At 39.8% G+C, this 110,659-nt stretch overlaps 5 protein-coding genes and 2 long non-coding RNA genes across 11 annotated transcripts; 4 read left to right on the top strand and 3 right to left on the bottom strand.

Annotated features, from left to right (window-relative positions):
- The first annotated feature begins 2,607 nt into the window (after positions 1 to 2,607).
- LOC103701515 (probable xyloglucan endotransglucosylase/hydrolase protein 23) lies at positions 2,608 to 4,194 on the top strand. The gene is made up of 3 exons (XM_008783591.3): positions 2,608 to 3,186; positions 3,296 to 3,489; positions 3,602 to 4,194. Exons 1-3 carry the CDS (start codon positions 2,899 to 2,901, stop codon positions 3,993 to 3,995), a joined length of 876 nt encoding a protein of 291 aa, XP_008781813.1. The 5' UTR covers positions 2,608 to 2,898; the 3' UTR covers positions 3,996 to 4,194.
- Positions 4,195 to 6,758: 2,564 nt separating this feature from the next.
- Positions 6,759 to 12,557, bottom strand: LOC103701516 (AUGMIN subunit 1). 3 transcript variants are annotated; one of them, XM_008783592.3, is made up of 6 exons: positions 12,017 to 12,556; positions 11,805 to 11,939; positions 11,523 to 11,646; positions 10,166 to 10,303; positions 9,968 to 10,081; positions 6,759 to 7,089 (listed from the first exon to the last, which is right to left on the bottom strand). In XM_008783592.3, the coding sequence occupies exons 1-5, from the start codon at positions 12,439 to 12,441 to the stop codon at positions 9,971 to 9,973; spliced, it is 933 nt and encodes a 310-aa protein (XP_008781814.1). In that variant the 5' UTR covers positions 12,442 to 12,556; the 3' UTR covers positions 6,759 to 7,089; positions 9,968 to 9,970. The 3 variants fall into 3 exon arrangements, with proteins under 3 accessions (XP_008781814.1, XP_008781816.1, XP_008781815.1); XM_008783594.4 differs by lacking the exon at positions 6,759 to 7,089 and adding an exon at positions 7,535 to 8,108 and having other exon boundaries at positions 12,017 to 12,557; XM_008783593.4 differs by lacking the exon at positions 6,759 to 7,089 and adding an exon at positions 7,535 to 8,102 and having other exon boundaries at positions 12,017 to 12,557.
- Positions 12,558 to 19,493: 6,936 nt separating this feature from the next.
- LOC103701518 (probable xyloglucan endotransglucosylase/hydrolase protein 6) lies at positions 19,494 to 21,796 on the top strand. Its single transcript, XM_008783595.4, has 4 exons — positions 19,494 to 19,764; positions 19,861 to 19,961; positions 20,107 to 20,303; positions 21,273 to 21,796. Exons 1-4 carry the CDS (start codon positions 19,581 to 19,583, stop codon positions 21,661 to 21,663), a joined length of 873 nt encoding a protein of 290 aa, XP_008781817.1. The 5' UTR covers positions 19,494 to 19,580; the 3' UTR covers positions 21,664 to 21,796.
- A 26,262-nt stretch (positions 21,797 to 48,058) lies between these two features.
- Positions 48,059 to 69,175, top strand: LOC103701519 (villin-5-like). Its single transcript, XM_008783596.3, has 23 exons — positions 48,059 to 48,270; positions 50,532 to 50,653; positions 51,575 to 51,674; positions 52,123 to 52,191; positions 52,289 to 52,531; positions 52,615 to 52,792; positions 52,896 to 53,028; positions 53,170 to 53,332; positions 53,699 to 53,846; positions 53,972 to 54,075; positions 54,282 to 54,437; positions 62,937 to 63,005; positions 63,103 to 63,171; positions 63,368 to 63,505; positions 63,620 to 63,748; positions 65,901 to 66,048; positions 66,202 to 66,212; positions 66,314 to 66,454; positions 66,587 to 66,712; positions 67,011 to 67,076; positions 67,876 to 68,194; positions 68,277 to 68,485; positions 68,566 to 69,175. Exons 2-23 carry the CDS (start codon positions 50,598 to 50,600, stop codon positions 68,677 to 68,679), a joined length of 2,889 nt encoding a protein of 962 aa, XP_008781818.1. The 5' UTR covers positions 48,059 to 48,270; positions 50,532 to 50,597; the 3' UTR covers positions 68,680 to 69,175.
- A 2,371-nt stretch (positions 69,176 to 71,546) lies between these two features.
- LOC103701520 (neurofilament heavy polypeptide) lies at positions 71,547 to 75,570 on the top strand. Its single transcript, XM_008783597.3, has 2 exons — positions 71,547 to 72,907; positions 73,886 to 75,570. Exons 1-2 carry the CDS (start codon positions 72,878 to 72,880, stop codon positions 75,356 to 75,358), a joined length of 1,503 nt encoding a protein of 500 aa, XP_008781819.3. The 5' UTR covers positions 71,547 to 72,877; the 3' UTR covers positions 75,359 to 75,570.
- A 1,853-nt stretch (positions 75,571 to 77,423) lies between these two features.
- Positions 77,424 to 78,521, bottom strand: LOC120111598. The gene is made up of 2 exons (XR_005512846.1): positions 78,003 to 78,521; positions 77,424 to 77,942 (listed from the first exon to the last, which is right to left on the bottom strand). It is a non-coding gene; the product is annotated as an uncharacterized LOC120111598 (long non-coding RNA).
- A 2,253-nt stretch (positions 78,522 to 80,774) lies between these two features.
- Positions 80,775 to 88,368, bottom strand: LOC103701521. Of its 3 annotated transcripts, none has more exons than XR_005512845.1 (4): positions 87,967 to 88,368; positions 87,749 to 87,871; positions 83,695 to 84,871; positions 80,775 to 81,019 (listed from the first exon to the last, which is right to left on the bottom strand). It is a non-coding gene; the product is annotated as an uncharacterized LOC103701521 (long non-coding RNA). The 3 variants fall into 3 exon arrangements; XR_005512844.1 differs by having other exon boundaries at positions 87,749 to 87,795; XR_005512833.1 differs by having other exon boundaries at positions 87,749 to 88,368.
- Between the last annotated feature and the right edge of the window lie 22,291 nt (positions 88,369 to 110,659).

Raw genomic sequence — 110,659 nt, 5'->3', positions numbered from 1 at the left:
AGGCTGTACCTAATGTGACTTTATACCTAATCCATACCCAAGTTAAATAAGCATGAATGAGGCTTGGATTCCAAACTTGGATTCAATCTTCAAATTCAGAAAGTTATGGATGCAGAAAATTTGAGCCCAAGCTAATTGCACTTAAACAAGCACACCATCTGGTAGAAACTAGCTTAGAAAATCGAACTGTATAGTGAGACAAAGAAAAGGACACATGGCCCAATTAGGGTAGACATTATTTATATATGGTTTAAATTTGTATATACTTGTTGGAACCAAAGCCAATTCAAGTCGAATCTAAGCTATATCTGAGCCCAACCTACAAGCTTGAAACATTAGACATATACTTCACCTTGGCTATCCAATTAAACATAATACAACATGTGCAAAATGCATGCCAAAGCAAATTTCTATTGGGAACAAATAATCCCAAGGGTGCAACAAGATAAGTTTTTTCTTTTGCCATGAAACTGTTTATATATATATATATATATATATATTTCTATTGGTTATTATTTTCACATACAGATGCAAGTACATTTAATTGGTTCCGTAAAAATGAATTCAAGCATGCTTTGTTGATATATTTAGGGATTTAAAAGTGACCAGATTTTTACATACATATCCTTACAAATCTAGCTTATTGTATATCTACCTTCGAAAAAGCCAATCATATATCTCTCAAATCATACTATTTTTGCACAATTACCCCTCACATTAAATTTTCGGCAAATGGTATTAATATATAACAGTTTAAAGTATAAAATAATTTTATGTCCCTTTTGCATTAATGTTTAGCAAAAAAAAAATGAATATATGCCTTATAAACAGAAACCAAATGTTAAGTTTTTTAAGCTTATTATTATAAAAGTGGAATAGTATTAAATGAGACTAAAAATCATTGTTTATTAACAATATTATCAAAAAATCTAATGGGAGGGACATCTATATAAAAATAGGACGATTTGTGGGGTATATATACACATAGAGATTTTCAAAGTATAAATATGGAATAATCTATATTTGCATAGGCATCCGTGGTTATTTATCTCTAAAATCACTTGTCTAGCAACCTTGGCCAATATTTATAGAAGCTTGTGAATAAGCAGCTTATTAGTTATGGTTCAACCATAGTCTTGTACAAAATTTTTCCTTAAATATTCCTTCTAAATTGTAGTCAACAATACTAGCTTCATGGGAAGCTAGCAATAAGTATTTTTGAGTAATTTATATTTGATAAAGGAAATGTACAATTTTCCTTTCACATATTCATTATCAACTAAAGTTGGCAGGATCTGCGATTTCATGCGAAGCTTGCGAATTAGGAAGGTAATTTTATAGATATATTGCATAAAAATGGCATTAGATTTTTATATGATGTTTGCGACTTACTTTTGCGTAATTATTAATTTGAATAGGAACCTATAAATATATCTTTTTCACATCAGTAATTATTTCCTTCCCCTCCCGCCTTCCTCCTTTGCCTCTTCCTTCCTTCTCATATCCATGGCGACCACCTGACTCCACAAACCCAGAGTCGTCTTGGAGTGAGGTGGCTCGGCCCGTATAGCAGGCGAGATGCAGAGGAGGGCCCCTCCGATCACTGTATCTCCACAGCACCACCATCCTCTCCCCTTCTTTATTCGAACTACTATGACAATTTCAAACATAACAATGGCAGTAAATCTACTTGGAACCCTACTTGGAAAAATAAGTAATGATAGCTTAATAGTCTCTTAGATGGTTGGACAACATAAGAACTTGCATGATCGCTAAGTATGCAGATCTATTCTGATTCTGATAAGGAACCAAACACGTGGAAAGATATGATCATTCTGATTTCCATTCCCATCTATTTCGATTTCGATTTTAATTGCGAACTAAATATACTCTCAGTGTTGAATGAGATTAAAAATATAGTTGGGCGAAATTGCTGGCCGTGCTTTTTCTCCACAGCCGCCAACCTTGCTAGCCAAAAAAAAAAAAAAAAAAAGAAGTTATGCTTGGAAATCTCATGTCTATTTTTTTTTTCCAAAAAAAAAATCCACATTTGAACTTGACATGCAACCTAATTTTTCATTTTTTTTTTCCAGGGAAGTAACCAATTTTACTAGTTAAAATAAAAGAATCAATGTCCTCCTCTCCCGAGGTCAGAAATGTGGAGGTACCTTTTCCGTCACCTGTTAGCTCTGTCCGCCACGGGTTAGCGAATTTGTTAGTGCAAACAGCTTTCATATCATCATCTTTCTTAAAGAAAACAAGCAGCTTTCATCATCCCTAACGAATTTCAATGGACTTTGTCAATTGTCCAACATCAAACAACTCTCTCAATGATTCGAACGAAGGGCCAACCACTGTGGCCTCTGATAGGTTGGTTTGGCCTGGGCTGCAATATTATTCTATGCTCACTGGAAAGCCATCGGCATCAGCCGGACAAAATCAATTGAAACTTTCAAAGTGGGACAGCCTCCATAGCTGTAACATGATCATTTTCCAAAGGTTGAGAGTTGAAATTTCCAAGCTGCGAAAGGGATAGATTAAGAGAGAAGGGATAGCCGGTCACCCCCATCCATTTTCGACTGGCTGCGTTTGTCCCCACCCAGCCTCCTCCCTCAAAACCAGAGCTGCAACCATTCAAACACAATGATCGGCAGGTCCCCTAGACTTAACACTGGAGATAAGAATGATTCATTTCAGTCTTCCGAAGAAGCCATCAGATTATGATTCAAACCATAAGCCACCAAATCCACAGCTGTTTCTGAAGCGTGCCCGCCAGCTTTGCACCATTCCTTCACTCATCAAACAAGCACCTCGGACTCCTATAAAAAGCTCCTCAAGCTCTCCATGCGACCTGAGCTATTTGTTTAGACAAACTAGCTCCTGACCTCTTTTTTAACCATGTCGAGGCCCTCCTCCATCGCCACTAGTACCGGAATGATGCTTGTTTCCTTGGTGCTGGTATCCCTAGTGGTGGTTGCCAATGGCAGCAACTTCTACCAAGACTTCGACATCACATGGGGAGACGACCGTGCGAAGATACTCGATCATGGGGAGCTTCTCGCGCTTTCACTGGACAAAGTTTCAGGCTCTGGATTCCAGTCGAAGAATGAGTACCTCTTCGGGGAGATAAGCATGCAGCTCAAGCTCGTCCCAGGGAACTCTGCGGGCACTGTCACTGCCTACTATGTAAGCCTCAACATCATGCTATCTTTGTTCTCTCTCTGCATGATCTTGATCATCATGTCCCCTTGTCAGTAATTAAGACTTCGATGATCGATTCATGTAATGCTTGTAGCTATCATCGCAAGGTCCAACCCATGATGAGATCGACTTCGAGTTCCTGGGGAACCTCAGTGGGGAGCCTTACATCCTCCACACCAACGTGTTCACCCAGGGGAAGGGGAACAGGGAGCAGCAGTTCTATCTCTGGTTTGATCCTACAGTCGAATTCCACGCCTATTCCATCCTTTGGAATCCTATTAACATCATGTAAGCTTCTGAACCGCTGTATGGCAGTCTATGATACAAGATCTTGTATGTATCAATAGACTATTTTTTTTTCTTTTTACTAGGACATAACTGTTGTCTGTAAGTTTTCCAGCTTCTCTGTGGATGGCACTCCCATTAGATTGTTCAAGAACTTGGAGTCCTCTGGAGTCGCCTTCCCTAACAGCCAAGCCATGAAGCTCTACTGCAGCCTCTGGGACGCCGACGACTGGGCCACAAGAGGCGGGCTTGTCAAGACCGACTGGACGCAGGCACCCTTCATTACCTCCTTCAGAAATTTCAGCGCTAATGCCTGCGTGTGGTCTTCAGGCACTTCTTCTTGCTCTTCTAGCGCTGCTTCATCGAATGATTCGTGGATGAGCCAAGGGCTAGGCACCACAGGCCAAGAAAGGCTAACATGGGTGCGAAACAATTACATGATCTATGATTACTGCAAGGATACAAAGCGATTCGCACAAGGCCTCCCAACCGAATGCTCCCTCGCTTGACTTCTCTTAAATGGATCCAACCATCTTTGCTTCTCAATAAAATTCTCACTCATTGTATCAATTGTTGTTGATATTACTGGACACCGACTATGGTTTTCGAAAAAAAAAATTGTGTTATAAAGATTCATGGCTTGTTGTGATCTTATTACTTCTGTAAGTTCTGTTATTATTAAATTGTTTAAGGTTCGTAGAATCAAAATTTTCTAAGCAGGACTTTAAATATAGTTGAAAAAAACACCATCAATAGATTTTCTGAATAATACAGTTTCAGTTGTTGAGACCTAGTGTGAATATCAAACAGATATTTCTATTGAAGAGTGAAGAAACGGATTAAACTAAATACAGATAACCTTTTGAAACATATGAATAAAAGAGAATTAAATTTGACATCCATGTTTCAGGATGCCCGGTGTATGTTGATTAATAAGCTTGTTTTGATAAAATTACAGGGTTGGAGAGCAGAAATACCGCAATTGTGGCTTGCAGAGGGTATTGCCAGTAAATCTATCATATCTTTTTCGTGGTTATGAAATCCAAAGAGAGATTCGAATCTAAGAAGATTCAAATCCAATTTGATAAATATCTAGTTATGATTTCCACAAAATCAAGGATCCAATTTTATCATGTTTTCTAATGCTAGGATCAGGGTTTTGGCCAGGAAACTGAATACACCTAATTTCCAAACTACTCAGCCTCACCAGTCCAGTTCATTTCTTTCTTATTAGCACACCAGTTCCCAACTGATGCTTGGATTTAGACATAGTCAAAAGTGATTGTATAATAAACGCTATTTCATATGATCCAGGGCTTGTTCTATTGGTCACATCTCTCTGCTTAGCAACCAGAAATTATGGACTAAATTCTTGGATGATGAGTCTTTGAAAAATCTAGACTTGAATGATTGTACATGGATGGTCTTCCTCTCCCTCCCTCACAAAAAGCAAACACTACTTGATAATGTCTCCAATAAATAAATAAGAATGTGAAAAGAAATACCATGCCCAAGTTATATATATACATACATATATACATACATATATATATATAAAAGATATTTTCAAATTTAATTAAATATTCATGATCAACAAAATCATTCATCAAGTGCTTTGCTCATGCGTAGCACTGGCTGCATTTGACTGCACTCTCTCGGTGGCCATTGTGAATAAAGTTAGTTAAATAAATAAATAATAAAAATCATAATCCCAACAATGTGAGTCAACATCTTAGCATCCATCCATTCCTCTTTCTATTGTCTTGGTCATGTTGCGTTGTAACTAAGACTTTTTTTTTCTTTTTTTTTGTTTTTTTGCTACGACGGATAATATGTGTACGGATACATCCAATAATATCAGAAAACAAAATATCACGGAGCTCCCAAGACAGCTCCTCATTCCCTGTCCACACGGTACTGCCAGCGTGATTGGTCACGTAGGTAGCCACCCAGTCCGCAGCCTCATTGGCTTTTCTAAACACATGCTTAACCTGAACAATACCTCCATCCCTCATCATCATCTAGACGTCACGATTCATGCTGTGTTGCAGCCAAGACTTCACTGTCTGATTCATGTAATGCTTGTAGCTATCGTCGCCACGCCCAACCGTAACGAGATCTGACTTTTCTCGGGTACCTTAGTGGGGACCTTACATCCTCCAAAACCAATGAGTTTACCCAAGGGAAAAGGAGCACTTCTACCTCTGGCTTGAGCTAATAACCCCACACCATGTTATGTGAGTCCTAAATATCTAAATATTCCATCAGAACGTGCATGAATTTTTTGTATACAAGAACCATTTCGGTCCTCAACTACTTACTGCAGTCCTCTAAGGATATATACTTGAATGCTTTAACATGGCTTGCAAATTTTCCCAGTTTCTCTGTCGATGATAAGAGGTTTCAAGAATCTGGAGCCGAGGGGTGTGACGTTTCCAAAGAATCAATCAATGAGGATCCATTCTAGCCTTTGGGATGCTGAAGACTGGGGAACAAGGGGCGGGCTACTGAAAACAGACTGAAGCCAAACCCCCCCCTTAACTGCCTTGTACAGAAACTTCAGTGCCGATGCTTGTGTTCAGACCTCTGGTACCTCTAGCTGCAGTTCAACAAAATCTATTTGCAATTCGTCAGGCAATGCCCGGTTGAAACAAGACCGGGACTCCACAAGCCAAGAGAGGATGAGATGGGTACAGAAGAACTACATGACTTACAGCTATTGCACGGGTCTAGAGAGAATCCCTCTGGGCCTACCACCAGAGTGTTGTGTAGTTGAGAAACTAATTTCGAGCATCTTCTCTATCAAATCTTCTATCAGAGATTTATAGATTTTTTTTGTTTTTAATTTCTTATACCCAGTCAACTAGGCGTATGAATTATCTTCTATAGATTTAAACATCAGTGCAGCGTTATATGACACATATCCAGACAATCATTGATGATAGTTGCTAATCAGTACAGGATCTTTATTGTTGTTCACAAACAAACCATGAAGATGAGATGCACTGAGGCGAAAATCGGAAGAAAACTTACTAATCCAAATGAAATATCCATCGATAAGTTTTCTTATCTGTAGCTGAACAAGCAACAACTGCAGCTAATCCAGCTTCATCAACTAGTTTTCTCCTCTTATTTATTGCCTTCAACTAGAATACCTTTCTAGTTGTCAAAGAAAAAGACAAAAACAAAAAGCTCCCACCAAAAAAAAAAAAAAAAACAAACAGATGCTATCCAGTTGTTGAATTGTTTCAGTAAATTCCAAAGCGTCCAAATCAATATAAACTATTTTCAGGCTTACTGATATTTTTGTAAAGAAGATGTAGACAATATTTGTCACATGAAAGTGGTGTGAAACATTTAACAGAAAGGATAAATCATACATGCATCTACTAGTATATTTTAAGCATCAAGGGCATTCCACTCCACATAAAAAGCTACTTACATCATTGCAATCAATGCAAAAAAAAAATGATGGAACAGAAAATGATGTTTTGGTTATATCGTAATTCTACATACACGTCTCCACGAACAAAAAGCCGCACAATCTACTCTAACTGAAAGTACAACCCTGAGCTTCTGGGAGACACCTGAGAATGCCGCAACCTGCATATTGAGGGATCAATTGGACATGTGAATTAAGATTTATATTCATAAAGCATTAAGGATTTTTTCCTCCTCTCACTAGATAAAGAATGAGTTTTTAAAGTGCAAAACAGGGCATCCAATGCTAGTTACAGTGCTTTCTTTAATGTACAACTGCATCAGGGCATGCAAAAGTCTAATTTACTTAGTTGTGAAAAGAGATTGTAGCTTGTAAGAAAACACAATCACATATTAAAGTTTCAGTGTGCAATTTTTTTATCCATTATGTTTACAATCCACATATTCAGATTTGTTTATGACATCATTTTTAAAATCCATATTAACAAGTAACCTGGTCTTGCTGAGAATATAACTTTTCGCAATTATCTTTGGTACCTTCATAACAGTTCACCTTCCTAAGATCCACTAAAAAGGTTAGTGCACAAGAAGGGGTCATGCCAAGACATCCAAAATCAGCAATTAACATTACAGAAAAGACGGTGTTTACCATGCATTACTGCAGTGAAATCAGTAGACAGAGTTAGAATATCACACTTTCATCCGCATATGCAGATGTCACAATCAATTCCAAAGGTGACCAACGGATCCAAATTCAAATGGACACAAGATCAACTGAAAACCATATGCATCTCCAGTCTCTGTGTTTCCTTCACTTCCATATCTCCACTTATAAAATATAGCAGTGCCAGAACTCATTTTCAGCTGGAATTCAGATGCTTCAGCATGCAACAATTGCATAGCATATCAAAACATCCAAACACTTCCTACATGTACTAATAGAAAATCCCTCTATTTCAATTGAAAAATCTATCAGGGATTTCTCTCTCTATTTGTCAGTCTTAGAAGGCTGCTTCCTAGCGAGTGTTTACTTAAGATGAAGTGAATAAGATGTGCAACGTTTGCAGTGTTCTCTTGTAGATCTTCTGGCCCTGTACAGTAAGTTTGCTCCCTAGCAGGAACTCAAGAGCATACATGCATAGATGCACTATGCTCCTCGCAAGAGGAGAGGACATCTGCTCCTAGCAAGTCCAAAATCAATAATCAGGCATCCAATAGAAGATCCACAATGTTGATTACAATCTAGACCAGTAAAAATGTTGAGAAATAAAAATCACATGTTTTGATAGTCTCTTACCTATGTACCATGAGACAAAAAAAAAATAACGGTTTTTATTATACTAATATGCTAAAATACATGAGAAAATATTTAAATTGAGAATCCACCTTATTGATCACAATCTATTCATGTTAAAGCGTGCATGGATTGGGAGATGTTAATGCCTAGATCATAGCAAAATATGGCCTCATACATTTTAAACATACCTTTTACACCCACTTATGGCATAGATTAGAAACCACCAACACATGCGATTTTTTTTTAATCTCTATGCATTTTTAGTTATATATATCATAATCAATGGTGTGGATCATCAATTTGGGTGTCAAATTATTGATTTTCAACCTAAGAGGAGGAGATGAGTAGATGCTCTCTCTCCTCTCAAGAGGCAAGTAGTCCACCTCTCTCTCTCTTTCTATAATATATATATACACACATATAGAGCCAACTAATATATGGGATTAGACATATACATATAGAGTAGAGTAGTAGACTAATATATGGGGGCCCATACAACAGCATAAATAAGGTCAGTCCTAGCCGTTGGATATAATCTACTATCTCTAAATTGCTTGTTGTAAAAAATTCTTGTAATTTGGAGATTCCTAGCCTAGCATCTAATGTCAAAAAATAGGCATTGTTTGTGTTATTTCAATTGTCCATTTTTAACCACTAGATGCATAAGCGATGCATAGGCTAGGGGATTTATAAATCATATGATTTTTTGACAATAAGCAATTTGAAGATAGTACATTATGTCCAACAACTTGGATCACTAGTGCCAGACACTCAGTCATTTGCTGACCTCATTTGGGCTATATATATACATGCATACATATACATACATATATATACATATATACATATACATACAAACATACATACATACATACATACATATATACATATATATATATATATATATATATATATATATATATATATATATATATATATATATATATACTGAAGTTGTATCTGAGAATACCTATTCATTTCCCCACTGGTAGAGTTGTAGTAACACATTGTTTGGGAAGTCTTATATGGATGCACAAAGCGAGAGGAGGAAGGGAGCATGATTAGGTGCAGAAGCAAGCAGGAAGTAGTTGTAAGAAATGATGGGAATGGGAGTGGCAAAGAAAATTTTGGAAAAAATGATATCATAAGCTAAATCAAATTAAAAGTCATAAACATTTTTTTAATATAAATTATATATCAAACTTTATAATCATCTCTCAAATTTATGATCACAGCAACTCAAACTGATTCGATAACTAGCTATTGTTGGCATCAGTTGAATTACACATTTTGGCTTTGACTTCAACTTTGGACTCAATCATATTACATGATCAACATTTCTTTACTTGATTATATTGTATAATTAACTAGATCATATTAGTCATGAGATCCAATTTGATTTCTCATTATGTTCAGATCAGAATGCATGTTATATAGAATTCCCTTATCTTGGAATCTTATAAGAGTTGGAAGTCAATATACTCTCATTTTATATAAGAAAATTATCCAAAATACCTTCTTGAGTGATCTTAGATGGTGAGATGCTCCTAGATTATGATTCAAATGTAAGTTTTATCCTTTCTCACAAAACTGTCAGATTGCTCAAAACTCACCATCAAGAAAATGGAAAATAACTCCTGTAGTAGTAATCACGCCAATGATGAATAAATGCGATAACATTTTATAAAGGAAGAAAGAAGGAAAGAAACATTTCGTGCAAGCTAAATTAATCATGTTACATACATGTCATAATTCCGGTGTGGTTAGTGCAGAATGCAACACTTCTTCAAGATACTTCTCTGCAGCTGCATATTGCCTTTTTTTATCCTCAATTGCTAACGCAGCAAGAGCTTTATCCTGAATAAATAACAAGAAGAATATATTAAATCCTATAAGCATCAATTGCACATCATTATTAATTAAAGAAAAGTGACATTATACAGGTGGCAAATCTTGATAGCTCCTCAAGGTATCCAGAATGGGCTTTGTTTTCTTCTCTAACTCCTTTCTATGCTCAGCCATTTCCATCAGCACACCGTGATTGATCTCTGGAGTATAGCCCACACGTTTTAGTATTGCCTGTTTATGGTGTTTCAAGGATGGATTAGAAAAAGACAGCGAGTTTCATGTGCACCAAAAGGCACCATGCTAGAAGTAGTTTACTTTGAAAGTAAATGAGTAAGAAATAAATGGCAAGTTGTCCTCCACATGTTCCCAGTTCAGAAATACTATATCATCTTAAAATTTGTATAATGTCAGGTAGATAAATTTCAAAAACTTAAACATGAAATAACTTTGGTTGGTAGCAGGATGTGCTAGGCTGAGATGACATAACAGATTTAGAGAACAAATTTAAAATAAGTAGGTTATATCTAAGGCTTAAGATTCAAGATAGAAGGTCAGTCCTGCAGAAATTAGGTAAAATCCAGCTTAATATAATACAATTGGCAGCAATAACTCATTGGTTTCTGTCCATCTTGAATTAGCTGCTAATTTGCTATACATCAATTGAACCTTCTGACTTAAAAGTTAAAACATAAAATTCTTTTAATAATTAAATCACTATCGGTTGTGAAATATTTCACCAAAATACCAGGCCAAATTTGAACCTGATCCAACCATCCTCAAACCCAACAAATGATATAAATTTGCTAGTTTCCCAATATCTTAAGTTGATTATGACACAGTCAACAAAAGCTAATCTTCTGTACATCTAATCAGGCTTCGGCCGATGATAAAAACAAGGCAAGCCAGATGGTATACGACATGACCAATCCAGTTTAATCTAAGTCGAGCTGTAATGCATACCTTAGTTGGGTAAGAAAAGAGAATTAGTTGCAAGTTCCCAACAGAAATTATGTAATTAAAGTTTCCTACATATTGCTCAACAAGGCTTCTAAAGATATCCATAAGTATTTTCTTCCAACCCAATTATCTTAGCTCGAGGGAAACATTTAAATGCCCAAATACATATCACCAAACCTCCCATCATAAGACTACCTCTACAAGCATAATTGAAGCCACATTGTACCTGAATGTATAATACAGTATAAAGAGTCAAAATACATCAGATGTAGCAAGTCCTGCAAAGTGAGCTGGATGAAGACTGGCTTTAGCAAACCCAGGCAGGATGTAGTTAAGATACTAGTCAAAGGAATGGTATATGGTTTTTGATGGTATCTCTATACAGAGCTTGATGACATACAAGCCACAATCATCTAGACAGATAATGATCAATCTAATTGCCTATTGGAACCCCATTTCTAAAGTATCAAAAGGAATAGAAGAATATCAGTACCTTATAGTTTGAGAGCTGAAGCATGTACTGCCGCTCTTTTGAATCCAAGATGGCCAAGTTCTTCTGCCACTGAAGCATCTGAGCCTCATGCATGGCGACTTCATTTTCAAATTTTGCAAGAGTTCTGCAAATGGAAGAAAACAAATGTCAAATGAAGAATCCATGTGAACCCGTGCATCAGGACTAACAGCCTTTCAAGTATCCAACTAAACAGGAACTAATGTTCCACAAAATGATAGCTTCAAAGAGACAATTTTACAAACAGATAGGAGGCATTCTTACTTTTTAAGATCGTTGAGCTTGGCAATGGCCCTCCGAGTGTACTCGAGAAGGACTTTCGACTCCTTTTGCACCTTTGCCCTCTTCTCCTCCACATCCTCCTTCCTCAGCGACAGATCCCCCATAGCCACCACAAAACTACAAAGAAAAATCGTTAAATGTCAAAAAAGAGAGTAAAAATAATAAAAGCAAGCCTCAACCCTGACCTAATTTACCTGCTCATCTCGGTGTCTCTGATGTTGAGAAGGTTGGCGACGTTGGCGATAACCTGAGCGGAGGCGATCGCACTGGGGGAGAGCTGCTCCTGGGCGAGACCAACGCGCTCCAGGATCTCCCGGATCCGGGTTGCCTGGGCGCGGTATTCGGATGCCTTGAGGCGGAGGTCGGTGGCGACGATGGTGGCGGCGCGTGTTCGGGCCTGGGAGAGAGAGGCAAAGGCGTGGAGGCGGGCGACGCTGCGCGGTGTGTACTCGAACTCCGGCACCTCCCTCCCCGCCGACTCGAACTGCGACGCCAGCCACGCCTTCACCTCCGCGATCCGGGCCCCGTCGGAGGACCCTCCACCGCCGCCGCTCTTAGGGGCCGGATCGGAGCTCCCGGTAGCGTCGAGGGCGGTGGCGAGGTCGCCCATGCTCTCCATCGGAAAGGGGGCGCGTTCACCGTCGTCCGCCGGCTGGGTCTCGGAACCCTAGGCTGTAGGCGAGACGGGGGGAGAGAGAGAGAGAGAGGAGGTAACGGAGTTTGCCGTTGGGTTCGAAGCAGAGATGGTCTTGAAAGCCGACCGGGGAATGAACCGGAAGCGGCTGAGCCGGTTGATATGTGGTCCAGTTGCGGGCCGTTCCGCTACATGAAGTCGGCCAGAACGCCGACTTTACATTACTTATTTTCCTTCCCGGATGGACCCCTCAATTTGCTTAAGTTACAAAGTCGGCAGTTGTAAGGTGAAAACTTGATTTTATTTTTGTTCAAGGATTCTCGCTTGGGGTAAAGGTTTTTTGCATAGCATTTTGTGCATGGATCAAAAGATCATGCAAAATATATCATCTTGGACCCATTCTACGGCACCGACACAAGTGTCAAAGTCTTTAGGTCCAGACCTAGGCACAATTTTTCCCTCATGTCGAAGGACCACCTTTGGTTGCCTCAATGCTTGATTTGATTAAAGATGCGTGGGGGCATGCATGTTACCCATGTCAAGGAAGGTCAAGATGCTATTATTCAGATGGCTTTTGTGTATTTGTTTGGGGACCGTTTGCAGCTCGTTAGAGCCAAAAGCCACCATCAAATTAGACCAAGAGAATGCTATGGTCCTCCTTTCTACTTAGGCCTCGAAGAGCTAATTATATTTTACATACCACCCATTACAATCGCTACGTTCATGCAACAGATCGTGGACATAAGTACTTAATAAATGGAGTTGTTGTGGTTCAAATTTGGCTCGATGACCATGCCGGAGGAGTCGAGGGAGCTACCAGTAGTTGGAGGAAGAAGATGGAGGCCACCTCCTCCACGACAGCGGCGGCAGACCTGCACAAAGTCTCACCGATGTTTTCGGTAAGAGCCCTCCGACGATCAAGTTAAAGTGGGGTAAATTTGGTCCAGCCAAAAAAGTTCCTTAGAAGTTACCTGACCGGGCTATTTAAAGTCCTGGTGGAGAGACCCAGGTAGCAGAGGCATTGTCCGCCCTCATCATGAGAGGAGAGTGGCTCTAAGTCAAATGGCGTGCAGCTAAGGCTGATCGGTGGCGTGTGGTGCTATCCTGATGTAGCACAAGTGTAGGAGAAGAGGATGAGGAAGAACAAGGAGGGAGAAAAAAGAAGAGATTATAAAGACACAGGAAGAATAGAGGAGGAGAAGAGAAGGAGAGGGCAAAGAGAGAAGAGAGAAGAGAGAAGAACGTGGTGGAGAAATTTCAAATCACTTCATTAAAATCCTAATCATGAAGATAGTCCCCTATATATAGGGCCCAAATAAATACAATTAATATAAGACCCCCTTCATAGAAATAACTCCAAATAAGCCCAAAAATAACACAAATAAGCCCTACACTAATAAAATGCAAACAAGCCCAAAAATAAAAATAAAATAAAAATACAAATAAGATGGTGGACTAGACAGGAGGGAGGGATAATCAGTTCTGATATCCCCATCATATCCGTTCTCGAGAACGGTAAAATGTTGACAAACGTAGCAAGGTATGGTCGGAGTAGTTATGGTGCTGTCCTTTGACTGTCGAGGGCCAGCCATCGAAGTGTGACATAGTAGTGTTGCAATGTATGGCCACGTAGGAGGGCATTGGCGCACATAAGGGTGTGGCTATCGGCGAGTTCGAACCCGTTGAGAGGTCATATCATATGTTTGGCAAAGTCGGCTCGGCGGGTGCTGAGGATAGCCCAGCTTTCCGAGTTCTGAGGTGTGTTTGGCGGAGCCCCCCGAGCTTGAAGGTCGGGGCGTACTATTGAAGTGGGCGCCCCAAGCTGGGTCAGGGCGGGTCGGCGAATGTTGGAGACGCCCTGAACTTGGCCGGGCGAGTTGGCGGATATCCGAGGCTAATGGAGTTTTTGGCGGAGTCTGAGGCCTGACTGATTCTAGGTCGGACCGAGGATTCAGCAGGTCGGCGTTGGCATTTACCGGGCCAAAATTAGGCGGCCTTTTTGGTGTGGGCTGGGCGATCCATTTCGCCCCCATCATTTGCCCCCCACTTCCGAGGTCGAGTTGCCCTTCAGCTCGGGTGAAGGAAGTAGCCGAACTATTGATTATCCAATGCTTCAATAAAGTGCTCAAGAAGAGGTGCGTACCGAGCTGGATATACTTTAGTGTATTTCATAGCTGAGAGCTCTGAGTCAGGCTCGTCAGATGGCCCCAAAGTCTGTCCGTCGAGCTCCACTCTGTCGATCGGTCCACCGACAAACTGGCTCAGCAGGCCTTGGCGGACGATCACTTCAATCTTATCACGGAGCTGGTAACAATCCTCCGTGTCATGACCGTGGTCCCTATAGAAGTGGCAGTATTTATCCAAACGCTTCCATGACTTGGACGGTCGCATCTCCGGCGGAGATCGGAGGTAGCCGCAACCCTCAATTTCCGTGAGGATCTCGGTCTGGGAGGACGTGAGAGCAGTGTACTCCTCGAAACTTCTGAGGGAGACACGCCTTTCGGACCTCCGAGGGGACATGCTCCTCGATCGATAGCGCTCCTCACGGAGTTCCGTGGCCCGATCCCAAAGCACCTGGATTTGCCGCCCAGCTTCCTCAACTTTCCTGTTGAGTTCGAGATTGATGAGCTCCGACTGGATGAAGGGTTTGAATAACCACGGTAGGAGCTTGGACTTGTTGGGCGTGCAGATAAAACTGCTATGGCTAGACCTAAGAAATTTGGTCCACCGGTGCATGCGGTGCAGGGGGTGGACTTTGGAGGGAGCAGTCGGGCGCTAATTCCCGGCCGCTCGACGCATTTGGGGCTCCCCGGCTTATTATCCTCGTGGTCATGACTCAGCCCTTCCTCTAGCGCTAGAAATGTTGTTGTTCAAATTTGGCCCAAGGGTGACCATGCCGGAGGAGTCGAGGGAGCTGCCAGTGGTTGGAGGAAGAAGACGGGGGCCACCTCCTGCGCGATGGCGGCGGCGGACCTACACAAAGCCTCACCAGTGTTTCTAGTGAGGGCCCTCCGACGATCAAGTTAGAGTGGGGTAAATTTGGTCCAGCCAAAAAAGTCCCTTGGAAGTTACTTGATCGGGATATTTATAGTCCTGATGAAGAGGCTCAGGTGGCAGAGGCATTGTCCGCCCTCATCATGAGAGGAGGGTGGCTCTAAGTCGAATGACACCCAGTTAAGGCTGGCCGGTGGTGTGTGGTATTGTCCGTTCTCGAGAATGGTAAGGTGTTGACAGTCGTAGCAGGGTATGGTCGAAGTAGTCATAGCGTTGTCCTTTGACTGTCGAGGGTCAACCATCGAAGTGTGGCGTGGTGGCGTTGCAATGTACGACCACGTGGGAGGGTATGGGTGCACACATAGGTGCGGCTGTCGACGAGTTCGAACCCGTTGAAAGGTCATTATGTGTTTAGTGAGGTTAGCTCGGCGGGTGTTGAGGATAGCCCAGCTTTCCAAGTTCCGAGGCGTGCTCGGCGAGGCGCCCTGAGCTTGAAGGTCGGGACGTACTACTGAAGTGGGTGCCCCGAGCTGGGTCGAGGCAGGTCGGCGAATGTTGGAGATGCCCCGAACTTGGTCGAGCGAATCAGCGGATATCTGAGGCTGATGGAGTTTTTGGCGGAGTCCGAGGCCGGGCTGATTCTAGGCCGAACCGAAAATTCAACAGGTCGGCGTTGGCATTTACCGGTCCAAAATTGGGCGGCCTTTTTGGTGTAGGCTGGGCGATCCATTTCGCCCCCATCAGGGGCCTACATAAATAAGCGATTATAGTTATATATAATTTCTCAGTGTCCATGACTCTCATGTTTAGTTATCTCCATGCACGGTAGTAGGCTGATACCTATATCAGCCAATTCGACAAGGGCTTCAGGAGGTACTGAGAATGGCTCGTTCGTGAGAGCGACCTGAAACCGTATCGCCTAAATTTATTTGTGACCATGGTCTCAGTCACAATGAGCTGGCTTTGATTTCACCCACGCTTCAGGCAATGCTATCACATCCTTCGTTGAATTCACCGTGAAAAAGAAGGAAAAAGGTCAGACTTGGGCCAGAGCTATTAACATCTTCTGGTGTTACCGTGGCAAAGCTTGGGTCAGATTCAAAACAGTTTCGGGTTTTAGCTCGAGACTTGATTTGTGTATTTAAAGGATCTGCGTTAAGAACTTAGGCTGATGAAAAATCTGCTTTTATTGGAAAAACTAAAAAATTAGAAAGTTTATAATTTAATTTCAGAATTTTTTTTTCTTTATCTTTGCCTTTTTTATATATATATTTTCTTGTGATCAAACATATCCTTAAGGTTGGACCTGAATTTTTTTCGCAGCCAGTCCATGCCTAACTGGCCGGAAATTTGATTGATCTTTATAAATTTTGTTGCAGTATTGTTATGCCTGTTTTGATTGTGATAGCTAGAATTTGTATTTACCGAAAACATGATAGGAAAGCCAACTTCCAATGTTAGGAAGGGTCTGCTTGAATGATTAGACCAAAAATTTTATTGGATTTATGGATTGGACCAATACAACTAGCAAAACCATAGGATTACACACTGGGCTAAGCATATGTTCATAAGTATCCAGAAACAACTTTGGAGTTGGCCTCTCCCAATCTCATAAAGAGAAAAAAAAGGACTTGCTATGGGATTCGGGCCGGCTCACTCCAAAGTTTTTTCTGGATACTTATGAATATAGACCTAGCTTAACATATAATCGTATAATTTTGTTGGTTACACTAACCCAATCCATGAACCCAATATAATTTTCTGCCCCATCATCCAAATATGCTCTAAAAATTTGTGTTGAATATTAGACTATTTTTGGTAGGGATCGTCAGTTCCTCCTAGCCTATTCCAGTTGGATTATCTTTTTTACATGATCAAATTGTATAAAATCAAACACTAAAGTCCAAGTTTGGACATCCTAATCCATGGGGCAAGGTTTTGGATCTAGGCCTAGATACAACTCAGTTAACATCAATGGACAACCCATGGTTTATTGGTTGGGTAATTATGTGAGGGGTCATGTATGTTACATGTGATGATAAATTTATATATGCTATTAGTCAATATGTATAATGTATATATTCTTAACAAGTAGTACATGTACTTGAATAATTGCAGCTCTCAGCTCTCCATCAGTTTGGGTTATTAGTGTATCAACTCTACGGGGAGTATCATTCGATACGGGAAGGTCAATATATCACATCAAAATAAATGTCAACCTGCAAACGATGATCGTATTTCCCCCATTGCTTTCATAAGTCCCAAGATCACATCACAATCAAAGTCTCTCTCACGTCCAATGCACATGCATATGCATGCATTTGCATGTATGCGCATGCATGTATCCACATGCATTCACAAAGAGACATATTTTTGTAGAACAGACAGGCTCGGCTCTGAATGCTTTTAATTAGATAGATGTACACTTCCATGATGACATGGATTATTACTGGATTTGTTAAAGTTAAAAAAACCACCATTAAGTCTTAACCATAGCACGCAGCCAAGGAGCCAACTAAGGTTTGTGGAGGTATTGAGGTGACTTGTCTGCATGAGAGCGACGGAACCATGCTAAGATAGTATTTGCATTCTGTCACTGGCGTGTCAGATACCAGAAGTGACAATTATTGGACCCAACGGATGTTTTCCACCCTCATTTCTCCAGCTCACGTCCTTGAAACTGTGACCAATCCCCATTTGGGAGATGCGGTTTAAGTTTTTGAATGAGAAAGAGTGCAGCAAACCGCCACGGGGAAGGAGAACCATTTTAGTTAGGTATGAAATTGGCTGTGCTTCAAGAAATTAAGCCAAGTTTGTTTGTTTGTTTGTTTGTTTTTAATGTAAAGAGAGGTAAAAAGAAGCCATCCGATATTTATTGAAGATTAATCATATTTACAACAGAGATGAGGGGTAGAGATGAGTTTCATTGTTGAGGAAGAAGAGAAACAAATGCTGGAAATTAAGCCTAGTTTGTGAATCTTCATTGCAAGCTTATGCTTGCTTGAGCCTAGAGCAACCTTACAGAAAAGCAGAAAAGTTCAGAGTTGGATTGAGCTGTTAGATTCTTTAATTTGGAACAAGCTAAAGCGAGAACAAAACCCTCCCTTCCATTAGAAGACAGGCTGCAAATCTTGTTCAATGAAAACAATCAAACATCAAGATATTTCGAAGATTTTGATTTCTACAAGATGTATCAAAGTGAGTATAGAATTCCCACAATTTATTTTTTTAGCCTTTTGAAAAGGAAATGAAATCTTCCCATCCATTTATCCCACGGAGAGTTTGAAATGATTGGCAGATCACAATATATGGCAGATTCAATTCAGTGTAGAAGCATTTTCAAAAACTCGGAATGACTAGATAACTTAAAGGAAGAAGCTGAATTCAATTCTACCCACATTCTTTTAATTTCAGATAAGGTATTTTACTAGAACAATCTACATCAAGCAAATAATTTTATCACCAAAAAAAAAAAAGCAAAGAATTTCTTAAAAAATATATAAGTTCATCATATTCATCTTAACTATGGTTGAATTACTAAGATACCACACACCACAAGCATATTTTGAAAACACAGCATAAAATTGCATCTAATTTGTAATAATATCATAGATGCAGAGAAATGATTTGGAAGATGATTGGAGTAAAATCCAATAGTCTTCATGAATCACGTTAAGGTGTGGCTAAAAATGTTATAATTCAACCCCGGCCCCACCGTTAAAAAAAAGAAAAAGGAGGGGAAGAGGCATGGGCCTTCGACGTGGCAACCATACGTTGGTCCAACTTCGTAGCCTCGTCATCATGGTCCCCTAAGTTATTGAAGCAATAATGGAGTACACATTATGATTGGTCAGGAAGGCTATTCGCTGTTCTTGGCTCAAATAACCAGTCTGAAGCTGTAGGCCCACCTAAGTGCAGGGCCCACTCTCGGCTGGCTTGGATGTACCCCTCTTCCCCCCTCATTTCCCTCCACATCCAGCTAATCAACCAATGGTAATGGCAGTCACCACTGTAGCAGAAGGCCATCTACAAATACCTACGACAGGTGAGGCGGATGGTCTCAGGGTTCTCTCCTCTCTCCTCCCTCATAGTATTGAGAAGCAAAAAAATAGCAATAGCTCAAGGAGGAGATGAGAGGGGGAGGCTTCTTCAGTGTTCTCTTCGTCTTATTTCCTATCCTCTTTCTCCTCTCGCTACCATCTGCTGCGAAACCAGCAATCTTTTCACGTGATTTCCATGCAACATGGGCAGGATCCCACATCAAGCAACTCAACAATGGCATCGCAATCCAACTCTTACTCGATCAATCCTCAGGTGCTCATTTTCCTTCTCTCTGTCTCTATTTTAGCCTCTGTCATCTCCGAGTAGAACAGATGGTGTGAATATAACTTTGCTCTGTTTGAAAAAAAGGTTGCGGGTTCGCTTCGAATAACAAATTCATGTTCGGACATGTCAGCATGAAGATCAAGCTCATCCCTGGAGACTCCGCAGGAACTGTGACAGCCTTTTACGTGCGTGATTTTTTGATTGTTCTATTTTTTTTTGATACACTGTTCCTCTATTTGGTTAGAGCTTGTTTGGGTTGGAGTAGTGTCAGATATTTGATTTTCCAAGAAAGTCAGTGGGCTCCGAGTTATATTCATGGCTTTTTTGCAGCTCAATTCAGACACCGAGGCTGTTCGAGATGAGCTCGACTTTGAGTTCTTGGGGAACAGGTCTGGGCACCCATATACAGTCCAGACCAACGTGTATGCCCATGGGAAGGGAGACAGAGAGCAGAGGGTGAACCTCTGGTTCGACCCATCGGCAGATTTCCACACCTACTCCATCTTCTGGAATCGCCAACACATTGTGTGAGTAGCGACGCTTGTCTCCCAACCTCGTTAAATTTGATATCACCTTCTAAGATAATGATATATATATTCGGACCTTCTCAAGGTAAAATCAAGTCTAAGATAATGAAGTTAAGTCTATAACCTGCATCCCTGCATCTTGCATCTTTCGAGCATCCTCTGCCAATGTCTCATGTTCTTTTTCTGTCGTCTTTTCTTTTTCTCTCTGCACTCCTTTCATATTCCATTCGCAAGTCCTTTTCATTTAAACTAACAGCAAACGGATCCACAAAGCCAACCTCAATAGATGGACACTTCTCTTTCAGAGTATGAGATAGTTTTGAACCTTAACGATCACAGAAAGCTAAGCAAATACCTTCAGATAGGGGGATAGGATCCCTGTTTTAAATTAGAGAAAGTAGAGAATTCTAGCTGACACTGAAAATGTTCCGGTTTAACTAAGATTCCTGTCCAATGGATGAGGACACCACAGAAGCGAAAGAAAAAGATACAAAATACCAATCAGAACTGGGTCTCCCTTGGCTTGACTTCAGCAGCATTATTGCCCATCCCCATGTCCCCCCGGCCAGTCTCCACTGTCGTAGTCCTATTAAAGGCCAGCCAGCTCAGACCAGGACTTCTTTTCGTAAGGGAAACCCAAGCCCCTGACACCAGAACGTCACAAATGGTCACGGCTTCTCTCCACCAATATCCTTCCATCAGACAAGCTACGGTTCATTGCTTGCTCACTGCATGGACATGAAAGCCACAAGAATCCTTCATACTACTAAACTTCAAATTACTCGAAGACAATCCCCTCTCAAATCACGTAAAACGACAAGAAGTAATTAAGTCGTAAAACAACACTGCTCACCAATAAGAGAGAGGACAGGAGCTGCTTCCCACGAAAGGCACACGAGAACTAAAGTTTCTTGCTCGACTGGTGTGTCGTGAATCCAAGGAACTAAAATATATGGCATTCTGCAACAGTTTTTTCGTAGACGCCATTCCCATAAGAGTATTCAAGAACAATCAAGCGAGGGGAGTGGCGTACCCCAATGCCCAGCCCATGGGAATCTATTCAACTCTCTGGAACGCCGACAACTGGGCAACACGAGGTGGCTTGGAGAAGATCGACTGGAGCAAAGCTCCCTTCTACGCCTACTACAAAGACTTCAACATCGAGGCCTGCGCCGTTCCTGGTGCTCCGAGCCATTGCAACACCCTCAGCAACTGGTGGGACGCTCCTTCCTACCATCAGCTCAGTCCGATCCAGGCCAGGGCGTACCGCTGGGTCCGGCTGCACCACATGGTCTACGATTACTGCACCGACCGCCCCCGAAACCCTGTCCCACCGCCGGAATGCTTCGCTGGAATCTGAAGGAAGTAGTTGTTAAGAAATAGTGTTAATAGACCACCCTGTAGAACTTGTTTGAATAATTATTGAACCCTGTGTACATGCAGTCGTAATAATAGCAATAATAATGATGTTGTGCTCTTGGTGTTACCATGAAGCCTTTCAGCTTTGTCTGCCATCAAAGTAAACGAGACAAAACCTTTAACTGCATTAAATACAGCAGAGACGCCTGTAAGTCTTCTAACCATGCTCGCCCTCAATTATTTATGAGAGGTGGACCAGGCTTCTGAATAATTCTGAGGAACGCAAGAGTAAGGATTTAAGAAGAGATGGGTTGCAATGTTGCATAGGTACAAGGGGTGGGCATCATAAAAATTTCATGACATGGTATTATTAGCATCATAGGTACAAGCAGTAGATATATTTTGGAACTCTTCAGTGTTTATCTGATATTTTACTGTCTGTGGTACAAAAGTTTGTGGATGGCATCCCCTTCAGGCACTTACAAAAGCTAAAAACTATAGCATCTCCTAGAAAAATCTCAAGCCTTGAGATTAGTAATTTCAAAGAAAATGGTAGATTGTGATTTTCAAGTTAAAGTCTCGAGTCTTCAAGTCAGTAGTAGTTTGATGGAGATTTTTTAGTTGTTTACCCAAAAGTACATGATTTCCACTCCAGGTCACCTAGAATGCATATCAAAGAGAGCAGTGCAGCGCAACTCGAAGCCAATAATAGAACATTCTGAGCAGCTAATTAAGTTTGATTCTTATCCCAACACCAAAAGGGTGATATAAGTGCATGGTCTTGGATTGAAACAGCATATAGAAAGTTGCAAAATGCATCAGACCTTGCCAGTTTTAAAGAGGTTGAAACCAAATCTTATCAATATACACAAAAAAGCATGCCGGCCCCCTCGGCAATAGCTGTTAACACTTGCAGAGCATCCAGGAACAGTAATGAGCAGTAAAAAGGAAGCTAATAGGCTTGGCATAAATTTGGATGGATTAGAGAGAGATCCAAGATGAATCCAATTATTGTTTGGGAATGAGAAATTCGTGCTAGTATAGGCCTTGGGTGAATGTTTGGTGCGTGGGACCGAGACCAACCAGGACTGCCCAAATTTCTCTCCTTTTGTGTTTTCCTATGAGCCATGGAAAAAGATTGGGACCACGACATGCAAGTTCTTACATAATAATAATAATCGATAACAAATTGCTTTATGTACTTTTGTTTATTGCTGTAGTACCAATAACGTGCTATACATATGTATAGCATGTTTGTTCGCTGTCTATCCATCCATCCATCCATCTATATATATATCATGCACATACAAACAGATCTATGTGTATGTACATACATATTAAGTAGCTGTACGATTCCATGGTGCCAGTAATTTCTTGATGATGATTTTGGGCTAATAATTTGCTTTATCATCTAGCACTTTCTTTTCTTTTATTACATGATTTAATATCATCATTTTTTGATGACTTCTTCCTACTAGTTCCTAGTGAAAGTTGCCCATGCAAAGAATTTTTAAGCCTTCACCACACATTCTATCTGAATTACCATTTCTTCCCCTCCACTTTCATAATGCATCGATATAATTCTGAAATGTTACCTTTGAAAGGGTCTCCTTGGAATTTCACAAAACCTTTCCTAAGAATACTACTATCCACCTCATTCTTCTCCACACAAAACTACTCCCTCCATCACTCATTATCTAGCTTCCTTTTTAATTGTTGCTAAGCAATTGAAAGCAAGCAAAGATTGAGAGTCGAACATTCTTTTAAGTAGCTAGGAATAAGTTACATTTTGAATTTTTTGCTAAATTATAGTGTGTCCACAAAAAGGGGAAAGAAGCAGATCTGCTGGTCAAATTGCTGCATAACATGATCAAAACAATTATTAGTGATAATGTTTAGCGTTCGTATTATTATATTGTTAAGAACTTATTAAAACAAAATGCAAAGATCACCTCTCACAATTATCACCATCTGCTCTAGAGGGGAGGGGGAACAATCATCAGCTTCGACATCTGACTTGCGGCAAGCCGAGATCAGAGTGTTCTCGGCATAACATTATGCTAATAGATGTCTTGTTCTCAGCCATGATGTTTATGATACCAAAGTTATGGGCACTTGAAGAAATTATAGAAACAATCCCGGTGAATTATAACACCAACTAGGTCGGAACCCTGAAAAGATATAACTTTGCAGCGCCTACAGCACCAAGAAGATAGTCATTAGCATCAGCAAACACCACTTGGTCTACTTGCAGATTAATATCTTTGCAGCATTTTCTTTACTTCCTTTGGTCCCCCAACCTATAAATCCATAACACTTTGTGATGTGATCTGCCTAGCTTGATCTCTTCAATGATTGACTTACCAGTGATTATGGTTTTTGAATTAGAATTGTTGAGGTTGAAATCTGGCCTGGGGGTGACCACGCTAGAAGAAGCCAAGGAGACACCAGCCGGGACAGTCACCTCCTACGCTCTAAGGTACCTGCACAAAGGTTTGGCCGAGGATTCCAGTGAATGCCCTCCGATGGCTAAGCTAGCCGAGCTTTTGGAGAAGTATCTGAGTGCCTTGGATAGCCTCTTGTAGCTTAAAATAGCTTATAATGGCTTTGACTCATTAAGTCCACAAACTATGACGACCACAGTTGATCATAGTACCAAGAATTTTTTTATATTAAAAAAAACATTAAACTACAATTGATTTATGCAGGAGAATCGATTAACTTCTTGGATTTGCTTTAGTTAGCAAAGAATAACCTTATTGAAGATGTATGTAATCGTGTATTAAGAAAACCAAGGCTAAAATTTGCTGATAATTTGCAACCAAAGCCATGAGCACGAGCCCTCGTCCGAACTCTTTGGTGTTGGACTCATTTATCTCTGTTCACTAATTATTTCAATTAGGGCTGCCTCCAATGTTGTTTCCAATTTCCCCAAATCCTTTCCTGCCACTTTCAACCATGTTAATTGATGCCCTCCACAGCTCCACTCCTCTTTCACCGATCCTTACCTTACATTAGAATTGCCTTCATCAGTAGAACTCTTATTCCACATATAGCTATGAGATGTACCCCAAATTGGTGTTTTATTAACTGTCAGTATATTTGTTTCTTACGTGCCGTTCATGCAGCATATTCATTCAATTCTTGCAATTATTTGAAAGCATCCCTGCATAAACTGCTATTCCTAGTAAAACAAATAATTAAAGAAAGATCTACGATCACAAATTACACACACACACACACACACTATATTTATATGTATACATATGTGTATACATACATACATACATACGTACATACATACATATGTGTGTGTGTATATATATATATCTATATATGTATATATATGTGTGTGTGTGTGTGTGTGTATATATATATATATATGTATACATATGTGTGTGTGTGTGTGTGTATATATATAATTCAGAATAGTGAGATATGTGATCTTTATTTATAAATTTGTACAGGGTGAGCTTTCTTTCCAAAAACAAATGGTTCTCACAGGATATAAGGGAGGTGTATCTGAGCATGAGAGCCCTAAGAAAAAGGCAATTAAATGTTTAATGTAGAAACAAGCATGTCAATCGCGATCATTCAAATTGCTAACCAACAGAAAGGACCAAAACATTGTCGTGATACCAAAATAGTTACCCTGGCATGTGAATATCGGAAAGACAGGTCCAGTAGCCAAAATATGCTAAAAAAAGAAAATTCTAACTAATGTGGGATGTTCCATTTAAGCAATCAAATAGATGTTGCAGTCAAACAAAGGATCTAATGTTAGATGATGATGATGTTGATGTAAGCATACTGAAGCTAACTGTACAGATATCATAAATCAGGATAGTTAATAAACCAAACTTTAGAGCAGGGAAACATGGGTCCTCCTCCTCCTCCTCCTCTTGAGGACTAAAAAACATGGGTTCTTCTCCTTAAAGAAACAAAGATGCAGGTTTATTATCACATTGATTTACATGGTAACCTTGGAGTAGTTTTGCACTTCCACATCCACAGAAACTCGTTTTGTGTGAAGTGGGAATTATTATTGTTGCCGGAAATTGGACCCGGGGGCGACCACAGGCTGAGGAGGAGGAGCTCTGGCGAGTGGCGCATCGGCGGGCTGCATCCTCCGAGGATCCTGCAAGAAGCCGGTGGCCGGGGTTTCCGGCGACGGCCCTTTGATGCTTAAGTCGGAGGGGAGCTTTTGTGGAGAAAAAGAGAGAGAGAGATTGCATGCCGGAGTCAGAGTCCCAGAATCTCCTTCAAGAGGAAGAAGTTCCACTTCTATAGAAAGGATACAGGGTTACCTGTGATGTGACTGAGGCGAATTAATGAGTTACCGTCATGATTGGGCGTGATCGTATGAATTAATGAGTTGCCATGGGTGACTGGACGAAGTGGTGTGAGTCAACTAGTTGCCTTGGATGGCCGGAGATTTTGAGTAAGCTTGGGGTCCAAACCCCTACCCAAGCCCGGCCCTAATTTTTTTTCCGGGCTTCGGGCCGGGCCGGGGCCCGAAAAATTTTTAAGGAACAAGGCCCGAGCCCGGCCCGAGCCCGGCCCGAGCCCATTTGGGCCCTAACCTGGGCCGGCCCGTTTGAGTAACATAGGGAAGCCAGGACCTCAAACAACGCATGAGACTATCAACCTAGAAGATAAGGCTCTTTACCAAACCCCAACAAATTGAATGGACCTATTGCCAGTTGCTGTGTCTTAAATTCTTGTCCACCAACCTGCAATAAATTCGGAAACCTGACACACTAGGTGGCTAAAAGTAATTGCATCTTGTGCTTAACAGCTATGAATAATCTCACTTCGCACATGAATTTGAAGCATCAGAGCACAGGGATGATGCCACCAACAGAATCTTGGTACTCTTGATACAGTTCTGTAAATTTGAAATATACAATACAACAAAGGTGTCCCCTTCATTCCAAAAGCTAAATACACTTGATTCGTATTATCAATCCAGAAACTGCAAAACTTATCAGGGAATGGGGTGAAATAAAAAAAAACATATTTCGATTACCCAAGGAGATGAATCTGCGAGAACTATATACAAGTCAAGCTTCGGAGTTTCTGGTTTTTTGCGCACTCCTCCTGCAATGTATTAGAATAAAAAAAACTTAAGATGTGAACCATCTGCCAGCAGGGACATGGAATGCTGACAGGGAAGCAACCAGCAAACGAAAGAACTTGTGCTAGAGTATTCACTCCTGGTAACATCCCAAGTAAAAAATGAAGACAATCTGCAAACATTTTTTAGAGTGGTTTTAAACGAAATGCAAACGCGATCGGGCTGAGTATGGGCCGCGTTCGGGCTGAGTATGGGCGCGGGCTTGGGTCGGGCCCGGGTCGGGCCAATGAGATACCCGAGCCCGGCCCGAAATAGAAATGGGCTTAATTATTCAGCCCGAGCCCGGCCCGAAATGCATTGGCCCTAGCCCATAGCCCTTCCGCGGGCGGCCCGACCCGATGGGCTTCGGGCCGGCCCGAGCCCACTTCCAGCCCTAGGTCCGTAGAGATCATGCGCATTTAATTGTTGACAGTCGCAGCAGGGTTTGGTCCCTGGTTGATATGTTGTGGCATGGCCGGCAAGCAAAGCATGGTGTGGTGAGACTGTTGCAGGGCGTAGCCGCAGTATGTGGATGACGAGCTCGGCCTTCTGGGCTCGGCCTGCATGAGCTCGGCCTGCATGACCTCGGCTCGCATGAGCTCGGTCTTCTGAGCTCAGCCTGCATAAGCTTGGTCTTCTGAGCTCGGCCTGCATGAGCTCGGTCTTCTAAGCTCGGTTTGCATGAGCTCGGTCTTACTGTTGGATTTAGGTGCTTTAATTGTATTTGTGGGGTGGTACATTTTTTTTCCCAACACTACCAAGTTCGAGATGCTTTTTGGATCGGGCGAAGGAAGTAGTCCAGTCGTCGATCATCCTGTAATATAGCCAAATATCTATGGAGATGTATGTGCTAAGTAGGGTGTACCTCTCGTGCAGTCGGAGCTAACGGCCTTAAACCGAGCTGTCCAAGCCAAGATAAACGACTATGCTTCGAGGTCGACTTCAGTGGCCTTCTTTGGCTTGTGATCGACTCAGCAGGGTGCCCCCACTCAGATTGGGGTACATCGTCGTAGGAGGCATCGAATGTCGTCGAAATAGCGTCGAAATGGCGTCGAAATGTCGTCGAAGTGGCGTCGAAATGGTGTTGAAGTGTCGTCGAAGTGACGTCGAAATGGCGTCGAAATGGCATCGAATACCGTCGAAATTGGACCCGGGGGCGACCACTGGCTGAGGAGGAGGAGTTCCGGCGAGTGGCGCATCGGCGGGCTGCGTCCTCCGGGGATCCTGCAAGAGGCCGGTGGTCGGGGTTTCCAGCACCGGCCCTCCGATGCTTAAATTAGAGGGGGGCTTTTGTGGAGAAAGAGAGAGAGATATTGCATGCCGGAGTCAGAGTCCCAGAATCCCCTTCAAGAGGAAGAAGTTCCCCTTTTATAGAAGGGATACAGGGTTACCTGTGCTGTGACTGAGCAAATTAATGAGTTACCATCATGATTGGGCATAATCGTATGAATTAATAAGTTGTCATGGGTGACTGGACAAAGTGGTGTGAGTCAATTAATTGCTGTGGATGGCCGAAGATTTTGAGTAAGCTGGGGGTCCGTAAAGATCATGCGCATTTAATTGTTGACAGTCGCAGCAGGGTATGGTCCCTGGTTGATATGTCATGGCATGACCGGCAAGCAAAGCATGGTGCGGTGAGACTGTTGCAGGGCGTGACTGCAATATGGACGACGAGCTCGGCCTTTTGGGCTCGGCCTGCATGACTCGGTCTGCATGAGCTCGGCCTGCATGAGCTCAGTCTACATGAGCTCGATCTTCTAAGCTCAGCCTGCATAAGTTCGGTCTTCTGAGCTCGGCCTGCATGAGCTCGACCTTCTAAGCTCGGCCTACATGAGCTCGGCCTTACTGTCGGATTTGGGTGCTTTAATTGTATTTGTGGGGTGGTCCATTTTTCTCCCAACAGATATCTTCCGAGTGAAAACAACCACAGATATACTTCAGTCACACAAGGGTGGAACAGTTCTTTCCTCAAACTATCCTATCATGATAAACCATTTGAAGGAAAGCAACACCAAACTCCTCGGAAAACAAATTAATAATATTTTGTATATATCGAAGATTATATTAGTAAATAATCGATACGAAACTAAACACACGTCCGCACGGCTTCCACATTGTACATTCCATGTCCTCTCATGGGTGATTAAATCACTGAACTTTAGGTTATCCTCAACACTCAAAGGACATTAAGAGGTACTGGCCATTGATTGAGTGAGACGGAAGCAAGCCAAGGATCATTGAAAACAGATAAACTTTCTGCTATATGTGGACCCTGATCAGAGATAAACTTCTCCATTAATGAAGCATTCTTTAGAGCTTTAAAATCAATCCAAGAACCACGAAACTTATGCTTGGCCCAGATAAATTTGCTCCAGATGCTATTAGACTTAAGGACCACCTGAACTGCGGCCTTCCCCATAGGACTGGTGCTTGGTTTTCCAGCTCTGCAGACCAATACCCCCAAGATTATAAGGGGAACACATGGCTTCCCGGGCCACTATATTGCAGTCTTTTCTAATCAGCAGAATGACCTCAAATAAAACCTCCGATACTCCAAAGTGTCGATAAATCTCGTAGGGATGGGGCAAGTAGATTTTGCATGGGTCACCCTCCTTACAAAAGAAGGAGCTCTCCATTTCCAACGCTCTGTCCTACTCCGAGCTTTGTCCATTAAAAAATGCAGACAGATCTTTTGCCAGAGAATGGCACGTCGAGGTAGTTCCAAGCAGTTTCTTTAATGTCAATTCCAAGAAATGGAATGATATGACATCGATCGTCAAATTTCACTGCCTGACAACAATATCTTTAATCTCATGACTATTAGACTTCATCTTTTGCCGGAGAATGGCACGCCGAGGTAGTTCCAAACAGTTTTTTAATGTCAATTCGAAGAAATAGAATGATATGACATCGATCGTCATTGAGAAAATTCACTGCCTCACTTGACTGGCGCAGTAATTTGCAACAACATCTTTAATCTTATGACTGTCGGCTTCGTAGCTCTCGCCGCCACGAAACGATGATCTACAAAGAAGAGGTGGGACACCATTGGACCGCTAGCAGAACGTTGAAAGACCTTGACATCACCTCTGGAAATGTTGGGGATCACATGGCTTCCTGGGCCACTTATCCAGTCTTTTCTAATCAAAAGAATGACCCCAAATGGAACCTCTGATACTCCAAAGTGTCGATAATTCCTGAAGGGATGGGGCAGGTAGATTTTTCAAGGATCATCCTCCTAACAAAAGATGGACCTCTCCATTTCCAACCCTCTGTCCTACTCCGAGCTTTGTCCATTAAAAATTTCAGACAGATATTTTGCCTGAGAATGGCACGCCGAGGTAGTTCCAAGCAGTTTCTTTAATGTCAATTCCAAGAAATAGAATGACATGACATCGATCGTCATTGAGAAAATTCACTGCCTGACTTGACTGGCACAGTAATTTGCAACAGTATCTTTAATCTCATGACTATTAGACTTCGTTGCTCTCCTCGCTGCGAACAATCATCTGCAAGGAAGAGGTGGGACGCTATTGGACCACTAGCAGAAGGTTGAAGGACCTTGGACATCACCTCTGGAACTGTTGGGGCCTGGAGGCTTATCGGATGACATCTCCACCATGGCATTATATATTTCTTGATCAGTCACCGAAGCACTAGACATCTGATCATCAGTGTCGTATGCTTGCATTGGCATTGAAGAGAGCTGGTGTTGCTGGAAATTGGACCCGGGGGCCACCGTGAAGCCGGGGAAGGAGGAGCTCCGCTGCTGCAGGGGGCGGACGGCGGTGCGCCGGCTGGCTGCGTCCTCCGCTGCGGGGAGGTGTGCAAGTCCTGCAAAGAAAACCGGTGGCCGGGCTCCCCGGCGCCGGCCCTCCGATGCCTAAGTCAGAGGGGGCAAGTATGTGGAGAGAGCAGGGGAGAGAGTATGTGGAGAAGACAAAGAGAATCTCGTGTTCAATTGTGTCTGTGCTGTTTTCTTCCTTTTTCCCCCGGTCTAGGAGGGTTCTCTCCAGCTCCGGGTTTTTTCTCTGGTTTTTGGTCCTCTCTCCCTTTTCCCTCCAGGTTTCCTTTTATAGGAGGATTTTTGTTACCTGAGAGGTGACAGGAGGTTTGTCTTGTTTTGTAATAATTGGGCACGATTTGGCCCATTAATGGCGTAATGGGGAACGGGACCGGATCAGACCGGAATCAGGGAGTTGTCACGGTCGATCGGACCTGTTGGAGTGGTTGAACCGCCGGCTGTGGTGGGCCTGGGGTCCGTGGATGGTAAGTGCATTTATTACCGAATGAACCGGCGGTCAGGGAGAGCCATACGTTCTGATGGTTCAGTGATCCGGAGATCGTCTTGGGCCGTGTTCATTAAATGCCTGAGTGCATCGGAGACTTGAGGGAGTCTCATGCATTAATGGCAGGTCGTGCCGAACGCCTGAGGAGATCTGATGCCTTGATGGCTTGGAGATAGTGGCAGGTTGCAAGCCGTAGGAGTTGTCAAGTCCCTTGGACTTTAGGCGGAGGTTGAACATTTGGTTAAGGCATCGGCTCGGCAAGGGTGCCGAGCCGAGCTGATCGCCCAATGGGGCGCCCTGTGGCGGGGCTGCTTTGAGTACTCCTGGTTGGCGCCCTTTAGGCGAGCATCTTCTAGCAGAGCGCCTCGGCGCTGTCTTTGGTCGACACTTTCTAACCGAGCAGCTTATTTTGGTTGGGCACCTCTTGGCGCGCACTCTGGTCGGCGCCTTCTAGTCGAGCGCCTTCCTGGTCGGCGCTTTCTGGTCTCGGCCTTCTGGCCTCGGCTCTCTGGCCTCGGCTCTCTGTGCTCGGCCTTCTGTGCTCGGCCTGCTGTGCTCGGCCTGCTGTGCTCGGCCCGCTGTGCTCGGCCTGCTGTGCTCGGCCTATGAGCTCGATCACTTGGACGAGCTCGAGAGCGGAAGAGCTCCATCACTTGGATGAGCTCGAGAGCGGAAGAGCTCCATCACTTAGGATGAGCTCGAGAGCGGAAGAGCCCGATCACTTAGGATGAGCTCGAGAGCGGAAGAGCTCCATCACTTGGGATGAGCTCGAGCTTGCTGATGGATTTGGGTGCTATAATTACATTTGTGGGGTGGTCCATTTTTCACCAACACTACCCCCCGACTTCCGAGTCCGAGCTGCTTTTTGGCTCGGGCGAAGGAAGTAGTTCGGTCATCGATCGTCCTGGTGCTGTGAGCGTTCTTACACCAAGGCGACTGAAGACGCTTTTTCTGCTCGGAGTCCGTTCTTTGGGGACGTCGGCAGAGAAGAGTCCAAGGATAAAATGATGTAAAGACATTAAATGAATGGGTACCTTGTACCGTGTGCGTCCTTGCGCCGAGGCGACTGAAGACGCTTTTTCTGCTCGGAGTCCGTTCTTTGGGGACATCGGCAGAGAGGAGTCCAAGAATAAAATAATGTAAAGACATTAAATGAATGGGTACCTTGTACCGTGTGCGTCCTTGCGCCGAGGCGACTGAAGACGCTTTTTCTGCTCGGAGTCCGTTCTTTGGGGACATCGGCAGAGAGGAGTCCAAGAATAAAATAATGTAAAGACATTAAATGAATGGGTACCTTGTACCGTGTGCGTCCTTGCGCCGAGGCGACTGAAGACGCTTTTTCTGCTCGGAGTCCGTTCTTTGGGGACATCGGCAGAGAGGAGTCCAAGAATAAAATAATGTAAAGACATTAAATGAATGGGTACCTTGTACCGTGTGCGTCCTTGCGCCGAGGCGACTGAAGACGCTTTTTCTGCTCGGAGTCCGTTCTTTGGGGACATCGGCAGAGAGGAGTCCAAGAATAAAATAATGTAAAGACATTAAATGAATGGGTACCTTGTACCGTGTGCGTCCTTGCGCCGAGGCGACTGAAGACGCTTCTCTGCTCGGACTCCGTTTTTGGAGGGCGTCGACAGAGAAATCCAATAATGGGTAATGTAAAAACATTAAATAAATGGGTACCTTGTACCGTATGCGTCCTTGCGCCGAGGCGACTGAAGACGCTTCTCTGCTCGGACTCCATTCTTCGAGGACGTCGGCAGAGAAATCCAATAATGGGTAATGTAAAAACATTAAATAAATGGGTACCTTGTACCGTATGCGTCCTTGCGCCGAGGCGACTGAAGACGCTTCTCTGCTCGGACTCCGTTCTTCGAGGACGTCGGCAGAGAAATCCAATAATGGGTAATGTAAAAACATTAAACAAATGGGTACCTTGTACCGTATGCGTCCTTGCGCCGAGGCGACTGAAGACGCTTCTCTGCTCGGACTCCGTTCTTCGAGGACGTCGGCAGAGAAATCCAATAATGGGTAATGTAAAAACATTAAATAAATGGGTACCTTGTACCGTATGCGTCCTTGCGCCGAGGCGACTGAAGACGCTACTCTGCTCGGACTCCGTTCTTCGAGGACGTCGGCAGAGAAATCCAATAATGGGTAATGTAAAAACATTAAACAAATGGGTACCTTGTACCGTATGCGTCCTTGCGCCGAGGCGACTGAAGACGCTTCTCTGCTCGGACTCCGTTCTTCGAGGACGTCGGCAGAGAAATCCAATAATGGGTAATGTAAAAACATTAAATAAATGGGTACCTTGTACCGTATGCGTCCTTGCGCCGAGGCGACTGAAGACGCTTCTCTGCTCGGACTCCGTTTTTGGAGGGCGTCGACAGAGAAATCCATCGATGAAGGAACGAGCCGAGCTCGTTGGTTGAAGCTGGTAAAGAATGAGCCGAGCTCGTTTGGCCAATAAAGACAACATCCCAACGTATCGGGGCATCCCGATGAACCGGGGCGTCTCGACGTCTCGAGGCATCCCGGCCGAGGTCGGGGTAGGAGCACGAGCCGAGCTCGTCCGGTCAGAGGACCGCTATTCAACAATCGATGGAGCACAAGCCGAGCTCGTCCGGTCAGAGAGGACCGCTACTCAATAAATGGAGCACGAGCCGAGCTCGTCCGGTCAGAGAGGACCGCTACTCAATAGTCGATGGAGCACGAGCCGAGCTCGTCCGGTCAGAGAGGACCGCTACTCAATAGTCAATGGAGCACGAGCCGAGCTCGTCCGGTTAGAGCGGACCGCTACTCAATAGTCGATGGAGCACGAGCCGAGCTCGTCCGGTCAGAGAGGACCGCTACTCATGTCTCGACGCCTCGAGCTTCCCGGTAACCGGGGCGTCCCGACGTCTCGGGGCATCCTGACCGTGGCCAGGGTAGGAGAACGAGCCGAGCTCGCTGATGGAGAGCGCACCATAAACTCATGGACATCTTCAGGGAGTCCACGCAGGTACTCCATCATTCCGAGGTATCAGGGTATCCCAACCGTGGTTAGGGAAGAAGAATAAATCTGATGCCATGGGATAATCAAGAAAATTGGTGAGCTCGGAATAAGTCTGCAAACCATCAGTTTATCGTGAAATGAAATTCATAGAGTGAAATTCATAGAATGGAATTTAATGGTTGAATAATGAGGGACCCCTTAGGGTTCTACTGGTGGTACACGCGGAGATTTTCAGAGCTCCAGCTCCGCGGAATGGGAGTCCCATTTAGAGACTCCAATTGATAAGCTCCGGGTCGGCGAATGCGCGTGACTCGGTATGGTCCCTCCCAATTCGGGGCCAGCTTCCCTCGCTCAGTTGGTCGGGAGGTTTCAGCTCTTCTTAGGACAAGGTCCCCTGGTCTGAAAGATTTGACTTTGACCCTGGCGTTGTAGTACTGAGCTGTCTTTTGGCTCGGACGAAGGAAGTAGTCCAGTCGTCGATCATCCTGCAATATAGCCAAATATATATGGAGATGTGCGTGCCAAGCAGGATGTACCTTTCATGCAGTTAGAGTTATAGTGCTTTAGGTCGACTCAGCGGCCTTCTTTGGCTTGTGGTCAACTCAGCAGGGTGCCCCCACTCAGATCAGGGCGTGTTGTCGTAGGAGGCGTCGAATGGCGTGGAAAGGCGTCGAATGGCGTCGAATGTCGTCGAAGTGTCGTCGAGTGGCGTCGAGTGGCGTCGAGTGTCGTCGAATGTCGTCGAATGTCGTCGAGTGCCGTCGAGTGGCGTCGAATGGCGTCGAATGGCGTCGAATGGCGCCGAATCGGGGCGACATTGGTCGTTTCTTGGATTCTCCGACCTGAAAATAGATAAAATATTGAAATTATTTGAAGCCAAAGTGGCGTCCTGTACCTTTTGGAGATATTTTGATGGCTTCCTAGCTTCGAAGTCCCTTAGGACTTAGCTTGGCACTAGCTTTCTTTGGCTCGATTTTCTGGGGGAGGTGTTCTGCATTCGGGCTTCTGAGCTCGGGCTTCGGAGCTTGGCAGCCTTCTGAGCTCGGCGGCCTTTGGTGCTCGGTCTTCTGAGCTCGGCGGCCTTCGGAGCTCGGCCTTCTGAGCTCGACGGCCCTCTGGACCATGAAAGGATTTAGCTTCATAGTACTTTCTTGGGGTAGAATCTCCTATGAATCTAGCCAGAGGAGCGCTCATTCTTTGGAAGGCATACAAAATAAGGCATCAGCCGAGCTTTCATGATGTACTAAAATCCTTTTTTAAAACCTTGCAATGATGAGGGAAATAGCTACAGCGTCGTCATAAAGAGGGCTCAACACCCTTTTGGTCTTCGTCAGAAAAGGAGAGGTGACTTTCACAGAGCACGGATGCTTTGAGGAAGCTCTTTTTTTCGAGCTCGGAGCTTCTGGTGCCTCTAGTTGCCCGCCCTCTGATGGTATTGATGATGCCCGTGAGAGGGCATGATCACGGACAAAATAACTCAACCGACCTCGGCGGACAAGTGCCTCGATCTCATCACGAAGCTCGTAGCAATCCTCCGTATCATGGCCGCGATCTCGGTGGAAGCGGCAGTACTTTTTCGAGTGCTTCCGCGACTCTGTCGGACGCATTCTCAATGGAGGTCGGAGGTAGCCCCGACCCTCAATCTCCATGAGGATTTCTGCTCGGGTGGATGTGAGAGGAGTGTACGTTTGAAATTTTTGGAGGGGAGACCCCGGGCGAGCTAGGCTCTTGGGCCAAGGAGGCTCTTTCTCATGCCAGGGGAATCTGCTACTTGGTTGGGAGTGCTCCTGGTGCTTCTTCTGCATCTTGGCAGGTCGTTCGGCTTCCTCCCGCCGAGAGGCCATGGCTTCCTCAGCCTTGGCGTACTTGCGAGCTCGGCCCAACATTTCGGTGAGGTCCGCAGGAAAGTTCTTCTCGATAGAGAAGAGGAACCTGTAAGACCGGGCTCCAGTCTTTAGTGCCGACATGGCGATTGACTGGTCCAGCTCCTGGACTTCCCATGTTGCGGCAGTAAACCGATCCAAGTACTCCTTGAAGGACTCTCCCTCCTCTTGTTTGATGTCAAGGAGGGAGTCCGATGTCCGCCGCTGGGGCTGGCTAGCGGCAAAATTACTGGCGAACTGCCTGCCGAGCTGCTCAAAGGAGGAGACAGTACTCGGCTTCAGCCCGGTGAACCAAAGCCGGGCCGGTCCTCGGAGCGTTGCTGGAAAGGCTTTGCACATCATGGCCTCCGAGGCTCCTCGTAGGGCCATTAAGACCCGGTAACTCTCCAGGTGGTCAAAGGGATCTGCCTTGCCGTTGTAAGGCTCCACCTGGGGCATCTTGAACCGGAGGGGAACCGGTTCATCTTCAATCTCCTGGGAGAAGGGCGACTTCGTATTGAACTCGAAGTCGCCGTTACGTCCCGATTTTCTCCCGTGGAGTGCCTGGATTTGGCGCTCCAGCTTTTCCACCTTCTTGTCGAGTTCATCGTTCTGGAAGATCGCTACAGCGGTTCCTCCGGGTGCCGGTTGCCCTGGAACCGACTCAGCTTCTGAAGGCTGTGGCCAGCCTCCGTGATCTCTGACTGGGTGCCCTCTCCAGAGGGAGGCCTGGACTTGAGAGTCCTGACCTCGAAGAAGAAGCCCGCTTGTAGGGGGCTCCGGTTGAACTGGAGCCGGGGGAGGCGGTGCTGCTGGGATGCCCCTGGGTTGCAAGCTTTGGACGGCGGTAGCCAACGCCTGCACTTGCTGCACCAGGGCATCAAATTGTTCCGGTTGAACTTGAGGTGCTGGCTCAACCGGGGGTGATGAGTTCCGAACGGAACGCTCCGGGCTAGGTGGAGGACGTCGAGAGGCATTGGAAGCCCCTTTGCTTCTTAGCTTCATGGCAGCGAACTCGGGCCCTTCCTCTAGCGCCAACTGTTGCTGGAAATTGGACCCGGGGGCCACCGTGAAGCCGGGGAAGGAGGAGCTCCGCTGCTGCAGGGGGCGGACGGCGGTGCGCCGGCTGGCTGCGTCCTCCGCTGCGGGGGGGTGTGCAAGTCCTGCAAAGAAAACCGGTGGCCGGGCTCCCCGGCGCCGGCCCTCCGATGCCTAAGTCAGAGGGGGCAAGTATGTGGAGAGAGCAGGGGAGAGAGTATGTGGAGAAGACAAAGAGAATCTCGTGTTCAATTGTGTCTGTGCTGTTTTCTTCCTTTTTCCCCCGGTCTAGGAGGGTTCTCTCCAGCTCCGGGTTTTTTCTCTGGTTTTTGGTCCTCTCTCCCTTTTCCCTCCAGGTTTCCTTTTATAGGAGGATTTTTGTTACCTGGGAGGTGACAGGAGGTTTGTCTTGTTTTGTAATAATTGGGCACGATTTGGCCCATTAATGGCGTAATGGGGAACGGGACCGGATCAGACCGGAATCAGGGAGTTGTCACGGTCGATCGGACCTGTTGGAGTGGTTGAACCGCCGGCTGTGGTGGGCCTGGGGTCCGTGAATGGTAAGTGCATTTATTACCGAATGAACCGGCGGTCAGGGAGAGCCATACGTTCTGATGGTTCAGTGATCCGGAGATCGTCTTGGGCCGTGTTCATTAAATGCCTGAGTGCATCGGAGACTTGAGGGAGTCTCATGCATTAATGGCAGGTCGTGCCGAACGCCTGAGGAGATCTGATGCCTTGATGGCTTGGAGATAGTGGCAGGTTGCAAGCCGTAGGAGTTGTCAAGTCCCTTGGACTTTAGGCGGAGGTTGAACATTTGGTTAAGGCATCGGCTCGGCAAGGGTGCCGAGCCGAGCTGATCGCCCAATGGGGCGCCCTGTGGCGGGGCTGCTTTGAGTACTCCTGGTCGGTGCCCTTTAGACGAGCACCTTCTAGCAGAGCGCCTCGGCGCTGTCTTTGGTCGGCACTTTCTAACCGAGCAGCTTATTTTGGTTGGGCACCTCTTGGCGCGCACTCTGGTCGGCGCCTTCTAGTCGAGCGCCTTCCTGGTCGGCGCTCTCTGGTCTCGGCCTTCTGGCCTCGGCTCTCTGGCCTCGGCTCTCTGTGCTCGGCCTTCTGTGCTTGGCCTGCTGTGCTCGGCCTGCTGTGCTCGGCCCGCTGTGCTCGGCCTATGAGCTCGATCACTTGGACGAGCTCGAGAGCGGAAGAGCTCCATCACTTGGATGAGCTCGAGAGCGGAAGAGCTCCATCACTTAGGATGAGCTCGAGAGCGGAAGAGCCCGATCACTTAGGATGAGCTCGAGAGCGGAAGAGCTCCATCACTTGGGATGAGCTCGAGCTTGCTGATGGATTTGGGTGCTATAATTACATTTGTGGGGTGGTCCATTTTTCCACCAACAGCTGGTAACGTACAACTTAAAAGTTAGAGTTCCATTTGCTCATAAGATATCTGATTTCACTCTCAGACTCAGCTAAAGAACCATCTATTTCAGCAAACCTATGGATCCTGTTCTTACTCCTCATAATAGTGGATCTATGGAAAAATGTAGTATTTGCATCACCCTCTTGTAGATATGTCACTATTGATTTTTGTCTCCATAATATTTGCCACTACCTGAGAAGTTTATATTAACTCTGTAAGAGCTGTAATAGCTGTGATTGCTTCTCTACACTCAATCCACCTTCCACAGCCTACTTAACTTGTTAAGTATGGCTGCCTCGGTGGCCTCGGTTTTCCTAAACAGATTTTCCTGTTCCATTTCTTCAATTCATTTTTTAACCGACCAAGGCAGAATTCATTATGTGATCATGGGAGAGTGATTAGAACTATAATGCGAAGCACGCTGCGCAACCTCTTTTATACTTTCATATGATAATCGAAACTTTTCAAATCTAAAAGGGTTCTTTACCTTAGGCCAGTTTCGGTGCACTTGCAGGAGGATGGGATAGTGGCCAGGAGCAATTCTAGCAAATATTGAACTCGGATCTTCGAAAATAACTGGATCCGATCACCAGTTGCTACAACCCTGTCGATTCTTTCCTGCACTTTGGCTCGGTCTTGGCTGTCGTTGCACCAAGTGTCCTTAGGCCCCGAGTAGCCAAGGTGTGCTAATCCGTTAATCAACAACAGTTTTTTGAATTCACTGTCCTTTTGTTCCATGAACTGCCTACCTCCTCTCTTCTCCTCCTGGCTGCAAATAACATTGAAATCCCCCCCACAATTGCGATATGTAAGCATAATTTCTTCACGCTGCTTACTTCCTGCCATAATTCTCAGTTACTGTCAGTTATTTTCAAAGTTCAGAGTTCAACATGCATGATAAACTGGCTCACAACGTGAACAACAAGTGCAATATCTGGTCGACAATAGTCAAATAAATCGGGGCATCGACGCGCTATTGATAGCGAATAAATTCTATAAGCAGCTCATTATCAGTCGGATAAAGGTTTTGATGAAGCTCCATTGGAGTATCAACTATGTGAGAATCGGTCATACAGGTATAACTAATCAAGTCAGAAGTGTACTTTTGTTGTGACAACAAATATGCTCTACGAGGGAAAGCAAAATCAGGCCCAAAAAATAGAGAAAAGGGCAGAGATCCTTCATCTCAAACTGATGCTGAGGGTGTTGCTATGGAAGCATCATAGTTGGTAATGATCAAATCATCAATATGCAAAAAAAGAGCATCCATGCTATATGAAAACAATCATGAGAAGAGAGCATAAACATGATAACTCTCAATGATTACTAGTTGAAGAAAGGTTCGTTGTCTTGAAACCGGACTCCGTACCGGTATCACACTAGTACAATGTCAATATGATACAGTACGAGATTTTTTTGGCATACCGAATATCCGTACACCACCCATTCCAAGTATTGGTACTAAACTGGTATGGTATGATACGTCTCGTACCATCCGGTTCGGGCCGGAATGCTCCAACCAATCATAAAAAGTCTACTTGAGTCCATAAAGTTGCTTGTGTCCATAAAAAAGGGCTATTATTGCCTGATCAAATGTTAAAAAGCTTAGCCTAACAAGCACAATGGCACAAGTTCAAGTACTAAGATAGTCACTTTGCGCACGAACGATGCCAAAGACATGTCCCCAATCTACCCCTTCCACGATTCTAGATTGCAGGAATCATAAGTAGATAGCCTTTTTTTGTTGCTCTCCTCTTACCTTGTCACCGTTCAATCATATCTTTCGGTTTTTGCATATAGTGAATGAATACATCTGTATAAGTACACGAATAGATTGCTACCCTCCTTGAAAGGGAACTTTAAGGTTTAGATCTGTCATCTATTTCCAAATGTTGATATGTAATTTTAGGAACCAGTAGAGCTTGAAATGTGAATCACAATAATTTGCTAATAGAATTAGGGGCAGCAAGTCTGCTAGGTTGGCTAAGGTTAATGTAAAATAGAGATGTCTTGTCCTAGAAGCAACCAGGCGACAAAGAACTAGGAGTCTAGGAGGGTGCTAAAAAATGATTCATTTCCATGAAAAGAAAAATCTTCAAAACTTGTTCAACTTACAATTTTTTTCTAAATCACCAAGGACTAAATTTGTAAAGGTCTAGAATCTAATATATAAACTAAATGGAAGCTCTGCTTGTGTAGACTTCTCCATTTGTTGTGTGGTATTTGCTATGTGGAAACTAACATTAATGATGGGATTTAAATCCTTCTTGCATTTCACATTATCATTAATATGGTAGAAATCAGATATTAATTAAATAAAATATTAATTAAAGTTATGTATTAATTAATTGCAAACTATCTACGTGCACACTAATACTAATGATAGGATTTAAATTCTTTTCATATTCCACATTACCATTAATAAGGTGAAAGCCATACGATTAAATTAATGGGACAAAAGAGCTGATACCAAAAATACAAACAAATAATTGCAGGCTATAGAATAAAGGTTTTTAATTTATTACATAAATATTATAACAATTAACAATAGAATTTATATAACAATTAAAACAAATATATCTAATATTCATAATTTAATTTAAAATAAATATAATAAATATATATAACAAAAGCAAATAAACAACATATATTTTTTTATTTGTTACAAAAAATATATTTAATATCATATAACAATAATATGAGCATAATTTAGTTTTCGCTCAAAGCCAAATGATGAATGTCTTGGCCTAACAAGCACAATAGTGCAAGTTCAGGACTAAGACAGCCACTCTGTGCACAAAATATGCCAAAGATTCGGCCTGTCTTTGATCTTCCACTCCAAGGATTCTAGACTGTTGGGACCATTAGTAGATAATGACCCATTTTGGTTTCTCTCCTTTGACGTTATTCCATTACATCTTTTGATTATACTTTGCCATTAAAATTCCATATAGTAAATGGGCACCACTGTAGCAAAAAAAAAATGGGCACCTTTATCATAAGCACATGAATAAATCTCTACCCTTCTTGAAAGGGAACCTTAAGTTTTGTGCGGGCGATCTATTTCCAGACTTCGACATGGATTTTGAGGAACCAGTAGAGCTTGAAATGTGAGTCAAAGATTAATTTGGTAATAGCATTAGTGGCAAAGAGCTAAAAGGGTGCTTAAATATTATTCATTTATGTGAAAAGAAAAATGTTCAAAACTTGTTCAACTCATAGTTTTATGGACCATCAGGTCCTAAATCAAATCTATTATATGCATATTAAAATGTAGGCTCTACTTTTGTTGAGCTCCACTCGCCACATAGATGTTGATATTATTAATGACATAATTTAAACCGCGAAAGTTGTGTATTAATTAAATCATCGTATTAATTAATTGCAAGTTCTAGAAGAATGATGTTTAATTATCCGGTACATAGATGCTAATATTAATGATGAGATTTAAATTCTTCTTGCATTCATGTTACCATTAATAAGGTGAAATCCGTACAATTAAATTAATGGGACAAAAGAGTGGATACTGAAAGTATAAATAGATAATTATAGGCTATAGAATAATGGTTTTGAATTTATTATATAAACATTATAACAATTAACAAAAGAATTTATATAACATTTGAAATAAATATATCTAATATTCATAATTTATTTAATATAACATAATAAATTTATATAACAAAAGCAAATATACAACATATATCTTTTATTTGTTATAAAAATATATTTAATATCATATATAACAATAATATGCTCACAATTTAGTCTTCAAGCACAATGGTGCAAGTTTAAGAGTAAGATAACCATTTTGTGCAAAAATAATGCCAAAGGTTCGGCCTTGATTTTGATCTACCACTTCTAGGATCTTGGACTGGAACCATAACAAAATAATGGTCTTTTTTTTTTGCTCTCCTCTTGCCTTGTCCTTATTCCATCATATTTTTTTATTATACTTTGCCATTAAAATTGCATGTAGTGAGTGGAAACCTCTATCAAAAGTACATGAATAAATCTCTACACTTCTTGAAAGGGAACTTAAGGTTTATACGAGTGAACTATTTCCAAACTTTGGCATGTAATTTGAGGAACTAGTGGAGCTTGAACTATGAGTCAAAGATTAATTTGGTAATAGCGTTAGTGACAAAGAGCCAGGAGGGTGCTTAAAAATGATTCATTTACATGAAAAGAAATTTTTTCAAAACTTGTTCAACTCACATTTTTCTTTGAACCATTAAGGACTTAGTTGGTACAAGTCCCAAATCTAATCAATTATATATATATATATATATATATATATATATATATATATATATATATATATATATATATATATATATATATATATATATATATATATAATCTCTATATATATAGATATATAGAAAAATAGAATATATGTGTGTGTATGTATGCATTCCAAAATGGAGGCTCTACTTTTACTGAGTTGTCCACTAGTCACATGAATACTAATATAAATGATGGAATTTAAATCATTCTCACATTCTGCATTATTATTAATAAGGTGAAAACCATGTATTAATTAAATCAACAAAACAAGAAACCCGATACTGAAAATATAACCAAACAATCGTATGCTATAGAATAACATTTTTAAATTATAAAAAAATATTATTGAAATAGTAAAATTTAAATAATAATTAGAATAAATATGTATAAAATTCATTGTTTAATATAAATTATATAAAATAATTATCATTATATATGTAATAAATATATCCTTAATATTATAAATATATATATATATATAAAAAAATTTAGTATAATCTATATTCTAGCCTGTATATATGTAATTTATTCCACGGCTTCAAATAACAGATGTTACAATATCGTAATAGCACCATAATGATTTTGAGAAGCCTATATAATGTTTTAAATATAATTTGTTATACTGCTATATTATATTTCAAGAGTAATTTGAAAATAAATAAAAGAATCATACTCATGCATCGTGTGGATTATATGCTAAGATATGTACAAAAATAGAAACTTTGTTTGTGAAAGACCTCTCCATTAGCTATAGGAGACTTGCCACATGGACACTAATATTAATTACATGATTTAAATCCTTCTTGCATTCTACATTATCATTAATAAGATGAAAGCTATACATTAATTAAATCAATGTATTAATTAATTGCAGGCTATTCATGTGCATACTAATACTAATGGGGCTCCTTTAGTTCGCGGGAAGCATTTTTCCTCCTAGGAATATGATTTCTGGAAAACAATTTCGTCTTTAATGCTTCTTTAATGCTGAAGGGCCTTTTTGGAAAAAAGTAAAAATGGAGTGATTCCCGCCTCATGGAAAAGTAACTTTTCCATCTTTCTCATGGAAAAGACTTTTCCATGATTCTCATGGAAAAGACTTTTCCATGAAATGTGGGAATCATATTCCCATGTGAATACAACTTTTCCGTCTTTCTTCTTTGAAAACTCCAACCAAACAAGAGGCATCTCATTACTTTCTTGTTGACCATACTTTTCCTCCTTCTTTTCCCGCGAACTAAACGAGCCCATGATGTAATTTAAATCTTTCTTACATTCCATATTACCATTATTAAGGTGAAACCCATATATTGATTAAATCAATAGACAAAAGAGCTGATACTGAAAATATAAATTAATAATTACAAACTCTAGAACAATAGTTTTAAATTTATTACATAAATATTATAATAGTTACGAAAGAATTTATATAATAATTGAAATAAGTATATCTAAATTTTTAATTTGTTGTAAAAGCGTATTTAATATCAATTATAGGAATAACATGCTTATAATTTAGTCTTGACTCAAAACTCAAGCTAGTTACATATCTATGGCCTTGAACTTTAGTATAATATATACGCTAGCCTCCATATATGTAATTTGCTCCATAGATTTAAGTAACAGCTGCTAAAATATTGTAATGGCATCATGATGATTTTGATAAACTTACATAATATTTTAAATATAATTTATTAATATTTTTTGCATGAATACCCTTTCAAAATTAATATTTACATATATATCCTCATAAAACACTTGTTTTGCTATTTTACCCTTTTTTTATTCTTATTTTTACATATGTACCCACACCATCTAACGTCGTTAAAAAATTAACGGTTTCAAATTAAAATAACTAAAAAACTCCTAATAAGTAGATGTGCAAAAAGAAATATTTATAAGGTGATCACGATGGAAGATGAAAAAGTAATTTTAAAATTTTATTTTATTTTTAATTAAAATAAATATGGTTTTAATTAACGGTTTTAGAAGAACCGTTATATTAGGGGTATTTGTGCAAAAATAGTGTTTTATGAGGGTAGAAAAATAAATATAAATTTTAAGAGGTATTCATGCAAATTTGAATTTTTAAAAAAGTACTTATGTAAAAAAAAAACATATTTATTAAACTACTATATTACGTTTTAAGAACAATTCGAGCATCCACTTGTTTTATTTTTTAATTTTTCTTTATAGAAAATGAGTTACCCTTGTTTTGGCCAGTGGAGGGTCAGGTTAACCATGGGCCCCAATTACATCCAACCCACGAAGACACGAGTCTCTCACTGATTTGTACGTTAAGATGGGAGCGTGCATGTGGATGCACAGCTGATGCTGCAAACTGTTAAGTTCCAATGGACCGGACGAGGGTCAACGCATGCTGACATTTATACCTTTGACTGGCTGGCGGTGGACACCCCAGCCCTCGACAGCAAAGCAGCACACGCCAAATTGCAAATAAAAGAAAAAGAAGTTTGACTTATAATTTCCCCCACTTTTGCACTCTCTCCTGACGCAAGTCTTTCTTTCATCCTGCTAAGGGCGGGTGGGAAAACGGCAGTCTTATTTTCGAGTCGCTTAACATGTGAGCATCACTGCCAAAGAAATTCTGATCCCTGCTCCGAATTCTAGCGCGACCGAATGCCGAGACGTTCGGATCCGGCCATGGCCTCTGGAACAAAAATCATACGGGCGGGCCCTATAGAATATTTATGAGATGGGATTTTTGTTTTACCTCATTTTTTTTTTTGGGTACCATCTTAAAAAAATTTCCAAAAATTCAACAAAAATAGGACTCCCGCCACCTGTGAAGTCCGTTAATTTTTTATTATTTTAAAAATAAATATGAGATGATTCATTGCTGGATATGTATCATTGGCTATGTACGTAGTGTGTATTTGCCTAAAAAAATAATGTATTAATTTACCTGAAAATATGTATTTGCATATCGATTGGCTTGAAAGTGTGTATTGAATCACTACTAGGTCTGTATTAAATAAGCTTTATTTTACAATATGTATCATAAAGTCGCCGAATGTGGAGCACCGGCTGTGTAGAGTGTATTGGTAAAATATAATATTCTAAAAATTATGTATTAATTTATTTGAAAGTATATATTGGGTTGCTAGATAACTAATTTGCTAATTGTATATCATTTGACTGTATATTATATACTAGTAAACATTATGCTTAAAAAATTAAGTATCAATTTATGTAGATGTGTATATTAACTTGCTAAATAACTAATTTACTTGGTTTGTATTACTAAGACATGTAGTATTTATTATTATTATTTATTTTTTTAATTACAAAATTCCGTTAATAAAAAATTATATTTTTATTTTTTTAAGATGAACACTAAAAAAAAGTAAAATAGAAAATCTATCCCATATTTTTTTTGGATTCTTTTTTTTACATAAATACCCTTCTACAAATTTAAATTTCTGTAAATATCCTCTTAAAATTTATATTTATTTCCGTACTCTCATAAAACATTATTTTTTCACAAATATCCCTAATATAACGGTTCTTCTAGTACCGTTAATAAAAATTATATTTATTTGAATTAAAAATAAAATAAAATTTTGAAATTATTATTTTTTTCTCCATCGTTATAGTTTTATAATTGTTTCTTTTTGCACGTCGAATCATTAAAGGTATTTTAGTTATTTTAGTTTGCAAATCGTTAATTTTTTAATCGTGTTAGATGGCGTGGGTACATATGCAAAAATAAAAATAAAAAAAAAGTGGAATAGCAAAATAGATGTTTTAAAAGTATATATATGCAAATATTAATTTAGAAGGATATTTATGTAAAATTTAGTATTTAGGATTTTTTTTTTTTTTTTTTTTTTGTCCTTTCCCACCAACATCATTTTTGTTCTCGCCCCTGTGGCTTTCGGCGCACAGCGCCCAACCATCCGCTCACCGCTTATCCCCAACATCACCCACAGGATGAAGAATCGGCTGGCACGACTCATGAATGCAAATCCAAAGAAAGTGACGCGAGAAACTATACCTGTATAACTGTATTGGATGCTCTAATATAATATTTATGGTTAAATAATTTATTATTCAAACACGCAAAACGAGCCCCGAACATGGACCCAAGCAGAAAAAATTTGCGGGTCCCAGAGGTGGGGGCCAGATGACCTCTCGCTCGAGGGGTGGGGTTGTATCCTTCGCGCGATGAAGGATTCACCGTCGGATCATCCACTGGCTTTGAGAGCTGTGCGGGGTGCATGAATGACTGAGTTCGTAGCGCTTTGAGAGCTGTGCGGTGGATGATCCAACGGTGGATTCGCGCGAAGGAAGGTGAATCCTTCTTTGGTGCGTATGATACAACCCCGATCCCTGGGCCCGAAGTCGCTGTGACCCGGTCCCTTGCACCATCTTTACCGTTCGCTGGCCACGTGCGCCTGCCCCCAGCGCCTTTGTGATCCCACAACAACATAGTTGGTGATGACGTGCGACGCCCCAAGGCCCTGTGTCTCTTCTTGGCCCCACTTGAATAGCCAATTGCGGCCATCCACGTCATCTAACAGAACGATTGCTATCAGATAGGAAACAGCCGAGCCGCACCGCAAAGATTCCAAAAGGATCTCCCTCCTGATTTAGAAAAATAAAGTATTGATTGATCGAGTATTAAGTCAGAGAAATCCACAATTACCTTAATTATCCAATTTATTTCAACTAATGGGGCGAGATAAGTCCAGCAAATTCCCTCGCCACCTACCCGCTCCCCCCTTTCCAGCCCGTCGCTTGCTCAGCATACCATGAATTGATCCGCTCTATCTTATTGAATTCAAAACTCTATTCCAGCAAATGATAGCAGGACGCGTACCCATTACAAAGCTGAGGTCCCAAATACATGGACACGCGTCGAGGAAAAGTACAATTGCAATTACTTCCACGACCCAGAACCGCCATTGCATCATCGGCGCCGCAGCTTTTGCCTCCCAGCGGCATCAGCGGATAACAAATCCTCGGAAACCCGCGCAACAACAGACAGCAATTTCGCAGCTCCAGCGCCCGACACGCCTCTGAAACGCAAGGGCCCCACCTAATTTTTCGCGGGTCATCCTTAAAGCTCCGGTGAATCCAGCCATCCGAGCGGATCGGGATACAGCTGTGTCGGTAGGCCCACCACGTCCGTCCCAGCATCTCCTCTGGTTGTGCCCCTTTCGTCATCATGGGGGCCGGTGGCCGCCCCAACCCCTCTGGCCCTCTAGGAAGCCAAAAAGGGCCGGATTTTTGTGTTCTTACTTTTTTACCCCTCCTTAATTAATCCACCAAGATTTACTAAAACAAGTAAATTTCGTGGAATTTTTAATTTAATCATACAATTATATATTTTTTAAATCTTTCCAGGCCGTCACTGGGTCCTTTGCTTGCAGTGGTGATAAGCACGCCGCGCACTCGCATTCGCCCCTCTCTCTCTCTTTCTTTCTCATTTTCGCTTTTTTGGACCTTTTCCTTCTTCCTTTGTCTTCGAGATCGATCGAGGCCTAGGGTTTGCGTCCTTGGACCGGTTCTTGCGCCATCGTCGCCCTCTGAGGAGGGTTGCGCCGGGAAGTTGGAACTTGGAACGCCGAGGTGAGGTCGAGCACCGAGATTTTTTCTTCGATTTTCTCTCGATTTTTTTAATGGCGTGGACAATTATAACTGTCGTTTCTTTAATTCTCGATTAAACGGCCGAATTCTAGTTTTTAATTGCATCTTCAAGTACCTGCGGCCCTTTCTTGAGCTTCGGGGTCCGATCTAGTTTCTGAGATGATGTGTCTCTGTTTCTTGGTTTGGCTCTGATCGGGGATTCTTTGCTGAATCGGGATGGAGGGCACAGCGCCTGTCGTTAAGGTAGGAAGGTGGATCTGGGACTTGAATCATTGTCATCGGTTTTGATGTTTGCCTTTCTTGTGATGTTTGGATGGTTGGTAGGCTCTGGCCCTCTGGGAGACTGGATTCGATGTTTCTGGAGTAGGAATCTGTTTGGTTCTTGGGATTAGAGTTGGCTGGTTTGTAAAAAATCTAATCTTTCTACATCGTGATGGCGGAGTAGACTGTTGTCACTTTCTTGTGATTGTCTAAAAGCAGAAGTTTTTGAATTGAATCGAGGATTCTTATTCATGTTTTGGACTCTGGTTGAGTGGTATTTTCTGTAGAGTCACTCGTGAGGTCTCAGTTCCCTTAATCTGAGTCATTTGATTGAGTAAAAATCTCGTCTTTCTGCATCAAGTTGCATAATGTTTGCTTCTTAGCATGATCTGGAAATCTTCAATGCACAGTCCTCATTCATATTGTGGTTTATAATCTTTTGAATTGTCTGGAGCGCTCCCATAAGTAGTCATTAATTGTAATTTAAAGGATTTCCTCATCTCACGGAAATGGGTCAGTGGCCACTGGTATCAGGAATTTCGCTTGAACCCACTGAGTTATTGCTTTTATCAAAATATCATAACTTTGCATTCGTGGCTTTAGATTTTGACACCAACTGTGATCTACAAGTATGCTATGCGCAGTTCTTGCCTGTCTCTGTGATGGATACTATCCATATTGATGTTATTGCTTTTCATCTAAATGCATTGCCTTTAGAATGCCATGCACTCTTTATCTATGAAACATATATGAGAACATATATCATCTCATGACCTCTAGTTTTTGTGAAAGTCCTCTCCTCTTGCATCTAATTATTTGAAATTTAAACAGTAAGGCCGCCATGCGATGATTTTGAACATTTCTTCTATGTCACCTACTTAGCCTTTCATGTGATGAAAATTCTATCTTCCTGTCATGCGTTTGATGCACAATGTAGATGTTCTTGTCTGCTGCATCATCCTTACAATCCCACTGTAGTTTAAATTCATTTATGGTTCTTGTATTTGGTGTCTGTTGGATATTTATCTATCCTTCCTCACTATGTCTATCATTTTGTATAAAATTCAAGGACTTGACTTTTAATTGTTTAGTTTTTCCTCCTTCAGTTTTAGATAAACTAGCTTTGAGAAACTCTGTCTTGGTCAAGATATCGGTTTGTATTAGTATCGGACACTTACCAATATGGTATATAAAAGTTCTTGTCCCTTATTATCTCGGTCAATATAAATGATATATTCTAAGATATAAGCTGTTATGGTGTTATACCAGCCAATATTTTCCAATAATATTTTTTATTACCTTAAGTGGATTTTCAAATTAATAAATCAATGCCTTAAAACAGCTGCCCGTCTTGGTTTTACTATGCTGGCCAAGATTTCTATTTCTTGGTTCTGATATATTGGCCAAGATCTCTAAATATTTTGGATTCCTTTTGTAGTTTCCCCACCTTCCATTTCGACTAAAATAAACTGAGATCCTAGTTCATCTCAATATTAATCACCCACTGAGATGACTGATAAATCTTTTTTTTTTTAAATTAAAAAAAGCTTTGCTTCTAAACTTTTTTGTCAAGTGTCATTGTCTCCAAATTCATTTAGTTTGTTGTCAGCCATCAGACCTGGGAAACCTTTATATGAGGCTGTTTTTTGACTTAGCCTATTGCACTGTTTCATGTTTTTATGTTTTGAAGAATCTGAAGCTTTAACATACACTGGTCTTCATCTACAGTTTGAATCATTTTTGTATTGGAAATTATCTTTACATACACAGTTCTTCATCTATGGCTGGAATGGGCACTAATTTGCCTATTGAAAATTTAAATTTCAAGAATTTAATATATTTATAGAACACTTGCTGTGATCTTTCTTCCCTCAAAAAATCTTACAGTTATCTTTCTCTTCTATTTGTTAAATTAGTAATGTAGTTCTGATTGTGGTTGCCTTGGACTAATCATATCCTCACCTATGAATGTCCATTTGCAGAAATTTTCTGCTTCCAGTTTGAAGCCAGAGTCAAGAGAGAGTGGTTCCAGAAGGTCTGAGGACAATATGGCAGTTTCTATGAAGGATTTGGATTCTGCTTTCCAGGGGGCTGGACAAAAGGCGTATCCTTATATTTTAGTTTGATTATTTTTTCAATCTGAGGCTGTTGCAATACATTTTGCACGGAAGCTATGCCATTACTGACAGCACTTGGAGCTTTTCTTCAGAACATTGTTTCTGATGACAATTAATGGTGATCTTTTTCTTTGAAAGCAGAGATAAGTAGTTAACAAATTCAAAATTATCCTGCATCTTGTAACAGTAAAACTAATATGAATATCCAACTTATATAATACGGCTCAAGGTATCAAGCATGGTTCACATTATATTCCTTATGATGTAAAGCATCGCAGGTGTTTGATTCAACTTCAGGCTGTTGAAGAGGCCATCTTTCAAAAAACTGATCATTGGCATCATTAAGATACCGAAAAGTTGCATTAGATTCTTAGGGGTGGAGTAAATTGTAGTTGATTTTGAAGCTGAAGTGCTAGGTTCAATGTCTCACTACATTTAGTAATTCATTTTTCAAATAAATTGTCGGTTGTCAAAGCAAGGTTTTTAGGGAATGGAGAAGTAACTTGTTCTAACCATCAGAAAATGGATATCGTAATTGCTTGGTTCAAAGTACTCGTAAAGGATGAAGCTTTCAGGATTTAATTAGGCAAGCAGATATTTCATATGGGTAGAACAGAGTATAAAGCATGCAAAAACTAAACTGTGAACTAGAAAGAATCCTACAACTCTTATAAGAGGGTACTACTGTGGAAAAGGATTTACAGTGCCAACTCTTGTAAATTGGATGAGGAATTGTTGGTCATAGTAAATGCGAGCACGATGATCCTGAATATTTAGCTATATATATTGTATTGTTGATAAAATGGTGAATATTGTTGCCTCACTGTTTTAATTATTTTTTTATTGTCTTCATGTGGAAGCATGCTATTCTGATATATACAGATTTCATATTCCTTAATGCCAATCAGTGGATTGGAGATATGGCGAATTGAAAACTTTCGCCCAGTCCCAGTGCCAAAGTCGTCCTATGGAAAATTTTTTACAGGAGATGCTTATGTAATTTTGAAGGTAGTTTCTTCTGCTTTACAATATATTTATAATGTACGTATGTATGTATGTATGTGTGCATGTGCATGTGCCACGTGGTACCCACATCTGGTACTTGTATGGTCTCCTAAGTTGATTTGGATGTGATGAATTATTATTTCAGTTTTTTGTCATTGGTGCTTCTTCTTCTAAGAAGTAGAAATTATTTTTGCTAGTTTGCATAACTTTAATAACTTTATAGTGGAAGTTCGGGCCTATGAATTTTTGTTCTGCTCTGCTGGATGTTTTAAATTGTCTTGTTCTTTGTTCTTGTTGTAATATTAGCTATAAATATATGTAGATGAAATGTTTTTACCATGCTGTTTTTTAATGAACTTGTGATCTTCTTCTTGATATTATGTGTCTTCCAAGAATTCCGTCAATTCAATTTCCTTCTATGTTAATAAATAAAATCCTGATTTTTGAACAGACAACTGCATCGAAAAATGGTTCTCTTCGTCATGATATCCATTATTGGCTTGGTAAAGATACTAGTCAGGTCAGCCATTAAACTCTTCCATTTGACCTTATCTTTGAAGAGTAGTGATGTTGATGCTTGTAATCTGATGCTAATTCTTAATCATTAATTTATACAGGATGAAGCTGGGACTGCTGCAGTCAAAACTGTTGAACTGGATGCAGCCCTTGGAGGACGAGCTGTTCAATACCGAGAGGTACAGGGTCATGAGACTGAGAAATTCCTCTCCTATTTCAAACCATGTATCATACCGCAAGAAGGTGGGGTGGCATCTGGTTTCAAGCATACTGAAGTCAATGAACGTGAGCATGTGATACGCCTATTTGTCTGCAGAGGGAAACATGTTGTCCATGTAAAAGAGGCAAGTCATATATCACTGCGTATCACATATCAGATTACTCTTCTGTCTTGAATTTCTTGGGTGAGCGTTTTCTTTGCCAGCAGGTTCCTTTTGCTAGATCTTCTCTCAACCATGATGACATATTCATTCTGGATACAAAGTCCAAGATTTTTCAGTTTAATGGAGCCAACTCATCTATTCAAGAAAGGGCTAAAGCTCTTGAAGTTGTGCAATATATTAAAGATACTTACCATGACGGGAAGTGTGAGGTGGCAGCTGTTGGTAAGTTGATTCTGTTCAGGAGATCTTCACACACAAACACATATATATTATTGGTTGGACTGACAATGATTAGATCTGATTATTTGGAAATTGTTCACACTAGAGGATGGGAAGTTGATGGCGGATGCTGAGGCTGGAGAATTTTGGGGTTTTTTTGGTGGTTTTGCTCCTCTTCCTAGAAAGGTGGCCTCTGAGGATGATAGAAATGGGGTGGCCTTTTCTACAAAGCTATTCTGGTAATTGTTCTCATGACGCCATTTCTGGAATTTTCATTATGTGAGCCATCACCACACATGTTCTCTCCATCATAGAATTTAGTCAGCTGAGCAAAGATTATCTAATTCGTGTCATTTATGATAGAAATTTTTCCTTTGTAGTGTTGATAAGGGACAAACAGTGCCTATTGAAGCAGATTCTTTGATACGAGAGTTATTAGATACAAATAAGTGTTACTTGCTAGATTGCGGGGCTGAAATTTACGTCTGGATGGGCAGAAATACGCCACTAGAAGAGAGGAAAAGTGCAAGCGCTGCTGCAGAAGTAATTCACTGCTTTCTTGTCAAGGGTCTGTTTGGATGACCCGCTACCTTATCCATGTGAAAAGGGTTGAGAGGAGGCAGGAAGATGGAGGGGTGGGAGGGTAAGGGGGAGGTTATTGAACTTTCAATCCCAAGATTTTTGGGATTTCTGAAATCCCCTTGTTAGTTAGATTTTGGTATCCCAAAAACCTTATAGTTGTGAAAGCAATAGCCTCCCCCAGTTGTGTTCTATACTCAGCCGATTACTATATGAGAAATGTCACATGGCTACTATGGTTTGGCATCCAACAGATCCTTAATATTTTCTTAACCCTGGTTAATTCAATTCCGATTTCTGATGATATATTTTTGTGAAAATGCCATACAGGAATTACTTCATGATCCTAGCCGACCAAAAGCTCATATTATTCGCATTATTGAGGGATTTGAGACTGTAATGTTCCGTTCAAAATTTGATAAATGGCCACAAACAACTGATGTGGCTGTATCTGAGGATGGTAGGGGCAAAGTTGCAGGTAAGTGAGAATATCAAAATTCAACCCCTTTATATCCATGTCTGTATCATTAATTTCTTTTGTGGAGCTCATGAGGCTGTGCAGTTAATAAGGTTGTTCATCACATTGTTCCTCTTCATATGTAGCACTTCTTAGACGTCAAGGATTAAATGTTAAAGGTCTTATGAAAGCTGCTCCTGTAAAAGAAGAAGAACCTCAACCATATATTGATTGCACAGGCAATTTGCAGGTGCTATTTTAACTCCTTTTCCATTCAGATTCTTCACGGATGTCATAATTGTGACTGCCATTCAACTAATAACTACCTTACGACTAATAACTATGAAGATTTGTCTGTACTTTTGTTCATGATGATGAGGCTGCTAGCCTGATTGCATGTTGCACTTTAAATTATAGGCTTAAATGCTAAATATAATGTTTGACTTCAATGCACAGGTTTGGCGTGTCAATGGCAAGGAAAAAACTCTTATTCCATCCTCTGATCAGTCTAAGTTTTATAGTGGGGATTGCTACATATTTCAATATACATACCCAGGTGAAGATAAAGAGGAATATATTATTGGCACTTGGTTTGGCAAGAAAAGCATTGAGGTAAATATTTTTTAGCAACTTAATTAGCATTTTTTCTTGTTAGTCCTGGAAAACATTCATTTGAATATCTATGTGGTTTCTAAGATTCGATATAGAAAAATTGCTACTAACAAAATTATGAATTTCTGAACTGTAAGCTGTATTTAAATATGTTCTGTAAATCCATCTGGCAAACAATCATTTTTTTTATTTTTGGTCTTAGTTTCTTATCACATCCATGAATAATTTTTATTTTTTAAATGAAGTAGGGCTGGTCTCATGGTTTTGCTCTTATCATATGAGCCTGTATGCATCCTGGAAGGTTTTTTATTTTTTTTCTCTTTATGTAATCTGCATTTATATGAATTGCTGAAGGCAAGTTGTTTGTTGCACTAATTTGTTTTATTAAATGTCCCCTATGCTCGCAATGCATTTGCAATTCCTTTTCAACTTGAGTTTTTGTTAGATAAATTGTGGCAAATGGTCATATGGACAAGCTATTTTGATAAATCACTATCAGGAAACTGCAACATATTCAGGCTCATGTTGGCCCATACATATATAAAGATTTAAACATGGACTACAATGCAATGCAATATTTTTGCAAAGATCTGCTGTTGAAAATATCCTCAAAATGAAGTTCGCGTATCATCATCCTCGAATTAATTGGCAGTAGGCAGTAGCGTGGGCTACTATTCTGTGTGTTCCATCCTATATGGCGATTCTAGTGTTTTGCATATATAACTCGAATGGCAAATGTGGAAATGCCACAATAATGTAATTGTTGTTAAGACCGTGTGTCAAAGTTAGTTCCATATGGAATTATTAGAGGTGGATGGATGCATATGGATGATTGGGCCTAAAACTTACCTGCTGAGGCTTTTAGGTTGAAATGGCTTTCAACATGTATGTCAACTCCTTTTGATAATAGGTCTGCCTTGTCTCCCAACAAGTGGTATTAGAGTTAATGGTTGACATTCTTGGACAACTCTCGAAGCTATAAAGGTGTTGGAATTGGTAGCTCTTATGAAGAAAGGTAACATGCAGGTTGGTAGATTGAGTCATAGTGGCCTTGGTGTTGCAGGTTGATGCGGCGAGTGAACTTGATGGAACAAGGCACTAGATTTGAGCACATGCTCAGGGATAGTTCTTGCAAGAAAGGCTCTTGTAAAGTTGAGGTGAAACATGTCTCTTGGAGAGCAAACTATTGGACTTGAGCGGTACAACACTGTGGTGAAGTATGACTCTTGGAGAATGGTCTCTTGGGCTGGACGCATGGTGTACTCAGAAGAGTATTTGGGCACGAAGTTTTATCGAGTAGTGGGTTGGACTCGAGGGAGGGCTGAAATTGATTCACGCGTAAAGTGGAGATTGTTGAGGATCACGTGTGAGGTTTAGTCCCTTATTGAATAATTAGAAATAAATGGATTTATGTAGGCAATTGGGCCTAAAACTAAACAGTTTATGCTTTTAGATTGAATGAGGTTGACTTGTATGTGAACTCCTTCTGATATCAAGATTCCCTTGTCTCCCCAAAAATTGTTCATGTATGAGAGGTGATAGCTTAGCCACACCTCCGCTGTACTAGTATGGGGACCTATACCGGTCAGTAGGTTCAGTACTGTACTAAACTCGATACGCATTGGCATACCAGTTAGCTGAGCAATACACCATTTTGATTTTTTTTATTTTTTCAGTTTTTTATTCTCTTTTTTTGGATTTGAAGTTTTTTTTTTTTTTTGGTTTATTGTCCAATATGTGGTTTTATTATGAAATAGAATTGGGATATGCCTAACCAATATACTTTTGAGTAAAAACACATACAATACAACAAATTAAATCGATTTTAATGTATGTAAAGTATAAAATACATACTAATATCTAAAATTTGGTGAAGTATCGATGCGGTTCGAAAATGTCGGGATCATAATAGTATTCTGGAGGAGCATCACACCAATTTTCCAAGAGGTTGATATTGTGGTAGGCCTCCAAAATCTTTATGTAGTCTACTGGATTGCCACTCTGAAAGGAGTCATCTGACTTTGAAATTGTGTTAGTTATCAAGGATGCCTATAGCAGAATCTAACCTGAGAGATGATTGAGGCTGCAAAGGATGGCAACCGCTTGAATACGATGCCTCAGGCGATCCATATGCATAAGTCATATGCTACCAGTGTGGAAGAAGGCCTGATGTGACTCAGAACAACATATATCTAGGAATCCTACTCCATGTGCAATGTCATCTGCTATAGCAGCATCACTTTCCGAATGATCACGAAGAGCCCATCTCCTACATGCAATGGTGTCCTCGCGAGCTCTACCAGGTCGTACACCGTGGTTCCTATCTTATGTGGCACGAGTAAATTAGGACTCACCGGTGCATTAAATGAGTCATAAATTATGGTGCCTCGTCTTCTTGGCTACCAGATACATCAAATGAGTTGTCGTCGCTGGTTTCGCATGATGATCTAGTCTCTGAATCAGAGTGAATGAATTCCTTCTCAAGTCTCTCCAAGAAGATGCAACTGCCTTGGCCTTTCGTGATGGTCTGAACAACTGCCTTCTTGCCTTGACTTTGCTAAGAGGATCGAGTGGGCCCAACACCTAGGCTGGGTACTGTGGTGGCTTCTCCTCAGCATCTCTCGATTGAGCTGCTAGGAAGATATCTACGACACAGAGCTGTGCGATGATCGGCTCCACCCCCCCCCCCCCCCGGTGGGACTCTTGTGGCTAATCCGTTGGAATTGAGTGTGGAATATGCCGTTCTATTTATTGCTCCGCATCCACCCTAACCTCTAGCTATGAAATTGGCTAGTTGAGGTGGCGATCCTGACTTATCCAGTTTTGGCTTCTGCTGCTGGCACTCAAGCCATTCAATCATCGGATTCTCTTCATCTTGTATAAGTCGTTATGAAGTGGATTGTTATACTTCAGTTTGACTTCCTGCTCAATCTACTTCTGAGGCAAATGCAGATTGTAGTGGACGTACACAATCATTCAACTGCTTCTGCATGAGTTGGTTCTTTTATTTGTTGTGGATGAGGGTGATGGTAGACCGATTGCGCTTACAGCCATTAGAGGAGATCGTCCATGAGAGGATTTGGATTGCCGGCCGTCTTAGGTTCCTAGATGTCATGCCCAAGTGGATCTACCATTTAACTACAAATGTATTCAAAAAAACTAATTATATAACATCCAAGTAAGAGTTGTAGTCCATATCTTAAAATACTTGGACTCATTCTTGTTTTGCTACAACTTGCTCATCGCCGAATCTGCTTGAGTCCTCCCGAAACATTTTCATCTGTAGAAAAGATACATGTTATGTGATGTCAATTATTTACACAAGTGGACAAAGTTAACTCATCTCTTCTTTGTATAGGGCAGCGACCTCTAGGTCAAGTTCCATCTTATAAATAATATTGCATAGGGCAGCTAGAAGTTCCTCATCCATACTTATCCTAGGAACAGTGTACTGAAATCTTGAGTTCAGATAGTAGGTTGTCAATACAGTTTGCAATTGATTTAGTATAATAGTTGTACTCAAAATACAATAGTATATGATGAATAGGTATATGAGTGAAATTATTTGCTAGATGAAACTTCCTATCCATCTGATAATCACCCTTTGGTTGGTATGGCAATATACTCCCGAGCATTCCTTGGGGTTAGCCTCCCTAATCTGGGCCTTAGCAACCATCATCATATGGTAGAGGAAGCCCATCGGGTATCTTTCGCTATCCATTGTTTTCAGCAACCCATATAATGGCTTGATGGTCTTCACAATCCTATTGGCTTGCTGCAAAAACTACTGGCTTGTTACCAAGCCCTTCATGTGACTTCTCTTAGTGCCAATTTGGGTAGATCTGCTCTATTGTCACTCGGCATTGACAAACATCAGACATAGGTCTGCTTTCTTCTCAATAAGGTTATCGCATGTAATGTAGTTCATCGCAAACCGTGTGACTACTAATCTCAAGATATCACCCATTATGTACTTCCTTAGCAAAGCAAACACCCATGTATGGTTGTAGATGAACTGTATGATGGACTGGGTTAAAATTAACTCCATGACCAGCTTCACTGTACGAATCTTTCCGATGTCCAACACAAGGTCAATGCAATGTGGATCACATGGGGTCAAGAATATACATAGCCGCTTGTCCATCAAGATCTCTTGGTGGTCTTGTACTGTGGGTCATTATCGGTGACCAATTTGCATGACATTGTGTTCTCCTACTTGATCAATTATCTCCTTTATCAATATGAGAATGTAGTGGGCGTCGTGCATCTAATCGAAGGCATCAATTGACTTGTGGAAGAAAGTTCATATCACAGTAGGTTAGAAAATTGTTGATGCTCCACCTGCTGGGATTTGTCCAACCATCACATATCATTGTCAATCCATGTGTCCCACTTACACTGGTAGGAGACTATCCATTTTTGCAACTCCTTATTGTTGTCCTGTAGATCACTGTAGATATCCTTCAGCCCTAACGGATCCACACCTAGTCCGGTGCTTTGGATGGAGATGATGGTAGACTGCTAGTATGTATTGTCTGCTGTATTAGCTGGAATATGGTTAAAGTAGAATCATGATGCAATGGCTCTCCACATATACTTCTTATCCTTGAGTAGTGTGGTGTCTATCCTCGACCGCTTTGAATCTTTGCTCGGAAAACCATGTGGATTTAGATCATGAATAGCGCTCTTTGACAGCTTCTCCTTGGAGGCCTCTTCCCTTTCCTTCTTCCAAAGGCCTCAAACATGGATGCCAATTGGGTGTGATCTTTGTCGACGACCTCTTTAAATGAGGTCCTTCTGAACTCCAGATCTGCCTGGTAGTCCCCAAACCAAAGTCTGACTCGTCCTGAGAAGACTCGGTGTTCCACCTTTACTTTCTTCTCAATAGTCTTTTGTTTTGCTATCTTGAAATCGATGTACTTTATAAGCTATCGGATCTCCTACAGGCATTTTTGGTACATAGATATGTCAAGATACTATTGGCTAGTTGGTGCTTCAAGTTTGTTACTCCGCTCTCTTTGAACTCTTTGTTGCACCATTTGCACATCCTGTGGTGCCGACCTGAAAGCATGATATCATGATCATAATCAATGTCATGCTCTGGATTCTTCTTCATATGTGGATCCATTCCTACAAGTTTATAGAGCACATTCCAACTTAGCCTAGAAAAATAATTATACATTATCTACATGTAATACAAACTTTTTTTATAATTTCTACCATTCATTAAATAATTTTTAATTAAAATTTAATGAAGAAATTAATATTAAATTGAAAAATATCTAGAAAATGTATTTTAATTCAAAATAATGTAGAACCCCAATATTGATGCTACATATATTTTTATCTCAAAGTATTGTTGTTTAATTATTTTTTCAAAAAATTAGGTTTTTTTTGCGTATATATCCTTCTAAATATTAGAATTTGCATGAATATCCTTCCAAAATTGATATTTTCATGTGTACTCTTATAAAACACTTATTTTGCATGTATCTCCTTTTTTTTCTTGAATTGTACCTGCATCATCTAATGCCATTGGAATTAGCAATTTAAAATTGAAATGACTGAAAAACTTTTAATTGGTAGACATGCATGAAAAACTTTTAATTGGTAGACATGCAAAAAGAAATATTTATAAAGGTATGCATGTAAATAGCAACTTTACAAGGGTATTTATGCAATTTCACATATGTTGGAGGGTTTACAAAAAATCCTTTTAAAACATAGTGAATTTTCCCAGTAATGCAGAAAATTAGTTTTCTACTTTAGAAAATAATTCTGAATTATCCATATGCAATACTAAATTTTCAATTTTTATTATTTAAATATTTTTATTTTTTGTTTAAAAAGTTAAATATAAAATATTGAGAAAATTAATTTAGCCTTGAATCCGTGTGGCATCCTAACAAAGGATGCTACATATATTTTTCTCAACTCGTGGGCATGCAAAAAACACCACTTTTCAAATTTATTCAAATTTGGATCTATATCATAATGTGCATGATCATGCCCAAATTTAAATAAATCAACACTAAATTTTGATAAAGAGTAGCATGCATGCCCCTAATTATGCTACTGATTTTACAGAAGTTTTTAGACAAATTATTTTTAAAACTTTTAATACAAAATATATTTTTTAATTTAAAAAAATTATGCAGTTAATGAAAAATTATGATTTTGATGGCATTGTATAGATTATCGATAGATCTACAACATATCATGAAATCATGTCGAAATCGAAAAAATTGGCATGATCTCTCTTTGTTTTCCCATTTTATTGCTGACTATCGGTATGTAAACAAAAATTAAGCTTGAAATGAGGGGAGAGGTATTTTACCTAATTTTGAGCTTTGATCTGATGTGAAATCTGTGAAATCCCGTATGTTTTGGGATTTTTCGGGATTACAAAAATGAAAAGAGGCTAAGAAGGTACGGGAGGCCTTCTCAATACCTCCCTCTCAATTATTGAAGTAGAGGTGGAGCTTGAACCGACCCCATACTAGTACAAACCGGGCGGTTCACACTCGTACCGCACTCCGAATCACCCGATTGGGAGTGGTTCCATTCATTTTTCCAACCAAGGGGCGAACTGGAGTGATGCCGTCCTCAGTACGGATCGGTACATGTGTATGGGCTACTTGGAATCCTAATTGATGCATATTGCATACATGTGCTCATAATAGTTGATGGTGGAAAGAAAACTTTGTGAGGAAGATCAAAATGCTAGAAGATCCTTCATGAATAAATTTAGATAGTTCCATGCGGACAAATGTATCTAAAAAAGAATCTAGTTGTACACACCAAACAACTCAGATCCGAGGAATATAAGAGGTTATATTGGCCATAAGGATGAAGATTTCATGACAGTCATGACAAAGGCTCTATAATGTTACATCGAGTCATTGAAAACAATTCTCGACTCCACTTTCAAATGACATCGAGCTTTTTAGTTAAAGAGCATGAAGTTCTTCAACCATAATGTGTGCTGTTATAAATGTTGCAATACCTTTTTCAGTGAGATTGTCTACTCATGAGCACGAATGTTTGAATGCTTCGTGGACCTGTGCTAATGTGGCTGAGTAGCGGGACCATGCTGGGGTCATATGGGATAGACAACTAACAAATGCACTGGATTAGTATTCAATTGAGTACTCTACCTCTTGTAAGAAGCCACTAGTATGGTAAACTATTTTAAGCACTGGTGAGACTTATTTAATATTTCTATTTTCTGTCGCAGTTTTCAAGGTTCACCGTACCGACCGTACCAACGTACCAGTGAGGTCCGGTACCAGTACCGAACCGAGCCGAACTGGTATCGTATCGAAAGTGCCACAGCATGTGGCTGTCTCTTATGAAGAACACCCCGTACGGGTGCGAACCGAGCCAGTTCGGTTCAACCGGCCTTGAACCGATTGGTTCTGGCATAGATTGGGTTGGAACCGATTTCAATAGCCGTACCGTACCGGTGCCAACAGGCTGAACCAACCGATACTGGTCGGTTCAACAGAACATGGCAGTTCCCCAACTCTACGCACTTGGATGAGATGGAAAATTTTGCTCATATTCATTTTGCGGAAATTGGTTTTGATGGGGCTCGATCTAGGCAGAATTTGATGCATAGTGGATGGTATAAGGCAATTTGTTAGCATGAATCAAGGGTCATATTGAAATCTAATAGATAAAGATGCTTGATGATGTTCATCGGAGTCGTTTTGGGAGACATAAGATTGCTTGGTTAAGTTTTGAGATAGGCCAGGGAGGCCTTTGACTTTTGTATTAAAAGTAAGGTGATGCTTGTGCTATCTTAGAGAAAGTTGTAGTACTGATAAAATGTATTAAACCTGTGGTTGTTTTTTCATCCTCAATATCCCTATATTGTATGTGATTGTAATTGGATTGTGGATGCACTACTACCATGAGGCTGATGTATGATATTAGAAAGGTTGTGCTGCAACCTATGTTAAGTACTAGTGACATGGTTGTGATGACCCCCCCTCATAACCACATCATTCCCTTAGTTCCATCTATTCACCATATTCTTCTGAAGTTACATGTTACTATAAGAAGTCTTCATATTGTGCTTAACATGCTTCTGTACACGATTTTCTTGTAGTTCAGTTATTGAGGGTTTGAGTATATATGAACATTGTTATAGTTGATGCTTCAGTCAGAAGACATTTGTTTGGACAAGGATACTTGACTTACAAATGCTTGTATTAAATGGTTGACGACTTATTTACATTGGCTTATTTACTATTCTTTGGATGATTGTGGATTTTAATACATTTTGCGCACCTGTTCAGCTTTATAAGCATCCTGCTTATAAATGGGCTGAATTTGTCTGGAGGTGTGGATCATGTGGAGCTTTTAAGAAGGGTTCTTTATAGAACTATAAGTCAAACCTGTTTCAACACTGGAATCAATATTCATTGGTCATGGATGTTGAAGCTTGCAGTATTGTTAATTGTTATACACTGAATCATCTCTAACTGATTACAGGAGGAGAGGACTGCAGCTATTTTACTTGCTAGCAAGATGGTTGAATCTTTAAAATCGCAGGCTGTTCAGGTAATTTATCAAAAGCTTCACTTTGTTTGAATGGACTAAATTAATTCTTGTACTAATTTATTATAGTCTTAATGATTTCCTGACAATGCATGTACAGGCTCGCTTTTATGAAGGAAAGGAACCTATTCAGTTCTTCTCCATCTTCCAGAGCTTCCTTGTGTATAAGGTTTGTTTGGATTATCAAAACCTATTCAGTTCACCTCTATCTTCCAGAGCTTCGTTGTGTATAAAGTTTGTTTGTGTTATTAAAGTCTATGCTGCAGAGTGAACTCCTTTTTATTTCGATATAGATCCATGATGTAATAGCTTTAATTATAGCATCAAGAACTATGTTGAAACCTGTTATATTTGTAACTTTACAGGGTGGTCTTAGCTCTGGATATAAGAAATATGTTACAGAAAATGCCATCAATGATGAGACATATTCAGAGGATGGCATTGCACTTTTTCGAGTTCAAGGATCTGGACCAGATAATATGCAAGCAATTCAAGTTGATCCAGTAGGTTCTTCTTAAGTTTGTCATCTTTAATCTATTTCATAAATAATTTTATTTAAGTAATGGTAAATTTCATCACGGAGCATTATTGCTGATTTCTTGTTTAATTTTGATCAGGTGGCATCATCTCTGAATTCGTCTTACTGTTACATATTACATAGTGGCAATACTGTCTTTACATGGTCTGGAAGCCTCACCACCACGGTTGACCAAGAACTACTTGAGAGACAACTAGATCTGATTAAGGTCTGACAGAATTTTTATCAATACGATCAGATTAATCTTGTGAAGGTTCCATAATAGATTTGTCTACAATTCAAAGACTGCGAATGTGTTTACTTTGTCATGCAGTTTTTCCTTTACATAACATTTTCTGATCTTAGTTTATCAATATTGGAAAATAATATGGAACATATACTCCTATATTTTAAGGGTCATATAATTGTTACAGGCAAAACATGTTTGTTTTCAATATCTGGCATGTCTCACTTCTGTTAAGTAGTACCTTGTATCCAATTAAAAGACTAAAAGCTTAATTCTATTTACTTTTTTAAGTTTTATGCTTTTAAAATTCATTTGTCATATACATTTTTCATCAAACACTTTGGGAAAGAAGCTCAAAACAGTATTAGTTTTCACTGACAGAAACTTCAATGCAATGGCTTAAGTGATTTCATCATATGTGCAACTTGTATGGTCTTTTATTGGACATACCAATCCCAAGGATTCAAGTACCATGCTGTACCAGTCTGTACTGGCTGCACCATACTGTGCTTGTTTTTTTATGCCTCTCAGTACTGTCAAGTACTGACACAGTAGCTGGTATCACCTTTGCTGTTCGAGCACCAACTACGGTACCATATACTATTGGTAATGAGTGGTATTGCACTGTTCCTGCACGACTTACAGGTAGTGGTACTGAGACTTTAAACCTTGACCAATCTAACATGGTGGACTGGATTTATGTATTCAGTTTGGTACAAGGCAATTCTTGTATATTCCTTTTGAAGTTGATACATCTCACATGTGATGAAACAAATATCTAGAGACAGGTTCCCTTATGGGCTAAAGCATGATCTGGTTCCCAATTTTTTCTCCTCTGAGTTCTCTAATACATCAGGGACTCTCCTTTCGCATAATTTTCACCCATCAGATTTTTCCTCCAACTGTAGATTCTCACAAAATCCTACAATAGAAGCTCAGCAGAACTATCCGACAAATTACTCCCTGCGTCTGAAGACACATGATTGGATTACTTGTTAGAAATGGAAGTTGAGACTTTGTAGCTTCTCTGTAGTTGCAAAGGATACCTTCAAATTGGTACCGTATTATGTTTAAGGTCTGATTTGTGCCACCTGCTTCAGTTGTTCCTACACGTTCTGTGACCTGATTCCGAAATTGATTTCCTTGGATGCTCTTGCTGTAACAGTCTTCAATTCATGTGGCTTGCTTAATTATATGTCAATCTTGAGATAATTAGATGGAAAGTTCTAAATGTTACATGATGTTACAGAGAAGCATCTTGTATGACATAAAGTTCTCCACATGGATCGAGGTCCATACTAATGACCCAAATAAATTTTGTGGAGGTTCTTAAACTTGATCATGTCTTTATTATCCAATTGACCCTTAAACCTTCTCAATGTTTTTATATTCCCGCGTAACTATCATCATTGCTGTAGCTTCTGTAATGACGAAGTACATTATGTTTCTTGGTTTTCATTTTATAACTCCGGCAGCGTATTGGACTCTCCTATACACTCGGAAAAAAGAGGTCTATGCATCTGACTTTTGGTCAGACTGTCAAGAGTGTCTTTAGGACCGGTAATAAATCAGCTTAGTAATGATTCTAGTAAAATGGAAGTTAGGTGAAGGCAAGGATTCAAGTATGGGTGCTGATCGGCATGCGAGTAATACACCAGTATGGTACTTGTCATGCCATGCTGGCACACATGCCACACTATGCCAAGAAAAAGGATTTAGAAACCATTTTAAAAATATTTTATAGAAAGAGCTTAATAAGTGTCATGGCACCCATATGCTAGGCGTTAGTACTGGCTCGCACATACTGGGCAAGTGGATCTTGAAACCATGGGTTCATTTTTTTGGGAAATGAATAAAAATGTTACCATACTATACTTGAATCTATAGGGTAAGCCTTTGTGTGGTGGTAAGGTTGCTTTATCGTGAACTGGGTGTCACGGGTTCAAAATACAGAAACATTCTCTCTGCACATAGAGGTAAGGCTGCATAAATCTAACCCTTCCAGACTGCAGTGGCGGGAACCTCATGCAGTAGGCCACCCTTCTTTTATAACACTTGAATCTAATTTAGTCTGTGAAAAGAATAAAAATTTATAACAGTGTGGTGCATATTAATGTTCTTGTGAATTTTTCAGCCAAACGTGCAGTCCAAACCACAGAAGGAGGGAACAGAAACGGAGCAGTTTTGGATTTTATTAGGAGGCAAATGTGAATACCCCAGTCAAAAAATTGTGAAAGAACAAGAAAGTGATCCTCACCTATTTTCGTGTACTTACTCAAAAGGTAGGAAGTTGAAAAATCTGCTGTTGGTCTTCATTGCCTTGTTTTTCCTTTGATTTATTATCTATTATTTATCATTCTATGTGCTGTTGCTGAGCTGTTAAATTTCTGTTTCACCATACCAATATGTGCTGTGATGTACATGGGGATATGCAGGCAATTTGAAGGTATGTCTTGGAAATCTCTACATTAATCTTGTGAGAATCAAGCATTAGTTGCCTCTGTCAATGACCTAATGTTGTTAAATGTGTCTATGTTGTGATTGCAGTTAACAGAAATTTTCAACTTCACCCAAGATGATCTGATGACGGAAGACATATTCATTTTAGATTGTCACTCAGACATCTTTGTTTGGGTTGGACAGCAGGTTGATTCAAAAAGCAGATCAGAAGCTTTAAGCATTGTAGAGGTATGAATTGTTATGCCTTTGTTAGACGTAGGTGTCTTTCTTATATCATATTTACTTTGCAAGCAGCCATTTGCCATTTTGATTTTGGTGAACTTTCGTTGTTTATATGCTTATATTACTAGTTTCAACCAGAAATTTCTGGAACATGATTTTCTTATGGAAAATCTATCTCGAGAAAATCCAGCATACATTGTTACAGAAGGAAGTGAGCCTCCCTTCTTCACTCGCTTCTTCAACTGGGACTCTGCAAAATCAGCAGTAAGTATTCACATTGTATTGTTGAAATTCTGCATATCTTCATTGGTGCCTTCTTGAAATTCTGCATATCTTCATCTGATGCCTTCTCTAGCGATGTGCCATCTTTAATTGGTCATCATGTATGCTTTGGAGGAAATGAAGGACCACATTTGATTAAGGGAATTCTGAGTGGTTCTACTTCAGAAACCAAGTTAGTCATGTTAATGTGCTGCTATGCTGACCCCAAACAATTGAGACAAGGCCTGATAATCATTATTATGGTTATGCTATGGCTCTTGAAATTTCTTTTTGGCTGCAGATGCATGGTAATTCGTTCCAGAGGAAGCTAGCAATGGTGAAGAACGGAGTGACTCCAACATTAGATGTAAGAAATTATTCTTTCCCTTGTTGCAGATAGGTAGCATAGTTTTAATTACATTACAATTTTTAGTTAAATATCTTTTTTCAAAAAAATGTAGTATTAATATGTGGATTGATTCACGAAAGGGCGAGTTCATAGGCATGGAAGTTTCTAATGTCATGTAATGGTAGGGTAAGGCTAAAGTGAGTTCGTACTTTATTCCTTGTATCATAACAGAACGTCCCCTCTCTTTGCTTCTTGTTATCTATATTTGGTGTCTCCTTTTTCATTGCATGCCGTTGATTAATCTACTAAACAAAAGCCATATATATATCTATGCTAGTTGCTTTCTCTCTATTTTTTTTTCCTGTGGAGCCTGCTTCATCATGTCCATAAAGAACTTGTCAGCCTTATCCCTTCCTTGATATGCATAAGCACTATTCAAGTTAAGTTCATCTCTAGATGACAATCAAGTCCAAATGTATAGAGGACCATTTGTCGCAGCATGCCATGCTTAGTCTTCTCTAGCCAACTTCGAACGACCTTCCTTGTGGGAGTACAATATCTGAGAGCATTAATTGTTCAATTTTTTGACATGCTGCAACTATAAAGTTAACAACGACTTGCTGGGAATTGGACTTAAATTGCAACTAGGACCGTTCATTATGATGTTTCTCAACAATTCTACCGCTGTTGCATGATTGATTTCTATGGCAGTATTTCTTTCTCCTCTTTTCTTGCTCATCTATGCTTCTTGAAGAATTTTTCTGCAAAGAAAAATTGGTGGATATTTCTTGCTGATTAGATATTTGCTCCAACTCAGAAGCCTAAGCGGCGAACACCAACATCATACGGAGGAAGGTCTAGTGTGCCAGACAAATCTCAGCGCTCTAGAAGCATGTCATTCAGCCCTGACCGTGTTCGAGTTAGAGGGAGATCTCCTGCCTTCAATGCACTAGCTGCTAACTTCGAGAATCCGAATGCCAGGAATCTCTCAACCCCTCCTCCAGTAGTTAGGAAACTTTATCCAAAATCTACGACACCTGATTCTGCAAAGTTGGCTCCAAAGTCAACAGCAATTGCCACACTCTCTTCTTCTTTTGATCGCCCAAAGGAAACTATTATACCAAAATCATTAAAAGGTATGTGACAACAATCTTTTGAAAGCAGAAGAGTATATTTGTTAGCAAGATCTCAAACTTGGTTGCATTTCTTTGGCTGAAGTGAGCCCTGAAATCAACAAACCAAAACCAGAGGCAAATGCGAAGGACAGCATCACTTCAATGAGCAATAGAATTGAAGCTCTAACCATACAGGAAGATGTGAAGGAAGGTGAAGCTGAAGATGAAGAAGGCCTTCCGATATTCCCCTATGAACGCTTGAAGACATCATCTACTGACCCTGTTACAGAAATTGATGTTGCCAAGCGAGAGGTAAACCATCAGATCATTTGATCCTGTATTGAAATCTCTATCCCAATCTAATTTTTTATTTTTTTCTTGGCCACGGGCAGACTTATTTATCTTCAGCTGAATTTAAGGAGAAATTTGGCATGACAAAGGAGGCTTTCTACAAGCTACCCAAATGGAGGCAGAACAGACTTAAAATGGCTCTTCAGTTATTCTAAGTCCGATAATTGCTCTAGCTTTGGACCTGCCTTGCACATCTGTATGCATACCTTCTGACTCTCTTACAGTCGAATTTGCGATTAGTCCTGTTGAATGTAGTTAATCCGGGTCGAGGGGACCCATAATTAGGTTTGAAGGGACAGCGTCAGTGCTTTTTTAGCTGCTTCTGCTCCCAAATAGTGTGTTGGCATCAACACAGGTTCGCCATTTTTACTTTTTTTTCATTCTGTTTGATATCCTGCTTTTCTTTATTTTCTGAGGTCACAGGTTTGGTTGCGAGCTTGCATTTTTGTTTTCTTTATTTAATGATTGTTTTTAGATTATTTAATGATTGTTTTTAAAGGTGAAAAGGGGTTGTCCCAGAAAATGAATGGTTTGTATGTTGTAGCTGAGGGAATGTTAAAGTGTGTACAGCAGAGTGTAAAACATATATATGGGAAACCAGCTTGCACCTTGGTTTGTTTTCTCAATAAAGCCTGATTCTGTGTGTGTAAAGCTTTGCATTCGTGGCTTGGTCTGTTTTCATGAACCAACACTTGAAAAGAACTCAATTGGTTTTGCCTCTTTGTTCACATTGGCATCCTATGGTATATTTAGTGCAGGTAAGTAAATTTTGGACGGTTTTTGCGACGGCTATGTAAGATCTGAAAACAAAACCTGTCATTCGTGGGTTCGAGGAATCTCTCAATCTTTGAATTCAAAGTTCCTTTTTTTTTTCCTCCCGAGTTCAAAGTAAAATCACTGGTAGATATTTACCTATAATAGTTGATATCTGTCTCCTTCAAGAATTACTAATGTTATCTTTCCATCAAGATGTCATTCTTTGGAGGTATTCATAGTCCTGATCAGCCGTTGTCATGAAGGAGTTCATTAATAGCTTAAAGTTCTTTTGGCCGGCACCGCATCGTTGTTCTGTGCTAGGTATGGTTGTTTGATTTCCCGTCCGCATTATAAGATTTGCCTTGTAAGGATGGATTACTGAGTGGCACAAGAACTTGCTCAATATCTCAAGTTGGAGGCATGATCTTAGTAAGGAACACGGATGCATGGCAATCTCTATTTACAACCCATGCCAAGTGCTCCACACTAGTGCTCTGTAAAGGGCAGAAGGAAAATTAAGTCATGCAATCTACATTTTTAGCTGAGCTAAGACTTCGTTTCTAATTGCAACCCTGCATTTCTTGTTTGGCTAGCAGAATTTGTTATTTATTGTTGGAAAATGCAAATTTCTCTACTAAACACAAATTTCATGGGAAAAAAAATAATCCAAATTGTCATTGGGACATAATATGGTCGTGCTATCGAAGGATACAACCCGCGATAATACGAAGCCAACCATTATATTGAGCTTCCAAATCCATCTCAAATAAAATATAATAAATAAAAGTCTAATTTCATCATCCACTAAATAACAAAGTAAACATCCATTCAGAGCATCTAAATCCAAATATAAATACCAACCCATAATTCTCAATATTTAGAGAATTACTAACCTACAAATTCATAACCAACTAAAGAACAAATATTCTACTGCAAATCGCTAAACTTGCTGGTTCAACTCCAAGTTTGGACCATCTTTTATCCCTACTGACCCTATTTGTCTGCAAAGAGAAAAATAAAAATAAAGATATGTAAGTGACATAGCTCAGTAAGTAAATCTTATATACCTTACCATATCAAGCATAAGTTTTTATATGACAATGCATCATTTAAAAAAATATAATAGATATTACAAAATAAAGTATTTCGTAGTACAGTATGATAAAACAAGTTATTAGCCAATCATGCATGCATAAATCATCCATATTTGATAGACATGGTTTCAAGTTTATACTGCAAATAAATTCATGAATCATTCTTCTGCCATTTAGCCACATCATAGCTCGAAATATTGCTCACAGGTATTTATGCTAAGTTTACTTTATACCCAGGCTTATGTTCGTAATCATCAAAGTATCATATTTCATATATCAACTTCATACCCACTAGTATGGCCTGTGTTCGTATGCATGTGCTTTCGGATGTTGATTTTCTCTAATTTTAGAGATCATACATAACTATTTGAGAGCTTTTAAAATATTTATATCTTTTTTAAAAAAATATATACATACGTAGATAGAAAAATACTAAATGGTGCGATAAAATTCATCATGCTTCATATACATGCTATTTTTATTAAAAATATTTATGGAACCACTTTTTATAATAAATCATGATTTTTATAACACATTTGTTGATCCATAATTTTAAAAAAATATGATATCTTTATTGGTAAAATCATATGCATGAAAAATATGTAATTTGAAAAATAATAAATATGAGATTTATTTACTAGTTCGAAAACTAGTAAGGAGTATAAAGTTTCCTTATCTCTTTCGCTTTAGACCTTCAAACTTCACTAGGCGAATCTGTTAAATGTCGGCTTCGGCAGTGTTTTCCGGCCTCGATTTTTGGATGGGCACAATACTGGGGAACGATGAGTTCGAAGGAAGAAAGAGGGAGAAATAGGAAAAAAGAAGAGAGGAGGAGCCGTAATGACCGTCGGTGGAGGGCCATAGAGGGAAAGGGGTCCTATTTATAGAGGTGACTTAGGATTCTAGCGGTCTTAGGAGAGTTTTAGTGGCTTTTGGTCTCCTATTTCTTCTAATAGTCACTTGCTTCGAATGAGAAAGCGAACTCCTATGAAGAGTCTACTACTGCTCATCGCGTGCGATGCATGCACAGGTCCAGCTTCCAGGTCGGGATGGTCAAGTGGACTAGCCCTGACTATGCCATCACACATAATCTAAGAAATCATAGCAAGCTTAATTTTTCATCCGTTTTGAAGAGTTTGCTGACATGTGTAAGATTAATATTTTGATGTAGGAACAATTTTTGTTGAACCATAGAATAACTTGAGAAGTACAATGATATAATTTCAATGAACAAAAGATATTAGATGGGCAACTTTCCACTGTCAATCTTCCAGAGTTGTTCAAGCTCTCGTTCAGGATAGTCTCCAGGAGCCATGGCGAACACAAAGTCCTACACATCCAAACAAAGTGGAAATCGGCTGTGATAGAATTTTCTGGAGATGTTGTCAACACTCTTTCTCCTTGGGATATGGAGTCTAGATCGATTGACTTCTCCAGAAGCACCTTGACTCCCTTAGATTTCCACCATTTTAGTGCCTTATTTGAAGCTTTTGGTCCTATAAATTCCAGGAACCTTGGCCCTTCATGGATTAGAGCCACCTTCCTCTCAGGGGAGTCAACTTCAATCTCTTGGGCAAGTTCCACACCCGTTGGTCCACCTCCAATGATTAGGACAGAGCTGGATGAATTTATCTTATTGTTATCTGAGATTGGAAATGACGAAAGTTACTGATGAGAAGGGATAACTTTGAAGACGTGAATTTTCTTTTATTCCACAAACCCTTGTGTTTTGCTCTCATTTCCTAATTTGCTCGAGGAACCGTGAGACCCAAGAGCAGCACTGAATCTGACCCGAATTTGTCTAATAAGCCACCAAAATTTTTCTACTGCTGCCACAAGTAAGTACATGCGATCTCAACTGCTTGTAATGGATAATAACAGGACATCATGCGTCAAGAAGCTTGGAAAATCATTAGTGCTTCTTCTCTATTGCTATTTTTTCGGACAAATCTCTAATTTGTGAAACAAGAAGCTCTAACTTGCAAGCAAAACATGGCATGTCAAACCAATCCATTTCACAATGACCATCTTAACAGTATAAATTTCGATATCACAAGATAAGAATATTTTAATTAGAATACAACCCAGTAGCATTGACGCTTCACTATTATCTTTATCGTATACTACCAATGCAACAGCTGAGAGAAAGCATGATATCAAAAAATTAGATAGATCAAAAGATCTGGAAAGTAGGATTCTTGGATTCCTGAATGCAGGTATCTTTATCCATTTCGTCCCAAAATTAGGCCAAGGACAGGGCATATCCCGGTGGAAACAACTGGTGTAAATTGACCCGGTCCACCCCGGTTTAGAAGAATATTGGGGGGCTGTATCACCCCATCTATAACCAACCAACTCCTCCCATTACAAACAAACCTATCTGTCTCCCTCTCCGTCTTCCAACCCCTTTGCTTCCTTCCTACATTCAAAATGACCTCCGACCAAGGAAGGGAAGCCTTGACGTGCGAAGCAGTCTCTATTTCAAAGAAAATTTCAGAACAGCATGCAAAGTTTTGACCATTCCAAGCACAAGGTATATATCCCATTATTATTTGCAGCAATTTCTCGTGAAATTTCGACTTAATTTCTTGTTATTTCATATAAAAAATATATAAAATATCGATTGAATGGTATCATGTTGTATTAGTCATTGGTACATCTATATAAAAAATAATGCATTGATCAATGATTCTTCTAACGCTGTCTTTTGATTGTACGTGTCTGTATTGTTGATGAGATATTTGGTTCGAACGTAAGATCTTCTATTATTTGGGTTCCAAGCCACCCTTCACGTAGTATGGGTCATGCAGGGCATACACATCACAGGGGAAAGGAAATGTTCTGATTGATGTTTGAACATTTTGCTTCTAAGATGATTTTTTGACAAGATCTTGATACTGCTTGACATCAAGTTTAGGTTCGGGGTTGCCTTCCACCCCTGAGACGTGGCTGCTGTCATTCATGGCTGCAGGCTTCGGCTCCCGTTTTCATGCATAAGCCATGAGTCATGAACCAACCCCTTGTTTATATAGTTAAGTTCATGTCAAATACACTTTCAGCTATAAGAAAATTTAAGGAAATGGTACAAGCATTGTGATATTAGTACGTCAATACCATTGTGATATTATATCAATGGTGATCAGAGGTCAATATTTTCTTTTTCTTTTTTTCATAAGAGGTGATCGGAGGTCAATTAACTTCTCTGTGCTTTCTTGAGCTTTGTTAAGATTGGTGTTTCTCCATGCATATCTAACGAAGTTAGAAGGGATCTGAAATCATAGTGGTGTAAGATAACAAAGAACAAAGTCAATAAATCATGATAGTTATAAAATCCCATTAAAAATATCCATTATTTAACGTAGTAACACAAAAAAGATTTACATTGTACTTGCCATTTACAAACTTCTAGGAAATGCATCCAATAATACATCTTTAACGAAGCTGTTTTTGCTCATCAGCCTTGCAGCCTGCTTTCTAATTAGCAACTTTGTTTGCATATTGGGACTTTCAGCCCATGGCTACTGGAGTTAAGGAAGTCCACCTTAAAGAGACGGGCAACTCGGCTCCTTCAACCCCTCGAAGGGTTCTTCTCTCTCATGGGAGACAAACAACGGCAGACTGCCCTAATGGGGACATCCCCATGGCACAAGAAAAGCCAGTCCCCAACTATCTCAAACCAACCATGAGCTCATGCCATGACACCTTATGCACATACCCCAAGAGCCAGCAACAGCATGCTGAGGATTCCATAGCAGCTGCCGGTGCTAGGAAACGTCTTATTTCTATAAAGTCCATGGAGAAGCCTGCGTTGCCATCATCCCTACTTAATAAAACCCCCAAAGGGAGGACATCAAGAACCGACCTCTCGCCGAAGGCTGCCCTCTCTCCAAAGATTGTTCCAGAGAAAGCATCAAAGGCTCGTACAATTGGGAAAACTCTGACAAGGGCAAAAAGTCTCCCACAGAGCATGCCAAAGAGAAGAGAAGCCAATGGCACCCCTTGCACCACCACTGCGACCAAACCAGAGCAAGAGGAAAAGGTTCCCTCCATGGACGTTGGGGTGCATGGTCATGCTGCCCGACATGGATCACAGTCCCCAAAGAGCAACACCGAAGCCAAGCGCTGCACAAGTTCAGAGGAGAGTGATACTGGGAAGCCAAGGGCTCCTCCAAGGAAGGTGTCAAGGAAGGTTTGCGGAAATGAGGGAGCGCCGAAGAAGCTGAAGTTCCAGCGAGGGAGGGAACAAGAAGGTGACGGAAAGGAGGCAGTGGCTAAAAGGTTGAAGTTTAAGAAAAGCGAGAGGGGGGTGGAGGCGGCAGGAGAGGGGAAAGCGGAGCAAGAGAACGTAGTGTTAAAGAGACAGGAGGTTAAAGAGAAGGATCCACCACCTGCCTATAACGATGTCATAGAAGAGACAGCGACCAAGCTGGCAACGAGGAGAAGCAAAGTCCAAGCACTTGTGGGGGCATTCGAGTCCGTCATTTCATTACAAGAACCGGAGACTCAACCGAGTCAACAGCAGGAGCCGGCGGCGGCGAAGGTTGGAAGAGTTGGTCAACCAACTAAACTGAAGCCAGCGAAGGAGGAGGTCAAGATTGGGAAAACTGACGCTGAAAGAGGTCAACCAGCTCGAATGAAGCCAGAGGAGGAGGAGGTCAAGGTTGGAGAGAAGGGTGCCGGAATAGGTCAACCAGGTGAACAACAACAACAGCCAGAGGAGGAGGTGAAGAGTGAGGAGAGTGGCAAGGAGTCGTCAAAGGGCAGTCAATCGGGTCCAGAGAGTCAACAGAAGGGGGAGGAAGAGAGTGGTGGAGAGGAGTCAAAGGGTGGAGAATTGGTCTCAGAGGGTCAACGTAGGGAGACGGAGGCAAAGGAAAGTAAGGGAGAGGAGGGTGATAGCGTGGTGGAGGGGGATGGAAGCAATGTGACAAAAGAGTTGACCGAGTCATTAGATAAGGGCGGAGAAGAGAGTGCCAAGGAATAATGTTGTTGAGCCTTTGGATCTTTGAAGGTCTTTGACTCTATTCATCAAGGGAGATCTTTGAACTACTTTTACCAAAAACATTATGGTGCTCGTTGTTGTATCGGGAGGTTAAAGGGAGAAGAATGAAAAATAATTGTACCACAAAGATCAGCTCCTTATTGTTCAAACATTTTATGACATTCATGAATAATATAGTTCATTTAGATTTAAAATTATGTGGCTGCGTGCTATTGTGGGCAAACGTTTGCAATAGCACGATCGTGTCATGATTTGAATTTGGGGCGTAACATTTAGTGGTATTAGAGCAATAGGTTTGATCATCCATAAAAACTGTAATTGTTAATAAGGGGAAGGGTAGTTAAGTCACATTTATCTAGACTTTAACTAAAGAAAAGAAAGAAGTGATAGTAATAATTGGTAAATAATAATAATAATAATAAATAAATATATAAATATATAACAATAAAATTTTAGGTTATATTGTCTTAGGTGACAATGAGTGACAACAAGAATGAGGTGTTAGCCAAATTCAAAAAGAGTAAGAACTACATCTCGAGGAGCGACCAGTAAGCCAGCGGAGCAAGCTCTGAACACAGTAGCCACCCAGGCAGATATTGTTGGCTCCTTCAGCAGTAGCAGCAGATACAGATTGTCTCTCGACCAACACCGTCTGCGGAATCCCACCATGAGCGATTCCGTAGGGTCGACCCACCTATGTTTAATGGTGGAGTTGATTCTGTGGCTGCTGAGACCTGGATTCGGAAAATTGAGAAGATGTTCAATGCTCTATAGTATCCCGATGAAGTAAAAGTCAGATTGGTCATTCCTATGCTGAAAGGGAATGCATAGTTCTGATGAACTGCCATAACAGCTGCATTCGAGAGGGAAGATGAGCCACTGACATGGAAGAATTCAAGGGGCTTTTTTATTATCAGTATTTTCTAGAGTCAGTCAAACTGTCGAAGAAAAATGAATTCTTATCCTTGAGGCAGACAGATAACATGACTGTACTGGAATATGCCAACAAATTTAATGAATTGGACCAATTGTGTCCTCAGATGATAGAGTTCGAGAGGAGCAGGACCAACCGATTCGAGCAAGGTTTGAGACACGAGATTCGATCTCGATTGTCTGCCCCGATTTTCACCGGTTATAGGGATGTATTAGAAAGTGCTTTGAAGGTTGAAGCAGAATTGAAGTCAGAAAAAGAAAGGGTTGGCCAAAAGAGACCCGAGATGATAGGAAGTCTGAGTAACAAAAATAATACAAATAAGAAGAAGAGATTTGACATCTGTACCTACTGTGGCAAGACTCGTGGGGGGTCTTGTTTTAAGAAGATGAAAGTCTGCTTCACTTGTAGTCGACATGGACATTTGGCACGGGACTGTCCAAATAAAAAGAAGAATGACTCTTAACCTACTGAATCTGGTGCTCGGCTTTTGCATTGATTCAGTAAAATGCTGATGCAAGTGACCAAATAGTGACAACTATCATTTTAGGTAATTTCATAAATGCTATGGGTCAATTGATTGTAAATCTTCCAACCCCTTTGTATCTTCTGGGTTTCTATCTCTCTATAACGCACACAATAAGAATTGAACCATCCTTTCTGTGATGTCGTCTCTCTTATAAAAAAAAAAAGCTACTTTTATAGATGTTATGTTTAAGAATTTTATCACTTAAACGAGAAAGTTAGAGTTAATACAAATTGGAATTGAGTTGTTAAGCCTTAGAAATGTCAGGCTCGATCAAATTTGCACAGCGAAAGCCTGGTGAAATGTTACATAAAAGATTAAGTACCTTCATTTGTTTAAGAATTAAAGTATGAAAAAAATTGAGGATAAAATTTTTTTTAAGGAGGAAAGAATGTAAATATCGAGCCAAATGAGCCGACCTGGACCATAGTCGACAACCCATCTGGAATCTTCGGGAGGAAGATAGCGGCGATCAGACCTAAATCAGAGGTTGAATCAGGTCTGAACCAAAAGCTAAACCAGACCTAAACCAGACGACACTTAGGTCTAAACCAAAAGTTGAAATTGGCTCAGATCGGAACCAGAAATTGAATCCAAATTATTCTTCTTTTTATTTGGACAGTCCCATGCCAAATGTCCATGTCAACGGCAAGTGAAGCAGATTCCCATCTTCTTAAAATAAGATCCCCCATGAGTCCTGCCACAGTACGTACAGACGTCAAATCTCTTCTTATTTGTATTACTTTGCTACTCAGACTTCTTGTCATCTCGGGTCTCTTCTGGTCACTCCTCTCTTTTTTTTGATCTCCTCTCCATCTCCGGTGGGGGAGATGGAGGCTCGAGCACTGCCGAGAGGAAGGAGGGCCTCGCGTCGTCCTGATCCTCCCTCTTCGAAGTTTCCGACCACCAAATTTAGGACCATCATCACCGATCTCTCCCATCTTCCCTTCCTTGGCCTCTCTTCTTCCCCTCCTTCCTAGGTGGAAGAAATAGAGATTGGGGTTACCACCGAGAGGAGGGGTGAGAGAAAGAGCCTCCTCTCCGATCATGAACACGGAGCCGATCTGCTCATCCCAAGAGTAGGAAGGTCGGATCCTAGATAAGGTTCACTAGAGATGGAGAATTAGATGCGGAGTAAAAAAGCAGAGAAGAAAGAAAGAGAGAAGTACCATCGGCGCAACAGACTGTGGTCACGGCCGTGGCCCATCGTGTTGGTGTCAGATCGTTGACCACAACCAAGTTAGTTCTCCCCCCTTTTCCACTCCTCTTCTTTCATTTTCCTATTCTACCTCGTCCTTTGTTCTAAGTGGACAACTCCGTTATGAACCATAAAGTTAAATATATCCATATATAAGACTCATCACGCTATCAAAGAGAGATATTCTCTCTTTTTCTCCTTGAGAAAATGAATCGTTCACTATTGTATCTACTGTATCTGGTGCATTAAGAACTGTGACTCGTTATCAGTAGAGTTACCATTATTTTTAGTGTTGGCAAGAACCAACAGATTTCTTTTTCTATAGCACTAAGTCTACTCTAAAGTTGTTTCTGAATATTTATGAATATAGGCCTAACCCATTCTGTAATCCTATGATCTTACTAGTCGTCCTGACGGACTCCACAAATCTTAGAAGAATTTTCAACCCAATTTAGAAAAGGGTATTTCAGAATATAAGTTTGATACATTTACCTTTTCCTTTTTGTAGCATTCGACGTTATCTTAAATGAGTCAGCAATAAATGCTTGCAGCTGATGCCTAATTATGTGAGATCACTCCCCTAATCTTCCATTTACTAATAACGTGGATGAATTGAATTGAAGTTACTAAAGCATTACATAGTCAATAGATTACTTAAACAGTGAAAATTTCAAAAAGTAGCAACAAGAAGGCCATGCATAGCCGATGATGTTGGCAATGTAGTGTCTCTAAGCATCACATAATAATGATGAGATTTAAACAGAACACTTAAGATTGGCAATAACATGAGACAATCAGCAGTTTAACTGACTGCATATGAGATCAAAGAGAACTAACGAGGAGGTAGGATCATGGACATTATCAGTATGAGGCGCAGCAATGAAGTAACCAACTTTCTGGAAATGACATCATACACAAACAACATATCATTGAAGAAAGTAAGGGGAAAAAAAAAAGGACATTAGGCTAGGCGAAAGATTACAATATAAGCAGTCAATAGTTCAGGTAATTACAAAAGGGTTCAACCTGAGATTCTTAGAATCAACCTTTTTTTTGATAGATCTACTACAAATGCATCATAGCCTCCAAGCCAAAAACACACGATTTATTTACACATACAATGCTTTTATAATTAATGATGTTCACGTAGCTACAACTGCTCTAATGTACAAGTAGAACAATGGAATGCCTCTCCATTCATGCGATCCCATACCTTTGGGTCCCTTCCTTTACACACCACTAAAACTACTCTAGTGCTAAATAAAAATATCATGTTAATAATAAAAAAAATAAATGTACTATACTGCACTCGATTTGAGAGAAATCCACCTTTCAAATGTCAAATTACAAGAATACCTGTAAATCAATGAGACATGGGTCCATACTAAATGGTTTGATGCTTCACTTTTAACTTAAAACTTCTTGGGGGTATTTGGTACGGAAAGATCATCCCAACATCAAGGATCATATAGTTGGAGGTGAAAAAATCGCTGCATTTGGTTGCATCATGATGATCTTATATGGCAGTAATACCAAATTACCCCACTTTTCAAATCGCCGTTCAACTCGATGATGGGTTATCCATCCTTGAGCTTGAGAATCCAAGATTATCCCAAGGCAGTGATTTTGAGCTGAAATTTGGAGACAAAAATACCTCTCACTCCAATAAAAAATCTTAGCATATCAACATATCATTAATATATTATATCAACATTATATATGTTATATTAATATTATATGTAATGTAATTATAATATACATTATGTTATATATTATTGATCATATTATTGTCATATTATTCAATAATGATTTTAAATTATAATAGAAAAATATTATTACACTTTATATTTTTATAATATAATTATTTAATATATTACTTCTATTTACCTTATTTTTCAAGTCAAAATAAATATTAGTATTAAAAATAAAATATTATAAATATAAATAGAAATATTAATTTTATAATAATAATTAATATATCTTTACAGCACTAAGAATTTATAGGACTAATAAATATATTTTCTAAAATATATTAAAAAATAATGAATATATTAATATTTTATTATAATATATTTTATATAATTAATAAATATATTTTATAGGATATATCATAAATATTTTTTGATATTATATGGCTAGCAATCTTGGATTCCAATAGAATTCCAAACATGTTACTTATGAATCTAAAAATCTTATATGGCCATTTCCATCAGAAAAAATCAAAACCATTGGATCATTAAAACAATGAAATTCAGAGCAAGTGGTGCATCAGTCCAAATGAATTTGCTGACCTCTTTTATAATTATTTATTCAAAGAATCCTCCCTAATGTATTCTTGTGCTGGAACATGCGAACATTCCTCCAGACAGCCAATTTTTTTCTCAAAGAAAAAAAAAAAAAGAAAACATTGGCTACCTTCCAGGGAACCAGCAACATGCCTTGACAAGGCTACAGAGCGAATAGCTCTTCTAATCGGACATCTACGCTTTTGGGCTCGTTTGGTTCGTGAAAAATATTTTTTCTGTTAAAAATATAATTTCTAGAAAGAGGATAACTATAAAAGTACTTTTCGCATATTGTCTTTAATGCTTCTTTAATGCTGAATAATCTTTTTGAAAAAAAATAAAAAAGAAGTGATTCTCACCTCATAAAAAAATAACTTTTTCATATTTCTAATAAAAAAAACATTCCTATAAAATATGGAAATCATATTTTCATGCGAATACAACTTTTTCCATCTCTCTTCATTGAAAACTCCAACCAAATAAGAGGCATCTTATTACTTTCCCGTTGACCATACATTTCCCCCTTCTTTTCCTGCGAAACAAACGAGCCCTTTGTGTAATATGCTATGATCACAACACTCTTACAAAGTAGTGATGACTTTCACCTGCCCTAAGCTCAACACACGCACTGATAGGAAGATTGGCTGCAATCTGTGATGCCAAATTGAAGGTTCCATAATAGATCCAGTTGTTTAGCAAGGACCTGGAAACAATGATTGCCAAATCAAAGGGTATATTTCACCTTAATTTCAGTATCAAAATCTTGTGATTAAGTAGAACAGGATGGAAAGGCTTGATGGGGGTTTACTCGCAAATCGCAACCTTTATTTTTTTCCCACTTTTTTCAGGATAGTGTGAAATTGACCCTTTCATAAAGTTTTCACAAAGTATTGGGCTGCTACAGGAGATACAAGAAATTTGAAATTTCCAAATATCCTAGTCTATCAGTAAAACAGTACTCTCCACGAACATTTCTGGAAACGTGCCCTACTAAAAGTTTGTGGGATAAAAAAAATCTAAATACACTTACTCCTTCGATTCGTAAAAAAAAACAGGTGTAATCAAAGAAAAAATAAAAAAAATACATCATATTTAGTTAGAATTTTCCAAAAAGAACAATAAAAAAATAATTTTTCATCAGAATAAAATTATTATTATATATATATATATATATCAAATATAAAAAAAATCTAATCCTCACTGATATAAAATTAGAATGAGGTGAAATTTTTTTATTTGCTAAGAATATAACAGATATTTAATATAACTTTCATAAAAAGAAATAAATGCCTAAATAAATAAAAGCCACTCTAAAACTGTTTTTTTTTTTTCATGATCCACCAAATATGCCAAAAAAAATAAGTATCATATATTTCCCAAAAAAAATTAATAAAAAAATTTCTTTTCACAAAATAAAAGAACAGCAAGCCCATCTCCCACTTTCTCATGTTTCAGATTCTCTTCACTGTAGGAGTTGATATGATGGAATGGCTTAGTTCCTCCCCTTAAGGGCAAAACATTTTCATGAAAACACAATTCCAGCTTCATATGATTGAAGTAGAATCGGTGAGCATTTTAAGAGATGCATGGGAAAATACCAAAGCTTCAAGCTTATATAATACCATCAAGCTTAAGGTCCTCACATCTTTACCTCGCCCAAGGGATTTTAAAGCTTACATTGCTAAGAAACATCATCATGAAGCAACTATATTCAGAATTGAAGGTTGCAACTACATGATCTTAGACGCTCTATATATCCTTGTTATTGAAAATAATAATAAAATGCGCTATAGCTATTAACTCTTTCCAGGTCTTACAGGGCTCTATTTGAATAGAGGAGAAGAACTCCTCGCCTCTCCCCAAATCACGGAAAGAAATAATGGCTGAATTATATAATTGCAACCAGAGAGGCATTCTATTCCATAGTTAGAACCATAAATCAGTCAATCGGAAAGGCAATTTAAGATCCAACCCATCAGTATTTTATCTGTGAGGTAAATTCCAATTTGACATAAATAAATTTAAATCATGAACGAATCAACCTATCCCCTATTTATTAAATAATTAAATACAAATTTAGATTTTTGATTCATTTATCCTATTTTCACCTATTTAATAATCTGTTTAAAGTGTATTTAACTTGTTTAAAATCTTCTCAACCCATTTCTATCCCATTTAACCCGAGCTGCTTAATCCATTTAACGTCTTAAAAATTTACTTCACCTGTTTAGTCCATTTAACTTACTTTGACCTACTTAATAAACAGATTATGCAGATTGAACCGGATCGAGTTATCAATTTAATAAACAAATCTGATTCGGATATAAATTTTCTTCTGATCCAGTCGTTACAACCGAGAGGATTGGTTACAAACGAGAACTGTACTTCTCTTATCAAAAATTTAAGTGACGAACGGCGCGATAATGGACAAGAAAAAGGGGTGGGAGGAGCGATGGTTCAAAGTGGGGGGAAAAGAGTAGATGTTGAAAGTTAAAATTCGAAAGAAATAACAAGATGCAAAATAGTTGATAAAAAAACAAGCGAAAACGGGTAATAGCCATGAACAATCTCCAACAAAAAATTATAATCTTATAACTATCTCAATTAATTTTAATGAATTTCGATTATTCTAAAGATTTGACTGCTTCAAATTTGAAGGGGGCCACGAAGTAAGCACACCCTACAATCGTGTAGCAGCCTCACACTGTTGGATCTCCGTATAGGCGCTATGCAAAAGGTAGCCTGCTATCAAAGCACACAAGCCCCCGTCGTCTGAAATAGAGCCATCATTCTCAAATTTTCCTTCCAAAAAAACCAGTTTTTTAGCAAAACAGACAATTTTTTATCAAAAAAAAAAACCCAAAAAGATCTATCGAAGATGTAATCTCAGTCAAATAAAATATAACAAACAATTAAGTAATAAGAATAAAATTGCAGAAGAAATAAAAAAGAAAACGAATAGAAGAGGGGGTATTTAGATTAGGGGTAGGTAACAAGTGTGGCCAGATATTGTGGCATTGGTATAACGAGAGGATAGGATATCCAAGCAATCTTCGTCTGGCCGGTGATGTTCGATATGGGCTCCATGCGGCAGACAGGATATCGCCATTGAATAGGCGCCTGCTGTTTGACTCTTTATGTAAAGCCCTCTCTCTAATCACTGTTATCCTTTACCCATCTCTCGAAAAACACAAGTAAAATAGAAAGCAAAGACGAGGATGACATCTGAGAACCCTCTTCGTAGATTACATAACAAGAAAATAAACGAAAAAATTTGGGGAAAAAAAAAGACAAAGGAGAAGACAATGGCATCTGAAAATCCGTCGCAAAAAACAAAAAAGAAGGGTAACAAAGATGGATAACAAGGGGGAAACTCACGTAGGGAGAACCGGAGCCGGAAGGGGAACGAGGAGGCGGCTGTGAAACCTTGAAACCATGTTCGATTTGGGGGAAGATGTTAGGGTTCCCGGCTGGGTTTTATAGGTGCGGTGCGGCCCGTGAGACCAATAGGAAACAGACACGCGTCTCAGGCATAGTGGTCGGGGCTTGACGCGTTACATTTCGGACTCACCGAAGTTGTAAGTGCGCTTGGTTTGGACCCAATAGCACGGCCCAGCCCAACGAACCTCGGGACCAATTATGAGGATTTAGTGGGCTGGCAGCATAAATTTTTGCTCATTATAATATTTTTTGTAAAAAAACTGATATATTGAAAAATAAAGTTTTCATATTTTGATTTACAATAGAAAAATGGTACATTTCAAAATTGCTCTGATCACCTATTTTTTTTGAAAAAATTATGTAAAATATCTGTTATGCTCTTAATAAAGAATAAAATTTTATCTCTTATATCTAAAAGCTTAAAATTATTTTTTAAAAAAAATTATCTAAATTTTTAATTGGTGGAAATTAAATTTTTTTATATTCCATATACATTTTTTTCATAAAATATAAAAATTTTATTTTTATTGAAAAGCTATTATTCGATCTTTTCTTTTTGAAAACTCCAATGTCAGATATTTTTCTATTTTTCTGTTTGACCATATGTTTCTTTATTCTCTTCCCATGAACCAGACATGTCATATTAGAACTTTGCAGGTGCGGCCAAGGACAAATATATACTCTGAATTCAATTGATATCACACTATCAACCAATACTAAAACCACAATGGATTTTTAATTTTTAACAACACTCCAGGGCATCTTTTGAATTAATTGCATGAGGGTTGCCCGTTCAATCTCCGGGCAAATGGTGGATGCATGCTCACCATTTAGATGAACGCAATGGAAAGCAAGCAAGAGAAGCACAGCTTGAAGGGCTATATGAGCCAAGCATAGATTGAAGGATTCCCGGGTAGTGTTCTTCATATGTCCTGGTAGTTATATATAAAGAGATGCAGGGAAACTTTTCTTGGTTCTGAATTGTAGCATTGCAAGCCTATGGATTTGAACATTGTCCCTAAAGATGACTGTCAACTTCCGATCGATGCAATGGTTGGCAGATACATAGCTACAGACTATAGTCCCATCTGAAGAACTTTGGCACTGAAGATATCTGAAGGCATTAAGTATACAAATTTGAGAGAATGGTATGCTGAAAATTTATCTTAATGCTGAAGATTTATCTTAGACTTACAATTTTATTCTAAATTCAGAAAATGAAAAATGATTATATATATTTCATGATTATAATACTTTTTTCCCTTATTCATTTATTTATGTTAAATTCGACGTAGCTCATTTCTGATACGGGTTGACTTGGCAAGTTAGTTTTTGACATTAACAATCCAATCGAATGTTCCAAATGTTTGAACCTGTCATTACATAAAAAGTTAAATAATTTCAGCTTTTCATATTTCAGCCATGATGAACCTATACCCTTGTTCATCCTGATGCAACTCAGCCATCAGGACTGTGAAGATCCTGGAGTTTTCAAACTTGCCACCAAGACCTATGGCGTTTTGCTCTACAGATTTTTCTCCTGGCACATTCAAAACTTTATTTTATTTATAATTCCATGATGGAGCTACCTATAATTTGAAATTCAAGCCCTGAGGTCTCAGTTTTTCATTTTTTTTGTCCAATAATAATCTCTGCTGATAGAATTTTCTTTGCTGAAATGTTCAAATTCCCTAAACAAAAAGGCCCTCATTATTCCCTCGATAAGTGGAACGCTTCACGACCGCCTTGACTTTTTTACTCATAAAAACCCTTCCATTCATCTTTTACAGGCTCCATCTTCTATCATTCCAATTAAAGATCTCTCCCTGACACTGATTCTCAATACTGTGGCCACCGGTACAAGACCATGGGGATAGAGAGGGAAATATTTTGCCAATGTTAAACTTTTGCCTCTCCAGCTGCTAATATATAACTCTTCTCAACATCAGGCGATTTACCTCTTGCCCAGTCCCCCTAGTTTTAAGTATGTCTTCTGGACAAACATTTCTAGCAAGAACTAAGAGATCTTTATGAATATTTGAACCTGACAACATCTAAAAATAATAGAACATCTGGTTAGAGCATTTTCAAGCTTGTCAATATCCTAAAGGCAGTTAAAGAATACCCAAACCTTACAAAAATGTTTTCTTAACTGCTTCCAATCTGTTTTCTAGAAAATTAGAGCACTTTCCACCACATGGGGTCATGGACATTGGAGATCAGGCTCATCTTGTACTCTCAGGCCCTAGATTCACCCTGCATTCCTTGTACTCAAAACCCCATCTTTACTCTGTATCGACACTTCATTCAACAAGCCTCCTTGAGCACAATTGTAGAAAGTCATTTACCTCATTGGCAGTAGCAAACCAAGACCACATGACGATGGAACAAGCCAGTCACAGACCACTCCATCTTGAAAAAGCAAGTACCAAAAGAAAATATCTGTGCCATAATTCAGTATTTCTCATACATTGCTGCCCTACCTATCTGGACAGCGAACCTAGATGGCACAGCAGCAAGATATGTTCTGAGAATCTGAGTAATGTGCTATAATGTCAAAATGAACAGGGGTTAACCAGACAAAACCTCAACCTTTAATTTGATTTCATTAAGGGGTCTGTTAAACTTTTTTGACCATAGAAAAGTGACCAGTTCGAAGATTTAATGAGATGTTCAAGTTTGATGCCAATGTAACAGTTTGATTTACATGAAGATATGAAGACTAATCAACCTAAGCGAGATTAGATAGCTTTAGTGAATCAGTACCTTAATCTTTTATGCTATTTATAAACTCTGCACAAAACTTTCATTAGTGCCACTTTACAAACATTATAATTAATTATGATTAAAAATAGAGCTTTTTTCAGTATATGTCTGTAAATATAGCTTATTACATATTTATACTCCAAAATTACTATTTCCATGCATACCCCCTAAATCATCATGTTTTGCAATGATACCTCTCCCATTAAAATTTTGACTCAAAGTGTTTAATACTAACCATTTTAAGTGCAAAAGGATATTATTATCCTTTTGTATCAATATCCTTGAGAAAACTCAACCTTTAATTTGTTGTGAAAAGCTATACTTTTGTATAAATTTTTCAATGCAAAAGGGTTATAAAGGTATTGACAAAAGTTATTAATGCAAAAGGGGTCAGTCAAAATTTAACCAAAGGGTTACTCTTGCAAGAATAGAAAGCTTTAAGGTGTATATATGTAAATAGTAATTCTGGAGGGTAAATATAAAATATGCCATATTTGCAATATATACAAAAAAAAAATCTTAAAAAGAATAACAATATTCACAAACAATAATATTTAGACTGTAACAGACAAGAGGTTAAGTTTGTCGAATATGCTATAGTACCGATTATTGATCCTTTTTTATTCATTGTCCAAAATTAATTGTTCATATGGAATCAAATGCCAAGTAGGTACACTCTATAGTCCATTCGTATCTGCAACATATGGAACTATTCCGCATTTTCTTTCATTTTTCCAACAAATTTAAACCATATATTGCAATATTAATGAGCATGGCTAGATTTAATTATAATGTAGCAAAAGAAGGCTAATTACTCAATCCCCCTAACATTGTTGCCCAACAAAACCTACAAAACAAATGCATGATATTTTCTTCTTTTTTTTTCCTTAGATTAATGATACATGGACAATTTTAACTTTCTAGTGGAAAGCTGTCTTCCTGAGGCCAATTAGCCAGTAGGCTTTCCATCTCCAGCTGTAGAATATGTTTTGGTAGAGCAGGATATGATTTAAAAAGAAGAGCCGATTCATTTTCAATGGCTTAAGTAACAATGAGGTGTCCAGAATTGTTCACCTCTAGCTAACATGATAGATCCCTAACCTATTTTGAAAACATCTTCAGTCTCAGAGAAAAGCAACTACAGATGTACTAGAAATTAGAATAGAGTTTATTTTAGATTTCAAATAGAATAATATGAAAGGAATCAAAAGCATGCCTTTAGTACCAGAATTATGCATCCCCAAATAGGCACAAGCAACTCTCATCGTCTAGCTGAAATCCACAAAAAAAAACAAAGAAGAAGAAAGAAAGAAAAGCCAATATTTCAGCACCTCCTTATCATAGACTACTGCAAAGAAAAAATTTTATAAGCAAAAGGTCTTCGGTTTAAAGAAACAGATAGAAATCTACCAGCCAAGGTATTCTTGAGCGCAATTTACTTACGTATTTGAAGCTAATCATCATTTATAGCCTTCTGAGCAACAAATTGAGAAGAAAAGGACAGAAATTTGAAAACTTCTCACAGGGTTTTTTCATGAGATGCCCTTACTTCGCAGGATGTGGGACGGGCGGCACCCCGAACTCGGGCGCAGAAGGCAGCGTTGGACTTGGAAGTCGGCCGTGGCGGAGCGCAAAGGAGAGGGCTTCGTTGGAGATCTGAGTTAGCGAGGAGGACGGAGGGAGGAGGACGTGAACTCGCCACCGCGGCAATGGTGTCGAGGTTGAGGGCAGCAAGGTCAAAGGAGACGAAGGGGACAAAGGGAAAGGGATTGGAAGGGAGGAGGCGTTCGAGTTCTAAACGCATCGCAAATCGGGACGAGGAGGAGAAGGTGGAGGGTGGAGCCCATCAAGGACCGTGAGCTGGTAATGAGTGAAATTTTTGCCGAAATGGGTGAAACAAATTAAGTAGATCAATGGAAACAACTTTTTCGGTTCAAAAATGCTCCAGTAACTGAGAAAAGTTACTCAAAAAGTCATTTTGTTAGCGTGCTGCAATTAAATTGTCTCTTCATGCCACAGAATAAGAAGGATTTTCTGAGTTCAGAGGATAGGGATTGTATCTTTCACACGAATCCACCGTTGAATTGATCATAGACAAATAAATAAAAAAAATTTTAAAGTACTTTAAGAGCCATATCCAACAATCGGCGTCATAAAAAAGAAGAAGATCAATTTTTATTTCGCATGAAAAATACAACCCAAACTTGAGTTAAGATCCTTAAAAAATCGACATTGAGTCCTCGTGCATATTACTTGGGAGTCATACTTCGTAGCCTTTCTACCATGCACAAGTTGTCATGATTGATCAATTCACCTACTCCAATTCAATGCAGAGGCATGGAAAATCATAACCACGCTGTGATTTATCAGCCAGCTCTCTTCAATTCAATACCGAGCTGAATTGGTTCGGACAAATTGCTCTACTGATTACTAATGGATTAGTTTTTTAAAATTATGAGAGGCTAACCTTCAACTTTTTACCTTGTACAGATGCACTACATCTCTCAAGAGTTTAACACCAGCTAAATTCAAATTCCTGCCTTCTTGTCCAAGTGGCAAGAAATGATATCATTCCAACAAGTGCTCGGTGGTATAGTTAGTTTATGAGAAGAGCACTCATCAGTGCATATAAGAAATTCTGCAGACCTATCTATATGCAGTCAGGCAACTTGTTGTGTTAAACCTTCCATGCAATAATATATTGGGGACGATGCTGTATGCCGGGGTACCTGATGCACCATGTACTACCCCTCAATTATATTCTAATGGACAACCATTATGGCATGGAAAAGTTGCACATGATGCATCATGCATGTGGCATCGTCTGCAAAATAGATTTTTTTCCTAATCATCGCACCAGTCTATTGATACCATGGCATAACATCATGTCATGCTATTTGCTCTTCTGAAGTTCAGCAAGCTACCCCCTTGCACCAAAGATGTTAAAAGATGTTCGCCTTACTTTTGGAGGGTCGGGAATTACGGAAAGGAGCTGCCCCTTGCTATGTAGATAAAAAAATAAATAAAAATTACATTGTACTGCAAAAGAAGCTTAATTTTGAAGAGCTCAACAAGCTGGTTTTCGTTGGTCATTGTTGGGGAGGGAATGGATCCGGAATTTTAGTCCCATACTGCTTGAGTGACGAAGAGAAATGTGCCTTAAATAGGGGGTGACTCATTTCTCTTCAGAGGCGCCTTTTAAATAGCAAATCATGCGGGTAACCTCTGTGGCGTTGGACGCGCGGGCCGAGAAGAAATTCCTCCGTGGCGTTGGACGCGCAGGCCGGAGCCCTAAAGCAGACAATACCTCTGAGGAGAACCACGGTCACTTTTCGGCCTCAACAGTTGGCGTCGTCTGTGGGAAAACTCCTAAACCCTATAAAACCGCAAGGTGGAATCACAACCCTCTCCGTCAGGAGGGGCTGTGTTAGGGAGGGAGCGGACCTCTGGACTTTAGTCCCATACTGCTTGAGTGACGAAGATGGTTATGCTTTAAATGGAGGGTGACTCCTTTTTCTTCAGAGGTGCCTTTTAAAGGGCAAAACCGTGCGGGTACCCCCCGTGGCGCTGGACGCGCGGGCCAGAAATTAAGAAATCCTCCCGTGGTGATGGACGCGCAGGCCGGAGCCCTAAAGTGGATAATACCTCTGAGGAGAAACACGGTCACTTTTCGGCCTCAACAGTCATGATGCCAAAAATTTGAGCTTAAATTCTATCTTAACCAAGTTATGGGAGACAGGGAGGTTAAAGTATTTTGAAAACCTGAGCTTTACCAAACTGGTTCTGTACATTTCTAATCCATAGAAACTACAAAGATTATACTACTAATCTATCGAAATAATAGCCTAGTAATGTTTCACTTCTGAGAAGGTCTAACTGTCGTATACATTTCATGCTGCACGAATACTGTTCCTTTTGCATCATCTGCCATATAAGCACGGCAAAGACATGCACAGACAGAGGCAACGAGAAGCCGGAGGAATTTTTCAAGTTAATATGTTGAATCCCAGCTATAGCACCTTCTACTCCACCCCCCAAAGTGATAGGCAGGCAGCATTTTTTTTTAAAAAAAAATTGGTTTCATGACCTCCAATCCTGGGACATTGCTCGTTGTGCTTGGAATTTTTCTATCGAATGTGATGCTATGTATAGAGTGATTAGAAGATTAGAGCTTACTAAAAAGAGGTTAAAATCTTGGAGCAGAACAGTTGTTGGAAACATTTTAAGAAGGTTGGAGGAGATTGAAGTGGTCATTATGGATCTATAGAAAAAAGGAATGTGAGGAGGGTGGCCTTTCTGATGATGATTTTTTTATTTTTCGATCTGGTTTTGTTCAGCATCATGCTCTAATACAGCAACAAGAAACTTTGTGATGCCAGAAATCGAGAATTAAATGGCTGAAGGAAGGAGATAGAAATATAATTTTTTTTTATCAAGCTACTATTGTTAGAAGAAAGAGGAATGGTATTAGTTTTTTTTTATATAAAAAAGGCATAGGAATAATATAGAAGATGATGTTGTTATCAGAAATGAACTATTTAGTTTCTTTAGTTCGAGATAGAGGATGGAAGAGGAGGATTTAGATACAGTTGAGGTTCTACCATCAAATTCCACCTTATCAAAGTTTGATAATGAGATGCCGCTTAAATTAACTAGTTATAGATAATGAGATTGAAGATACTTTGCGATCTATGTCGGATGATTGAACTCCAAGTGCTGATGGTTTTTTTCTTTCTTTTTTTACAAGCATTTCTTGCCAATTATCTGAAAAGATGTGTGATTTCCAGTGAAGCAATATTTTAATTCACATGTTATGCCTACCTTATGGAAACACACTTTTATTACTCTTATCCTTGAGAGATCAAATGCGTCACTACTGTCTTATTATCATCCTATCATTTTATGTGCTACTCTATATAAAATTATTGTTAAATTGATGCTTAATAGAATATAGGATGTATTACATCATTTGACAAGTTTGGAGCATGGTGCTTTTATTAAACATGGGAGTATTTATTATAATATTCTTATAACCTAGAAAAGTGTAACTTGCATAGAGCTTCGACCAGATGTAGTTATATGGCAACAAAATTGGATATAGAGAGGGCATATGATAAATTTGATAGAATTTTCTTTTCTATTCTTTTTAGTAGTTTTACTTCTCGGATGTATGGATTGACTGGATTTAAAGTTGTATTGTGCCTCCCTCTTTCTTTATTCTAATTAATGGTCTCCTTCTGATTCTTTCCAATGTATAATTGGTGTGAGATAAGGTTGCCCGCTATCATCTTACTTATTTATTATATGTGCGGATGCTCTATCGAGGATGTTGAAAGTTGTAGTGGAGGCTAATTCTTTATCAATGTATCAACCTAGCCATATGGGGGTAACTATTTCTCATATTCTCTTTGTTGATAATTTTATATTGTTTGTTAATGCTATTGTTTCTAATCAAGTCATATTAGTTTCCATTATTGATAACTACTGAAAAGTTTTGTGTCAAAGGGTGAATTTTGAGAAGTCAATATTAGTTTAGTTTGAAGGTTAATACACTTATATGACAACCGTCTACATATTAGAGAGTCAGATGGCACATGGGTATATTTGAGAATCCCTATTTTTGTTAAAAAAAACTGCTTTTGTGGATTGTAAGGATTTAATTCAGCAATTTTTGGATAGATTGGAGAGTTGGAAGTGGAAGACTCTCTATGGTAGGCAGAGTTACTCTTATTAAGTATGTTCTATCTACTCTTCCTATTTTTTGATGTCTCATTCTCTTATTTTGAAGGGAGTTCTCTTGAAATTGGAAGGTGTTATTAAGAATTTTCTTTGGGGTTCAACTGACAATTCTTGTAAGATGCATTTGATCTCTTGGGACTATGTGTGTCAGTCTTTTCGAGATGGTGGTTTGGATATTTCTTCTTTGATAGCACCTAACAGATTTGCCATTTTTTGATGAAACGATTTTGGGATTTTTGGACAAATTTTTAATTGAATTTGGGACAGGTTCGGATAGTAGGATTTTAAACAGGTTTTGGGTATATGTTGGGCAAATTTTGTGGTTACCCTTCTCGTTGCCATTCCTAGTGTTTATTCTCCAACGCCTCACCAATCTGGAAGAAAATTTGCTCCTTTGCTCCAATTATCAATTCTAATGTTAGATAGTGTGTTGGAAATGGTATATCTATTAATGTAATGCATAATCCATGGATTTCATCTATTCCTTTAGCTAGATGGCCTACTCCTATTGAGACTACTGCATTGCAAGGTCTTATGGTTAAGGATCTTATGATTTCTGGAGAAAAGAGTTGGAATCAGCCCCTTATTACTAAATTTTTTTTCAGAAGAGCTAGTAGACAAAATATTATCTAAATTCCAGTTCCGATTGGTGATTATGACAATATAGATTAGGGTGGGGTTCATCTTTTGGGTTGTTTATCACGGTTTCAGAATTCTATAGACTTTTTCAAACCTACACCTCAGCCAAACCATAGCACTGTTTAGGTTTGGAAATTGCGTGTTCAACCCAGGATCGCGTTACTTATGTGGAAAATTTTTTGGTGATGTCTCTCATGTAAAGAAAGTTTGCTTCAGCATGGATTTTACATACCAGGAAATTATAATTTATGTTCTAATGTCGAGGAGTCTATTCAGCATGTTATACTCCATTATCGTATGACAGCACAGGTATGGAGAATGCCCCAGTTCCAAACTCATTGATATTTTCTTTGTTATCTTTGGATAATTAAAGAAAGATCTTCTTCTACTATGAGATACTCAGAAGCAGTTTTCATTTGTTATATTGCTTGTCACTTATGGTTGACATGAAACAAATGTATATTTCAAGGTATGAGATAGAGTGCTCAATTGATTTTGCTAAAAGCTTCAACAGAAGCTCATAAATTTCTCCGTAATACTTCTCCAAAAGGCTCTTTGATCATAGGGGTAATATGTGGCCCTTCTTAGATAGTTTCTGCATTGAGGTTTCTTACTTTACTTGGGAGCCACCTCCCCTCTATTTCTTCAAAATAGTGTTTAGGAAAGAGGTGCTTTTGGTGGAGCAAGCTTTATCATTAGAAATACTAGTGGTACTTTTGTGGCCGTAGGTGGTGTTAGAATTTATGACACAATTATTCCAATGGTGGAATTGCATGCTGCATGGGAAGGATTGTCTTATGCTAATCAAATATTGCGGGCAACTAATATTTGGTTGGAAGGAGATATGTAGATAGTTATTTGATAGCTTTCTAATCCATTGCCTCCTGATATCAAATTTCGTCCTCTTTTCTTCAGTTGTTGCGTTCATTGTTCACATTTGAGGCTATACATATAGTCAAGCCAATAGTACAACCGATTGGATGGCATCTGATGTAGCTAATCACATAAGATTCTAGGACGCATCTTATTAATCACTTACACTTGTTTGGTTTATTTTATTCATTTTACCTAAAAAAATGGCGGGCGGTGTCCTAGGAATGAGACCTCAACTTGCATTTTGCCGAACATGTAAAGTTGCCCTCCTTTCTTATCCAAGAGGCTTATAAATATTAGGATTCTGGCCATTATTGTTAAGCCAACCAGTCCCACTTTACGCCTTTACTCGAACCATCTTCTGAATGGTGATTGTTTAGTGGAGACTTCAATGCCAAAGAATAATTTGGTGCTTAGCCTCCAAAAGTATAACGGGATCTAAAATAATCAGGCGCATGCTCGCTATGGAATATCTTCTTTCGGTTGGTTAATGTATTCTAGTGTCCTCACGGGTCAAAAGGAGTGGATCATGGCTGAAGTAGCTAATTAACTCTCTACTTTTCTCTGTTGCATGGCTTTCTTTTGTATCATATTACCAATGCGCAGTGAACCATTGTGATTCCGATAGAAAGGAACTAGCTTTTTGTTGAAGTCATGAATTTGCTTAAAGGATTGCAATTTTTTTTTTGAGAAAAGGGTTGCAAATTGTCCGAGTTGGGCATGTTCAATTTGATATTTTCGTAGCGTAAAATGAGGTGGTTTTAACACCTTTTTGCTCCAGATAGAAGATACCAATTGAAAAAGGAATCTGCATCTCTACATTTCTTGCAGCCAAAGCAGCACTTGCTGAGCTTGATCTCTTTCGGAGAGCGAAGTTTTCGATGGTACAAATTTATAGGGATCTATCTACCAAGTTTAAACCTAAATATATGGTAACCAATAGCATCAATCAGTATGCATATTGAGGTCAAAAACAATCTTATGGGTGCTGGCTAATAGAAGGTAATAGTACTGTAGATTAGTGGGCGGCATATGTAGCCAATTATATTGGATCTACGTACTTTGTGGATGGCTGTGACAAATGTTTCTTTTAAATTGTTGGATAATTATTCTTTGATTTTCATGAATGTATTTACACTAAACTGGTATAATAATTCCAATATATTAGAAAATGAACAATAAGCAAAATGAATAAAACTGGAATGCATTTGAAATCAATTATTAGCAAAAGGTTACATTCCCTTTCAAGCACAGTCCATAACAATCAAAAATGCGCCAATGTCCTTGTCATCTACACCCATGAAAATCGACAAGAAATCCTGAAATCTCCAACCACCTGACAATGGCCAACTAGATGAGCAACAAAAAGATACGGTCAAGCCACTCTTTGAAGAAGTCTTCAATAAAATATCCAGAAATGGATGGCGACATAGGGGACACAGAAAGATGGGTTGATAGGTCACATAAGTAACCAAGGCTTTCTTCATTTGACCATGACTAGACAAGAAAAAAAAAGAGTAGGAAGGAAAGAAAGAAAGAATTATATGCATCATCATATTAACTATTATATGGTGAAAAGTAAAAGAACGAGTTCATAAGATGCTAGTGATCTCGTGCTGTTGGTAGCTTGTCGCATTCACCAATTGGGACAACAAATGTGTAGGATTTGTAAAGATGGAGAAAGATAAACGGACTCTGAACAGGATAGGTTACCGGTATATTATTGTTGTTTTCATCACCCTTCTGTTTGGACCACTACTTAATGATCCGGACTGGAGGATATTATTGGGACCCGCAGAAGATTTTGGTCCAGTTCATTTGGAGCCTTCCACTTACTCCAATCGCAGCAAAATGCCGGTGGCTAAATTAAGGAGGACGGAATAGTGGAGTCACCACAAGGGATGTCCGAGTTGGACATGCAATTCTCGTGGGTTTAGCTTGTGAGATCAAGCTATCTAAATAATACCTCTGGCTAGTCATTTTAGGGTGAGATTTTGAGTTGTGACAAAGTCTGGAATAGTAACTAGAAGAGAGGAGAAGAGACCGAAAAGTAGAGGGGGTTCGGGTTTGCTTTCTTTTTTTTCGGTGCTTTTAAAATTAAGGAAAAAAATCAGATTGAAGCTGTTACAAAATCATACCAGCAAGCATCTGCCATCAACAAACAATTAAGCTTAGGTGAAAGTGTATCTCCCTACTTCTAGCAAACGGCCTGGTTGATGCACTCGTAGTCTGAGAGCTAAACAACCATACTAATTGTAAGGCTACTAGCTATATTGTAATCTACTAATTGTAAAAAACAATAGACCGATTCATTTAATTATAATTGTATAATTTACATGATTCTCCTCCTTGACTAAATTAATTTAGTCGGGACCAAACCTATTCAATGCTTCCTATTTTGAATATGTTTCCTAGCTCATTAGAAGCCATCTATCTCATGTTAAGCTTTCCCAGCCCAATTATTTTAAGTCTAATTGATCACTTAAACCATGGCTTCCTTGATTCAGACCAGTTGATCAGCAAGCATCACACTCAATTAACCTCCTTCCACCAAAAGACAAATGCAATTCCCTTCTCCTTCTTGCTTTGTTTTTCAGAAGATGGGTAAGCCTAATGAAATGCACTAAGATCATAATAAAGGCCAGCTTAGAACTCCAGTTAGTTATATCCAGTCCTCAATGAGTTCACTAATTAAACCAACTAGCACTATCAAACCTAATTAACACTTTACATGATCAATGCTGTCAAGTTCCACTATTTCATCTTTCGAATTTTCTTATGCGGACACAGCAGAGAGGAACCACTACCAATCACAGAAGATCAAATCCCCCTATACCACATTAGTACCATGGTGATACATGAAACTGGCAAAACATTCATGCGGAGGCTACAGCAATTAGCAATATACTTTCTCTTTAAAATTCATCTCAAACTATAGAATTTCACAACTCCAAAAAATTGACAAGCCAAAACCAATGTGCCCAAGCCTAATCAAACGATCAAGGTATGTTTGATTCGAAAGAATTAAGTTTTTTAAATGAAAGTGGGAATCAGCAATTCCATCCTAAGTCCTAACTCTAACTATTTGGTGGGAGAAAAACTTATTTCCCTTTCAATTCCAGTAAAAAAAATATCTTAGTTCTTTTGAATTTAATTTTTATTTTTATTAATATTTAACTTGGCAAATGCCCTGCAATACCACCCATATTTTATAATACCCATTTCTTGGCATAATCAATGGGCGAAGTTGAAAGGATCCCGCCAAGCGACCCTGGTCAAGCCGTACCCTTTTTTTATCATTTTTTATCACGTCATCATGCGTCCTCGTAACCATCCGACGGCCTGGAAGGATGCCACGTTGGCCCTCGTGACGAGATTTAACGGCGATCTCTCCGTGGACGGCTTTCAACGTGGGACAAAAAGATCGTTGACATTCGCGGCTCCTCTTGACAACGACGGACCTCACCTCGGATTCCCGCATCAACTTGTTCTCATGGCGATTCCTCGGGCCGTCGGCCAGCCCAATCCTCGCCGTATCTTCTCATGGCATTCTTTTTGGTGACTTTGATTACAAGATTTTTAGCACTTTAATATGATAATGTGGCCATGATTCCTACTTATCCGGTTGGTTGGTACAATGAAGCAGATGCCATGGGTGATATATTATGAGAAATGATGTTGTGCTTGTTCCTAACGGAATCAAGTCAAAAGCAATATTGCAGGGTTAGCTCATGGATATAATCTTAAGGAGACTATAGAAGAAAGAAAAAAATAATAAAAACTTAGGTACATAATTTTAATTTTAAAAGATAATTATTTTTTATTAATTTAATTTACATAATTATTTTGATGTTTGCCGAATGAATAGGATTCCTGCTGATTTTTTACTCTCAAATGAGTATCTAAAATTTCCATCACGCACTCTGCATATACTAAACGCTAGTCTATTTTATTTAAGCACCTTTTCTGCTTGTAAATTAGTGATAGATCATGAATCTTTGCACAAGTTGTTAGCCTAATAATTATAGCCACCACAAGTTCATGTGTTACTAATTCAACAAAGATGGTAATAAGAACATTTCTAAACTAGTTTATTAGATGCTACAATTATTTTTTTTTTTTTTTGGTGAAAAATAGGAGGGGAGGGGAGGGACCAGCCCACCCGCGTAGCAGCCCCATTACTGAGCCCTCCTTCCACTAGGGAATGTTCGATACAGGTCGCAGGTTTCGCGTGCCTTCCCCGACCCGTGGGCTCACCCACTGGGTTCACCGCCTCACGTGTGGGTACGTCACCCCAGTGCCACCTTGGTACAAGTGGAAGGAAAGCATAACCGCCAACAAGTCAGCCGAGCGTGGGGCATCCGGTCCCCTAATTTAATCGACGCCCGTGCGTTTCGAACCCGGGCAACTTGGCGGAATTATCGCCCCCTTACCACCAGGCTACTACAATTATTTGGTGAACATAAAATAAGGCTAGGTTCAATACATTGGTGTAAGAAAGTTCAAACTATCACAATCAAAACGTAGAATTTCAAATCAAATTGGATATTTTATTTATTTTCTTTTTCATTCAAAAAATAGAGTGCTATATTTATCCAGCAAAAAAAAATAGGATGGATTACTCAATTAATTGTAAAGATATGCATGCACTAGCTATCAATTTAACCTCTGAGAGATCGTAGCGATAGCAATATTATCTTTAGCGCTATCTATGGTATTGACAATGCATTCTTCTGATGAGTAGAATTCAAAATTAAAAAAACAAATCATTGTGGCCCACATCAACTACTAAACTCTTCAATTCATACATATTTTACAATACAAATCTACAACCACTACGATAAAATCTATTGTGCCGTTTGTATTTGTATATATAGTGGCATATTCCACCTTAAGGATGTCGAATTAAAATATCAGAGACGTTTACTATCGAGTTGAGAGTAATTTATTTAACTTTTCTTTTTTGTTCATTAATAAACTTTTCTTATGTAAAATTGAAAGATGACCTTATTTTGCTGTAATGATAAGTAATTAGAGTCCTTATTTTGTATGCCATTCATATGCTGGAAAAGAGACATGTACCTTTGTTAAAAAACATAGGACAAACATATAATCCAATGATTTCATGCATCTTTGATAAGAACAACATAATTTATTCATATTACTCGAGTAATAAACTGTAAGTGGTCTCTGATTCAACTACCAAGATAAGTTTAGCCGATCAAGCATCACATCACCAAATCAAATTTGGCTTCGATGGCACTGATAGGACCAAGCTCCTTTACCCATACCGCAAGAAACAAACTGGTGGAAGCTCCATTAGACTACGTGGTACCCAATAATTATTCAATTTATTTGATTTCTTTTTGGTCCAATTAGCCCACCAGTAGGAAACGTCATTGGGTAAGTTACATATTTTCCGGCTAACACGACGAGATTAGAACGTCCACACTGGGCTTACGTGGACCCCATTAAGTAACATCCCAACCGAACCCGAGGACCAAACACGCCCACGACTTCTCACTTATGAATTCCGCCACCTGGCATACATTAGCTCAAAGGTAAAGGATGACTCAGCCTCCAACCCGATGTTGGTGTCGGAGCGTCCGAAAGCTCCCAGAGGGTGTGGCTCTGCTACCAAGCTAGTAGCCTAGTGGTAAGGAGGCGATAATTCTGTTCAAGTTGCCCGGAGTTCGAAACGCACGGAAGTCGATTAAATTAGGAGACCGGTATGGCTCCGCCCCGGATGGTTGCTGGCGGGTTATGCTTTTCTTTTCTACTTTGTATCAAGATAGTGGTGGGGGTGACGTACCCACACGTGAGGCGGTGAGCCCAGTGGGTGAGCCTACGGGTCGAAGAAGGCACACGAACCCTACGACATGTATCGAACATTTTCTGGTGGAAGGGGGGCCCAATGGGGGATGCTATGTGGGTGGGCTTGGTCTCTCTCCCTTCCCTCCTATTATTTACCAAAAAAAAAAAAAAAAAAAAAAAAGGTGTGACTCTTTTCGGATCATTTATATTTCATAGGAAGATAAATAGTGTAGTTGGCTGAATGACTCCCTATCAGTTCTTCATTCTAATTTTTGATAGATTTTTTTAGGTGAACAGTGAACCATGTTTTTTTCTTATCAACTTTTTTTTCTTTTTGACTTTATTGATTGCTCTCATGTGACCGGTGTACCAAAACAAAACACGTAAAATAACCCGGCAACAGGCTTTAGCCACGTACCCCCTTGAGAATCCCAATTCCCAAACAGCGCTTCACCCGTATGTGGCCGACGTGGCTTGTTCTAGCTTCTCATGAAGTGGACCCACAAGATGAGACTTGAGAGTGAGCTATGAATTGTGATTAATCGTCCGATAGGACAGCAAACAGGCACAGATTGTGTCGTCCGAGCTCCTGGAAGCACGTGGTGGAGCCGCTACGGCCGCGTGTGGTCCTGGCATCCTGCGGGTGAAGCACGAGCGCTGCGGAAACTGGGAAACCGGATTCGGTGATCCATCGCTGGATTTGCATCGGTGTTCGTTAGCATCCCCTCCAAGACGCCGTTAGTTCAACATAACGGGCCCCTGCGGTTGTTAACTGACCGCTGTAATACAACAAAGGTAAAACTACCTTAACATCCCATCAACTTATACTCGCTTTGGATTAGTATTCTTCCAATCTAAAAGTTCCAATTTTATCTTCAATATAGCCTCGAGCTCTACCTGATTCCCAATAAACAACATTTAAAGAATATAATTACCTTCTCTCATTTTTTTATATTCTTTTCAGAATACCCCGCTCCTCTCTCTCTCTTTCCACTATCTCTTATTTATAGAGACCATGAGTCAAGATCACTAACCATGTGATGCAATTGATTAAGCTTGAATATATCGCATTCTTTCAAATTATCATTGAATTATAACAACCCTCTCCTCCACCTATCCTCCGCTGTTGGTAAAAAGACCTCCTTTCTTTATCTTAGGTCTGGAAGCTTCTAAACGCCTTTATCATTCTATCTAAATGTCTTCAATAGTAAAAGGATCCCTTTCTTTGCTTGTCTATTCCCTCGACTTTTGCATCATTATTGAGAATAAGATTGACCAAATCCGGCAATGGAAGAAGCACCTCAAGATCATCCTTATTGCCCTCGATTCTTCCTACAGACCCTTGGTGAGGCCACCTTCGCCGTGCTCTTTAGGTGTTCATTGACCTCACTATCCTTATGCTAGATGAGAAGGAGGCAAGCTCCATCATCAACCCATTGCAACCAACTAGCATTCATTGTTAGATAGACAGGGAAGACAGCAATGAAGAATTATTTTTTTCTGGTTGACTTTTAGTTTTTTCTTCATAAGATTGGCTAGCTTTCTTCCTCTTCATCATCATCATCACATTTTCTTCTTCTTCTTTTTCTTCTCTTCTAGATGAAATAATTGTGATATTCTACTTTTGCTATATCTTTCTTGGATTTTGACGTTTTTAACGGAGATCCCCTCCTCCTCTTTCTTTTTATGGCACTTTGCTTCTTCTTCCAAGTGGGTAATGGGCGTGACATTCTGCTTCCTGCTATCTTTTGCTTGGATTTTGGGCCTCCTTATCATCCTTATTCTTCCAGAGTGTTTAATTCTAAATATATCACTTGTTCATTACATGATGCAATCCCATGAGCTCGAGTAAATAGAAATGGATGGTGGAACCATATTGTACCTCTTAACTAACTTCAAGGATAATGTTAAAACTTTTTAAATTTGAAGGATTCCAATGAAAATAATCCTAAGTTGATGAGGTATTTCGATAACTTTTTCCAACAAAAATCATGTTGTTGTAGTGTTGCAGTCCAATTCTTAAAAACTACTTATTAATAAAATCATAGTTCTTATGATGGTTATTAAAATAATCCAGTTGAGCAAGTATCCGACTACACGAGCACGGCTCGGAAAAGTAGCTTCAGCTTGGCTTGGACTTGACTCTAAGAAAGCCTATTAAAGCTCTGGCTTGCCTCGATTACGAGCCAAGTTTAAAATTTAGTTGAGCTTGACACTATTTCCGACTATGCGAAGCTCCAACCGAGCTGACGTGGAGCTCAGCCCAAGCTACTCACGAGCAACTCGGATCGTTTGCAGCACAAGAGTAGGGTAAAACACTATTGAACCTTTCTTGCCGTGATGAACAACCTATATACACAGTAGTACTACTGTAAACAGTTTATTCAATTATTTAACATCATAGTATAGCAGTACTCGGCGAAATATCCAACACTTCAAGTCATATATCATAAAGCTACTCAGGAATATAATGTCACGGGTATTACTCCCTTCCTAATAATTATAAAAAAAATGTGAAGTATCTTACTTTCCTTATATAATATGAAAAAAGTTAGAGACGGAGGGAGAAAAGAAGAAGAAGTTTAATGGCCATACCATATCATGGCGACAACTTTCGCAGTATCAACCGACAACCATGCAACGGCCGTTTTAAGAGTCGTCAGGGTCTGCAAATATTAAAAACATAGGGGGTGAGAATATCAAATCCGAGGAAGATTGGGATAAAAGGTCAAAAAAAAAAAAAAAAAGAGAGACAGAGAGCGCGGGGGGAGAAGGAGAGGGAGGGGAGAGGGGAGACAGAGAAAGAAAGAGAGAGAGAGATTAAAAAACGTTTTGAGATCTTGGAGAGAGTTGTGGTGCCGCGGGGATAATTAATTATAGAAGGGGAAGGGAAGGAGGGTCTGCGGCAGTTGGGATCCTTCGCGTGAGTACGCCGCCATCCGGCGGAGGAGATAGGCGCCCGGGTGATGGCCGGGCCAGAAGAAGGCTCTTCCGTCAAGCGAGCCTGGCGCCGTCTCGCCCGCTTAAGCCGAAAAGTGAGATTACCCCTCCATCTCCCTCGCTCCTCCATACTCTGTCTCTCACTGCCCTTCTCTTCCTATATAAAAGAAATATATCTGTCTTTAATTTTTATAAATAAAGTTTCGATCTGGAAAGTGTTGTCCGCTGCCGCGTCGAATCACGGGGAGTTTCATTTTTTTTATTTTTTATTTTTTATTATTTTTATTAATAAATAGTAGCTATTTCAGATGTGCTCCTAGTTTGTAGATACAGTTCCTCGTGATTCTTCTGCGAGAACCGAATTATCCTTGTATTCACAAATTCGCTTGCCATATAAACGTCCTTCTCTTCTATTTATTTTTCTGGTGATTAAATCCAGTTTAAATGAGTGGATGTGTTTTTGTTCTTTATCTGTTTTATGAAAAGAGTCAATTGGAGAAGTGCCGACCGACGGCGGCGCACACCGAGGGACGAGGGGAGAGAGAGAGAGAGAGAGAGAGAGGGGTGTTGGACGAAGAATTTCGTCCTCTTTTGGATTAGCCCGTTGATCTTGGTATCTAGCCGCTTTTTCGTTGAGACCACCTATCTTTGTTTGCTTTAAAGTTGGAGTGACATGTTGATGATAAGATTTACGTTATCCTTTAATTGCATAAGATCGTACGTGGGTGTCCCTTGAGCCACATCAACCTACTAGCCCAGCTCGTTACCTATTTTCTTTAATATTTAAAATGAAATATTATAAATTATGATAATATTATTTTTCAAAAATAAAAATATCTTTTATTTTAGGTTTAATGGCATGCTAAAATTGACCAGATCCATTGCAAGCTATGGACCTCCCAATCACACACAAACACGGAAAAGAGCACCTGGCTTTTTTCTTTTTTTTTTGTGTTAGGCTGTGTCCTTTTTTGATTGGATTGGTCCACCAAGTCGACGATGGGCCTAGTTCGAGCAATAATTCTTGTGGCATATACCTTTTTTAATATTTGGGTGGGCCTCTGCCTATATTGGCCTATGTATTTCTAGTGCAAGGGTGTGGGTGCAATGTATGCCTAAGATGTCTCCGTTCTAAAAGATTGCAATTTTATTAGTTGATCAGTTAGAGACCTAATTACCTAAATGATGATCTATCAAATTAAGCTAGGTCGTATTTTGAAGTCTGAAAACTAGCTTGTGGAATTTTTGAAAGGGGATGTTTCTTCTCTGAAAAATGACAGAGGAGGTGCTTTATTTGTTGGTAGAGACACTCGAATTGAGTTTGGCTCTTTTGTAACTCTTATTAGACTGCCTGCTCTAAACATAACAGACTCCACTAGTACTAGAGTAACACTAACTTAATTCAAGAAATTATAAAATTAATTAATAGTGTTACGAATAATATGCATCTAACTCAACTCAAAATTGAAATGTTTTTGTTCATAAGTAAAATAAAAAGGAAGAAGATATATCAAGCTAGAAGGTTTTTTTTTCTTTTTTTTGGCTTGTCTTAGCACATCTATTAAAGAGTATACTTTGTGGATCCATATGTACCATGTCAAAACAGTGTATAGTCACCCAGTTATAGGATGTTAAAAAAAAAAAAAAGAAAATTGTATTTCTGCCTGTTAATTATAATGTACAGGAGTAGTCCTTATATAATACTAAGAAGCTGACGAAGTTTAGTAAGACCGATTAAATTTGGTACAATCAATTACAAATCATTCAAGATGAAGTTTAGTAAGACCGACTAAGTTTGACACAATCAATCAATTAATGAATTAGCATCGAAAATGCGGGCCTTGCCTCAGCTTGGGATCAGTTTTGATAACAGAGGTTGTCTCTGAGGATGATGAATGAATTCTGCTATGTTTTTGCCGAGATCCATAACTTGAAGTGGTAATATATATATATATATATGTAGTTTCTTCTGCCTGTTATTCTGTCGTGCAAATCTAATTTAATTCAGGTGCTGCAATGGTGGTAACCACGTCTGTGACGTGATATGAGCAGGTGGTGGAATCCTCGAACTCCGGGATGATGTACAAACCTGTGGATACCAAGATGTGCAAGTGATGTGGGAGATACTGAGATCAGAGATGGAGCTATCACGCGCGCCCAAGCAGCGCAAGCGGCCATTTTGGAGGTTCCAGGCCTGGTCCACCCGGACGTCGTCATGTGGTCCGATGGAGCCCCAACATCATTGAAACAATGCACAGGAATTTATTCAGTATGTCACCCCAATTCCTTCCTATATCAATAAGATCGCAAGAACTACAAACTTGTAATAGTTTTCCTGCTCTTGTGTACGTGTACATAATAGATTCAACAGCCTTTTCGATCATGAAGGGGTGGGTGGGTGGAACGAACAAGAGTTTTGTAAGCATTCTTCTTTTTCGTCCATCTTTGGGCTTTCTTAGATTTAGCCCTATTTGCAAGTTTTTCAGTTGCTGTGTTTCCTTTCCTTGATTCGCTTAACATAATCTTGGAAAAACCATTGATGTATTTTGGCACGTTATAATCTTCCATCCTGTCAGCAGTTACCAACCATGAACCATCTCATCTCATTGCAGAAGGTTTGGATAGAGAGAAACGTAAGACCATTGTAAATTGCACTGTAGGGGTCTAATCTTCTTTTGGATGCTTGGGGTCAGTTTATGATACTCCTAAAATATCGGATTTGTTTTGTATGACTAAATCTGGCTCGATCAAACCAAAGCAAATCCAAAACAATGAGTATGGTTTATTTAATCAAACTCCGCGCTTGAACCCAAACCAACCCAAAACTTGTGAAATAAATGGTTGCGCTTGGGTCCATTGAAGACCCTAGCAAGTGAATGGATCTCAAGATCCTGAACCTAGCTTGATCTATGCTTGCAACCAGCAACCTAGTCGAAAGAATTCTTAGCTATTAAGAATAGAGTTCTTATATCATATCACGAATAAGTTCTTGATTCTATATTCAGTGGTTGCATGGGAAATGTCACGCCCCAAACCGAAAGCGTAACAGATATCGCATGCATGAATGGCAGACCATACAAACATGCGAGGCTACAGATTATATCAAAACAATAATTTTTAAAAATTAATTTAATCAAAATTTTATATAAATAATTGTTAAAATAAAGAAATTGGGCCGAAAAACCCAAAAGGCTCGTGGGCCGGCCCGGCGCGGCCAGGCCCAGTTCAATCCAGCGCAGCCCCGTCCGGGCATGTGGGCCGGCCCGAATAGACCAGGCCCGAGGTCCACCCATGCTCGGTCATGGGGAAACGAGCCGGGATCTTCTTCCCCCCCGAATCCGGCGGAGTCGGAGACTCCCCCAGGGCGATCCAAGTTCGATTCGAACTCTAGGATCGCGCCTATATAACTCGCTTTTTCCTCCTCCGATTTCCTCCACTTAAACCGCCGAGAATCGCCGCGATTCAAGCTATTCTTCTCCGAGCTTCCTCCTTGATTTCTCGCGGGAAACCTCGCCGGATCGTCGCCGGACTGAGGTAATACCCGAGACACCCTCCTCTCTTGTTCCTACGGTCATCTAGGCATCGACTTCCTTTGAATTGAGCCAGCAATCGCCGGAATTCCTCCCGAAACAGAGGTGCCCTGTTTCGGCACCCTTTCTTCCGAGTTTCGCAGCCACCGGCCGCCGGATTCGGCCGGTATTTGCCTCCGCATAGGACCCCCGAAGTGTGGCTGTTGATCTGTGGGATCGGCCATGACCCAGGCCGAGATCGATCATCCCTTGCACTCGCTTTCTCCTTCTCTTCTTCTTCATTGTGTCAGCCGGCCACCGTCGCCGGCGAGGCTGCGGCCGAAGGACCGCCGTGGGGCGTCGTCACCGGGGGGTTGGGCCACCTTGGCTAGCCCCCCTCTGATCCGAGAAGAGGAAGGGGGAAACGGCTCTGCCCACTTTCTCTTCTTTCTCTCTCCTCTCTCCTTCTCTTTCTCTCTCCTCTCTCTATATTCTATCTTGGGTTTTTCTCTCTACACTTCCTCTTTCTACGGAGCTTTCTCAATCTTAGGGAAATTATTAGTTGGGAGGGCTACTGGACGGTCCTAGGTTGATATATAATGGTGGACCCTTTAATAGATTCATAGAGAGTTTTGGAGTGTTTACCTTAGGTATATTTTGATGTTGATTTAGTTATATAGAAAAGCAATTTTTTGGATAGGAGGTCGTTGAGCAGGTTTCATCTATCTCAGTTCGTAGATTACGGTGGGGGCACGTGATTAGTCTGTCTCGTTGTCAGCAAAGAGGTAAAAAGACTTGTATACCAAACTGCATGATATAAATATTTTTGTACTTATATATATGTATGATATGCTATAATCCAAATAAGTAAGAAGCAAGAATGATTTTATGATGATTTTGGTATTAAATCATATTTTGATTATGTTTGCTTGTGATTGATAATATGATGTGAGCATATATGAGCAAAACTCGCACTTACCTAATTAGACTAATGGACACGACGCTTTAGATTAACCATGTTATACTGATTGCTCTGTCACAAGCTGGAAACGTGACTGTGGTTAGTCTAGAGTCAGAAATAAATAAAAAGAATTGATGTGTGGATGCGAATTTGACTAAGTGAATAAAGACTTTGGGCGCGTCTTGTTATCATTGGTTTGCCCTGTCATTGGCTAGAAATGTGATACTATTAGTTTACCTCGTTACAAGCTAAAAATGTGATATTATTGGTTTGCCCTGTCACAGACTATAAATGTAAAACTACTGTTTGCCCCGTCACAGGCTCGAAATGTGAAACTATTATTTTTTCTGTACAGGCTTGAAATGTGAAACTACTGTTTGCCTCGTCATAAGCTCGAAATGTGAAATTACTGTTTGCCCTATCACAGGTGGAAAATGTGATGCTGTTGTTTGCCCCGTCACGGACTAGAAATGTGACCGTGATTTGGCCCAAAGTCGAAAAGATAATTGATCCGGATCAAGTTAATAAGAAACGAAATGTAAAGCATTGAAAACACTAATGAAGATTTATGAGATATTGTATGATATATCACTCTTGAGCGGCTGGATTTATATTGGTATTTGATGTGCATATTTGTACTAATTATTCGAGTATTATTGATAGCCGGTTTGTGATTTTATGATGTGTACAACAATATTTTTGTGGTTTTCAAATTTATATTATTATTACGTTGGTGTAGATGTGTGAGGGTTTTTATTGGGCCGTAAAGCTTACCATCCCTTCTTTTTTCTCTTTTTTAGAGTTGCAGGTTGCATAGTTTCAAATGGGTAGGGTGCAGAGTTCGAGTGTCAGAGTCATCAGTTAGTTTATTTTGATCTCGATGAACATTGAAAGTAATTGTAATTAGATTAGTTTGATTATTTGGATGCATTAGATTTATCTATTTAGATTAATTAATTAGTTAATTATAGAGTTATTGGATATTTGTTTATTTTAGATCTTGTATGATCTTTAGAGTACTGCTTTAGGGCTCATACGACCGTGTCGCTTACCAAACTCGGGTGCGGAGTTCGAAGTGGGGCAGCATGGCTATATGTAGGCATGCTAGTCAGCCCTCCTGGCAAAAGCTGAGCACAGAGGATGGAGAAAAGTGAGGCGGGAAGTCTCGGAAGGTTGAGGCTTGCCGAGCGGCCTCTTTGGAAAAGAAGAAAATAATAGGAGGTTTATTCCAGGAGGGCCATTGTATCTTTGTTACTCATGGATTGTAACGAAGATTAGGAAAGTATTTTCTGTATATGGTGCATGTGGGATCTGCACGCTTTGGCTCGCATTTGTTGTGTGTCCCTTTAGACTTTGTGGGAAAGCTCCTCACAGCCTCACTAATGCACAGGGGTTGGAAGTAGGGGTGGCAATCGGGTCGGGTCAGGCATAAACAGGTCGGGTCAAATATAGATCGGGTCAGAAAACTATAAATCTGAACCCGACCTGTTTATTAAACGGGTCAGGAATTACAAACCTGAACCTGACCTATTTATTAAACAGGTAACCCGACCCGACCCGTTTAACCTGTTTAATAAACAGGTAACCTGTTTACCCAACCCGACCCGACCTGTTTAACCTGTTTGCCCAACCTGACCCGTTTAACCTGTTTAGACCTGTTTAACCTGCCCAACCCGACCTGTTTAACCTGCCCAATCCGACCTGTTTAGACCTGTTTAGACCCGTTTAACTTGTTTAGACCTGTTTAACCTGTTTAACCCGTTTAACCTGTTTAACCCGTTTAACCTGTTTAGACCTGTTTAACTTGCCCAACAGTTAAACGGGTTAAACGGTTTAAACGGGTCAGACATCTAAAACCCGTATCCGATCCAATTAATAAACAGGTTAAACGGGTCGACCTGTTTACGACCCGAACATGTTTAGGCCAAACCCAAACCTGTTTATGGCGGGTCGAACACGGGTCGGGTTGGCGGGTCGGGTCATATTTTGCCATCCCTAGTTGGAAGGCTGACCGAACAAGATGTTCGGTTAGTGCAAGTTTTGGCCGTGTCACACCTGCCATCTTATTAGATGGTGGATTCCGCACCTGCCTAAGTCAATTACAGCCTACATTTTGACTAGCAAAAGGAAAGATTGGCAACTTGACCTATTTATCTGGAAAGAACATGACATAAAACCGACCAACAAATTCCCTACTTCTAATGAAGGAAAAAATCTCGAGATGGTGAATTAGACTCAGCCTATGCTGGCCTTATACTCGATCCACTGCTGGAAAATTCTCTTCAATAATCGGGCCACGGCCGTGGAGTTGGGCAGAAAGCCGATGATTTCGACTTTCAGTTGCTAAGGGTCATATAGCATTTTTTAGAAGTGGCTCGACAGCAAATACAACAGTGAAGTCATCAAAAGTAGATGCCCGGAGAGGAACTACAGTCCCAGGGAACGAACGAGAGAACAATGCAGCAATCCAAGATCCAATCGGGTGTTTAGACATTAATTCTGCGGGCAAGTTTTGCTCCCAAAGACGTTGAAAGTTGAATGAAAATACGATCACGAAAGGAAACAGCATATATTCAGAGCAAATTGCTCATGGCTGCACCGAAGTCACCGATACCTTAATACAATGGCGAGACTAGTTTTTTGTGGCTAATAAAAAATGGGATCTCTACAAGGAGTTCATGTCAACCGAACAACACAGATTAGCAACCTTTCCATGTTATAGTGAAAGCTGAAAACCAGCAAGAAAATAAATCCATGCAGTATTCCTTTCCGAACAAGTAAAAAATATATACTCGAGAGGTCTTGGACTGACAAGCAAGAAGAACAAACCCAAGTATATTTATTATATGTAGCATACCTTGAATTCAGCCACATGGAATGCTCATTTTCATGCAAGTGGATATACAAGTATGAGGAGAATCGAGCCATAAACATGGATTAGGATGTTTAATTTGTAATGATTACTTTATCGATTTCATTTTGTTCCTGCCTTTTCTACTGTTCTATCCTTGTAGTAAGCGGCTTGTTCCCCAACCTTGAGAGGGCAGGAATTTTTTTTTTTTTTTTTTTAAAAGAATTCTAACACATAAAAGTGGCTGCCTAATTGTTTGTTACTTTTGTCCCTTCCATTTCCTCAAACAAAAACATATCCACTTCTCTATATTAATTTTAAATCCCTCACACCCGTGTGCTGAATTATTTTGCGTCCCCCATCTCCAGCACACCAAGTATTCTATATGTAAAGAAAGTCTGCCTTCTTCCAGGAATTCTCCTTCGCATTTACAAGCGGAGTCGCCGGCCACAGAACAAAGCAAAGGGAAAACTCAATGCATCAGTACTGATGTCTCTTTTAAGCGATGATGGTCCCAAGGAAAAAGAAAAGTCCATGAGAAACGCCAACTCCGGGTGAAGACATTCTGGAATAGAATATATAAGGCCTGGTGAAGGCTGGAGACAATAAGGATGCCAACCAGGAGAGTGGAGACAAGGTGATGCCCACAGGCCACAACCAAAGACTAGTTTAGCTCGACCTGACCTTGGAGAGTGGATTGGGACATACTACAGTTCACGGTACGTTAAAGCAGCAAACCAAATTTCAAACTCCTTAACCGAGTTGCTTTCCAGCCAAACAACCAACTAGGAAATGATTAGGTCGTACTCA

The sequence above is a fragment of the Phoenix dactylifera genome, chromosome 1 (genome assembly GCF_009389715.1).
Source record: "Phoenix dactylifera cultivar Barhee BC4 chromosome 1, palm_55x_up_171113_PBpolish2nd_filt_p, whole genome shotgun sequence".
Lineage (NCBI taxonomy): Eukaryota > Viridiplantae > Streptophyta > Magnoliopsida > Arecales > Arecaceae > Phoenix > Phoenix dactylifera.
Note: the sequence above shows the minus strand (reverse complement) of the source record. Positions and strands in the feature narration are given on the sequence as shown.

Excerpts from the sequence above, each read along its gene's own strand:
- LOC103701515 (XM_008783591.3), top strand. The coding sequence starts at position 2,899 with ATGTCGAGGCCCTCCTCCATCGCCACTAGTACCGGAATGATGCTTGTT. Across the intron at positions 3,187-3,295 it reads GCACTGTCACTGCCTACTAT|CTATCATCGCAAGGTCCAAC; the intron begins GTAAGCCTCAAC and ends TAATGCTTGTAG. Across the intron at positions 3,490-3,601 it reads TGGAATCCTATTAACATCAT|CTTCTCTGTGGATGGCACTC; the intron begins GTAAGCTTCTGA and ends TAAGTTTTCCAG.
- LOC103701516 (XM_008783594.4), bottom strand. The coding sequence starts at position 12,441 with ATGGAGAGCATGGGCGACCTCGCCACCGCCCTCGACGCTACCGGGAGC. Across the intron at positions 11,647-11,804 it reads AAGCTCAACGATCTTAAAAA|AACTCTTGCAAAATTTGAAA; the intron begins GTAAGAATGCCT and ends TTCCATTTGCAG. Across the intron at positions 10,082-10,165 it reads GCTATCAAGATTTGCCACCT|GATAAAGCTCTTGCTGCGTT; the intron begins GTATAATGTCAC and ends TTATTTATTCAG.
- LOC103701518 (XM_008783595.4), top strand. The coding sequence starts at position 19,581 with ATGAGAGGGGGAGGCTTCTTCAGTGTTCTCTTCGTCTTATTTCCTATC. Across the intron at positions 19,765-19,860 it reads CTTACTCGATCAATCCTCAG|GTTGCGGGTTCGCTTCGAAT; the intron begins GTGCTCATTTTC and ends TTTGAAAAAAAG. Across the intron at positions 19,962-20,106 it reads GAACTGTGACAGCCTTTTAC|CTCAATTCAGACACCGAGGC; the intron begins GTGCGTGATTTT and ends GCTTTTTTGCAG.
- LOC103701519 (XM_008783596.3), top strand. The coding sequence starts at position 50,598 with ATGGCAGTTTCTATGAAGGATTTGGATTCTGCTTTCCAGGGGGCTGGA. Across the intron at positions 63,172-63,367 it reads AGAGCTTCCTTGTGTATAAG|GGTGGTCTTAGCTCTGGATA; the intron begins GTTTGTTTGGAT and ends GTAACTTTACAG. Across the intron at positions 66,713-67,010 it reads GGGACTCTGCAAAATCAGCA|ATGCATGGTAATTCGTTCCA; the intron begins GTAAGTATTCAC and ends TTTTGGCTGCAG.
- LOC103701520 (XM_008783597.3), top strand. The coding sequence starts at position 72,878 with ATGCAAAGTTTTGACCATTCCAAGCACAAG. Across the intron at positions 72,908-73,885 it reads TTGACCATTCCAAGCACAAG|CCCATGGCTACTGGAGTTAA; the intron begins GTATATATCCCA and ends TGGGACTTTCAG.